This window comes from Pelophylax lessonae, assembly GCF_965119305.1.
Source record: "Pelophylax lessonae genome assembly, chromosome: 1".
Classification (NCBI taxonomy): Eukaryota; Metazoa; Chordata; class Amphibia; order Anura; family Ranidae; genus Pelophylax; species Pelophylax lessonae.
Genome location: NC_138768.1, coordinates 821361181 through 821505359, shown reverse-complemented (window position 1 = coordinate 821505359; position 144179 = coordinate 821361181). Strand labels below are relative to the sequence as shown.

Here is a 144179-nt window from a genome sequence, read left to right as displayed (position 1 = left end):
TTTGGGCTCCCTTTTTCTTTACTATCCTATGCTTACTAACCTTATATGTGGATCAATGGTTTGATTTATACATATATGCATATATATCTTCCGTACAGTGTCATGACAATACAAAATCGAGCCCCTCAATACCTCTTCTTGATTTCCTCACCATACTATGGATCTTGCGCTCTGACTGTGTTTGTGGAGACTGCTCTCTCAGTTCCCATTTGGGACTTAATTCCGGGCGATCCCATTACCTGACTGACATTCGATATTTATGTGTGAGTTTTATTTCCTTACGCTAATAATACAAAACATTCTTTCATTTTGATATCATATATGTATGTGTATATATATATTTTTTAGATGCTATGACCATGCCTGCTCCTGAGGAAGTGAATAATATTTCACGAAACGCGTCGAGCCTAAGAGGCAAACAATTCATCTACAAGCTTTACCAGATATACCCGAATGTTTTGTAATAATTTCTTCAACGTTTATTTATGGTGTTACAGCTTTGTACCAACTTTTATATACAAACCCTTTTTATCCCCATTGTATTGTATCTAACATATTGTCAACTGCCATTTATATTATATTAAAACACATGATGTTAATTGATTCTATACTTGTTTTGTGCTTACCAGCCTAGGTATATTGAATATCATATAACAACATCATGTGCCCATTGGCCACATCTCATACAAAGTCCCAAACTATTTTTGAGCACTATGTGCTCTATATGCTTATTTAAACAAATATATAAATGAGTGCCAAAAATAACATGTGAATAAGTGACCACAAGTGATGTGAGGTCCAAAGTATACAATATTACAATATAAATATCATGAACTCAAAGTGACATGTGCGTGAATGACCAAGGCTGGTGTGCACCAACATAAACTAGTGACAAATAGATAAATAATAAAGACATGATGGTGTATCCAAAGGATAAGATCAATATTGAATATTGAAGTGATAAATGGTAAATAAATATTAGCTGGTGATAAAGTGACTAAGAATGTCCAAAATAAAATTAGTTGATAAGCAGGTGACAGTCTTTGTGTGGATTATACACAATACATGACCCCGTGGTGGGCAGTGAGGTGCTCCGTGACCCCTTTAGTAAATGGCGCACTCACCAGAAATACCCATCCCACACAGGGGTATAGAGCGGGTATGTGTAGTATTCCGGTAGGTGGGTCCTAGTCTCCTCTACAGGTCCTGGGTTGGACGTCTATGAGGGCCCCTGGTAGTTCCCGGGTAAAAGGGTTCCTGGGGGGAGATGGTTGGGGTCTGGTGGAGTCCCAGGCGGTATGGGATGTATGCTCCAAATATCCACGGTGTATCAGTGGAACAGGTATTTAAGAAGTGAAGGAAAGGCACATAGCGTAATTCTGTTGAATAGGGTTTATTTCACAAAAAACAGGATCAAAGGTACTCACATTAGCATAGTAGTAAACGAGCGGGGAAACATGCGTGTGGAGCGCAATGCGGTCGACACTCCATCGCCTGTGAATCCACAACCATGCCAAGGAAACAAAGAGACGGCATCGCCCCTCTGTTTTTTCGGAAGCCAAAGGCACCCCAAAACGGCCAGCGATATGCTGCAGCGTACCCAGCAAGACAGAGCAAACGTTGAAAGAAGGCGGACCAACACACAAGAAGTCATCCAAATAATGAATGACTGAGTTGATTCCAGAAATGTCCCGCACCACCCATTCAAAGAAAAGAGCTAAACTTTTCAAACAACGCATAGGATATAGAGCAACCCATCAGCAAGCAGCGGTCCACATAGTACCCCCTGCCAAGAGCAACAGATCAAACGAAAACTGTCTGGGTGAACCGGCAGCAAACGCAAAGCCGATTCTATATTTGCTCTTGCCATAAGTGCACCATGCCCATAGTTGCGCACCCAGGAAACTGCCACATCGAAAGAGGTATAGGTCACTGCACACGCCTTTAGGGGCGATAGCATCGTTGACCGAACCACCCTTCGGAAAGGAAAGATGGCGAATTAACCTGAACTTTTTTGCCTCCTTCTTTGGGACCACACCAAGCGGGGACACCACCAAATCTGAAATTGGCAACTCAGCAAAGGGGCCGGCCATGCGACCCAACGGCACTTCCTTCTCCAGCTTAGATGTAACCACACTTTGATGTTGCAGGGCCGAACACAAGTTCTGGGAAGTCGCTGGAATGGACAACAGAGAACATGGGATGCGGAAACCATGAGCAAAGCCCTCCTTCAACAACCCTGCAGCTCTCCGGTACACCCCTTGCCACGTTTGAAGCATTGCGACAGCACATGAGATCCAACGCAGCCGGAGCACTCATATTTAAAGTAGAAGGCCAATACAAACTTACAGGCTCCCTCGTTGTACTGTCAGCAATAGCCCGACGTTTCACGGTCGGTTGTCCCGAGGAGGAAGAACTACCGACCCCCTCCTTGAAAAAACTTGTTGGGAGCCCGCGCTGACGTCATCAACTTCATCCAGAAATTAATGTTCATATGATACCACCTCAAAGACGGTCTGATGGCCATCCTTTGTCGAAACGCAACCAGGCCACGCCACCATACATCCTGTATGCCTTGCTAAGGGTCTCAAGGTAGCAAAAGAGAGCAGAACAATGCTCAGGAGACCTTTCTCCGATGACACTGGCCAAAATGGCAAACGCCTGTAGCCAATTGGAAAACTTCCATGGAATCAGATGGTAACGACGTTTCTCCTTGTCCTCCTTCTTACTCTCTCCAGGCTTCAACCTATCCAAGTTAAACTTCTCCAAGGGCAGCAACGTGAATATCTCCACATACTCACCCTTCCAAATCTTCTCCTTCAAGTCTGCCTTGAGGTGAGAACCCAAAGGGCCCTCAAAACAGACATATACCTCACACTTGGCGCAATCCGCCAAGCGGATCGGATCAACCTTCTTGCCGCCGCCAGCGACACCCTAGCGCTCGCCCCTGTCTCAAACTGGCTGACTAAATCCTGCAAACCTACCAACAAGTACCTGACACCTCCATCTGAACCCCCAGAAGTGTAAAAACTCTCCACTGCCCGCGGCACAGAAGTACCCGTCACCACCCCACTATCCTGCACAGGGGTCTCCAACCTAACCCGGCCTAGCAAATCCTGCATAACAGAGCGTACAGATAAAGAAGACAAAGTAGAATGACACTTACCAGGCTGCCCAGTACTGCGCCCAACAGCCAACTCACCAGAAGCCCCCAGCGCCAGGTGTCTTAAACCATCGTCCACATCATACCCAGACAGCTCTCCTTCCGACCGAACGTCTGTCTCCGCTGGCTGAACGATCACCGACTGCACCCCAGATCCACCTGACCTGGTTGCTAAGGGCCTGTGCCGCTCGTCACGCCTGCTGCTCCTGACGTCCAGTGGAGTTCCATGCTCTTCCCGGGCTGGAGACCACCGAAGATGGGGGACCACTGGCCGCCACAGGAACCTTGCCAGCATCCATCTCTGATCTCCCCCGCCGGGCCACCTGCCTGCTCCGGACATCAGCAGAGGCAGTGGCCGTCCACTCCACACACCGGCGACGAGCAGGAGGGGAAGACAGTGGTGAGACTCCTCTCTCCCCTCCAGCCGAGCTCCGCCCATGACGGGGATTCCCCCCAGGCTCACCTCTAGAAGCAGTGGCACGCTTCTCTGGGGCACCTGGAGGATCCCTCATAGGTCTCCCAATTTGGCGCTGAGCTGGGGGGACAGAGTCTGGGCTGAAGCGCTCCGGAGGCCGTGACCTCCGAGCATGAGGGATCTCTGGCCTCCTTCGCATTTGTGACGAGGCATCCGGCTCCGACATCAGCATCTACACTTGTGACTGGAGCCAGGCAGCTCCCCGATCCTCTGCCGCAGCTGTGATAACAGCTGATCAATCTCCATAGACCGCAGGTTACCTGGTGTAAGCAGGGCATGGATCCAGCAGCCAGGATAGGATTCTCTCTCCCTGCAAGCTGCTCTCCAAGCTTCTCTCCTCATGCCTACTCCCGACTGGCCCTTTCACCCCACCTACCTCATCCTGACCTCTTAGTGACTGCTCCCAGCCACAGGATCCCTGCACCCCTAAGACTGGCCACCGTCCTGACCAAAACTGTAACCCTTCCCTGTCTGCCTAATACCCACCTGTCATGCCGTCCCTCCACTTATTTTTTTTTTTGCTCTGGGACTCCCTTTCTTTTAGGTCCTCCGAGAGTTATTTGTCATGAGGTGCCCTGTTGAACTTCCAGTGACCAGTATGAGAGAGTGAGAGCGATAACACCAAATTTAACACATCTGCTCCCCATTCACACCTGAGACCTTGTAACACTCATAAATCACACGACACAGGGGAGGGAAAATGGCTAATTGGGCCCAATTTGAACATTTTCACTTAGGGGTGTACTCACTTTTGTTGCCAGCCGTTTGGACATTAATGGCTGTGTGTTGAGTTATTTTGAGGGGACAGCAAATTTACACTGTTATACAAGCTGTACACTCACTACTTTACATTGTAGCAAAGTGTCATTTCTTCAGTGTTCACATGAAAAGATATAATAAAATATTTACAAAAATGTGAGGGGTGTACTCATTTTTGTGAGATACTGTACGTGAAAATGTCAAAGTCCCAATAAATCAGTGTTGCCAACCGTCAGTATTTTTACTGGCAAGCAGTAAACAACTGGTACTTTTCTCCTGCCAGCAGTAAATGCCAGTGATGAGAAAAGGTTGCCAGTAAAAAATATGGCTGTGATGCTTAACTCGTAACTGAGCATGCACAGTTCCAGTCCAGAGCCAGCCGCGACAATCCGAGTGCTTGCTAAAGTGTGTTTGGGAGGCTTCGGCGGGGGGGGGGGGGGGGGGGCTGGGCTGGCAGAGGTGGTGCCTGAGAAAGCTGTGTGATGTCATGGTGCAAGGGAGCCGAACCATGCGGGCGGAGCCTCGTGGGCGGGTCTGCAGTACGGGAGCAAGGCAAGCCGGGAGCTGAGCTGTCAGTGCTGTTTGGACTGGAGTGGATTGAAGGGACCACCTGGTATGAAGAAAGACTGTCACTGTGACTCAGGAGGGGACATGTTGTGTTGGTGAGGTGTCATAATCATCTGTGCTGCTGCACACCGCTATCAGCAATTTAATGTGTGTGTGACGCCCATTCTAATGTCTTGTCCCTGTGCTACTTATTTACCATATCGAAAATAAAATTAGAAATATGTTTTTTGCCTTAATATCTGCCTTAGATCACATTGCTTATTGCAAATTGTACTTGTTTGTAGCCTAAATACTGAAATTTGCATTTCAAACTGTTTTTTGTAACTTTTGGAAATGCCAATAAAAACTTGGCTGTGCCAGTAAATTTTGGGTGTCATGTCAGTAAATTTCAATCTGGTAGGCTGGCCACACTGCAAAAAATATACCATTCAAGTGCATTGCTGCCAAAAAAAATAAAGTATCACCCCTATTAGTACAAGTGTACTAAACATACCGTGTAACTTTACCCGAGCAACAGCATATCTTCCCACACTCAATACTTCACCTTGACCTGCTGGATCCAGTTTTGTTTTATAGTTGATTAGATTATAATGTCAGACTTTTGCAACCACTTTGTGTTAAGAGTTATAGGACCAAAGGTAAAAGACATTTCAGCCGTTCCTGTTATCACTGTATTGTAAATTACTGAATGAATGCAAAGTTACAACTGCCTCAGGTTTCCAAAAAAAAAATTGAAATCCTCTGTTTCAATAGGGCTGCTTCTTGTAGTATTATGGAAGGGCTTTATGTCCTACAGGACTTCATCCCGCAGCGAGAAGGGGGCAGGTGAGGTCCACTGTGCTGAGACTTTGCCTGTTCAGAACAGCCTGTAGCTGAAAGGGGATGAAGATTGCTGCAGCTATGTGTAGGCAACTCCAAAATAATTCCTTTTTTTTAAGAAATAGAGTCACTTTAATTTAACCAAACCCCTAACTGCTTTAATCACCTTAGTGTTTTAATGAGGAAAACGGCAGTATTGACAGCTCTTAATAGCCAAACCTTAGGGAGTATCCCACCAAAAATGAAATTTCCTATTGCAGGGGATGCCAAAAATGTTAATTGTCTCTTACATAGTTACATAGTTAGTTACATAGTTAGTCTGGTTGAAAAGCCACAAATCCATTTAGTTCAACCAATAAAAGGAAAAAAAATATATATATATATATCATACAATCCTACAGTATATATACAGTACAATCCTATACCCACAGTTGATCCAGAGGAAGGCAAAATCCCCATCAAAGCATGATCCAGTTTGTTCCAGCAGGGGAAAAATATCCTTCCTGATCCCCCAAGACGCAATCGGATGTTCCCTGGATCAACTTTACCTATAAATAATAGTACCCGGTTATATTATCTACACCTAGGAAAGAATTCAGGCCTTTTTTAAAACAATCTAGTGAGCTAGCCAGAACCACCTCTGGAGGGAGTCTGTTCCACATTTTCACAGCTCATACTGTGAAGAAACCTTTCCATATTCAGAGATTTAATCTCTTTTCCTCTAGACATAAAGAGTGCCCCCTTGTCCTCTGTGATGACCTAACTGTGAATAAATCAACTCCAAGTTCACTATAAGGACCACTTATGAATATATTTTTTTTTGTTTACAAAAGCTTTTATTGGAAAGTCAAAACCAACAGTACAAAGCAGATTAAATGTCAATCTCAATATAGCATATACAGCAACAAGGTGTCTTTGGTTCAGTGATGTACAGCATGTCAAGCAGATCATGAGAATATCAAAATAGAAACATACTTAACAATCTAATAACATTTCAATGAATTCTCCGATTAAGAGGCAGCAGGCCTTTCAACACTACAAATCCCTACATGCGGATGTGCTTCTCCTACAGGAGACGCCTTCCTGCCAAACTATAATCCAAAGTTTTTACACCACCATTACTCCACTTTCTATTTAGCTAATGGCCCGGGCAAGACGGGGGGGGGGGGGGGTTTGCTTCTCCAGGTGGTTGTCTTTCACTCTGGAAAAGAGGATTAGCGACCCTAATGGACGATTTTTATTGGGGGTGGGGTGTTTGGAGGGTTCCCCGGTTTCTATAATCTCCTATTATGCCCCCAATTCTGGTGAATTGCCCTTCTTTCGCTCTCTGTTACTTACACTCACCCCCCAATTGGAGGGTCTGGTACTTTATGGGGGGGACTCTAATGTCGCCCTGGACTCCATGTTTGATAAAACTGCAAAGCGTCCTCTTCTAGACATTATCCTAAGATAGGCTCCAAACTAGCCAAAATGTTGCATTATCATAATCTGAATTATCTTTGGCACAAGATAAATCCCTCGAGGAAAGATTATACGTTTTTTTCGCATGCCCACCAGATCTATTCCAGGATTAATCATCTGCTTATCCACCCTGGGTCAGCGCACCTCTTTCAACACAGTAGGATAGTGGATGTCGCTTGGTCAGACAACTCCCTGGTGTGGGCCTCCTGCGACGACTTGGTTGTCCGGAAGGGACCTGCTCCCTGGAGGTTGAACGAATCACTTTTGAGCAATCCTACAGTATGTTTTGAGCTTGAACAAAACATTAAAGATTTTTTTGCCTCTAATGACCCGGCCGATACTTCTCCGGTCATTAATTGGGCGGCTCATAAGGCCACTATCAGGGGGAAATTACTCCAAATTGCCTCACGATTGAAGAGGAACTCACAGGCTCTTATAAAGGAAAAGGAGGGGGAGTTGTCTGAACTATTGCGCACCCATTAAAACTTTTGGATCTTAGAGATTAGATTGATGCGGTACGGTTGGAATTAAATCTTTGTTTGACTATCCGGGCGGAAAAACATTTGCGGTGAACGCAGGCCACCTTTTATTCTTTGAAGGATAAATCGGGGACCATGCTGGCCCGTAAGCTGACTCCCCGATTGCATCGGGTGACGCCCCTCAAGCTTCGGAGGGCGAACGGTACGCTCACCCAGAATTCTCAGACGATCATGTCCATATTCCATAAGTACTATTCATCTCTGTATAGTGCTCAGGGGAACGTAACCGGGAGCTCCTGGAGGGGGACATTTCGATGGCAGAGATCTTACAGGTGATCAAGCAGGCGAAACCCTCTAAGACCCCGGGCCCGGATGGCTTTTCCGCCGCTTATTATAAAAAATTTGCGGCCCACTTGGCCCCACATTTACTTACTTTTTTCCAGGCATTGCAGGAGGGAACACCTCTTGACGCAGATGCCAACAGAGTAAACATATGTCTCATACCTAAACCGGGCAAGGATACTACCGATGCGACTAATTATAGGCCCATATCCCTGATCAACACTGATCTTAAATTTATAACGAAAATTTATGCTAATAGGTTTAATACTTTCTTGGCACAATATATTAATATTGATCAGGTGGGTTTTGTACCCGGGAGACAAGCGGCGGATCAGATCAGACGGACAGTGGATTTGTCCACGGTGTTACGATCTAACTGGGACGGGGGCTCCCCCCGCAGGGGAATGCTATTATCATTGGACCTTCATAAGGCCTTTGATTCTTTGTCTTGGACTTTTCTTTTTCATGTTCTCTCCAGGTGGAATTGTGGCCCGACTTTCCTCAATATTTTGGGGGGCATTGTATTCTAGCCCGTCATCCAATATTGTTGGGCACGGTGGTGTCTCGGATTCGTTGAAAATCGCGAGGGGAACTAGGCAAGGCTGCCTTCTATCGCCTCTTCTCTTTGTTATTGCTATTGAGACATTGGTGATAGCCATCAGATCTAATCCTAATATACATGGAGTGGAGAGCTCTGGTAGGCATCATAAGTGTGGCTTGTTTGCCGATGATCTATTGCTCTTTGTCACGGATCCTGTCACCACCTTGCCCAACCTGTTTGCGCTTTTATCGCGATTTGAGGGGGTGTCTGACCTAAGGGTTAACCAACTCAAGTCGGAGGCATTAAATATAAACCTGGACGCCGCGACTGTGGCGGCTCTGCGGGTTTCCTTCCCCTTTCAGTGGTGTCCGCGGGCGCTTCCCTATTTGGGGGTTCGGCTGACTCCCGACATTACCTCGCTGATAGTGTTATTATTATACACCTCTTTTTGACGCTACGGCTCAAGATTTGACACAATGGCGGGCACATGATCTCTCCTGGATGGGCAGAATAGCGGCTGCCAAGATGACGGTCCTTCCGCGGGTGCTCTACTTTTTAAGGACTCTTCTTGCGGCAGCTTCAGGCCCTTATTTACAAATTTATTTGGCATAGGGGGGAGCCAGCTGGCCCGTTCCACTATGTACAGATCTAAGTGGAAGGGGGGACTGGGAGTCCCCCACTTTCTGCGATACTACAGGGCGGCCCAGTTGGCACAACTATATCAGGTTTTTTCTACCTCCAATAGGCCGCACTGGGTGGATCTGGAGGCGCAGACTTGTCGACACGTGCCTTTGGATCTTCTGCTGTGGCTTCCCGCCAGTGAACGGAGGGCAGTGTTGTGCCCTGCTCTGTCCCATTCATTGAGACTGTGGGACGTGGCATGTAAGATACAGTCAGGTCCATAAATATTGGGACATTGACACAATTCTAATCTTTTTGGCTCTATACATCACCACCATGGATTTGAAATGAAACAAACAAGATGTGCTTTAACTGCAGACTTTCAGCTCTAATTTGAGGGTATTTACATCCAAATCAGGTGAACGGTGTAGGAATTACAACAGTTTGTATATGTGCCTCCTACTTTTTAAAGGGACCAAAAGTAATGGGACAATTGGCTGCTCAACTGTTCCATGGCCAGGTGTGTGTTATTCCCTCATTATCCCATTTACAAGGAACAGATAAAAGGTCCAGAGTTCATTTCAAGCGTGCATTTGGAATCTGTTGCTGTCAACTCTCAATATGAGATCCAAAGAGCTGTCACTATCAGTGAAGCAAGCCATCATTAGGCTGAAAAAAACAAAACAACCCCATCAGAGAGATAGCAAAAACATTAGGTGTGGCCAAATCAACTGTTTGGAACATTTTTAAAAAGAAAGAACGCATTGGTGAGCTCAGCAACACCAAAAGACCCGGAAGACCACGGAAAACAACTGTGGTGGATGACCGAAGAATTCTTTCCCTGGTGAAGAAAACACCCTTCACAACAGTTGGCCAGATCAAGAACACTCTCCAGGAGGTAGGTGTATGTGTGTCAAAGTCAACAATCAAGAGAAGACTTCACCAGAGTGAATACAGAGGGTTCACCACAAGATGTAAACCATTGGTCAGCCTCAAAAACAGGAAGGCCAGATTAGAGTTTGCCAAACAGCATCTAAAAAAGCATTCACAGTTCTGGAACAACATCCTATGGACAGATGAGACCAAGATCAACTTGTACCAGAGTGATGGGAAGAGAAGAGTATGGAAAAGGAAAGGAACTGCTCATGATCCAAAGCATACCACCTCATCAGTGAAGCATGGTGGTGGTAGTGTCATGGCGTGGGCATGTATGGCTGCCAATGGAACTGGTTCTCTTGTATTTATTGATGATGTGACTGCTGACAAAAGCAGCAGGATGAATTCTCAAGTGTTTCGGGCAATATTATCTGCTCATATTCAGCCAAATGCTTCAGAACTCATTGGACGGCGCTTCACAGTGCAGATGGACAATGACCTGAAGCATACTGCGAAAGCAACCAAAGAGTTTTTTAAGGGAAAGAAGTGGAATGTTATGCAATGGCCAAGTCAATCACCTGACCTGAATCCGATTGAGCATGCATTTCACTTGTTGAAGACAAAACTGAAGGGAAAATGCCCCAAAAACAAGCAGGAACTGAAGACAGTTGCAGTAGAGGCCTGGCAGAGCATCACCAGGGATAAAACCCAGCGTCTGGTGATGGCTATGCTTTCCAGACTTCAGGCTGTAATTGACTGCAAAGGATTTGCAACCAAGTATTAAAAAAGTGAATGTTTGATTTATGATTGTTAATCTGTCCCATTACTTTTGGTCCCTTATAAAGTGGGAGGCACATATACAAACTGTTGTAATTCCTACACCTTTCACCTGATTTGGATGTAAACACCCTCAAATTAAAGCTGAAAGTTTGCAGTTAAAGTTTTTTTTTTTCATTTCAAATCCATTGTGGTGGTGTATAGAGCCAAAAAGATTAGAATTCTGTTCATGTCCCAATATTTATGGACCTGACTGTATATCCTCTTCGGTCCCCCCACACGCCGGTGGCTCCCCTCTTTAATAACCCTCACTTCCCCCCAGGGCTTCAGGTTTCTCAATTCCAGTGGTGGATTGACAGGGGACTTTATAGAATAGGTCATTTCATAGACCACAAGGGGGTAAGGCCTTCTACTTATTTCAGGGAGACACTGAAGATGCCCCCTGGAAAATCCTATCGCCTCCTTCAAATTACCCATTTCCTTCGGGCCCTGAAGGATGACCACAATGACATCATGACTAGAACTCTGTACGAGAATAGATGCATGGGGAGGTCTGGAATGAGGGGGGGAATCACGGAACTGTATGGACTATTTACCAACCCGACTACTAAGCCTTCCTATCAGCTGGCATGGGAGACTGACTTGGGGGAATCTATTGATGAGGAGGATTAGGACAGGTGGTCGACCATGGTGCACAGGGGTATACTCAACACCACTTTAGTTGAGGCAAACTATAAGGTGCTCTCCCGGTGGTACTTGGTGCCAACGAGACTAGCTAAATTGTTTCCGGGCACTTCCCCCCTGTGTTTCCGACAATGTGGGCAGCACGGGGATATGTATCATGTGTGGTGGAGCTGCCCGAAGGTTCAGCGCTACTGGATTCAGGTGATTAACCTGATACACTCGGCGACGGGGCAGAGAATAGGTAGAGACGCCAAGACGGTGCTGTTTTCGGATTTGCCAGTTGAGATACCAAAACATACCCGTTCCCTTATATTTTTTATTCTCCTGGCGGCAAAAATTACTATAGCGCATGCTTGGAAGACGCCTGGACTCAATATATTGCAGGTGAAACATAAAATGTCGTGGATTATGCTTAATGAAAAGTTGGCTAGCATTAGTTTAGATAGGCAACATAGATTCGACTGCGTGTGGAACCCTTGGATTGCGTATTTTCAGGCTCCATAGCTGCGGTCGGGTGGAAGGGGGTCCGGCGCAGGGGGGCGCTTGATCAATTTGTTCTTGTCCTTTTCCTTTGCTTCTGTTCTTTTTTCTTCCTTTTCTTTCTTTGCCCATCGTGGTGTGGGCTATTCTCCTTTTCCTTTTTTTGTCTTTCTTTCTTTTTGTTTTCTTTCTCTCTTGGGGGTCTGACGATATCTGCTCTGGCTGCGGAGCTTTATTTTAGGTTCCCAAATATGGGTCTGTACATTATTGGCCATTGGAGGGAGCCTACTGGTTTCTTTTCTTGTTTCTACACAACCCATGTACATTGGTTATGTTTGAATACTAGTTCTTCCTCTGGGGGGGGCTACGCCCTATTGTGGACACAGTTTGTGCCCATTTGGGGTGTCTGTGGTGGGGCGGGGCCTCTGCTCACCAGTTTGTTCTTCGGCTTGGTTGGTCCTTTGGACTCTAGAAGAACCTCAGTTATGGGATTTGGTATACCAGAATGTCGTATATCTTAATATTGTATTCTTTGTTGCCAATATGTCATGGTTTTATATACTGACACGCACTGTTGTGGTGCGTGGTACTTTTCTGTATGCTACCCCTTCTCTTTGTTTTACTATTTTGCTGTTTTGTTAAAACTCAATAAAAACTATTGAATACTAATAACATTTCAAGAAGATTGGGGACAATTGTCCCAGCTATCCCATTTGTTATAGAACAGATGTAAAGAATTGTGTAATGAGTGGTGAACATATTCTGAGAGTCTGAGGGCCTCCATCCTAGAAATCACCCGAGACCATAAAATGTGGGAGACCTCCAATTTAGTGCAATCATCCATTGGATAGCACTAAATAGGGTATGAAGCAACCTAGTCAAGGGAAACGGAACATTCAAAATATTTGCAAAGAGAAGGCAGGTCTTGGGACAAAAAGCAAAATCTCTGCCTGATAACTGCAGAAATTTAGCTTTAGTTTGGTCCCACAGTCCTTACAACTCCAAAATAAATGTAATAGTGTGCCTTCCCCTGAGCAGCCCCTAAAGCATGTAGAAGGTGTGGAGGGGTAAAATTAATGGATTAGAGCAGGGGTCATGTACCATCTGATAAAAAGCTTAAGCGGGGTTTCGCTGCTCGTGGTAGAGCGGGTACACTTACGAAGGTTATGCAACATCTTCTGCCAATCTAAGAGAGAAATGGAGCACTCCAAGTCCCGGTCCTAGCCCAGCATATATTTATGCCTCTCTGGGAGTGGAGACTCGCTAAGAAGGCAATACATAGTTGAGATTAGACCCCTGCCCCTAGGGGAGGAATAACAAATGACCTCAAACGGTGTATGAGGAGGGCAAAGATTCAAAGAGCACTGAGTTTGAAAAAATTCTCTAATAAGGTTATAATTGTCAACTTCAATGCTGGGAAACTTATGAATAGAACGTATCTGTTCAAATGAGCAAAATGTATTATTAATAGAAAGGGCCTTCAGAGACACCAGATGCTTAGAGATCCATGGAGTGAGAGAGCTAGGTTCCAGAGGGAAGGAGGGGGTGCCAAACTCCCCCAGATATGTAGACAGTGGGGAGACTTCAGAGACCAGTCTATATTTGTCTCTGAATCTTGTCCATACCTGGTATAAATGATTGATGATTTTATTAGATTGGAATATGTGTTTCGATACCTTATTTTTGGACCAGAGTAGGGACTGTATGAAGCAGGGGGAAATGGATACCTGTTCAAAAGCTAGCCACGGAATATCCTTCTCAGAAAAATGCCATTGGGTGATTTGGGTACATTTCGCAGATAGGTAATAGGACCAGAGGTCCGGAAGACCCAAACCGCCCAACTGCTGAGGAGCATGGAGGACATGTCTATTGCATCTAGGCTTCCTACCATTCCAGACGAATCTAGACAAGTCTCTCTGGAGAAAGGATATGTGAGAAAATGGGACATTGACTGGAAGGGCCCTAAAAAAAAAAAAAGATTACGGTAATATGATTATCTTTATCGCAGCAATTCTGCCTGGGAGTTAACATATCTAGAGCATCTGATATGGTGTGCCAAGCTTGTAGAATCATACTCAAAAAGACTTGAGGCTGTAATTGGTGCCAAAGGTGCTATAACAAAGTATTGAATGGCTGTGAATGCTTACAGTATAGTATGTACATGGGATTTTTTTGTTTTAATTAATTTTTCAAAGATTTCAAACAAACTTCTTTCGCATTGTCATTATGGGGTATTGTTTGTAGAACTTTGAGGAAAATAATGAGTTTAATCCATTTTGGAAAAAGGCTGTAACATAACAAAACGTGGAAAAAGTTAAGCACTGTGAATACTTTCAGGAAGCATTGTATATATTGATTTTTTTCCTTGTCTAAGGAATGTGTAAAATATGACTGCTAGGGAGCAGTTTGCCTAATTTCAGCACTGGAAGGTGTCCTCTTTCCCAGCTCAGAAAGTTGGGAGCTTTGTAATGACAAGCTGTGCACTTGGCAACGCTCCATGCCTCAATTTTAATTGCGTGTGTAAGGTGTCAGAAAACGGTGAGGTCATCAATGTAGTGTTTGTAATCGGCCCCCATGACAGGATTCCACCGAGGTAACACACCAGTAACCACTAAGAGAAATAGGGGACAGCTTGGAGACTCATCACACATAGTAAAATGGGTGATAATCCTTTTCTTCCATATAAAAAAAAAAAAAAAATTGTATAGCGGTGAGTGAGCTCTTCCCTGGGAAACACTATCATCAAGGTTATTCCCATCCCATGCTGCTTATTATCCCACATGTGATAAAATGATGACTGAGAACATGTTACAGCATAGAGATCGGATGTTAATTATTATTATGCACCCAGCTGTATGCAGTAGGGGTCTATGATAAACGACAGCAGCAGATGGCAGAAAGTTTTAAGCGTCTGCACATTTGTTTCATTACCGTATTTTGCATCGAGTGCACGGCGTAAATTAACAATGCCGTGTTTACGTGAAAGTAACTTTTGATATGACTTTCATATTTTTATAAGATTCCTCCTTCAACAGTGTTACCATCTAAGTGATATTAATGCTGAGCTCCCCCCCAACCAAAAAATTGAAGGGTAACTCCACTTTCGTGGGAAAAAAAATTGCAAATAAAGAAAAAAGAATATAGTGTATACATTTGCAACAAAAATCATATTGTAATTGAATGTTATTAAAAATTATCTTTCCTTTTCAACCTGCAACTGTTGTAGAAAATGCAATGCAATATGGCTACCTGGAGCTGTTCTGTACACAGAATGTATACTGACCACACCCCCAGAAACATAATTTCCTGCTTGTGTAATGTACAGAGATCTCCCAGAAGGGAATGTTTTTTTCTCAACAAAAGGGAATTTATGCTTTAAAGTCAGCGGCTACAAATAGTGTAGATGCTGACTTTTACTATTAGGGCATTTATCTATACAGGGATTTCACAGTGTCCTCACCCAAGCCAATTGAATCAGCTCTTGGGTGCTGGCGGTTTTCTACTGCATATGCGTGAATCACACTGTGCTTACTCAATGGACCAGCTGCGGTGGGGGCTGAACTTCCAGCTGAGTTTTCCGTGGCGAACCCGGCAAGAAGTGGGTGCGGGTACCTTTCAGTGTAAGTCCCCCATAACATTGGGGTCAGTGTAAATTCCCCTATTATATTGGGAGTCAGTGTAAATTTCCCCGTTACATTGAGGTCAGTGTAAATCCCCCATGATATTGGGAGTCAGTGTAAATTCCCCCATTACACTGGTGGTCAGTGTAAAATCCCTCCATTACACTGGTGGTCAGTGTAAAATCCCTCCATTATATTTCTGGTCAGTGTAAATTCCCCCATTACATTGGAGGTCAGTGTAAATTACCTAAATACATTGGGGGACAGTCACTGCTGTATTTTGGCCTAGGCCGACAAGGCCCAGGCCTAGGGTGGCACTTTGTGGAGGGGGGGCGGCAGAAAAGTCGCCCCCCGCATGAAAGAAAAAACCCCCATCTATCCTTTTAGTCCCGTCTGAGTCTGCCTCCCGCCTCCCACACACGTACATTCCCCGACAGCTTGTGGCACTTATCAGCATTCTTTCATTCAGGGCGTACGTACTTTGCTGTTGCCGGGGAGGGAGGGACTGGTCACTGGCGCCCGCCACCCCCATAGAGTGTGACTGGCCAGGCCGTCTGCACTGCATTCAATGGGTGGGGGCGGAGCCTAATGCTCCACCTGCCCTCCTCCGCACGGCATCCTCATTTCTTCTTACAAACTAGCTTCTCCCCGGGGCGGCCAGCCAGGGTCTGTCTATGTTGAGGAGGAGGACAAGGGAACCCCCAGCCAGGGCCCAGGCAAGGACAGCAGGAGCAGGTAGGAATCACGATTTGCTACTATTACTTCAATCACATTTAAACTTACAGTAAATATATTTTCTACGAATATGGACTGTTTAATGCCTTTGAATTGATTTCAGCATGCATAGAGCACTTTGCAGTACATCAACTTTCACTGCATGTGAACTGTTAAATGAGTTTGCATTGGTTTCAGCATGTGCAAAGTGCTCCATGCATGCTGAAATTAATGCAAACTCATTTAACAGTTCACATGCAGTAAAAGTTCATGTACTACAACCTGTTCCAAGCTTTAACCAGTTCTGGATCGGAAGGTTTTCCCCTTTAATGACCAGGCTATTTTTTGCAATTCTGCACTGCGTTACTTTAACAGACAATTGCAATGGTCCTGCAACACTGTACCCAAATAAATTTGATATCCTTGTTCCTTTTTTTCCCCCACAAATAGAGCTTTCTTTTGGTGGCATTTGATCAACTGTGCAATTTTTATTTATTGCGCTACAAACAAAAAAAGAGCGACAATTCTGAAAAAAAAAACAGGAAGTGGTGTGGCCTTGACAGGAAGGGGTGGGTCATAGTTAAATTAGGGGGTGCACGAGTTTAGTCTGGCCTAGGGCAGCACAAAACCAAAATACACCACTGGGGACAGTGTAAGTCCCCAACTATATTGGTGGTCAGTGTAAATTCTCCCATTACATTGGTGATCAGTGTAAATTCAGCCATTACTTTGGGGGTCAGTGTAAGTCCCCCAGAATTTTGGGGTCAGTGTAAATTCCCCCATTACATTGGGAGTCAGTGTAAATTACCCCGTTACATTGAGGTCAGTGTAAATCCCCCATAATATAGGGGATCAGTGTAAATTCCCACATTATACTGGTGGTCAGGGTAAATTCCCTCCATTATATTGCTGGTCAGTGTAAATCCCTCAATTACATTGGGGGTCAGTGTACATTCCCCTTACATTGGGGGTCAGTGTAAATCCCTCATTATATTGGTGGTCAGTGAAAAATTTCCCCATTACATTAGGAGTCAGTGTAAGTTCCCCCGTTACATTGAGGTCAGTGTAAACCCTCCATGATATTGGGAGTCAGTGTAAATTCCCCTATTACATTGGGGTTAATGTACTGCATATTCCCCCATTACATTGGGGGTCAGTGTAAATGTATTTTATGTTGGTGGTCAGCGTAGAGCCTCTCATTACATTGGTGGTCAGTGTGGAACCTCTCATTACATTGGTGGTCAGTGTGGAACCTCTCATTACATTGATGGTCAGTGTAGAACCTCTCATTACATTGATGGTCAGTGTAGAACCTCTCATTACATTGGTGGTCAGCGTGGAACCTCTCATTACATTGGTGGTCAGTGTGGAACCTCTCATTACATTTGTGGTCAGTGTGGAACCTCTCATTAAATTGATGGTCAGTGTAGAACCTCTCATTACATTGGTGGTCAGTGTGGAACCTCTCATTACATTGATGGTCAGTGTAGAAACCTTTCATTACATTGGTGGTCAGTGTAGACCCTCTCATTACATTGGTGGTCTGAGTAGATCCTCATTACATTGGTGGTCAGTGGAAATTCCCCATTAGGTTGGTGGTCAGTGTAGAACCTCTCATTACATTGATGGTTAGTGTAGAACCTCTCATTACATTGGTGGTCAGTGGAAATTCCCTATTAGGTTAGTGGTCAGTGTAGAACCGCTCATTACATTGATGGCCAGTGGAAAGTCCCCATTAGGTTGGTGGTCAGTGTAGAACCTCTCATTACATTGATGGCCAGTGGAAAGTCCCATTAGGTTGGTGGTCAGTGTAGAATTCCTCATTACATAGGTAGGCAGTGTAAAATATGCCTTATACTGGTGGTCAGTGCAGAATCGCCCCTGCATTCATAGTCAGTGTAAAATCCCCATTACATTGGTGGTCAGTTTAAATTCAGCCCGTCTTAACATCCAGGGTTGCTTGGATGGGAATTGTGCAGAAGGCCACCCTCCTAATCTCAGGCTCTGCATATAGGTATGTAGTGGTTTGCCCCTTTATCCAGATGCAGGTGCAAGTCCCTTTAACTCAATTCCCCACAATCCTCTGGGCTCCCAGCATCCCCTGAGTTCCAGGACACGCCCAGGGAGTATAAATGCCAGCTCCTCCCAGCTTCCTGTGCTCAGAGAGATCCTGCCTGATGGGACAGCAGTGACTGGGCAATGAGCTGTCCCCAGGTGCTGGGTCCTCATCTGATCAGTCTGGTGTGTGGGCCACCAGCAGTGAGCACAAGAGCACGTAGCATCTATCCAAGCCCCAGTCACTGGAGAGGACTCTGTTACAGTCCATGTAGAGAAGTTGTCCAAGCAGTGGGTTGGTCCTATCAATGGCCTCCAGAGCCTTCTGACCGAAGACAGCATCAGCAGTGCCTGTGTGAAGTCTATGCCAGCAGGAAATCCCCTCAGCTCCCAGTCTGCTGAATGAGCAAGTAATCTCTTGGAACACGTGAGAATCTTCTGCTCTGCTGCCATCTAGTGGCCATTAGTAGAACTGCAACAGAATTGTTTTCATACTGTATGTGTTATGCCTGTTCCTCCCTTCCTCATATTGCTGTTTTGTACTGCAAACCCCTGTCCATATGGTCTCCTGTGTAATTTACGTTCTACATTGTTAAGTAAAGTAGAAATTGCACATCACCACTGGTCTGATCATTTGGCTGATACCGTTACATAACAGGTATGTGTGTGAGCATGCGCGCATAAGTGTAAAATATTATTTTGAAGAGATTAAAATTATTTTCTGAGAGAGAGATAGAATTTATTTTGCTTGTTTATGGGCAAATACACACAATATAAACACAATACGCTTTGCCCAGGAATAATGTTCAATAATCAGCACTGTGTGCAAGTACCACAAAGGAAACCTGTGCACTTCTCTCAGCTAGGACACATTCACAATGGCATGCAGGGGCGGCTGGTAGCGAGAATCAGACAAATCTTTCGGCGGTTGTAGATGCTGCCCACACACAATGTGCAGCTGTCAGCGGCGGCTGTCAGACTTTTACTCTGTCAAAGGATGACACCACCGCGGTTTGCATGTAACCACTCATCTCCACACATGCAAATAAAGCCTCTGACCGACCCTGGACACAGACAGTGCGCACCCTGGGATGGCATTTCTGCAGAATTTCTGGCTGCAGCTGATTGGCCAGTTTGTAAGCAGCCATAGAACAGGTTGAAGCTGCAGCAGTGTTTAGCAGCAAACTAATCACACCCTATTGCCTATGTGAATATAGCCTAAGGTGTGTTGTGGTGCAATACTCCTTTATCGGGTAAAAGGTGCTGATTGTTCAATGAAAAGATATTTTATTACATTTTCACGATTGTTGGCAAACAAGGCAGCAATGATTCATAGAATCTTATCAAACCTTAACTTTGATATAGATCAAAGGTTGTGTATGATCTTCTCCATTTTCTCCTGCTTGCTTACCTTTTCACACAATATTGCACACTAGAACCCTACTAATAAGGATTTTAGTTTTCATTAAGTGAAGATTTTTCTGCACATTATAACTAATATGAATCTGAAAGACAATTGCCAGGGAATGCAAGTGCATTCTAGTGCAGCCTTTTTAAACCAGGTGCCTTGAGGTTTCTTCAGGGGTACCTTGGCAAAATGCCTAAAAATTGTGCAAAAATTGTATACAAGCCAGCATGTGGATGAAGGCTGCCATTTAGTTACACTAAGTCATAGGTTTTCATTGTGCACCATTATAACCTTCTAGCTGTCGGCGTCCTATTGACCAATGGTATCATAAGTTGATATTAAGGATGTCAGTCGTCTGCATAGCATCCTTGTTTAACCCTCCTCTGCCCCTTTCAATTAGCGTTGGGGTCACATCAGATGAGGGAGAAGAGAAACAATGGAGTACTAGTCAGTTGTTGTTGTTGTTCAGTCGTTTAGTCGTTTCCGACTCTTCATGAGCTCATAAACCATAGCGCGCCAGGCTTTTCTGTTCTCCACTGCCTCCCAGAGCTTGCTTAACTTCATGTTCATTGTTTTGATCATGTTATCTATCCATTTTGTTTTCTGTTGTCCTCTTCTCCTTTTTCCTTCCATGTTTTCCAGCACCAGTGTTTTTTCCAATGAGTCTTCTCTTCGCATTAGGTGGCCAAAGTATTTGAGTTTAGCTTCAGGATCTGTCCTTCCAGTGAATATTCAGGATTGATTTCCTTCAGGATTGACTGGTTTAATCTTCTTGCCCTCCAAGGGACTTTCAAAAGTCTTCTTCAACACCATAGTTCAAAAGCATCAATTCTTAGGCGTTGAGCCTTCTTTATGGTCCGACTTTCATAGCCATAGGTTACTACTGAGAATACCATAGCTTAGACTATACAGCACTTTGTCGGTAGGATGATGTCTCTGTTTTTTATAATGTTGTCTAGGTTTGCCATTGCTTTCCTCCCAAGACGCAAGCGTCTCCTAATTTCATGGCTACAGTCACCGTCTGCCGTGATCTCGGAGCCTAGGAAGATAAAATATGTCACTGTTTCCATTTTTTCTCCTTCCTTTTGCCAATGAGTAATGGGACCAGTCGCCATGATTTTAGTTTTCTTAATGTTCAATTTCAGGCCAGCTTTTGCACTCTCCTATTTAACCTTCATCAAGAGACTCTTTAGTTCTTCTTTACGTTCTGCCATTAGTGTGGTATCATCTGCATATCTCAGGTTATTACTATTTCTCCCTGCAAATCCTAATTCCGGCTTTTGATTCGTCAGTTAGTTAGTACCAGTTTGCAAAAGTATATTTGCTTTGGATGAATAAATCACCTCTAACGTTGGGTGTCCTACATGGACTTGTGAATGTTGCTGCATTGTGCAAAACTATTAGAATAACTTTTAAAGTTTAGAATGGGGTGCATTGAGACTGTCCATCAGTTTTAACCACTTAAGGACCCGAAGATTCTACCCCCTTAATGGCTAGGCTATTTTTTGCAATATGGTGTTGGTTACTTTAACTGACAATTGTGCTGTCGTGCAATGCTGCACCTAAATAAAATGTATGTCCTTTTTTTCCCCACAAATAGAGCTTTCTTTTGGCGGTGTTTGATCTAGGGTTCGACCGATTATCAGCGGGCCGATATTCACTTTTACCAATATATCTGTATCGGCTCCGGAACTGGCCAAAATTACAGATATTCCAAATATTGCTCATGTAAGGGTAAAATGATGTCACATAGCATAATTCCGTTTAGAAATGTTATTGAATATGCCACTCACATATGTACAAAAGATATAAGCAATTCCACATTAGCAGATCTGCTGGTAAATCGGTATCTCTCACCCACTTGCTGTAAGTGATACCCGGGTGATACTTCTCCATTCAGCAGCCACTCAATACTGCTCCGTCTCTCACCCACTTGCCGCTCCGATATAGTTAACTTTTTTGTTCACATAGATTCGACTAACACCACACTGGCTCCATTCACATTTGTACAACTCCAAAGTTGCACCGACTTTGGACTGCAACTTTGACAAAACTATGGATGGGTGCAACTTTAATACAACTTTAGCTTTGACCAGTGATAATGGACAAATATTGCATTGTATATCATTCAAGTATGATTTTCATGCAACTTTTGAGGGTTAACATTGAAGTCTATGGCCCTCAATTTGCATGAAAGTTGGATCAAAGTAGTGCATAAACTACTTTGAAGTGGCTGCAACTTTAAGTCGCTCATACAGTATATGAATGAGTATCATTGGAAAATATAGGAAACGACTTGTCATGCAACTTTGATGTCCAAAGTTGCATGACAAGTTGCACAAGTGTGAATGAAGGCTAAAAGTAAAAACAAAAAACCCAGTCCCGATGTTAGCCCATGTGCAATGTGCCATAGCATTACACAGTTCAGTAGTTGGATGTCCGGCTGAATGTGCCCAGCTGTTTTTATCTTGCGGGTATTCATAAAGACAGTTAATAATTCCATTTATTGCAGTACTAAGATAGGGTCATCATAAAACTATTCCACAATAAAGGCAGATTCTGCTAATAAATTAGCTTAGCACACGATAAAATGAAAATCTGCGAACAATATAAGTCATCCATGTTGAGCTTAGCTAAGCAATGTTTAATTATTTTGGTTTTTTGATTATTTTAGTTATTGAATATGCCACTCACATATGTACAAAAGATATAAGCAATTCCACATTAGTAGATCTGCTGGCAGATCGGTATCTCTCACCCACTTGCCGTGAGTGATACAGCTCCGTTCGTCATCCACTCAATACCTTTCTGTCTCTCACTCGCTCCATCTCCCACCCACCCGATACCGATCCGTCTCTCACCCACTTGCCGTAAGTGATACCTGGGTGATACTGCTCCGTTCGTCATCCACTCAATACCGCTCCATCTCTCACCCACTCCGTCTCTCACCCACCGGATACCGCTCCATCTCCCACCCACCCAATACCACTCACGTCTCTCACCCACCCGATACCACTCCGTCTTTCACCCACTTGCCGTAAATGATACCTGGGTGATACCACTCCGTTCGTCATCCACTCAATACCTCTCTGTCTCTCACCCGCCCCATCTCCAACCCAGCCGATACTGCTCCATCTCCCACCCACCCGATACCACTCCGTCTCTCACCCACTTGCCGTAAATGATACCCGGGTGATACCGCTCCATTCATCATCCACTAAATACCTCTCTGTCTCTCACCCGCCCCATCTCCAACCCACCCGATACTGCTCCATCTTCTACCCACCTGATTCCACTCCGTCTCTCACCCACTTGCCGTAAGTTATACCCGGGTGATACCGCTCTGTTCGTCGTCCACTCAATACCGATCCATCTCTCACCCACACCGTCTCTCACCCACCCGATACCGCTCCATCTCCCACCCCCCCGATACCACTCCATCTCTCACCCACTTGCCGTAAATGATACCCGGGTGATAATGCTCTGTTCATCATCCACTAAATACCTCTCTGTCTCTCACCCGCTCCATCTCCCACCCACCTGATACCAAACCGTCTCTCACCCACTTGCCGTAAATGATACCCGGGTGATACCGCTCCGTTCATCATCCACTAAATACATCTCTGTCTCTCACCCGCTCCATCTCCCACCCACCCGATACCACTCTGCCTCTCACCCAATTGCCGTAAATGATACCCGGGTGATACCGCTCCATTCGTCATTCACTCAATACCTCTCTGTCTCTCACCTGCTCCATCTCCCACCCACACGATACCACTCCGTCTCTCACCCACTTGCTGTAAGTGACAACCGGGTGATACCGCTCCATCCGGCATACGATCTTAGGGGTCACGTGATTACGGCAAGTAGGTGAAAGATACCGAGCTACCAGCAGATCTGCTAATGTGGAATTGCTTATATCTTTTGTACATATGTGAGTGGCATATTCAATAACATTTGTAAACGGAATTATGCTATGTGACATCATTTTACCCTTACATGAGCATCACCACCTAATGGTTGGAGGAGGAGAAGACTAGTCTCGGATCCTGACATAGGATGTACAAAATATCGTCCCATATCGGCCGATACCGATACGTTGTGACCAATATATCGGTATTGGTATCGAGCCTGAAAAAAACATATCAGTTTATCCCTAATTTGATCACCTCTGTGGTTTTTATTTTTTGCTCTTTAACCACTTACCTACAGTGCACTTTCACCCCCTTCCTGCCCAGACCGATTTTCAGCTTTCAGCGCTCTCACACTTTGACTGAGAATTACTCAGTCATGCAACACTGTACCCATTCAAAAATTGTGTCCTTTTTTTCACACAAATAGAGCTTTCTTTTGATGGTATTTAATCACTACTGGGTTTTTTATTTTTTGTGCTATAAATAAAAAAAGACTGAAAATATTGTGAAAAAACGCATTTTTCTTTGTTTCTGTCATAAAATTTTGCAAATTAGTAATTTTTCTTCACAAATTTTGGCCAAAATTTATACTGCTACTTATCTTTGGTAAAAATAACCCAAATAAGTGTATATTATTTGGTCTTTGTGAAAGTTATAGAGTCCACAAGCTATGGTGCGAATCATTGAAAATTGATCACACTTGATCACACCTGATGTACTGAAGGCCTATCTCATTTCTTGAGACACTAAAAAGTCAGGAAAGTACAAATACCCCCCAAATGACCCCTTTTTGGAAAGTAGACATTCCAAGGTATTTAATAAGGGGCATGGTGAGTTTTTTGAAGTTGTCATTTTTTCCCACAATGCTTTGCAAAATGAAGATTTTTTTTTTTATTTTATTTTTTTTTACAAATTGCCGTATTAACAGGTTATTTCTCTCACACAGCACATGTATACTTGCAACTACACCCCAAAACACATTCTACTACTCCTTCTGAGTATGGCGATACCACATGTGTGAGACTTTTTCACAGCCTGGCCACATACAGAGGCCTAACATCCAACCAGCACCGTCCGGCATTCTAGGAGCACAAATTTCACATATAATTTCCTGACAACCTATCGTACTTTTGAAGGCCCTGGAGCACCAGGACAATGGAAACCCCTATAAAATGACCCCATTTTGGAAAGCAAACACCCCAACGTATAATTTTTGAGGCATAATGAGTCTTTTGAATATGTCATTTTTTTCCACAAGTTTTTGGAAAATGTGGAAAGAAAATGAAAACACATTTTTTTTTACACAAAGCTGTCCATTTATGCAATATTTCTAACACATAGCATGTATATAGCAAAAATTGCACCCCAAAATACATTCTGCTATTCCTCCTGAGTATGGCGATACCACATGTGTAACACTTTTTCACAGCCTGGCCACATACATAGGCCTAACATCCAAGTAGCGCTTTACACAAAGTTGTCCATTTATCCACTTTAAGACTGGGCCTATTTTTGACACTTGGTGTTTACAAGCTAAAATCATTTTTTTGCTAGAAAACTACTTGGAACCCCCAAACATTATATATTTTTTTTTAGCAGAGACCCTAGAGAATAAAATGGAGATCGTTGCAATATTTTTTATCACACCATATTTGCGCAGCAGTCTTCCAAATGCGATTTTTTTGAAAAAAAATCACTTTTTTGATCTAAAAAATAAGAAAACAGTAAATTTAGCAAATTTTTTTTCCATAATGTGAACGATAATGTTACGCCGAGTAATTAGATACCCAACATGTCATGCTTCAAAATTGCGCATGCTCACAGAATGGCGCCAAACATTGGTACTTAAAAATCCCCATAGGCAACATTTTAAAAATTTCTGCAGGTTACTAGCTTAGAGTTACAGAAGAGGTCTAGGGCTTAAATTATTGCTCTCGCTCTAACGATCGCGGCGATACCTCACATGTATGGTTTGAACACCGTTTACATATGTGGGCGGGACTTGCGTATGGTTTGCTTCTGCGCGCGAGCTAACGGGGACAGGGCGCTTTAATTTTTTTTTTTTTTTTTTTTTCCTATTTATTTTATTTATTATTTTTTTATTTTTACACAGTTTAAAAAAAAAAAATGTTTTGATAATTTTTATTCCTATTACAAGGAATGTAAACATCCCTTGTAATAGAAATAGGCATGACAGGTCCTCTTTATTGTGAGATCTGGGGTCAAAAAGACCTCACACCTCACAACTACACTAAAAAAGCAAAAAAAAAAAAAAAATTGTTGAAAGAGGAAAAAAAAAAAAGCAAAAAAAAAAAGCGGCCCTTTAAACCGGTTGCTAGGCAACGTCTTTTGACGTAGCTCCGGTCCTCCAAGACCATAGAGTTGAGTGAGGGCCATCTTGCCCTCACTCGACTTCCTGTCTCTGAGGATCCGGGACCGGATAGTTTTCCCCGCTGCCGGCGGGTCCGGTAAGCTGGGAAAACGTCTGGGACGCGGCAGGAGGGGGGGGGGCACCTCTTCCCCTGCACCGTAAGGGTAATTCCGCGGCGAATCCGCCACTGGGACCACCCTTATCTGAAAGCCGACCGCCCGCCGTTTCAAAAAATACCGGGGTTATGGGGGCTATCTTCTGCCATAACCCCAGTATTTAGCTTTTAATGGCCGACGCATATAGTCGTTAGGCGGTCAGTAAGTGATTGCATGTATATGGCAAACAGGTGACGATGACTGATGGGGTGACAGGTGACGATGACTGATGGGGTGACAGGTGACGATGACGGATGGGGTGACAGGTGATGATGACTGATGGGGTGACAGGTGATGATGATTGATGAGGTGACAGGTGACGATGATTGATGAGGTGACAGATGACAATCACTGACCGGGTGACATGTGACGATGATTGATGGGGTGACAAGTGACGATCACTGATGGGGTGTCAAGTGACGATGATTGATAGGGTGACAGATGACGGTGACTGATGGGGTGACAGGTGACGATGACTGATGGGGTGACAGGTGACGGTGACTGATGGGGTGACAGGTTACGATGACTGATGGGGTGACAGATGACGATGACTGATGGGGTGACAGGTGACGGTGATTGATGGGGTGACAGGTGACGGGGCGATGGTCACTGATGGGTGACAGGTGACGGGCGATGGTGCACGGCGGTACTGTTGGCAGTCTCTGGTGACCGGTGAACTTTAGGCTACATTCACATGTGAGCGTAGCGATCGCGGGCAGAATCACTGCGATTCTGCCCGCGATCCAGAAATCATTGCAAATGGCGGGACGCCTGTGCGTTGCCTGCTGTGCGATGTTTCCGCCTGCCGAATCGCGGTAACATCACGCAAACAACGCATCACGCCCCAAAGAAACTCTTGTACTTTTTTGGGCGTCATGCGATGTTTGCGCGATGTTACTGCGATTCGGCAGGCGGAAATGGCGGCAACATCGCACAGCGTTTGGGGTGCTATTGCAAATCACGGGCAACGCACAGGCGTCCCGCAATTTGCAATGATTTCCGGATCGCGGGCAGAATCGTGGTGATTTTGCCCGCGAACGCTGCGCTCACATGTGAACGTTATGGGTGTCAATTTCTGGGCACTGATAAGGTGACTGTTGGGTGACAGGTGACATTGGGGGGGGCTGGGGACTGTGTGGGGACCTTTATTAGTGTGATTTTAGTGTGATTTTACTTTTTACATGTGTACAGAGCAGTAACTCACTATTTCTAGCTCTTCTCCCCTCACACTGGAAGCTGTATGAGGGGAGAAGAGCTAGTAACACTGAGTTACTGCTCTGTGTTTACATTTTGTGATCGGCTGTGAATGGATTCACAGCCGATCACATAGTAAACAGTCACTGTCAGTGACTGTTTACTACTGCCGGTGACAGCTGTGTTCCTACGGAACACAGTGCCACCGACATGACCGCGCTGCGCGCTCCCGATCGCGCATGCGCGGTCATCTCCCGGCCGCCTCCATTGTGATCGGCTGTGTCATTGGAACACAGCCGATCACGTGGGAAACAGCCATGCCTATTGGCTGTTTCCCCCCTGCCGGTGACCGGCTGTGTCCCGGGGACACACCGACACCGGCAGTGCACGGCGGCGCGCCCGCGATCGCGCGCCTGCCGTGCTTGAATGGGCGGACGTCATATGACGTCCGCCCAGGATAATAGCCGCACCGTCCCGCCGTCATATGACGGCGGGCGGGCGGTAAGTGGTTAAACAAAAAAAGAGCAACAATTCTGAAAAAGAAAACAATATTTTTTACCTTCTGCTATAAAACATTCCCAATAAAAAAAAAAAAAATCAAATTTTTTCATCAAATTAGGCCAATATGTATTATGCTGCATATTTTTGGTAAAAAAAAAAAATCCCAATAAGTGTATAATGATTGGTTTGTGCAAAAATTATCGCATCTACAAACTAGTAAATTTATGTCACTTTATTTTAATTTAGTTATTTTTTACTAGTAATGGTGGCAATCAGCAATTTTTAGCGGGACTTGCGACATTGTGGCAAACAGATCAGACACCTAACTGACACTTTTGAAGGGACCAGTGACATTACTATAGTAATCAGTGCTAAACATATGCACTGTTAATGTACTAATGACACTAGCAGGGAAGGGGTTAACGCCAGGGGCGATCAAAGGGTTAGGTGTGCTCCTAGGGAGTGCTTTCTAAATGTGTGGGGGATCGGCTCAATAAATGAACACAGAGATCCGTGTTCCTAAACAGTAGGAACACGGTATCCCTGTGTTCATCTGTGACAGAACGGCAGTCTGCCTTATTTCTATAGGCAGACCTCCGTTCTGTCTCTATGGGGAGTGATGGCGGGTGGCCGGCGGACATCGCGTCCGCTGGACCTGCTGATTGGCTCCCCCTCTGGCCAATCAGTACAGGTACGTAGTTTCGTGTAATAGAGCTGTCCCTGTAAAACTATGGCAGCTGGTCGGAAGGTGGTTAAAGGGTGACTTGACTGAAAAAAGTTTGAGTAACACTGCTCTAGTGAATGCTCCTGAATTTACTTGCGTTAACTAAATATTCCCCTAGACATAAAAACATTTATTGGTGTATTTCTGCCATCTTCTGGTAGAATTCAGTAATGCAGGTCAATTTAACGTAGCAAATAAATAAGACAAAGCCATACTCTACCTCAGCCTTTCTCAACCTTTTCAGAGGAACCCTTGAAATACATTTCTGGTCTCGGGGAATCCCTGCTAAACATGAAAAATCTACAACTCATGACACATTAGTGTGACAGTCAGTGGGAAGAATGCTCCTTACTCTTGTCATCATTGGGAAGAATTCCCCCCTTACAGATAGCTAAAAGGAACAATGGTGTCATTGGAAGCTTATCTGAGATTCAGAAATTGCCCATTGCTCAAGGAACCCCTAGCAACCTCAGGAGGAACCCTGGTTGAGAAACCCTGTTCTACCTACATAAACACAATGCGAGGCTTAAGGCTCATTCACATGAGCCAGGGGAGTAGTTGAACCATGGTTTTACTGCCCTCAGCCACCCACCTAAACAAGGGCATGCATCCACACAGGGCTGCACACATGGTACAGCGAAGATTAAACCATATGTCCCATCAAGTGGGGGGTGCAACTGCCAAGCACAATCCATTATTATGAATGGGGATTCGCTGCAACCAGTTGCAGCATGGTGGGTCAGTATTTTGAGGGTTAAAAGAAGCGATGAGGAAGCAAGATATTACCTCTTTACTACCTGTCAAATGTCATCTGAAAAAGCAATGCAGCACATGTCACTTTTCAGAGGGGAGGCAGTATAGCCACATGTGTAAAAACAAGCCCTTTAAGACCAGCACATAGGAAGTGCGTTGTTTTTATCCAGTCATGCCTGACTTGTAGACTTGCACCCAGGGTAATGAATAGAAAGACACAACCATTGGGCAGCACTAAGCAGGAAGAATGCCAGCCTTTGTAACAGGTAGAGGTTGGAAATTTGTACTGACACCAATATAGAAATTTAGACATTAAAAGACAATTTATGGCCATTAAAAACACACTTTTGTTTTCCTTTAACGCTAAAGAAATCCTTTCCTCATGCTGCTGGATACTGCCCAGAGCAGCGATCTTCTGGTGTTCCAGGGGTTAAACCGGCAGTAAAGCCCGCTTTGTGATTTTTACCCACAGGTAAGTCTATAATAAGGCCTTCCTGTAGGTAAAATGAATATCTCCTAAATGTGCACCCGTGTAGGAGATATTCACCCTGGATGCAGCCGGTGACGTAACCGGCGCATGCGCTCTGAAGGTCTGGCATACTTTTTCAGAACATCAGAGCTTTGTGCCGGAACTGAGGACTCCCGCACACATGCTCTAGCCAATCACACAGCCGGAGAGCATAAACACGGAAGAAAGACCGGGGGAAAATGTCAGCCCTCTCAGTGGTGACATAGCACCGCAGGAGGGCTTAGTTCTAAGGTAAGTATTTCATATTGTGCTAGTATGCTATGCATACTAGCACATTAACCTTCCTAGCGGTATTCCCAAGTGTGGCTCAGGGTTAATATTCAGTGCCAAAAGCGGTAACCCCGAGCCACACTCGGGATTACCCCAGAATGATACTCACCTTCCCCTGCGACCCCCTGCCGTCCTCCTGCCGTCCTCCAGCCTTCCTCCCTCTGTCCTCTCGCTGTGTGTTCGGCCGATGACGGCACCTTCTTCTGGTTCCCTTCCCTGCAAGTGCCGCGTCACAGGGGGGTGGAACCGGCGGGAGATTCAGAGATTCAAAAAAAAAAAAAATAACATGATACAGTGTAATCTGTTAGAATTACAACTTTGTATCATGCCATTTCACCTAGAGGCTTTTCCAGTGCCCTGCCTGTACTTTGTGCCTGGAAAATTGATAACGTCCATGGCGTCCAAAAAGCGTTCTTTTAGCTCAAAAATGCTTTTGGACGAACTGGAAAACAGTGACAGTGAAATATTTTAAGAATTCAGCGATAGTGATTCGTGGGAAAATTCGTCACCAGATACTAAAAGTGACAGCAGCAACGATTCTGCAACTGAGCTCAGCGATGTGCGGGCTTGGTGCTCTATAGACTGCAGTACGGATCAGGCAGCGCCCCCAAGATTCCCATTTACTGGAGCACCTGGTATGAAAGTTGAGGTTGACCATGACAACCTCTTGTACCTACAATTATTTCTGACCAATGAGGTTACTGAAAAAAATAGTTACCAAGACCAAAGAGCAACAATTGGCTACGCATCGGAAGATTTCAAGATGCAGAAAGTGGGAACCACTGACCAAGGATGACATTTGGAAGTTTCTCGGTCTAATAATTCTTCAGGGAGTGGTGGGGAAACCCCTGCAGAAGTGGTATTGGACAATCAATACATTACCTTCCACTCCATTCTTTGGCACGGTCATGTCAGAATACAGATTCTCCCTCATAATGAAATATCTCCACTTCTAAAACAACCATGTATTTGATGAAATTTATTATTATTATTATATCATAATTTATGATTTCGTGTTTCAAACTTTATCATACCCGAGATGTCTACTAGACTCTTGTTTGAACAGATTTAAGTGAGTTATTCCTAAGAATTACAGGCCTAAAATATAAAACAACAGATTTCCATGCAAAACAATGTACCGTTTTTAGCTTTAACAGCAGCGGCTGTGAGTGTGAAAGGCTTGCACTAGTCGCCCAACCCTTGCTATCCCCTCCTCTATTCAGAATACAATGCATTGTGGGAAATATTATTGCGAGTTATGTGAATGGTGGAGGGCGCAGAAAGAGATGGGTGAGATGTGCAAGTCCCCCTGTTATTAACCCCTGCAGGATCGGTGTATAGCCATATTGAGCAGTATCCATTGGCATGAAGACATAATTGTTACATAAAGCAGCAGCCTGTAGAATATGAGATACACACACCATTACAGGCAACTAATGTGTTAAATGCTGTATCCCCTCAAACTTTTACTTAACGTAAGCTTTAACCACTTTGAGACTGGAAGATTTTGCTGCTTAATGTCCAGGCCCTATTTTGGGATTCGGCACTGCGTTATTTTAACGGACAATTGCGCAGTCTTGCGCCGCTGTACCCAAATAAAATTGATGTCCTTTTTTTCCCACAAACAGAGCTTTCTTTTAGTGGTATTTGATCACCTGTGCGATTTTTATTTTTTGCGCTAAAAACAAAAAAATAGCAACAATTTTGAAAAAAAAAAAAAAAAACAATATTTTTTACATTCTTTTATACAACATTCTCAAAAAAAAAAAAAAAAAGGAAAAATCAAAATTTTTTAACATTTTAGGCCAATTTGTTTTCTGCTACATATTTTTGGTAAAAAAAAAATCGCAATAAGTGTATTTTGATTGGTTTGCGCAAAAGTTATTGCGTCTACTAACTACAGTAAAGATTTATGTTTTTTTTTCTTACTAGTAATGGCGGCGATCTGCGATTTTTTGCGGGACTGCGACATTGCGGCGGACAGATCGGACCCCTAACTGACATTTTTGACACTTTTGGGGGTACCAGTGACATTACTATAGTAATCAATGCTAAAAATATGCACTGTTACTGTAATAATGCCATTGGCAGGGAAGGGGTTAACCCTGTGGGTGATCAAGGGGTTAAATGTAAGCCTAGGGGAGTGATTCTAACTGTGGGGGGGCTGGGCTTGTGAGATGACCATAGAGACATGCGATCCTATATAGCAGGATCACATAGTCTCTGTGATCATCCCAGGGAGAAGGACGGACGAGCGCTGTACATGTACGGGGTTTTGCCTGGGAGAGCCAGCCTGCCGCAGTACATCTGCGGCGGCTGGTCGTCAAGTGGTTAAAGATGACAGTTGGTCAACATACATCTAAAACCAGCCTCTGTCAAACAACAAGTCCCAGCATGCTCTGACCAGTGTTAATTGTGTCTAATAAATTAATATTATTTTAGTCGACTAAAATTCAGCTATAACTAAAACAATTCAGATGACTAAAATACAACTAAAATGGCATTTTAGTCAAAAGACTATAACTATTAATGAAACAAGCAAAAATTTCCCCAGGGGTTTTTTAACAGCAATTCATTCCAAAGGACAGGTATTTATAAAAGTACAAAAGATTCTTTTATTTTACAATTTTGTTATGAAATAGGTTTTCCAAGAATAAAAGTATGAGCTCTGATTTACAAAAATATTGATAAAATGATATCCAACAGCGAAGAAAAAAACATGCATAGTTACAAATGGATACTACAGCAGATGGACGCTGACGCATTTCGACCATAAAGCAGGGGTAGTGGTCTTCTTCAGGGAGGTACTTTTACATCTGCAGAGTATACAAACGTTATAAGCAATATATATATATATATATATATATATATATATATATATATATATATATATATATGCATTTCTATGTTTGGTTTCAGAAAAGGATAATTATATTTACCGCTAATGGATAAAAAGAAGAGTTTTTAACCAGAGACTATGACTAAAACGATGTCAAAATGAACACTGAATATATATCACAATGGCTGAATCTGTGTCTGTAGTGCATGTTCAAACCTTAATACCATATATAATAACATGTTATTGGATTTTTACTCCAGGAGTATATAATGAGTTTGGAAATTCTAAAGAAATGCTTAAATAATTCATTAAAGTTTAACTAAACCCATTAGATTTTGATCAACTAAAATATGACTAAAATTAAAACAATTCAGATGACTAAAATACAACTAAAACTAAAATGGCATTTTAGTCAAAAGACTAAAATGACTAAAACTAAATCGAATGATGACATCCAAATTAACACTGCCTCTGACACCTTGTACATCCGTATCAAATTACCTGAAATTCTCAGTTGCCAGCTGTTTTCCCACCCACCTCAATTCACAGACTTTACCACTTCCATACTGGGCCATAGTAAAATGACGCCGGCAGGAAGAGCTCCTCGATCCGGGCAGCCGTCATATGACGTTCGCCCGCTCTCGCCGCTACTGTGCGCCCCCAGGGGCGCGCAGCGCGGCAATCAGGGATGAGGCTCGTCCCTCGGACAGAGCCTATCCCCGATCAAGGTAAACAGCCAATGGAATTTGACTGTTTACCACGTGATCGGCTGTGTCAATCACAGCCTATAACATGAGCGGCTCCAGCGCAAGCCGCTCGTTCTCTCCGCAATGCGCACCCCCGGGGGCGCGCAGAGCGGTGCTCAGGGATGAGGCTCGTCCCTCCGACAGAGCCCATACCCGATCTAGGTAAAGAGCCAATGAAATTGGCTTTTTACCATGTGACCGGCTGTGTCCAATCATAGCTGGTCACAAATGTCAACAAAGATGTGGTAACTCACTGTTACCAGGTTCTCCTCCTCACACACCGATCCAGTGTGAGGAGGAGATCTGAAAACAGTGAGTTACCACAGAGTACTGTGAATATTACTGTGCCCTGATTGCCTGATTGCCCCCACCAAATAAAGAGGACCTGTCACCAGAGTACCTGTCACCTGCCCATCAGTGTACCCGAGTACCTGTCCCCTGCCCATCAGAGTACCCGAGTACCTGTCCCCTGCCCATCAGAGTACCCCCGAGTACCTGTCCCCTGCTCATCAGAGTACCCGAGTACCTGTCACCTACCCATCAGAGTACCCGAGTACCTGTCACCTGCCTATCAGAGTACCCGAGTACCTTCCACCTGCTCATCAGATTACCTTCTGCCTGAAGTACCCGAGTACTTGCCCGCCTGCTCATCAGTACCCCAGTACCTATCACCTGCCTGTCACCTGCCCATCGGAGTACCCGAGTACCTGCAACCTGCACATCAGTACCAGAGTACCTGTCACCTGCTTGTAACCTGCCCAGCAAAGTACCCGAGTACCTGTCACCCTTCATACAGCCACCATGTCCAAGTCCAAAAAAGTTTTCACTGCCGAAGAGGCATATCAATTTTTAACCCTGACGGATGAGAGAAGTGGGGAGCTCTCACCGTCCGATGCCCAAACCAGTTCTGAATCTGGTTCAGAATCTGAGCACTTTGAAGGCTTTAACATCGGGGACCAAATCGGAGGAGGAAGAAGTTTGGCCTAAAAGACGACGCACTGAAAACCAGGCAGAGACCAGCAGCGCCAATGGCCAATCGGCAAACGCCAGTGGCGCTAGACCCCAGGAGGAAATGCCCAGTACAAGCACTGGAATTTCACACCAGCCCCAAAGAAGCAGAGCCCAAATGCAGCTTCCGGATGCCTTGGCAAACCCATTGTGACTGCCTTCTAGCTCTGGGTCAGCTACAATCTCCCCCTTCACAGCACAGCCAGGTTTGCAGGTCAGCACTGAAAACTTTGTTCTGATTGATTTTTTTAATTTATTTTTCCCTATTGAGTTCCTTCAAGGCATCGTGGACCAATAAAACATTTTTGCCCAACAGTTCATGGAGAACAACCCCACCTCATACCATGCCGTCCTTTTGAATGGAGACCCCTAACATTAGAAGAGCTAAAAGTGTTTTTTGGGCCTTACCATCAATATGGGGCTTACAAAAAAAAATGAGTTGCATTCCTATTGGTCCACCAAACCCATCCACCATATGCCACTTTATACATTGGTAGATTTGAGCGAACACCTGGATGTCCGGGCTCAGCGGGTCCGGCCGAACTTGAAAAAAAAGTCTGCGTTCATGACCCGCACTTAACCTGAACTTGACCCCAATCCCGAACCCCATTGAAGTCAATGGTGATTCGAACTTTTGAGTACTAAAATGGCTCTAAAAAAAACATGGAAAGGGCAAATAGCAGCAAAATCTTGTTAAGAGCATGGCAAGTGCTTTGCAAACAAATGTGGATAGGGAAATAACTTAAAATAACATAAAAAACATAAAAATAAAAAAGAATCATCTTGATCTACGAGGACAAGGCCCATATGGAGTAGGAGGTTGAGGTGGCGGTGGATGTGGTGGTGTAGGTGGAAGCGGCGGTGGAGGAGGACGAGGTAGCCAACACTGGTTTTTGTTTTTAATGTTATTTCTTTTTAAATTAGGGTACACCCCAAAAGAGTGAGAAAGATCAAAAATACAACAATGGCTGGGTAAGGCCGGTATACATGTCTATTCTGCACAAGGTATTAACAAGTCCTGTGGGACCCGTGCCTGGTTCATTTTAATGAACGTGGGCTTGTCCACATTGGCTCTGGACCGGCGGCTGCGCTTGTCTGTGATAACGTCCCCAGCCATGCTAAATACACGTTCAGATAATACATTGGCTGGAGGGCAGGCCAGCACCTCCAAGGCATAAAGGGCAAGCTCAGGCCATGTGCCCAATCTGGAGACCCAGAAGTTGAAGGGGGCAGACCCGTCATTCAGTACGTGTATAGTACGTAAGGAACGGTAAGGAACTGTATATGGTATATGGTAAGGAACGGTGATGGCGGCGGGGGGGGGGGGCTTTTTTCCCCCTTCTGGGTTCAGTCTGCCCTTGGAAAAGGTATGTGTCCCTGGTTGTGGGCCGGGCTCTCCCAAAGCTGTCTAAGTTCTGAGGCCTTCTGGTAGGGACGGGGCTGCACTGGTCTTGCCAGGGACCGGGATTCTGAAAAGCCTGTGGTATATGTGCCCCTGGAGTGGCAGTCCAGGGGTGCCATAATTCACAGTGGATGGCAACACTATGAGTATGGCACCAAGGACACTGCACTTCCTACACACGTTTTGCACACCTGCCTCTAGGGCCGGGCCTTTTGGTCAGGAGTCAGGACCAGAGGAATTTTTTATTCCTGACCAAAGGCCCTGGCATAGTATTGCAAAGTGGCACTAACCTTGCACTTCTCCACTATCCCTTTCCCCACTTTTATTGTGGCGGTACACTTTATTTTGCACAGCGTGATTAGTAGGGTGTAGGTCCTTGAGCCTGTCCCTGAAAGTCTTGGGAGGGGGTGGATATGGCCTTCTGGCTTGTTCGCCCTCTCTCATGGGTTATCTCTTCGGGAGAGCCCCACCTAGTACTTGGGGTGGTCTGTTTCAGCAGACCTCCTAAAGAATGGGGCTGCCTGGTTTCGGCCAGGTTAGCCAGTGTAAGTACCCCAGTCCTTGTCAGGAGCCTTGCGCCCTGGGGGATCAGGGTCAGAGACCATGTGTACACCCTGTGCACTTTTTGTGTTGCACATTTTTGGTGTGCACTTTTTTATGCACCCACCGGGCTTAAAAAAAAAAACAGCTGGTGGTCCTGGTTGTTGTGCCGTGCTGACAAAGCTTTTCCACATTTCATACATGCTAACCCTGCCTTCTGAGGTGCTGGCGTGCCCTGGCTGCGTTGGCAACCTCCTCCTCCTCCTCTGCCTCTCGCCTTGTGCTTCCACTGTGCCCCGCTGTCAGGTGGGAATGCCACCAGCATCGCCTCTCGACCTTTTGGCTAAGATCAAGTGTAGTATCTGTTGTTATCAGTTATCTGGGTGCCACCCTGCTGTGAACATGGTTCCTCCTCCTCCATCTCCTCCTCCTCATCCTCCACCTCGTCATCCTCCAGAACTGTGCCCTTGCTGGACAATTGTGTACCTGGCGTTTGTGGGTGCAGGAACCCACCCTCGGAGCCACTTGTGAATGACTGCCCTGAAAGCCTTGGAAATTATCACTGCTCCAGATGCAGAGGCGGTAGAGGATGAGGAAGCAGAACAGAATCAGCAAACGCTGCAAAATTATTAATTTTCCCCTAAATGGGTGTTTATTGAATAGCAGAATAGAACAACAGTATCTAAAAGGGTGTATCTCACACGTACAGATACAGACTAAGCCGCAATTTAATATCTTTCTTTCCCCTAAATGGGTGTTTATTTAATAGCGGAATAGAACAACAGTATCCAAAGGGAGTATCTCACAGTAAAATATGCAGACTAGGCCGCAATTTAATATTTTTTCCCTAAATGGTTTTTATTGAATAGCGGAATAAAACAACAGTATCCAAAGGGTGTATCTCACAGTAACATATGCAGACTAGGCCGCAATTTAATATTTTTTCCCTAAATGGGTTAATATTGAATAGCGGCATAGAACAACAGTATCCAAAGGGTGTATCTCACAGTAAAATATGCAGACTAGGCCGCAATTTAATATTTTTTCCCTAAATGGGTTAATATTGAATAGCGGCATAGAACAACAGTATCCAAAGGGTGTATCTCACAGTAAAATATGCAGACTAGGCCGCAATTTAATATTTTTTCCCTAAATGGGTTAATTTTGAATAGTGCAATAGAACAACAGTATCCAAAGGGTGTATCTCCCAGTAAAATATGCAGACTAGGCCACAATTTTATATTTTTTCCCTAAATGGGTGTTTATTGAATAGCGGAATAGAACAACAATATACAAAGGGTGTATCTCACAGTAAGGTATGAATGAAAATGTTTTATTTTTCCCTTTAATTGGTGATTTTTGAAGAGTAGATTAGAAGACAGCAGTGTCTAAGGCTGTATCTCACAGTAACATATAAAGGAAAAAATGAAAAAAAAATGTTTCCCTTTAAATTGGGGATTTTTGAATAGCAGATTAGTACAGCACTGTGTGTAAAGGCTGTATGTCACAGTAACGTATGAATGAAAAACTGAAAAACAATTGTTTTTCCTCTAAATTGGTGATTTTTGAATAGCAGATTAGAACACAGCAGTGTCTAAACGCTTTATGTCACAGTAAAGTATGAATAAAAAACTGAAAGACACATATGCACTAAGCTTGCATTAAATGGCAGCTACACGCCACACGCCGCCCACCTAACACGTTGGATACTGTTGTTGTTCTATTCCGCTATTCAATAAAAACCCATTTGAATGAAAAACTGAAAAATAATTATTTTTCCCTAAAAACTGAAAAATAATTATTTTCCCCTTAAATTGGTGCTTTTTGAATAGCAGATTAGAACAGCAGTGTCTAAACGCTTATGTCACAGTAAAATATGAAGGAAAAACTTTTTTTTATCCAGATTAAGCAGACACATATGCACTGAGCTTGCATTAACTGCCCACTGCACGCCGCATACCGCCCACCTAACAGACTGATAAAAGTTTTTTTTTTCTCCCTCCTCCTCACTGGGCTCAGGTCAGGGCAAAAATATTGTGCACTGCACCCCCACACAATAAAATCGATGTAGATCGCTGTCTAATTAACCACTTAAGCCCCGTAAGATTTTACCCCCTTCCTGACCAGGGGGTATTTTGCGATTCGGCACTGCGTGACTTTAACGGACAATTGCGCGGTAGTGCGATGCTGTATCTAAACGAATTTGGCGTCCTTTTTTTCCCACAAACAGAGCTTTCTTTTGGTGGTATTTGATCACCTGTGCGATTTTTTGATCACGTGCTATAAACAAAAAAAGAGCGTAAATTTTGCAAAAATAGCAATGTTTTTCACATTTTTTTATATGAAATTCCCCCCCAAAAAAATGTAAAAATCAAAATTTTTTAACATTTTCGGCCAATTTGTTTATGCTACCTATGTTTGGTAAAAAAAATCACAAAAAGCGTATTTTGATTGGTTTGCGCAAAAGTTATCGCGTTTACTAACAAAGGGAAAGATTTTTGTCATTTTTGTTGGTTTTTTTTTTTAACGCGTAATGGCGGCGATCTGCGTTTTTTCTTTGCGGTACTGCGACATTGCGGCGGACAGATCGGACCCTTGACTGACATTTTTAACACTTTTGGGGTTACCAGTGACATTTCTACAGTAATCAGTGCTATACATATGCACTGTTACTGTAAAAATACACTGGCAGTGAAGGGGTTAACTTTTTTTGAAAGGGAGGGGCTATGTGTGTCCCTAGGGGCGTGCTTTCTACTGTGATTGGCTGTGGCTTCAGATGTATGAAGAGTGATCAACGGTTCTACATAGTAGAACCGTATGATCATCCTTCATACACAGGGGAGAATGACAGGCAGCTTGTTTACACAAGCCGCCTGACTTTCTCCCTCTCCCCCGCCGATCGCAGAGTGACCGGCGGACATCGGGTCCGCCGGTCACACGCGCGGGGCGGTCCGTGACCATGCGGGAGCACGCCTCCGGGGGCGCGCGCTCGCTCCCTAGACCCTCACAAGCTAGTGACGTAGCCCTACGTCACTTTGCCTGTGAGGGGCTGACTGCCGACGTAGATCGGCGTTAGGCAGTCGGCAAGTGGTTAAAGAAGATTCTTCTGTCCTGTGTCCTATTCTTTCCCTGAAAGCAATCTCCAGCCTGTCCCTACAATAATCTCCTATCTCTCCCTCAAATCAGCAGCATCAGGAACCTCTCCCTACAGTAGTTAGAGCAAAGTGACGTGCGGCGCTACATGACTCTAGTTTATTCAGAGGCTGGGTCACGTGCTGCACTGGCCAATCACAGCCCTGCCATTAGTAGGCATAGCTGTGATGGCTTCTAAGTCACACTAGTTAAACGCTTGTTAATTTGCTGTCCTGCAGCTGTTGAAACCACGCCATTAAAACCGCGCCAAAACATAAAATAAAATTACCGAACAACAGACTGTATCCCGAATATACAGTAAAATGTTCGGGTCCATGTCAGGGTACCGAACAATACAGCCCGTGTTCACTCAACCCTATTCATCGGTCATGTCCAGGTCCTGCTATGACATTATAATGCGCTTCCTGCATTTCAACGATAATTCGCAGTGCCCTCCCCGAGATGATGCCAATTTTGATAAACTCTATAAAATTCGCTCCCTAAGTGATTTATTTTCAAAGCGGTTTCCCGAAGTTTATGTCTCTGACCAAAACATCGCTGTAGACGAATCACTGGTCCATTTCACAGGCCGGCTGGGATTTAAGCGGTACATTCCCAGCAAGAGGGCTAGGTACGACTTAAAGCTAAACAAGCTATGTGAAAGTAAAACTGGGTATGTGTACGCCTTTCGCGTGTACGAAGGCAGAGACTCCGAGCTCCAGCCCCCTGAGTGCCCAATGTACATGGGAATAAGTGGGAAGATTGTCTGGGACCTAGCCTTCCCACTGTTGCAAAAGGGTTACCACATTTATATGGACAACTATTATACCAGTTTGCCCCTTTTCCCCCACCTGTACCTGAAGAAAACCTTGGCCTGCGGTACAGTAAGAAAAAACCGGAAGGGCTTCCCGCAGCGTCTTGTCACCACTCAACTACAAAACAGGGAATCCGCAAGCCTTAGGAATGAGGAAGTTTTGGCTTTGAAGTGGAGGGATAGTAAGGACGTTTACATCATGTCCACCATCCACGATGACACCTCAGTGGAACTTCGAAGAAAACGCGGTCCCGTTCGAAAGCCTGGTTGTATCCACGAGTACAATTAGTACATGAGGGGGGGGTGGATTTAAATGACCAAATGCTGCAGCCCTATCTCCCGACACGAAAGTCCCTCTTTTGGTACAAAAAAGTTGCAGTTTACTTTTTCCATTTGGCCATTTACAACGCATATGTCACCTATCAAAAATCAACAATAACACCAATCCCCTTCCTCCAGTTTTTTGAAGATATTGCCACTGCCCTGATTTACCAGCAAGGATCCCCCCCAGAAAGCATTCGTTCTGGTTGTGTCAGCAGACTTAATGAGTGCCATTTCCCTTACCATATCCCACCATCAGAAACTGGAAGAGGACGCCGAAAAAAGTGTCGGGTGTGTAGCAAAAAAGGAGTTAGGAAAGACACCAGTTTTCATTGTGTCCAATGTCCCTCCCAACCTGGCCTATGCATCGTAGATTGCTTCAAACTCTATCACACTGCCCTAAACTTTTAGCCCATATTTCAATCAGACTGCCATTTTCCCTTTTTCAATTTCTGTGCTGAATATTTTCCTGCTGCCTCAACCAACCATATCACTGTCTTCCATGTGAACCGACCCTGGCCTGTATATCGACTATGCCTCTGCCTGCCGTTTGCATTGTTTATCCGCCACGTTTCTGCCTTTCACGTGAACTGACCTTGGACTGTTTATCGATTATGCCTTAGCCTACCGTCTATTTCTGCCTTTTACCTGCACTGACCTTGGCCTGTTACGACCATGTTTTTTGCCTGCCACTTAGACTGATCTTTCGCCCTGCTACTGTAGTAGTGGGATTCAAAATGACACAGGGGTCTCACTTTTGAGAGGGGCTTCAGAATAGTGTTCTGATATGCGAAAAACTGTTTTTGGTTTTCTCTGGGTTTGTAATCTCGGAAAAATGGAGTTCGGAGGCTTCAAAGCGATTTGGGTGGTTGAAGCCTCTACTGCTGTCCCCATTCTTTCCCGACCGAGCCCCTTTGCTTGATGGTCCTGCCTGCTGCCTGGAGCAATACTTTGGCTGTGCTGATAATATCCCTGCCTGTACTGACCCAGGACTTTTTATGGAACATGTGCCTGTTTCCTGGACCAATACTTGGGCTGTACTGACCATATCTCTGCCTGCTGCATGTACTAATTATGGACAGTATTCCTGCCTGCTGCATGGAAAATCCTTTTGCTGCTGCTGACCTTATCCCTGCCTACTACCTGGACCAATACTTTGGCTGTGCTGATAATATCTCTGCCTGTACTGACTATGGACAGTATTCCTGCTTGCTGCCTGGACAATCCTTTCACTGTCGCTGTCTACGTTCCTGCCTGTTGCCTGGACCACTGCACTGCTAAAACCACTGGTAATCTTTTGTTTATCCTTTGCTCAGCATAATGTATTTTGATATGTATTATGCTATGTGTTGGGGGCCTTCAGGTTGTCAGGAATTTATGTGTGTGATTCATGTCCCTAGGACGGATGATAGTGCTCCTTGGATGTTGGGCCCCTCTATATGGCTAGACTGTGAAAAAGTCTCACACATGTGGTATTGCCATACTCAGGAGGAGTGGCAGAATGTATTTTGGGGTGTCATTTTTTCTGTGCACATGCTATGTGTTAGGAATATTCTATAAATTGACAACTGTGTAAAAAAAAAAAAAAAAAGGTTTTCATTTTTTTCCCACATTTTCCAAAACTTTGTGGACAAAAAAAATGCCATGTTCAAAAGACCCATAATGCCTTATAGAACATACGTTGGAGTGTTTGCTTTCCAAAATGGGGTCATTTTGTGGGCGTTTCCATTGTCTTGGTGCTCCAGGGCCTTCAAAAGTGTGATAGGTAGTCAGAAAATAATGTGTGTAATTTATGCTCCTAGAACGCCTGAAGGTGCTACTTGGATGTGTAGTCTCTTTATGTGGCCAGGCTATGTAAAAGTCTTACACATGTGGTATCACCAAACTCAGGAGGAGTAGCAGAATGTATTTTGGGGTGTCATTTTTGCTATTTACATGCTATGTGTTAGAAATATCCTATAAATTGACAACTTTGTGTAAAAAAAAAAATGGTTTTCATTTTTTTCCCCACATTTTCCAAAAACTTGTGGAAAAATGTCATGTTCAAAAGACCCATAATGCCTAATAGAATATACGTTGGAGGGTTTGCTTTCCAAAATGGGGTCATTTTGTGGACGTTTCCATTGTATTGGTGCTCTAGGGCAGTGGTCCTCAACTCTGGTCCTCAGGGCCCACTAACAGGCCAGATTTGCAAGATAACTGAAATACATCCCAGGTGATATAATTTGCTGCTCATTGATTGCAGTACTCTAATCTGCAACTCCCCAAGGTAATACTTAAAATCTGGCCTGTTAGTGGGCCCTGAGGACCGGAGTTGAGGACCACTGCTCTAGGGCATTCAAAAGTGTGATAGGTAGTAAGAAAGTTTTATGTGTATTAATGCTCCTAGAACGCCTGAAGGTGCTACTTGGATGTTAAGTCTTTTTTTGTGGCCAGGCTGTGTAAAAGTCTCACACATGTGGTATCGCCATACTCAGGAGGAGTAGCAGAATGTATTTTGATGGTGTAATTTTTGCTGTGTACATGATATGTGTTAGAAATAGCTTATAAATTGACAACTTTGTGGGAAAAAAAGGAAAAAAATGTTTTTTTCTTTATTTTCCCAAGAATTGTGGGAAAAAATTATAACTTCAAAAAACTCACCATGCCTCTTACTAAACACCTCTTACTAAACACTTTGGATTGTCTACATTACAAAAAAGGGTCATTTGGGGGGGTATTTGTACTGTCCTGACATTTCAGGGCCTCAAGAAAGGAGATTGTCAGAGGCTGTCAGTACATCAGGTGTGATCAATTTTCAGTAATTGGTACCATAGCTTCTAGACTCAATAACTTTTACACAGACTAAATAATATACACTAATGTGGGTTAATTTTACCAGAGATATGTAGCAGTATACATTTTGGCCCAAATGTATGAAGAAAAATATTTTTTTTGCTAAATTTTATAATAGAAACTAAAAAAAACAGTGGTTCAGAATTTTTGGTCTTTTTTTGCTTATTTTACTGAAAAAAAAAAAAAAACAGTTGTGATCAAATACCACCAAAAGAAAGCTCTATTTGTGTGGGAAAAATGATAAAAATGTTTTTTGGTTACAGTGTAGCATGACTTAGCAATTGTCATTCAAAGTGTGAGAGTGCTGAAAGCTGAAAATTGGTTCCGGGCAGGAAGGGGATGTAACTGCTCAGTATGGAAGTGGTTAAGGATCTGCCAGTATGTTCCGGGGTGCTCAACATCTCCAAATGACACTTTTTTAGCTAAGATCAAGCGTAGCATCTTGGGCAAGTATCATTGCTAGTCCTAGCACCTTTTATAGTGGCCGGATGGCCTGCCTTGTGTACTGCATTTGTCCCTTTTATTTTTTTTAATTGCATGTATTTATCACAAGCACTGACTGCACATGTGGTTTGTTTTTTTGTTTTTTTTTACTCACAAAAACTGGGGAGAGGATCTGTGGCTTTCAGGTATTTTTCTTCTTCCCATTAGAGGTCTCTCTTCAGGAAAGCCCTCAGCAAGTACTTGATGAACCAGCTTCATCAGGTCCCTAAGGAAAGACGTCGGCCTGGCTTCAGTCCAGGTGGGCCAGAGTACCTTTCCCCATGTCGGTAGCTCTGAACCCACTACTGTACCCTTGTGCATTTTTTTCATATGCTGTGATGTTATGGCTCACTTTTTTTGTTCACATGGATTCGACTAACACCACACCGGCTCCATTCACATCTGTACAACTCCAAGGTTGCACCGACTTTGGACTGCAACTTTGACACAACTATGGATGGGTGCAACTTGGATACGACTTTAGCTTTGACCAGTGATAATGGACAACTGTTGCATTGTATATCATTCAAATACGACTTTCATACAACTTTTGAGGGTTAACATTGAAGTCTATGGCCCTCAAGTTGCATGAAAGTCAGACCAAAGTAGTGCATAAACTACTTTGAAGTGGCTGCAACTTTAAGTCGCACATACAGTATATGAATGGTTATCATTGGAAAGCAAAGGAAACGACTTGTCATGCAACTTTGATGTCCAAAGTTGCATGACAAGTTGCACAAGTGTGAATGAAGCCTTAAAGTAAAAACAAAAAAACCCAGTCCCGATGTTAGCCCATATGCAATGTGCCATAGCATTACACAGTTCAGTAGTTGGATGTCCAGTTGAATGTGTTCAGCTGTTTTTATCTGGCGGGTATTCATAAAGACAGTTAATAGTTCCATTTATTGCAGTACTAAGATAGGGTCATCATAAAACTATTCCACAATGAAGGCAGCTTCTGCTAATAAATCAGCTTAGCACACAATAAAATGATAATCTGTGAACAATATAAGTCATCCATGTTGAGGTTAGCTAAGCAATGTTTAATTAATGATTTCATTATAAACACCAAGTACAGAGCAGTACAGCTTTACTTATGTAGGCACTGCTTACAAATACTCCAAATATCCACTAACTGTACATCTGGTAAACTTGCCCTGTTCCTGTGCACCATTTATCTTATCCACCATGCAGCAACCAAGATTGTAAACAGGCCTCAAAGCCCACACCCTTAAGTGATACATTACAAAAATGTATTGTCATTTTGTTTTGCATTCTAGATTTTTAGTCACATTGTTAGGTAATATCCACTAGATGGCGCTTCACCGGTGATAGCCAGACCATTATTCTTGATCGTTACGGATAGTCTACAGACGGCTATGGTGCCAGCTGATTGGAAAAAAGCCAACGTGGTACCAATCTTTAAAAAAGGGCCGAGATATATCCCGGGTAACTATAGGCCGGTCAGCCTAACATCAGTAGTCTGCAAGATTTTGGAGGGGATGTTAAGGGACTATATACAAGACTTTAGTAATGAAAACGGTATTATTAGTAGTAATCAGCATGGATTCATGTTAAATCGTTCTTGCCAGACCAATCTATTAACCTTCTACCATGAAGTGAGTTGCCATCTAGATAAAGGAAGTCCTGTGGATGTGGTGTATCTGGACTTTGCAAAGGCATTTGACACAGTTCCCCACAAACGCTTACTGTACAAACTAAGGTAAGTAGGTATGGACCATAGGGTGAGTACCTGGATAGAGAACTGGCTCCATGGGCTAGTCCAGAGAGTGGTGATAAATGAGTACTCGGATTGGGCGAGCGTGGAAAGTGGGTCCCCCCAGGATCTGTCCTGGGACCAATCCTGTTTAATTTATTCATAAATGATCTTGAGGAGGGGATATCTAGCACAATCTCAGTATTTGTGGATGATACTAAACTAAGCATGCCAATATCTTCTATGCAGGATGTGGAAACCTTACAAGCAGACCTGAACAAAATAATGGGGTGGGCAACTACATGGCAGATGAGGTTTAATGTTGAAAAATGTAAAGTAATGCACTTGGGCGTCAGAAACACAAAATCAAGCTACTCACTAGGGGGGGAACCTCTGGGTGAATCTAAGATGGAAAAGGACCTGGGGGTACTGGTGGACAACAGGCTTGGCAGTGGCATGCAATGCCAAGCTGCTGCAAGCAAAGCCAACAGAATACTGGCATGTATAAAAAGGAGGATTTACTACAGAAATAAAGAGATTATTCTCCCACTCTACAAGACTCTGGTCCGGCCACATCTGGAGTATGCCGTCCAGTTCTGGGCACCGGTCCTCAGAAAGGATTTGCTGGTACTGGAGAGAGTCCAGAGAAGGGCAACAAAAATAATTAGGGGAATGGAGGATCTAAGCTATGAGGAAAGACTACAAGCATTGAACTTATTCTCTCTGGAGAAGAGACGCTTGAGGGGGGATATGATATCAATGTACAAATACTGTACTGGTGACCCTAGCATAAGGAACAAACTTTTCAGAGAAAGGGAATACAATAAGACAAGTGGCCACTCTCTAAAACTAGAGGAAAAACGGTTTAACCTTAAAATACGTAGAGGGTTCTTTACTGTCAGAGCAGTAAGGATGTGGAATTCTCTTCCACAAGCAGTGGTATCAGCAGGGAGCATTGATAGTTTAAAAAAATTATTAGATAGTCACCTAAAAGACCACAACGCACAGGGGTATACAATGTACGGTTAACAGCAAACACACACACACATCATAGATTGAACTGGATGGACTGATGTCTTTTTTCAACCTCACTAACTATGTAACTATGTAACTATGTATGTGTTTGATTATTTAATTATAGTCTTCATTGCTAAGCCCTAATTGGATTTTTATCGTTATCTTCTTTGATGTTTCCTTTTTTATGGATTGTGCTTGCGATTGGTCAACATGCTTCCGATGACGTCTACTGATGACGAAACGCATAAGGTGGGAATGACATGATGCAAGCCCGCTACATGCTGTGGCCATTATTGTTTACCGATTGACAGTTTTTATGCACATGTGAGTGTACGTTGTTTTTTTTCATCTAATTAACTGTTTCAGAACTACTACACCATGTCAGTGTTTTTACATCTCTGAGGTGCGGTTGTTGGCCCCGATCATTTTCTTCATGGCTGTGAGTGTAACAAGGATTTGGAGAGGAGGTGCTTGTGAACCATAGTACCCAGTGGATATCTGGTCCAGCCATTGATTGATTATACTGGCCTTCTACATACTTGTATTGACTTCTCTATAATTTGAGGGTCAATACAATCTGGTAAGCAGAGCCCCCTCCTCCCCCACAGTGGTGATTTCTAGGATACATGGCATTTTGTGTGTGGGGACTCTTCTTGATACATCCATTGTGATTTATGGACATTCTTTTACAGGACTGATCATTGTTATTATATAGCACCTCAGGGGCCCACATCAGAAAACTACTACTAGAAACGACTCCTATAAAAATATCTACTGTAGGGCTGCCATGGAAGTTCAAATATAACAAACTTATTTTATTACAAAATTATAAACACACAAAACACAGGTTAAAAACAAGGATATATCTATTAAACTAAATTCCACCCAAAATGATCCTTTTAGTAAAAAAAAAAAAAATATGTAAATGCTTCCTAAAATACTGTACACTCACTCATAGTAAGCATGCAGGGTAAACACAGTAAGGATGTAATGATCAGGTAGGAATAGTGGTGGTACTTTCTCATATGTAAACAAGGCAGAGCTCCGTCCTGTCAGCGGGGATGTGCTGGATTTTGTTTACCTACAAAGCAGGGAATAAAATCCAGCACTTCCCCTAGTGAAAGCACCTCACTGTACACACAAAAACACTAGTTACCCACACATTTAACCCTTGTTAGGCTCTGAGGAAGAGGCTGATCCTCGAAATGTGTTAGCCTTCTGGATCTTTACTTTCTCTTACCACATGACATCATGCAGTGAGGATTGGATGATGTTGTACTATTTGATGAGTTTGATACATTTGATATCTTGTGAGTATAATACTTACCATTTTTGTCAATAAAGCACAGGTTTTGGGATAATGTACTAGGTCTGTGCGCCCTCTCTACCTTTTTGTGGTTCCAGTTGCCCTGACTCCCACAGTCCTAAGATGGCAGCAAGACAAGGTGTGTCCATACCAGCCAGGATGGAAGTATAGCCCACCTACATTGTGTGGACCTACTCCCAAGTGCAGGAGGTTTTTGTGTTTGTGACTATAGAGCAAGCACAGTAAGGATGTAATGACCAGGTAGGAATTGTGGTGGCACTTCTCAAAGTAACAATAGTTCCTTGAATGCTTATATAAATATAAGAATAGATCATAGAGAGAATAAAATAGCTGTAGAATGATGAACATCTATTGTTCTGTATGCTGGGTCCATTGCTCAGTTACAGTCAGATCCTATTCTGTATGTATGGATCCTGCAAAGTACCACTTCCTTAGCTCTGCATGCTGGATATGATTTTGAGTATCTGTTCCCATGCTGTATGTATGGACTTTGCACAGTAGCACTTCTGTTGTTCTGTATACTGGGTGTACAGCAACTCTTGGTATGTGTTCATATTCTGTTATGTATCCACTTGCTGACCATATATAACGCCTTTAAACAGTGGCAAAGTGGCTCTCCTGTGCTGAATCATTGAATCATGTACCTAGTATGTGATCCGGAACTTCCGGGTAGATAGCCGATCAGCGGGTGCCGGCCAATGGGTGACCGCCGGCACCCGCTGATCAGCGAGGAGACACAGGACGGAGCCCTGTATATGTAAACAATTTGGAGCTCCGTCCTGTCAGCGGGGATGTGCTGAATTTTGTTTCCCTACAAAGCAGGGAATAAAATCCAGCATATCCCTTAGTGAAAGCACCTCACTGTACACACAAAAACACTGGTTACACATTTAAAGGGATTGTAAAGGCAGAAGGGTTTTCTATGCATTAAGATAAAAAAAAAAACCCTGTGTGTGCAGCAGCCTCCCCCAGCCCCCCTAATACTTACCTGACCCCCATCTTTATCCAGCGATGTTGCAGGAGTTTCCCAGCTCTCTGGGACTCCCCTCCTCATTGGCTGATACAGCAGCACGGCATGATTGGGAAGTTGCTTTCAATCCAAATCAGTCAGCCAATCAGCAAAGAGAGGGGGCGGGGCCGGGTCGCAGCTCAATGTCTGAATGGACACAGGGAGCTGTGACTCAGCTCAGGTGCCCCCATAGCAAGCTCTTTGCTGTGGGGTTACTCAACAGGAGAGAGGGGCCAGGAGCACCGAAGAGGGACCTGAGAAGAGGAGGATCTGGGCCACTCTATGCAAAACCAACTGCACAGAGGAAGGAAGTATAACATGTTAGTTTTACAATTTACAATTACTTTAACCCTTTGATCACCCTAGATGTTTACCGCTTCACAGTCAATGTCACTAGTACAGTGACAGTCCATATTTTTAGCACTGATCACTGTATTAGTGTCACTGGTTCCCACAAAGTGTCAGTTAGTATCAGTTAGTGTCAGACTGTCAGCCATACTATCGCAGTCAGGCTGATAGCTGCCAATACTAGTATTAAAAAAACAAATAAATATTCCATAAATATATACCATAGTTTGTGGAGGCTATAATGTTCATGTAAATCAATCAATTTTCGCTTATTGAGATGTTTTTTTACCAAAAATATGTAGCAGAATACATATGCCCAGCGTCTCCATCCCTGTATCGAAAAAAACAAATTTAAAAGGATTAAAAGAGGTGCATGGAAGCCAGCCAGCCCCCAGTCTGATGTACTCACCCTCCAGTCTGCCACCAACCAGGTAGACCTGTCTCAATATACATAAGGAACAGGGGTTTAGTTGACACGCATTTGCAAACGCATGTGTAAGCTGCAGAGCCACGACACGGCACCCTGTTTTATCTGCAGTCCCTAACACTTTTAAAGTTTAGTGTCTCCACCCTGGGAGCACATGGCTGCTAATGGGTGGATAGGAGGCAGGTGGGAGGGAGCAGCCCAAACTTCCCCCACCCCACTTCCATCCACGACTGGTATGGTATCTCAATGCTCTAATAGCAATGTTCTTAAGATGGTACAAACTGAAAACGACCAGCTGAAAAGCATACACCTCCAATCCCTTGGCGGATGCAGTGTAAAACACAGATTGGGACTTTATATGAGGCAGTTAGCCTGTATAGCTCAGTGCCTCCATCCCTAATTTCATAAACTATTTGGGACTTTACATGAGACAAGCAGGTCATGCTATGGTCTCCATCCCTGTATATGAAAAAACTGGGGTCATATTTGACTGCATCCACCAAAAACGCACGAAAATCTCACGGTGGGACTTTAAATGAAGCCTACACATATTAGCCTACATTTTTTAAGAAATTAGATTTTTTAATTTTTTTTTTTTATTGGATGTGTTTTAAAGCAGAAAGTAAAAAATATTGTTTGTTTTTCAAAATGTTTGGTCCTTTTACATTTAAAGCGCAAAAAATAAACCCAGTGGTGATCAAATACCACTAAAAGAAAGCTCTATTTGTTGCGAAAAAAATCATATCACATTAGTTTGTGTACAGTATTGCATAACCACACAATTGTCAGTTAAAGTAACGCAGTTCCAAAAAGCAAAAAATGGACTGGTCATGAAGGAGGGGGGGGGGGGGGGAGGTAAGTCTCCCAGAGGACTCTGCACAGTAGAAGTTCTCTTGTTCTGTATGCTGAGTGTATTTCTGAGTATCTGCATTTATTCTGTATGTATGGACTCTGCACAGTACTACATGTTCTGTACGTTGGGTGTAAATCTCAGTATCATTCTAACTCTGTAGATATTAACACTGCACAGTGGCTCTTCTCTTGTTCTGTATGTAGGGTCAGGGTCATGCTATGGAAATCATGTGCTCCATGTTTCCCTCCTTGTCGGGCGCCAACCAAGCGAGGGTCAGATGAAAGGCCTACTCTGGGGTGGGTTCTTCTGGACTATGCTAGGCACATTATACAGGGCAACCATACAGGGTACCTTTAGTTGAACAGATGGGTGAACTCTATTAAACTCTCTCAAGGTACTTTTCATCACCATGGTCGTTTGTGCACTTAGGAAGGACACACAGAGCCCTTGCCCGCTTCACCTGCCCAGCATATCACCACTACCTAACTCCCAGTAACGGTATGGGGTCCCACCATGCACTTAGCGCTGACTCCATTTAACTGTACTTCCTTTAACTCTTTCCGTTCTGTACCCGTATACAGGACGAGGGCATCTGTGGTGCAGATCTGCTCCTGTCGCTGCCTAGAACCTGGCATACATTCCACTCGCTGGGCCTGAAGTGCCGCACAGGAACACCAGCTTGACGTGTTTCGGCATCAATAAGCGATGTCTTCAGATGCTGCTTTAAATGAATTCAATATTTTGCAGATATTGCACCATTTCTGTAAAAGTAGTAAATAGAACGGTTCCTCTTTCTTTGTACATATTTTCCAGCACACCAGGAATCTTCAGTTATTGTCCAAAGAGGTTTGCGGCAAGATCACTCCACAAAGACAAGTGCAATGTTTCAGAGCCACGCAGGACCCCTTCGTCAGGCATGTGATGATTACTGACACACACAGCACATTTAATGGGAACATGCATTGGGAATCATTATTTATTTGTCATACTAGTAAAAAAGTTGTACTGCTGTTAGTTTACTGGGTCCATGGTGCCCTGTGGAGAACAATGGGTTTTAATGAAGCTGAAAACTCACATGAGTGAGATATTGCTGCTGAAGTCCCCTAGAGATATAGGAAGACTCTGCTTGATTCAATCTTCTGCCATGTATGAATGCCTAAAATACTCATTCTAGGCCATGTATACACTGTACAGGGCACCAGGGATGGGTCCTAAATGGGAGGTATGAGCCTCCTTTGTTTGGGTTGTGGTCCCTTTAGAGGATGACAAGAAGCAGTTTTTAGTACTCCGGGATTCTCACCTGTGCAAGGTGAGGGGGTCTGGGATGATCAGTAAAGAGGGAAAACTGACTTGAAGTGACTTGTATATCTTTTTTTAGGCTTTCCCAGTCTGAAAAGGGCAGCATTGGCGAAGCTTACCAGAGTGTAACAAGAAGTGACATTTGCATGGTCTATACCACAGCTCTGTAGGTCCTTATGAAGTCCTTAGCACTACAGTGTCATATGAAGATACTGTACATTTGTGATGGGTACTATGCCCCGGAAAGAGTTAACCCACCTATGAGAGAGGGCTGAAAAGGGCATGGAAGCAATCAGAAGGTGTCCATGAGGTGTTGGATGGAGCAGGACCCAGTTGTGAGAGGGCTGTGGGATGTCTGGCTACTGAGGTGCTGCTTCAGCTCTTGTGACTTTTTGGGACCCCTGGAGCAGGCAGGGACTTTAAAACCTGTTATGGGACAAGCTTATGCTGGTGGTGAGCTGGAGCTTTGTTTGTTGTACCAGAGTTATGGACTGTTTTGTATATCTAATGCTGCATTTGAGCTACTTTGTTTACCTTTTTTGAAGAAAAAAAAAAGTTTGCTTTGACAGAGTTGGCTGGCTGGTGAACCCCAAAATATTACAACACATTTAAAATATCAGTTTTTGGAAAACTAAGTGACCTGAAGCTACACTAGGCTTTTGATATTTACATTTCAGACCATTGATTACCTAGGAAATCCAAGGCTTTGGACATGCAGGACAGCAGAGGGACGTCTTTAACTACTCTTTGCAGGGCCGGGATCAGGGGTGGCAGAAGGCGGTGGCTGCCCTGGGAACTGTGGTATCATGTGAGGTGGCGGGGGGTACCACGAGGAGATGGGGGAAGGGATATGTGTTGGAAGGGGATTTTGAGGGGCAGCAGGGGGTAAGAATTGTTCTAGGAGGGGAAATGTGAGGTTTGTGTTAGGAGTGGTGATTTAGGGGGATTTGTATTGGGAGGGGGGAAAATAATTTGTGCCAGGAATGGGGGATTTGGGGTGGGTTTGTGCTAGAAGATATGCTATGCTGGGGGGGGGGAATTGTGCTAGGATGGGACATTTTTTTTTTGGGGGGGGGTGATTTTAGCTAGGAGGGAGATGGGTGGGTTGTGCTGGGTGGAGAGATTTGGAGTGTGGGGGGGGGGGGTGTATCGGAGAGGAGATTTGAGGGATTTGAAGGGTAGAAGATTTGTGCTAAAAGGGGTGATTTTTTATTTTGAGAGGGGGCATTTGTGCTGGGGGGATTTCAGAAGGGGAAATTAATTTGTTCTGGGAGTAGGGAGAATTTATGCTTAGAGGCTAAGCATGCAGATTAGTGCTAATTTTTGAAAATAATTTTTTTTTTGGGGGGGGGTTTGCTGACACATAATGCTCGTACACCTTGAGGTGGGGGCACAGTTTGGGCTCTAGAAGACCTTGTCCCAGCACTGACAGTCACGGACACACCCCCTTCTCTCATCCACAGCAATCTTATATTTACATATTAAGCAATTGAAGTTAATGAGTTTTCTTGAATCCCTCCCATAAACTGGAGCCTTCTTGACTGCTCAAAAGCCAGAAAAAGCGGAAGTTTCCAATTTGAAAGGTAAGGAATTAAAGAAGAGAAATTACTTTTCCAGAAAAATGTTAGTCCAGTTGCATTCTCCTAGAGGGCTGTGATTGAGCAGCAACATATAATTTGGCTCCAAACATGTAACCCATTTCCTCCCCCCTCCCCCCCCCCCCCTGCTTCACATTAACCCTTAAAAATTATCTCAGTGAACTGTAAACCAGACATTGTGCACACTGAAGTTTCCTAAACAGTCTTTATTATCTGTTGTAAAATATGAATTTGCAATTTACATACATTTGCATAGAATTAAATAGAGCACGGGGGCAGGGAACACTAATAGCTAACTGCTCAGCAAGTTTACATAATAAAGCAGATTTAGTTAGCTGTGATGTCAGCAGAAGGGATCCCTGTAGATGAAGCACATTGGTCAGGTCCTCCGGTTGTTTGTCTGCTGTCCAGGAAGGTCACATGACTGGCGGCCCACCCTTAAGTTCTCTTTAGGGCTTTTTATGGAATATGGTGGTCTGGTTCTCATTGCTGGGCTCTTGCATAACACACATGGGTTTGTTGGACAAAGCTGCTTCTCTCATCTTGTAATATACAAATTCATTTTGCTGAAACATCCTGAGCTCCATTTCTGTCTGCCCCCTCATCACCTGCCAGGAAGCGATACATAGATTAATTTATATCATATAATGATGGCTGACGTCCAACGACTTATACAGTGCATTGGCACTAATCTGATCATATCAAATATTACTGTTTTGATTCCATCTCATTAAAAACATGCATAATCTCAAAGCTAATCATTGGGTGTAAAAATCACCATCTCTATACATACCATATTAATGCAATTTATAAGATATAGATGCCTCTACCTTCACACTTACCCAACAAATGTAATGTAACCAAAAACAGTACAAAAATAATGTATATCTCAATATCTTCATGGTGCACCCTTCTAGATAGATGCTAAGATTAGTTCGATTCAGTTCTGGCTCACTGCGTTTAGTTTAGCTAGATGTGTTTTGGTTCGGTAAATTTAGCTTCCCTAACTGCAATTGATTAGTTAGGTCTGTTCAGTGTATCAGCTGCTGCCCTGTCTAAAAGCTCCCTCCCAGAAATCAGTAGAACTTTATGGACTATAGGTGTGGAGCTGTACAGTATGAATGTTTACACAGACCTGGCCAATCCCAGGAAGCAGGGTCCTGTAGGCTGCTGGGAGACTGTATATATTCTCTGAGCATACTGAGCTCTGGGTCTTTTCCTGGACAGTATTAGTCCAGCCTGGAGGGCTTGTTGCCTTCCAGGGCAATGCTGCCATGTGCTTGCTGTTCGTGAGGCCTGAGGTTGGCAACCTGAGGGCCTGGATGCTGAAGCTACAGAGAAGCTGACTGCATAGCTCCCAACTGTCGCTGATTTTGAGGGACTTCCCCTCATTAGAAACAAAGGGGGGGATTTACTAAAACTGGTGCACACAGAATCTGGTGCAGCTCTGCATAGTAACCAATCAGCTTCTAGTTTGTATTGTCAATGCCAAATTGAACAAGCGGAAGTCTGAAGCTGATTGGCTACTATGCACAACTGCACCAGATTCTGTGTGCACCAGTTTTAGTAAATCTCCCCCAAAGTCTCTCCATACTTCTTTCCTCCTCATTTTGTTCTGATCTAGATAGCTGTATATAAAATGCACTATTTATCTATCAAAAAATATTTTACAGGGTTAAATCTTTAAACCTGTTTCTAAATTGCTGCATTTGTAAATGTTAAAAGCCAAAATAAAGTAATAATAATGCTAAAAAAAAAAGCACTTGAGGTGGATGGATGATCTCGACAAAGGAGAAGTGCTCACTAACACAGATTTAGCCAGATTTGTGAACAATATTTGAGAGAATTTTCCAGATGAAAAATGGGGGCAAAAACAATAATGTTGCGTTTATAATTTTGTTCAGAGTATGTAGGTAGGTAATGGGAAGACACAGAAATCAGTGGTTCTTGGGGACTGGGCCATGCCTGCTGCCAGGGCACACCCTCAACCCTACCAGTCCTCAGGCCAGCTGCATATTCTCACAGTGCCCCTTCAAAGTCCCCATCCTCCTGGAGAGACCCCCAGCCCTCTCCAAAGGCTCTATTTCCCACAGATTCCCCCAGCCCCCTCCAAAAACCTTTTTTTACAATAATTTATTTTTGGTCCTCCTAATGTTTGAATATTTAGAAATGTTAATGCCAGTTTTTTTTTATGGAAGGAGGTGTCTAAAGAATAGGAGAGCCTTGTTTTGTGCATTAATGTAACCCTCTTGCCACCACTGATTTAACGCTCTTGCTACCATTACTGTAAGGCTTATGGCAGTGGCAGTGATATGGGTAATACTAAAGTTTAGGATTTTTTTTTTTTTTTTGAGGGGGGGGGGTACAGCACCATACACATTAGTTATGTGTAATAGTGTGTATACTATTACCTGTGCAACTTCTTCTTTTTATAGGGTTCTTTTTAATGGGATACACACCAATACACATAACTAATGTGTATAGTGTTGTACAGTATCTAATAAAAAAAATATATAATTCAGCTTTATGTTTTTTTTTCTTTACACCTTCCTTACCATTTAAAGCAAATATTGTTCTTACAAATAATAAGCAGCATAACATAATCAGATGAGGAGGTGTCGCGAGCAGGGAATGTGCCCAAAGCTGGTCAAAGGTCAGGCTCACCCTAAAACTCAGAAAACTGTCCAACACTCTGGGGTAGATTTACTAAAACTTGTGCACTCAGAATCTGTCAGCCAATCATCTCATTCAGTTAAGCTTTGACAATAAAACCTGGAAGCTGATTGGTTTCTATGCAGAGCTGCACCAGATTTTGCACACTCTAGTTTTAGTAAATAAATCCCTTTTGTCTTCTCATTGGCTTTTTCCACGTTTCTCCAGTTGTGAGGCTCACAAGTGGTTCTGTTGGACCACTCATTTCTTAATGCACCTTTGGCCTTGGTAGCTGCCCATCGATGACATATCCTTCTTTGTCTGTTAAATCCTGTTTCTAGATTTATGATCTGTGAGTGCAATGTTTGTTTTTTCATGTGTTAATAAATGGATGGTGTTTTAGCGGATTGGCATGAGAGGTTCTCCTTTTTATACTATTATAGCTTCTGAAGCATTCCCTGGGCTAGCTAGAACCTCTGATGATGAGTCCCAGTTGTATACTACATTTTTGCTGGACTGCTCCATGGGCTGATTTTAACATTTTCTATATATTTGCTATATGTGGATACACATCTATGGTATACAATAGGTTAAGTGGTACTGAGCTGGAGTATTTATACACAGTAGTGTGTTTATCTGTCTATAGCTATCCTTGTAGCATGCATATACAAAAGGAATATTTGAATAGTGGCCACGCAAATGGAGTACATGCACATTATGCCCTTATCTTTTCAAGCAAAGCTCAATAGTGTCCACTCCGGGCCATACAAACTGATCTTAGCCAGAGAAGGATAGAGCAAAAGGATAAACACAAACTGGGACTTTGTGTGAGGTGTGACCAGCAAAAAATAATATATAAGTACATAATGAGAAAAAAAAATAATCAATAAAATCATCTGTTTAATGAGATAATATAGTCCAATATAGCTAGATAGAGGTATATAACCCAAGGAATTGGGATATTGTAAGTGATACCTATATCAATATATATAAATGGTTTGGTAAAACCACAACAATAATACAAAGTAATACAATATTAGCCAGGTACAGAATTAAAAAAAATAATAGGGTCATGAAACAACTGGATACATAATTAATTCTTATAAATTATAAATTAGGAAGGATAGAGCACACTTGCATAGTTTGAGCAGCTCGGAGTGGCAGGAAAGAAGGGGAACAAGGGGCCAGTGTTTTTTGTAGTGACCCCCCCCCCCCCCCCACCACAGCTGCAAATGTAATGGAAGAACGTTCACCTGTTAAAACAGGAGAAGCAATGATATGTACTAAATACAGCATATGGAATTGAATTTGATAATTTTGGCAAAATCTTGTGGAAAGTGAACTTATACTTTATTGTTTAGGAAGTGGGGCTTTGGTGACTTTAAATAAAAATACATTTAATTATAAATGACTTTTGTACAAACCTCCAGATCTTTGGTAATAGGGTGTGAAGGACCATGAGTAACCAGCAGAATGGCATAGGCCTTGCAGATCATTCCATGCCCAACTTCAATAAGCCCGGCGTGCCAATGTGTGACTCCCGCCCTCATCACTGACATCCCAAGTTGGGCATTGTTTGGGTGGTATATTTTTCTGTTGAAAAAAAAATGAATCAGTGTCATCAGAGAAAAATACATTTTATTTTAGCTTAACATGTTAAATAGAATGTACAGACTTTTGCATTTTTTATATGTAAATATTAGCCTATAATAAACCTATTGGTACCCAAACAGTACTTACAGGCTCCAGAACTGCAATGGAGGCACCAAATGGTATCTACACATCTTATCATTATATGCATTCATCTTCAGCCCAGGAATTCCAAATCCTGGGCTGCTGTAACTAGAAAACTGACACTTCTTGGTATAGCTAAATACAGACCCCACTCCCTACCGCATGTTCATGTGCTAGGACATGACCCTACCAGAGTTCAATGAAAGTGGACTGGGACAAGAAGGCATCTAAAGCTTTGTGCAGGAAACATTATCCCAAACTAGTACTAGGCCAGTAATTGATAACCACAACTCTCTTGCCAGTATGGGATTTACACCTCCACCGGTTGCAATGCTCTAAGGAAGCCAACCTGAAGCAATAGACATAAGTCAGTAATAGGTCATGTGGCAAGACTGTAGTAACTTACATACAGTATATCAGGGATAGGGGTCATCAGCTATAACATATTAGCTTGCCTGTTGTGACTGAATTGTATACCATATTACTTTATAGCTCCTCCAGTTTAGAGTTTTTTTTTTAAAGCAGAACCAAAGTGACAAGCAAGGGCCCATTCACACCAATTCATTGCAGGATCACTTTACATTGTCATTCTGAATTGCACCCCTATGCACCTTCCTAGCATATCTGCTATGCAGCACACCACACTGTGTTTAGTGCTGCGCTTCCGAAAATTGTGCCTGAACAGTTTATGGACTGCTGCAATGCATCAGGCAGCCTATTCAATTTATTAAGCTGCTTTTACACAGCACATGTTAACAGGCTGTGGGTAGTTATATGTATTGTGGTGGGAGTCACGCGCTCTCTGAGGAATTGTATAATAATAATTTAACTGTCACTTCATTAATTATATGTCTGTATACAATTTTTATTGAGATAAGAGCGTGAACTTTATTATTTATTTAACTTATTTATTACACTAATGCACTTTACACCTGATGTACCTACATACAAACGAACACCACTATTCAGTTTTCCTATTTTTTAGGTACCTTAATTTATACAAATAATTACATTCACTAATTCACATCAAAGTTGCACTTAAGCATTTATCCAAAGACCAGTCAAATCACTTCCCAGAAGGTTGTGGGTAGGTTCAACGTGGTGCAGCATGGTGCAGCGGCAGAAAACACTCAGCGTCCAGGTGCAGAATGCACACAACCCATGTGGGGAGGCTTCCAAATAGGATGGAGTGTCCCTGCACTTTTCCTTTTTCTTTAGAAACTCTCCTTGACACTAAGCACGGTCCCTGACAGATGGATGACATGTCCCTACTCTAGACAAATGTGAATTGTACGCCAAGCACGGGAGCCAGGGTCTTAAATAGACTCTGCATGACCCAAGATGGCCACTATAGTCACATGGGCTACCAGCATCCAATCGTTTAGCTGCCCCCTAGTTACCCAGGAAACCATAGAGGAACTAGGTTTCTCGACTCCCCCTATAACAAGATACAAAAAGTTTCCAAGCTCTCCTTACCGACCAGTCTGTGACCAACCGAATTGACCTGTCCAACAGTATGCATTAAAAACAGAGGTTTAGTTGCACTTTTTTGCAAATACATGCGTAAGCCACAGAGCCCCGGAAAGGCATCCCATTATCTGTGGTCCTAACTCTAAATTCTGAGAGTCTCCAACAATGGAAGCACATGCATTTATATGTACAGGTGTAGGGCAGATATACCTGAAGGGAGCCCACCCCTGTTTTTAACGCATACTGTTGGACAGGTCAATTCGGTTGGTCGCAGACTGGTCGGTAAGGAGAGCTTGGAAACTTTTTGTATCTTGTTATATGCGTTGCCCTTCCAATGCTACTTGCTGTAGGGACCAGTTACAGGTGTGGACAGTAACCATTTGTTTGTGCTATGGATTATATTGACCAGGCAACGCACTGACGCCTTTGCTGCCATTGTGCTATAGGCTGGGTGTTCAGTGTGCCCCTGTGTCTTTAAGAAGGGGTGGGCTCCCTTCAGGTATATCTGCCCTACACCTGTCCACATAAATGCATGTGCTTCCATTGTTGGAGACTCACAGAATTTAGAGTTAGGACTACAGATAATGAGGTACCTTGTCGGGGCTCTGTGTCTTACGCATTTATTTGCAAATGTGTGCAACTAAGCTGCTTTTTTTAACGCATACTGTTAGACAGGTCAATTCAGTTGGTCGCAGACTGGTCGGTAAGGAGAGCTTGGAAACATTTTGTATCTTGTTATATGCGTTGCCCTTCCAATGCTCCTTGAATCAGAGACCAGTTGCAGGTGTGGGTAGTAACCATTTGTTCTCGACTCCCTCTCCCTGTGCGGCAGAGTGCCATCTACAGTGGACAAAAAAGACTTTACCTGCCTACAAGGTGATATAACGCTTGTTAACTAATGTGCATTAAATGCTCCTCAGCTATTCAGACTGGTGTAAATAGGCTCAAAGATTCTAGTAGGTTTCGTTGTAACAGTATACAGTAATTATAAATTTGATTGCACTGTTTATCAACAGTTAAAGTGACCCTGTTCCTATGTGAATAAAAGTGTTCAGCGGCTTCATTGTTAAATCTCAGGAGGTGCACAGCAGAAGGGTCAATCTTGGTATTTACCAAAGAATTTAAGACTTGCATTGAACTTCACCCGTATTACTTACAAGTATCCATCTATCATCTTCTTAGCATAATCAGCAGCATCCTCAAACATCTGCAGGTAAGAGAGCACTTCGGAAGCAATGCTCAAAATTCTCAGCATGTGAATGTTTGTGTCTGCCAGGATCGGTTCCTGCTTCTTCAGGCATTCCCGGCAAAGCTTTACCACCTGGACACCAAATTGGAGACAAACACAATATCAATATAATCAGTTTTTAACAATGTGCTATAGGCAATGCTGTAGAGATCTATAACATAGGACACAACACATGTATCAAAGGAAAAAAAAATAAAAATTCAGTTTGCAGAACAGCGATTTTATTAATGCTTAAAGGGCAACCCTATAAATGCAAATTTCCTTTAAAATAACAAGCCTGGAGAATGCCCTGAACCTGCCTGTGAAGTGTTGCATCTGTACAATGTCTACAACAAAATTTACATTTACAAAGACTAGAAAATGCATTTAAATTGTTGGTAAATGACAGCATTGAGCTGCTTCATTCTGATATTGAACATAGTGATCAGGGAACTTCATCTATACCCTTATCCCAAAAAAAAGGTTGAGGTTTCCCATAAAAAATACATATTACGTCGTTATCCTTGATGAGGGTTTGGTATTGATGCCAGGGTAACCTTACCTTATACACAAAAAACAAAAGAAAAGACATGGAGACATGGGGTCACCCCAAAATTCCATACCAGAGCCTTCTACACCAGACTTTTTTTACAGTACTTGTCACCAAACCTTCGAACAAGCAAACTTCTCATCCCTATCTGTCTCCCATTAGGGAATTTCCCTTTACTTCCTGTAGTGTATACTAGGGATCGACCGATTATCGGCAAAGCCGATATATCGAGGGCGGATCTGCACTTTTCCCGATATATCGGAATCGGTTCCTGAGGTTACCGATATTGCCGATATTTCGGGAAAGTGCTTGTACCGGAGTGATGCCTGCAGCTAGAGGCATCACCCCGGTACCAGCGTCCATAGCCGACGGTCGGCTGTCTTGTAATGACAACCTATGCGGCTGAGAAGCTGTCCGGCTGTTATTACTAGGAGCGGGAGGGGACGTTTCCCCCCTCCCGCCGCCTTTCACAGCTCGCCCAGGTCTCCCATCCCAACGGGAGTCCCGGGCATCCTACCTGCACAGCCGCCAAAGAGAAGACCCGATCAAAGCCAATCACCCAGGAGGAGAGGAGAGGAGGGAAGCCAGCAGCATTGCAAGCATGGGGAGAAGTGCAACACAGGGGGAAGCCTTAGCAGTAGGGAGAACTTGCACATATTAATTAGGGTGTGCTCAGGCACACCCCCTGCACACACCTATGCCTACCATATACAGTATAACATAACTAGTAATTGGTCCTTTATTAAAGTGTATTTAAACCAATGACCAAAAATGTAACATATTGCAGCTCATTAGCTCTTGGTGTGGTGGCTGCAATTGTTTTACATTTTTCTAGTTTCTGTTGCTTTATATTAACCGGGCAATTCTGCAAATAACACACTTCCTGTGCCTGGATTGCTACATCACTCCTCCAATGTATTTCTGGAGGGAGTTATAGTTGTCAGCCTAGGCCTCTTGATAGGAACTTCAAGTATGTCTGTGCCTCTTCCTCTCCATTACATGAGCATTGCAATTGGTAGTGTAAGGATCTGCTGCCCTCTATTGTTATCTGCTAATATTACAGTTTTATGTATATGTTGTAGTTATGTATTAGCACTTCCTGTCTCATGGAGGGGCATTGAAACCCCAGAAGGAGCAAGTGAAGAGAGAGAACACATGGTTTTATACACCCAGAGACTGCTACTGCTGCTGATCACAAAACAGATACTATTATGCAAGTTGTCTTATGACCTCATAGTTTAACTGCTTCTTGAATGTATTTCTGAATTCTTGTGACAGACAGAGTATCTATGACTCAGGAATGGGCAAACTATGGCCCGCGGGCCGTATACGGCCCGGCAGACCTTTTAATCCGGCCCGCCGAGCGCTAGCTAATTCATTCATTTACAGTGGCGGCCAGTCCTAGGCTTCAGCAAAGGGTGGACCCGGGGGGAAAGAGCACTGCACCCTGAGCCCACCCATTGTGTGAAAATAGCGAATGAAAATTTGCTATTGTCGCACGGATCCTCCTCCTGGCCAATCAGGAAGTGGGCCTAATACCCGCTTCCTGATTGGCCGCAAGGCAAACCCCATACCATTGGCCGAGGAGGAGGCGGGAGGACTCGAGGAGACACCGGGGGACTGAGGAGCAGCCGCCGCCGCCGCCACTGCTGCTGCAGGTAAGTGCACTGGTCTCGGGGGGGGGCCACACTTCATTGAAGGGGGCACGCACGCTGGTCTCTGCATTGAAGGGGGCACGCACGCTGGTCTCTGCATTGAAGGGGGCACGCACGCTGGCCTCTGCATTGAAGGGGGCACGCACGCTGGTCTCTGCATTGAAGGGGGCACGCACGCTGGTCTCTGCATTGAAGGGGGCAGGCACACTGGCCTCTGCATTGAAGGGGGCACGCACGCTGGTCTCTGCATTGAAGGGGGTACGCACGCTGGTCTCTGCATTGAAGGGGGCACGCATGCTGGTCTCTGCATTGAAGGGGGCACGCACGCTGGTCTCTGCATTGAAGGGGGTACGCACGCTGGTCTCTGCATTGAAGGGGGAACGCATGCTGGTCTCTGCATTGAAGGGGGCACGCACGCTGGTCTCTGCATTGAAGGGGGTACGCACGCTGGTCTCTGCATTGAAGGGGGAACGCACGCTGGTCTCTGCATTGAAGGGGGCACGCACGCTGGTCTCTGCATTAAAGGGGGCACGCAAGCTGGTCTCTGCATTGAAGGGGGAACGCACGCTGGTCTCTGCATTGAAGGGGGCACGCTGGTCTCTGCATTGAAAGGGGGCACGCACGATGGTCTCTGCATTGAAAGGGGGCTCGCACGATGGTCTCTGCATTGAAGGGGGCACGCACGCTGGTCTCTGCATTGAAAGGGGGCACGCACGATGGTCTCTGCATTGAAAGGGGGCATGCACAATGGTCTCTGCATTGAAGGGGGCACGCTGGTCTCTGCATTGAAGGGGGCACACTGGTCATTGCATTAAAGGGGGCACGCTTGTCACTGTTTTGAAGGGGGCACACTGGTCACTGTGCATTGAAAGGGGGCACGCTGGTCACTGTGCAATGAAAAGGGGCACGCTGGTCACTGCATTGAAGGGGGCACGCTGGTCTCTGCATTGAAAGGGGGCACGCACGATGGTCTCTGCATTGAAAGGGGGCACGCACGCTGGTCTCTGCATTGAAAGGGGGCATGCACGATGGTCTCTGCATTGAAGGGGCACGCTGGTCTCTGCATTGAAGGGGGCACGCTGGTCTCTGCATTGAAAGGGGGCACGCACGATGGTCTCTGCATTGAAAGGGGGCACGCACGCTGGTCTCTGCATTGAAAGGGGGCATGCACGATGGTCTCTGCATTGAAGGGGGCATGCACGATGGTTTCTGCATTGAAGGAGCACGCTGGTCTCTGCATTGAAGGGAGCACGCTGGTCACTGCATTGAAAGGGGGCATGCTGGTCACTGCATTGAAGGGGGCATGCTGGTCACTGTTTTGAAGGGGGCACACTGGTCACTGTGCATTGAAAGGGGGCACACTGGTCACTGTGCATTGAAAGGGGGATCGCTGGTCACTGCATTGAAGGGGGCACGCTGGTCACTGTACATTGAAAGGGGGCACGCTGGTCACTGTGCATTGAAAGGGGGCACGCTGGTCTCTCTGCATTGAAAGGGGGCACACTGGTCTCTCTGCATTGAAAGGGGGCACGCTGGTCACTGCATTGAAAGGGGGCAAGCTGGTCACTCTGCATTGAAAGGGGGCACACTATACCTTAATTACTGAAGGCCCCTTTCACACTTTTGTGACCTCAAAGTCACGCAATTTTTTACAGCGTTTTTTGCCATCTACTCTTGGTCCGGCCCCCGGGTCCAATATATGAACCCATTGCGGCCCTCAAAAAGTTTGCCCACCCCTGATCTATGTCCTATTTTTATAATTTCACATGCACAGTGACAGATAGCTAGGTCTGTGCTATTTTGTGTAGAGGTCACCTTCCAGTATATTAATAGGTGAACGTGTTTAGTGCAATAGAGTTTATATGCAGCTCCTGTTTTTTAGTTAGCCCTGTCCTTTCTGTTCTGGGATTCTATCACTATTTTTAGCTTAGGGCTCAATAATCAGCATAGGCTAGAGCCAGGTTAGGCATCTGATGGTTACTTCTGGTAGTTGGAGGTCCAGTTGCAGGTCAAATTAGAAACTACAAGGGAGGGATTAAAGCTCAGAGTAGATAGGTTGATTATGAGTTCCAGTGCCACATCACAATTCTTCCTTAGTGAGAAGCTCCATTCCAGGCTGGTTAGACATTTGGAGGATCACTCTGTGACTGCTGATTTTGTTTTCAGGTCTCCAACAAAAAGACATCGCATCATCCTCAAGGATCCCTGCAAATTAACTTTGCTGCAACATTCATCTGGATGTATTTCTATAGATAACTACAGTATATAAACCTAGGTACAGTATACTGTATATGCAAAATTCCACCAGCACTACTATCAAGCCCTTTGCTGATAATACCTGTTTGTATATTGGATGTATGTGCTGTTAATAATCTTTTCTTGTATTAAGTTTGTATTATTTCTATACTGGCGTATATCTGTTTGCTTGTGGGTAACGGTATATGCTGGTTGCAGTAGTTCTGGGGCTCCCAATTGCTTTGATTACTGATTCATTTCCCAGGAAAGGAACCCCTTCTGTTCACAGAGGTCCTGTCCTGGGTGAAGGCACTACCATGTTTATTATCAAACCCACTCTTCCACTTAGTGATGGTTCTGGTTCTCTTTTTTACCTACAGGTTTGGCACAATATTCTGTTTGAGGAGGGCCATTTCTCACACCCTCCCCTCAAAAGAGGGCTACAGTAGTTTACAGAATACAGCTAGGAAGGAAGATATTCTTTGGAGCAGCTCGCTCTTAATTTTGGGCAGGAGTCCCAGGTGTTTTCTGTATGTGCTGAAATTGTTTGCAAAGAAAACCTTTGCAGCCACCACATTTAAGGACTTGTAGCTACAACATATTACATTTTTGTTCTTGAACTTACTTATCCTTTAAAAAGTGCTTTTTCTGTGGTTTTAAAAAATGACCATACACTTACCTCATGGTATGCCCCTTCAGAGCGGGCTTTATTAACCTTTTCCATTGTATTCTTTGAAAATTGTATAACCTCATTAATGACACTTTCTGAAGGCTGAAAAAAGAAAACAAATGTTTATTAGCTGTATGTGTTAGGTAAGTCAGCAAGCAATGTCCATTGTGGCTCAAAGCATCAGGATTCAACATTTACCAAACTGACAGTAATCAGAAAGATTAGAGTCTGTAAACTTTTCTTTTGGCTTTAGCTTTGCTCTTTCCAGTCTTATAGGACAAAGCTGTTTATATGTTAAATTTATTCCCAACATTGTTTCAGTTATGTAATGCTCAAAATGGCATTACATGTTGTATTTTTGTACCCCTCCCTCTCTCTCACCCCCCATCTCTATCTCACCTCCCATCTCCCTCTCACCCCCTCTGTCTCTCACTCCTCCTCTGTCTCTGACCCCCTCTCTTTCTCTCACCCCCTCCTCCATCTCATCTCCCCTCCCCTCTCCCATCTCTCTCTCACCCCCCATCTCTCTCTCACCCCCCATCTCTCTCTCACCCCCTCTGTCTCTCACTCCTCCTCTGTCTCTGACCCCCTCTCTTTCTCTCACCCCCCTCTGTCTCTCTACCCTCCTCCATCTCATCTCCCCTCACCTCTCCTATCTCTCTCTCACCCCTCTCTCTCACTCACCCCCCCATCTCTCTCTCATCCCCTCTGTCTCTCACTCCTCCTCTGTCTCTGACCCCCTCTCTTTCTCTCACCCCCCTCTGTCTCTCTACCCTCCTCCATCTCATCTCCCCTCACCTCTCCTATCTCTCTCTCACCCCTCTCTCTCACTCACCCCTCATCTCTCTCTCTCATCCCCTCTGTCTCTCACTCCTCCTCTGTCTCTGACCCCCTCTCTTTCTCTCACCCCCCTCTGTCTCTCTACCCTCCTCCATCTCATCTCCCCTCACCTCTCCTATCTCTCTCTCACCCCTCTCTCTCACTCACCCCCCATCTCTCTCTCACCCCCTCTGTCTCTCACTCCTCCTCTGTCTCCGACCCCCCTCTCTTTCTCTCACCCCCTCTCTGTCTCATCTTCCCTCACCCCCTCCTCTCTCTCTCTCTAAACCCCCCTCTCTCACATCCTATCTCTGTCTTTCACCTCCTCTCTGTCTCTCACCCCTCCCCTGTCTCTCACCCCTCCCTTTCTTTCACCCCCTCCCATCTCTCTCTCTCGCTCTCTCACCCCTCCCTCTCTTTCACCCCCTCTCTCACCCCCTCTTTGTCTCTCACCCCCAGGGCCGGTGGAAGGATTTTTGCCACCCTAGGCAAAATAAGGACTCTGTAGTACCGCTCTCCCTCCCACCACCCATCCCAAGTTGCTGAAGGGGTTAAAACCCCTTCATTGACTTATCTCGGCGCTGGGTCAAGCTCTTCTACTCTCCTTTGTTGCACATGTGCATTAGGCCTCCCCTGCCAGCTGATGTCAGCGGGGGAGACCTAATGCGCATGTGAGGCGATGGCCGCGCACGCGCATTAGACCTTCCCATAGGAAAGCATTATTCAATGCTTTCCTATGGGGATTTTGGCGACGCTGGAGCCCTCACAACATAGCGTGGCTTGCTGTGTAGGTGCTCAGGCAGCACAGCATGAGGAGTGCCTTTGCGGCACCGCACCAGCTGACAGTCCATAATGATCCTGGGTGCAGCATGATGGCGGCGCCCCCTGCTAAGTTGTGCCCTAGGCGGCTGCCTAATTCCCCTTACAGATAGTGCCGGCCCTGCTCACCCCTCCCTCTCTTTCACTTCCTCTCCACTCTCTCACACACCCCTCTCTGTCTCTCACCCCTCCCTCTCTTTCATCCCCTCCTCTCTCTCTCACACCCCCTCTTGTCTCACCCCTCTTCCTTTCACCCCTCTCTCTTTTGCCCCCCCCCCTTTCCCCCTCTCTCTCTCCCCCTCCTTCTCCCCTCTCTATCTCTCCCCCCACTTTTCCCCCTCCCTCTCTCTTCTTTCTCCATCTATCTCCTACTTTCTCATCTCTCTCTTTCCCTCCTATTACTATCTCTCCCCCACCTTCCTCCTCCTTCTGTCTCTCTCCCTCAACCCTCTCTTAGTTTCTAAAAAGAGTTTCTGGCATATATTTTTGGTTCTATGCTGTAGTAGATATTTAAATTCCCCCTCTATGCAGTTGAGCTTCAATATGTAGGTGGGGCTTTGTGTGGGTGTGGCTTGAGTGTGGACACAAGGAGCACCATGATCTCCTATTGCCCGGGGGGGCCCATGAGTTGTCAGTCCGCCTCTACTTGAAAACCTGCAGGAAGATGGCTTCTCCAATAGACTATAAAGACAAATGCAAATGTAGTACCATACAGCCCACCAGCTTTGAGGAAAACAGGATAGTCATTGGCCTATGGCTCCTGCTTCAATATAGCCTACTAATCTACACAGTATGTATTTTTATTTTGTTTTCACCTAAAACAGAAATTAGCATAGTTTAAAGGAATATCAACACTCCTACCTTAGTTTCACCATCTATGACAGCCAGCAACAGTTCATCTTTAGTCTTATTGGTGCAGTGCTCACATGTGCAGTCAAAATAGTACTGTTTCTTCAGCTGTTGTTTTCTGTCTTCACTGAGGTTAAGAAAATCTACGTAAGACACGTTGAGTTCTTCTCCCTTGTTGATCTTTCCAAGAGCGCGAAGCTCAATTCTGTAATTACCAAACATGGGAGTTTAGAAAAAATGTCTGTAGGAGCCTTTGGGATGAGTTCAAGAGTGAGTCAACCCTTGGCATTCCAGCTAGGGGCACCATGCATTATTGTGACTGCAAGAGTGCTGAAGGTTGTCAATCCCATAACCAAATTCTTTGGAGTTACTTAAAGAGGACCTGTACCATTTGAAAAATCTTACACATCAATATTAGTGTTTATGCAAGTTATCACAATTTTATAGTATAATTTTATTGCCAGAGATTTTAAGAGCTACCTTCTGTAGACTGCTCCACTACAGAGTCAAGTAAAAGACCTCCCACTTTTTTTACTTTTCTCATTCACTGAAGTAAATAAATGAAAGATGAAATGCATACATTCAATATACTATGTAATGCATCTTGAATAGTGTCTTTTCCCCTAAAATACCATTCCCATATCAATTCTTTATCTTTTACTAACTCCATTTTCTGTTTAAAAATTGTCGAGGTGTCTGGGTGCAAAGTGGTAAAAAGGGCCACTGGTCCAGGGGAAGGATTCAGAAAAATAAGCTTTCCCACTTAGTGCATGTACTGTTCATTTAATATTGCTGTGGATAAGAGATGGGGGTGTGGCAGTGACTGTACTGTTCGAAGTCAGAGGGCTTCTGCATTCAGTGGTCACAGACATTCCACTGCTGTCTTGCATGTGCTGTCAGTGGGGAAAGCTGTGGGGAAGAGGAAGTGATACAATCTACAAAAGTTCGGACTTTACATGTAATAGATACATTTTACAATCGAACTTCACATCCCAAATAAAGATATAACATTACTGGGGTGGCTACAGATCAGCTTTACCCCTTTCCTGTCTGCAATCTGTATATTTCAATTCTCCAGTATGATGCCCATTGCTGAGGATTACATTAATAAATGTTCATCCTTTATGAGCCACCAATTGACACTTAGCACAATGGGTAGCACTCAATCTCAGATGGCTAAGACAGCTCTGGTCCCCACCGATTATTGGAATCCAATGTGTGTTTTGTGATGTCAGTTAAGGCATGGTGATCATATGCTGGCTGGAGGCTTCATTGATCAAATAAGCCTTCAGCTTGCAGATAGCACTGCAGCCTAAAGGTGGCATTGCGACTCTGTTAATATTGTATTAGTCAGTTACAATTACAATATTAAAAAATAATAATTGAATTAATAAAAGTGTATTTTTTTTTTTGTTTACATGCGTGTGCATAATTAGCCTATAATAAAGAAGAGCATTTTTTTAAATTCAAACAGTGTACTAAATAAACGCCTCATATATAGTGGGTATGTCTTACAATGAACACAGAAGTCTAATTGATACTTTTTAATTTACTAATTTCGGCAAATCAATTCTATTAACAAGTTTTATAACTTTCTAAAACTCATTGATGAATAAGATACTTCAAAAGGGACAGATCCATTTGAAAGGGTCAGACAAACCCAAACTGATATATTAGCTCCTAGTAGATGCTAGTTGGTTGAACTACTACCCACTTCCAAAGTCTCTCAGGTACATGGATACTGACATCTCTGCACCCAAGTTCCAGGTCTAGCTACCTACCACAGTCATTGCAAGGGTGTTATAGTTTCAAAGAAGGATCTTTGAAATAGTTTACAATGTGCAGAATGCAACATGAAGAGTAAAACTCAATGGTGGAGGGAGCATAGCCAATAAGACTAAAGTTTCCAAAATACAGTTTATTTAAGACGCTGGTGGGTCATACAGCCTAACACCATCTACCCGTAATAAAAGGGTGAGTTGAAAGATTATTTTATGGGTCAGTTAACCAAAAAGAAATATTATTATATTAGTGTCCAGAAGGTTGAGTCACCTGGTGGTTGCAACAAATTGGATTTTAGAGAACACATCTCCCTGCCGTAGTTCCTACCTATGTTGCTGTCTATTTTTTGTTTTTGGTATTCCTGACCACCTTCAAGTGTTCCACTCCTGCTGTTGCATTATCCTCAATAAATCATTTTAAAATTTATAGAGAGAGAATGGGACCCCCTCATAATTTGTGCAGCAGGTGTGCAGACCTGGGATTTCAAGAAGGCTCTCGTATAATACATCTTTTAATTGTCCAGCTTCTTCTAGAGCTAAGATATCAGTTTTGGGTGGACTGACCCTTTAAGAGAGTATTAGTTGTGAATCCTGCAAGCATGCATCATCAATGGGACATTCTCTTTACCATCCCAGTCCATTGTCCGAACTCTCAATGTCATTCAAAAGATATTATGCAAAAATAAATCCATCCTTTGTGCATTCGTATTGTTTTGCACCATTTACATTCTTTTTCATACCTCTCACATCGTAATCAAAAAAAAAACACATCCCCAAAAATTCGGACAGGGTAACTATAATTATAGGATACATATGACAAACGTGGCCTTTGCCATTCCAACATGTCAGTTCAGATCTGCAAAGAAAGGATTAGCGAATACATTTTGTGAAAATGTTAGTGTAGAATGTTTAGATGGATTACACGGGTTACAGAAGTCACTTTCTTGTTTCAGTGTTATTAATATGATAAACTATCTTTACAAAAATGGCAGAGATACTTGTATTTTTATGAAAACCTTTTAAATTGTTATTGTGCCCCTTGCAGCCATCACCAAGATATCTGAATGATTCTAAAACAAAAAGTAAAAGTTGGTGGACTGCGAGGCACACTCTGTTTCCTTATATCTCTTACAGATAACAATGGCAAGAGATTTCTGATGGAGTTACAGAATACTGCAAGTGAGCAGCACTATGATGAGGAAACGGTGAAGCTGGAGTCCCTTAGTGATATAAGTAGAGTTGACTTTATTTAATAGGACTGAAACATTCCACAATGAAATTCTCATGCTTTCCCCATTTTCTTAAAGAGACCCTGTCATTGGACCATTCTTTCAACAACACTCTTTCTATAAGATTACATGTGCATTTATTGTTATTTTACGTATGTTTTTTTTTCCAGTAAGTCTTGCTTGTGTAGGCTTTCAAAAGTCCTGTGACTGCTGCTGTGTGCCGCCATCTAAGACTCAAGCAACACACTCTATCAATGGTTCCCAACATGGGGTACACATACACCCAGGGGTATGCACCAGGATATCTAGGGGTATGGGACAAAAATGAAGTTGGGGTAGGCCAAACAGCGGTATTATTGCCACCCATTCCCAACTGCACAAAAATGCAGCTACACAGTGATGTACCTATGCTCCAGCAACGATGCTATGCACCCTAGCTGCAACAAAATTTAAACGGCATGTCACATTTGGCAGACCGTGCTACTGCCAAATGCAACTCATCCAAGTGAATGCGGCTGTGCTGCAACTGAGTGCCATGCATGCAGTGGCAGTGTGGTGGGTCAGCATTTTCAAGGCTAAAGTAGGTGAAGAGGCCACATATCACCTCCCCACCAGAGTAACGGAGGGTTATAACCCATGTTGGTTTATTTTTTCCTACCTATGCCCCATTGGGGAGATTTACCTTCACTTTCCTGTCCCATAGCCAAAACAGGAAGTGAGAGGAAAAAACTGCAAATTAGGGAACCCCTTGGGGACCCCCAAGTCCCCAAAACTAGTGTCCCGATTGGAAGATTTCCCCTCAATTACTTTTCTGGTGACAACTTAAAATTTGGGATTATCTTTTACTTTTAATGACAATGGTAAACAGGACAAATATAGTTGCCCCTAAAGGCCCGTACACACGATAAGAAAATCTGTAGGGAAAATTCGTCCGATGACCGATCTGCCGATTTTCGGATTGTTAGAATGGTGCTTTCAACAGCCGACTCCGACTTTTCAGACGACAAAATCCAGATGTGCAGGCTATATAATTTTTGTCGTCCGTCAAAACAACGTCCGATTTTCGTCTCATTAGTACAGATTTCAACGGAAAAAAATCTTAAGAGCAAGACTAGGCATGCTCAGAGACGAAAGAACACATAGAAAACAATCCAACTCATGACATCACTTCTGAAGTAGAATTCTGTCGTACGGGAAAATTTGTATGAAAATAACCTCTTCACTTTCCACATCATACTAGCATGCCACAATAAACGGTCGGCAGATTGTTCGATAATCTGATTGTGTGTACAGGGCTTTACAGGGGCATAGACAGCAATTAAAACTGTGTTCTAATCCCTCTCCACTCTATCTAAAAATGAAGAAACAGTTTGGCCTTTAGCTATACTTTAAAGTGTAAGTCATGGCACAATACAAAATACAGTATATCTTTTTTATTCATGTACATTTCTTCATGTTTATCCCTTTAAACTCCCTGCAAATACAGAAAAATACCTGTTGGCTTATCAAAAAACGCACTCAGCTCCTAAATCTTTTTGTGGGCTGACACCACACAGCATTTTTGTGGCGTCAGCAATTTTGTAGAAAGACTAATTAGCCACTTTGAGAGAACACAGGAAGCGTGCACAGGATAGCTCTGAATTTCTGAAATGATGGACAGGTATTTTTTTTAACTTATCAAACAAAAACCTTGCATAGCTATATTTGATAGACCAAAAGGTAGCAATAAAATAAGTCCATTGTTAGAAAAAACATATACTTTAACCATTCCCTACTCTATTAAAAAAAAGGTTGGGCTTTACATACACTTAAATCAAGTCAAGCTAAGTATCATGTCCTATTAAGGTGGCAATTTTGTCCTACACATGATCTAGTTAATTAAATAACTAGAATCATATTTCCATTCTACCATAAAAAAGGGTTTCTAAAACTGTGCTTTCCCATGACACTTATTTATGGCCTATGGTAAACATATATAATTTCACTTAGATAATCTCCCTCAGTATGAATCATGCCTCTCGGACTTAAAAAAACAGCTTCCTCCACCAGTTTTGTTATTTCCACTACAGAGTAGATAGAATAGAAAGATGTGTTTGGTCTCTTTGCATCTGTTATAAGTTAGGCTTGGTAGTCAAGTTATTCCTTTTTAGTAAGTTTATTGGTGTTAGAAATGATCGTTAATGGGACAGGAGCAGATCACCAGGTGACTTAGACTCATTTATTTTTCAAAATCTGTATTGACAATAACTCATGCTTTCAGGTGATATCACAATGCACCAAGGAGTCATTGAGGTGGGAGGTGCAATGCATGGAACAGAGGGTGATATTAGAACGGGATGGTCAGGCTTCAGAAAGAACAGTATTAATGGTGGTCCCAAACATGGATACAAATATGGAGGAGGTGATGGGAATTTGGGGACTAGGACATGGAGTGGGTTACTGGGTCCATGTGATGGAGGAGTGAAGGGTGGACAATGATACTTGGACACCGACCCACCTCATCTGTGTATGAAACATTGATTTTACAGCCTCATGACTGAAAAACAAAACAAGAGTCTACAATGCATATTGGAACAAGAGCTTCAATTATAAGGGTGGGATCATGGGATTACTAAGGCATTTATGGTTAACAGAGGCTATGTATCAATTCAGCTTCTTCTTTATATGTTTTGACGCAAAATACTTTCAGTAGCTCAAATGGTTTCAGCTTACATACGTAGATACTCACTGCTTTCTAGCAATCAAACGTCCAACAATTTGTATATTACATAATAAAATATTCAATTGCTTCACTTCATCAAGCATGATACATAGCCCGGAGCATTTATAAAATAATATTTCTGTTCAATTACATTATTCATTATAGAAACATATACAGTAAACATGAAAGGGCATATATTTTTTATTAACTTTTATTAATTTATTTTATTTAAAATAATTTAATAAATAATGTTAATTAATAAATGATGTTTATTTTTTTATTAATTAAATGTTAAAAAAAAACATACCAACATGACTTCATTTTAAACATTACAGATTTTTCTCTCTTATATTTTTTATCTTTATTGTTTTCAAAGTCTTATACATTCTGGCTAAGGCCTGGTTCACACCTATGCATTTTTTTAGTGCATTTTCAGTTTTGCAGAAACACACTACAGCTCATTTAACATGGGTCACGTTCACATCTTTGCATTTTATGGAAAGGGCCAGGGTCTTTTTTCTGGTTTTTGGTTCCATATACTTCAATGGATCAAAAATGTGTATTGTAAAAACGCAAAATGTAACTGGAGTATGCAAACTGCAACCTGCATAGGTGTGAACCAGGCCTAAAAGGAAACACGCAATTTTGTAGGATTCTGCATTGTAAAGGTAGGGTTTCATGTTATATTGTATAAAATCACAACTCTATAGCCAATTATAAAATCTATCACTAGCCATACATTTGTAAATTGTGGGCTGAATACGAGAAATTACTTGATTCCCCCATCCAGGCTAAGCAGCGTGGATGGAGGGATATCCACTGCAGTCAATTGTATATTGAAAGTCGCTACTCCCGCAACTGTCTTGAGCACCCAATCAATGACTGAATATGAGTGGATACAGTCTCTGTTTGGCAAACAGGGCAACTCACAGCTTGCATTTTTGATGGCATTGGCCAAAATTTGGGCCATGTATGGCAAGCCCAAGGCTGCCTGTAACAAGACCAGTAATGAGGCCAATTTGGATTACAAGAACCATGTACATGAAGTCATATGATGACCAGATTTGATCTAGCATGTAGCCATTGTAAGACTGCTTCACCTGGGTTCAGGGGCCCAATATTTATGTTTAAAGCTTAGTTTACATTTGCATTATCATAAAACTGAAAACCAGGCAAATGGATAATTGCACATATGACATAGACATACCGTATACATATAAATATACAACAAATGTTTCACCTACAAAAATGTGTATTTCTTCCCATAAGATTTACACAACATAACCAGATGGATGACACCACTGTGTCTGTCATGGTTATAAACTGTAAAAGAAATACAGTGGTGCCCTTCCTTCTCCAGCGTGCTGATTGGACAGTAAAAGAGCAGCAAAAGACTAATAACGTCATTTCTGCTCTCTCAGCTCGCTCCCCCATCAACGTGTTCCTTGTCAGCACATTTACATGCAGTATACCTGAATGGCCCCCAGCTTAGACCCCTCCCTCATCCAGTCTGATTTATTGAGCATAACGGGAAGCGGATACCAAATTCAGTTAAATTCAGTTACTTACACTAGTTAGATTTAAAAATTACATTTGAGACCTATTTATCACGGTTTCACCCAAGATTCACACAACTATCACCAAAGTTGAGACATTTTTCTAGCTGAATCCCATGTAAAAGTATGCTATCTTAGGTATAAAGTGTACAGATCTTGGATGAAGACCCTGATAAATATACCCTCCTAATGACTTATTAAGGAATATAGAGTCACTTTAATGTGGGCTTTATATACAATATTTACCTGGAGTTTAGCTTTATTAGTTTGTGTACATTATTATTTATTAAAAAGTACATTATTATATTATGTAAAACCCTCTAGGGATCAGAATAAAACTTTCCTGACATAACTTTGACCAGATTCAGACACAATTGGTCATCGGTTCCCTCACAAGACCAGTAGCCATGCTATATAGTTCCTAGATGCTCTTCACTGATCCGCATTGTATTAAAATAGGAGGACCACAAGAATAGAGGTTGTTCAATTAAAAGTTATGATCTTGTGTTTCTGCATAGGAAGGCGATTTGACTCTTTTTAAAAAAGTTACCTGGGCAGATTGGGTTATTATCTGGTCACCATAGTCCATGATCAAATATGAAATCTCTTGGGACATTTAGGTTTTGTCCAGTGGTTTTACCCCATATCTTGTTCTAAGAAAAAGCTAGGCCTCTTTTACACGGACGCCTCCATTGGACGGACTCCGCTTGCTCAGCAGGGGCTCTCTCCACTCACTGTGAAAAGCGGTGATGGACAAATTCCCGCTCTCCTCTATGGGGAGATCGGTTCATCCGATCATTTACGAACCAATCTGGCAGACGGATGGAAAATAGGACCACCATCTGTCTGGATTTGACAGACCGGATAGCGGACATGTCACCGCTGACATCCACCGCTCCATGGAGTGAATGGAGGGTTCAATCCGGTCCGCCTAAAAAATTGACAGGAAGACATGATCGGACAGCTCTTGTGAAAGGGGCCTTAGGGTATTCAGACTTTTTGGCTCTCAAAATATTGGGATTTATCCCAGAACTCAGTCTAGGATTATCCCTTTAATCAGCAACCCACATGATTCTCTGGAACATTTAAGATTCAAAGGTGCAGACCACAGTTAGGCTGGCCACACACCCAGAGATTATTCCACCCATGCTAAACAGCATGGATAGTCGAATCTCCCATTGTGGCTATCGTATTCTGACAGTCGGTGCTGATTGGATGCAAGCACTATTCAGCTAACAATTTTCCACCTGTTGCCTTCAATTTTTCAATCAGGCCCACTTACTTCAATCAATATATAATATAAATAAAACCAGACGGTGCTAATATACTATATCCTCTGCGCACAAATAAATAAATAAATAAATATATCTCGTTCAGAGAAATATCGCAGCTACTTTAAAGATAAAAATTGTAAACAATCACTCTGAATAAAAGTCCATAAATGGAGTCATACACAAAGCAATAGCAGCGCTGATATTAAGTATCAATCAAAGCATGCAAGGAATTGCTACAGTACACTAGTCCTTTCTCATTAAATGTCCATCTTTATATCAGTCTTTTTCACCAATTTGGGGTCACCAGTGAGTTTTTATGGGGTCACCCGACATTCAATCCTCCACCGTTGTGATAAGGTACAAGATGGCAACTCACCAGACAAACAGGCCTTCCTATTCTCATAGAGAAGGCAAACAAGCATGAACTCTGTGGTCTTTACTCGATCGGCTGCAGCTGTTAGAAACACACCTCTCTCCACAGAAAACTGCGTTCCCTTTGCTCACGAGTCACTCACCAACCGGTTGAGGAAAACATAAAAGAAAGGACCGCACTAGTGTGATATTGTAAAACATCACTCCATAGTTTATTAACCAATCCCCCAATAAATGCACTCACAAACGCAATCAAATAGTAAGCCTTCTAATAAATCATATAGGGAAGTCACAGGGATGCATCGGTAGGCGGTGTTGGCCGGCTCACCCTCTCCACGCTGATGTTCCTAGCCTCCAGTGCCTCCGAATGTGTCACCCGAGAACTTCCGGTCGCCGCGAGGTTCACGCCCTGACGCGTTTCGTCATTTCCGACTTCTTCGAAGGGCGTGGACCTCACGGCGCGGCGTCAAGATATACACAGAGGAATGCTGACAATTCTGACGTCACATAGTAGGCGCGCCCATCTATGCAAATATCCCGGCTTACCGATAGGCGGGAACACTTCCGCCCTTACTCTATCACTCCGCGGTTCACGATACTTCCGCCCACACATCGTATTCACGATGTACAGCCAATCGGTGACTTAATCTCTTGTATGTATACAGAAAAGGAGAAACACCCTTTATGGCTAATACTCTTTTCTATGTCAACATTCCTCAATTACAAGCAATCCCAGCGAGTGATAAATACATACATGTAAATCATGGCAATACAATGCTTAAAAGTCATAACTATACAATGCTAAAAGAAAGCTGCCAAGCGGGATAAACCCTCCCAGTTAATGGAAAGAGTTTTAAAAGGTTGCATGTGGTATATCTAAATATATCAGAGCATTTTAAATTTAAAAATTAAAGATTCAAAGCTCATATCCTAATGTTATATATATAGACTCAGTAAACACTGAGTTCACTAGAGAAAAAGATAAAATCAAGGATATAATTCATAAATAACATAAATAACATAGAGTAAATTTGAATGGGTTTAGATTAAAATACCTCAGACGATATTCAGAAAAAGTAAATTTAAAATCAATCAAAAATTGAATCAAATTTAAGTTTAAGTTAATTCATATAAAACGATTAAAATGATCAAAAATCACTGATAAAACAATTGAGATCCAGCTCAATGTTTAAACCTTTGGGGTCAAGGGCCTGGGTGAGGAAAATCCATTTAGTCTCGCATTTGGATAATTCTCTCACCCAGTTTGCCCCCCTCCAAGGGGGGGTAACCCTTTCTATTCCCCAAAAATGCAGACCACGGGGATCACAATTATGGTGTCTCCTAAAATGTTCCGAGACACTATGGTCCTTAAAACCGGTCAAAATGTTTGAAATATGTTCTCCCACCCTTTTCTTTACAGTCCGTTTTGTTCGACCGATGTAGATCTTGTTACATGGACACATAAGGGCGTAGACCACATGGGTCGTGTCGCAGGTGATCAAATTTTGGACCTTAAATTGCTTGCCTATTGCTGGAACAGAGAATTCAATTCTCTTTCTTAAATTAGTTCTTGCAAAGAAACAGGCCCGACAGCGACCACAGGTATGGAAACCCTTTCTTTCAGGAAAGAAAGTTACTTTTGGGGGGTTTTGAACTTTCTTAACAACCCTGTCCCCAAAATTGGGAGCCTTTCGATATATAAAAGATGGGTTGGCCGGTATTACAGGGCCCAGAACTCTATCCTTCAACAGTAAAGGCCAATGTTTTTTAAAAATAGCTTCTACATTTTTGTAGTCATTGGAGAAATCCGATAGGAAGCTCCACTCCTTCGTATTGTCCGTGATTTTACTTTTATTTTGTAAACAGTCTGCCCTAGGTATATCTCCAATTTTCTTTATCTCCTGGTCCAAAAACTCCTCTTTGTAGCCTTTCTGAAGAAAACGGTCCTTAATTATTTTAGATTGTGACATAAAATCATGGTCAAACGTACAATTACGTCTGACCCTCATGAATTGGCCTCTAGGTATATTTTTTAACCATGTAGGATGGTGGCCACTCATGATGGACAGGTAACTGTTGCGATCAGTCTTTTTAAAATACACTTTCGTGGCAAACCCATTTGAATGTCTGAAAATGGTGACATCCAAAAACTGGATGCTAGTAGTATCCCAATGAAATTCAAGCTTAATATTATTGGGGTTCCTATTCAAATGGCTCATAAATGAAAGGAGGGATTCTTCTGTCCCGTCCCAAATAAATAAAATATCGTCTATAAACCTTTTATAAAAATTTTTTATAAAAACGTAACTCAGGTCTAGACTGATTAAAAACAAATTTGTCTTCCCACTCGGCCATAAAAATATTCGCCAAACTGGGGGCAAATTTGGCCCCCATGGCGACGCCGGTCTTTTGGCTATAAAAACAACTATTAAACCAAAAGTAGTTGTGAGATAGACAAAAAACGCCCACTTACTTATTGGATTTTAGCCAGTTCAATAGGAATCGGATGAACTTTGTTCAGATTATGGCCAGCTTTATTAAAACTCAGGTTTCCAAAATGAGCCAGCCCAAGAAACTGTGCAAATCCTACATACCAGGGCCAGCACTGGACCAGATGGAATTGTCCATGCATCAATATACCTATTACAATTTTATTTTTGGGTTTGGCTATGCTTTTTTTGAATGGGCTGCCAATGCACCACAATAGACCTAATAACAGGCATGCGCCATTTTTTCCAAAGCAGCTCAGCAGAGTGCATGGTAGTGCAGTAATGTGTGTTTTGGTGCACAACACAGCGGGAAACTTGCCTAAGTGTTTTAGGGTGCCATTGAAAAGGCACAGTGCTGCAACATACTACTACATGCACTGTCTGGTAAAGCAACACAATTTATAGGTGTCATTGGGCCCTAAACGAGTTGTATCGGGCTGGGCGCTATGTGCCTTATGATCCAAATTCAGCACTGGCATTCAGAGAACATTTAAAAGGCAGCCTAAACATACACCTGTGTCACATGGTATCTGCCATTAGAGATATGTGGGAACTGTACATGTCCCTGCCAACTACTGTCAGCCAGTAATCCAGATCAGCTGTTCCTGGAGCAGAGGGTAAGACTGGACGGTGATACCTCAATGAATGAAATGACATTTAAATGTCAGGCATTAGGAACACAGAGGGCCCTGCTTGTAAAATGGATTCATCACCCCATGCTAAACTAACTTGCTAATAGAGAAAGACAGATATCATTATATTACAGCTCTGAGTTAAAGACTGTGCCAAAAGAACTGGCCTAATTTAAAGAGTAACTCCACTTTTGTTGAGAAAAAAAACATTCCCCTCCGGGTGATTTCTGTACATTGCAAGGATTTTAACAAACTTTGTTGCAGATTCCTACCTTTTCTTATTCTGAAGAAATCAGTATTTGTTCCTCTGTGGCTCTGTGCTGAGTGGGTCTAATGGGGAGTGGTTTAATAATTATCTATCAGCTGTGGCAGCTGCAGGGCTCTAATGAGGAAAGCTGCTGGATCTGCATCCCTTTAGACGTGTTCCTATTGGGAGTATCTCACCAAAAATGACATTTTTGTTGCAGGAGATGCCAGAAATCTGACTTGTATCTTAGGCAGACTTCTGGGAAAATTGGTGAGCCAATCACACAAACAGGAAATGATGTTTCTGGGGTGTGGTCAGTATTCATTCTGTGTACAGAACAGCTCCAGGTAGAAATATTGCATTGCATTTTCAGAAAATTACAACAGCTGCAGATTGAAAAGGAAAGGTAATTTTTGAAAACATTCAATTACAATATAAATTGTGTTGCAATTGTATACACTATATTGTTTTTTCTTTACTTGCTGATTTTTTTTCCCTACGAAAGTGGAGTTACCCTTTAAGATTCTATGTTATTATAAAGCACATTTGAGATTGAGACTGACTTTACCTCAAATGCAAAATCAAATTGGAGTAGAAAATGTTTCTAGCATCAAATGAATGTAAAATTAACATTTCAAATATCTTTTACATTTCTGCTAATGGCTTGTTTATTCAGCAATAATTTTTTTCTCTATTTAGAATAACAAGTTAATGCACACGGTTGATATTCTTTAGAACAAAGGAGGCTTTCTTTTGATCAAAGTGTCTTCCAAATAAAATTGTATGCCATGCATAGACAAGAAAAAAAAAAAAGGAACAAAACTAAAAAAATAAATAAATAAATAAATAAAAAAACACTTCAGTCAGTGTTACTTTAAAAAATAGTGTTACTGGAGATAAAAGGCATATACAGCATTCTATTCTATCATTTGTCCTGTTTAAAATAACACTAAAATTGTGATACTATAATGCAATATACTTTACAGGATTTTTTTCCAATTTCTTTTTTTTTTTTTTTTAAAGTGACACTAAAAAAGGAAACAAATAAAAATGAAGATATTAATAGTTAGAAAAATAGAAATTAAAAAAAAAAAAAAATTGCACAGGTGTGGGCTGGGTTTATTATAGTCCCGGGATTAGCACTCAGGGCTTCCAGTTGGAGACAGCTCCACCCGGCGGACAGGAGGTCTGGCCCAGGATTGAGGTGGACTCCACGCTAGAGACACGAGGTCTGTGTATGGGAGTCAGGAGGGCTCCTACCTTTTCTAAGAGAGAGAGCCTGCAGGTGGTAGTTTGAGCGTACATGTCTGCAGGAGGCAGAGGTAGTCCATGACAGCACAGAGTGAAACTGATCTTAAGTAAGCTACATGGGAGTTTGACTGAAGGGTACTTGTGTTGGTCTGAGGAGCAGACCTCAAGCCTAGGCGTGAGGCCTGAAGCAGCTGGTGAGTAAGTCGGGAGGCGGAAGTAACAACTTACAGCAGTAATGGAACCCCCTGTGTGGGAAATTGCTGTTGTTTTTTTTTAACTTTCTGTTCCTTTAAATAAAAGTGGGCTGCTATGCCCTTAAAAATGCAGTCTTGAAATTGATTGCACCATTTGAGTTTAATCATCCCCCCCGGAACTTTACAAGGGATCAATTGAAACACATACATATTATTTAAAATAAAAAAAAAACTCCTATTTTACTTGTCAGGTTGCTTTACAGTGATAGTAAAGTCTTGTTTTTTTTATTTAAAAATAACAAACATGTTATACTTACCTGCTCTGTGCAGTGGTTTTGCACAGAGCAAGCCTAATCCTCCTCTTCTTGGGTCCCTCAGTGGTGCTCCTGGCTCCTCCCTCCTGCTGAGTGTCCCTACATCAAGCAGCTGTGCTATGGGAGCACCTGGGCCATGCCGATGCTCTGTGTGTCCATTCAGACATGGAGCCCCCCCCTCTCCTCATTGGCTCACTGACTTTGATTGCAGCAGTGGGAGCCAATGGAGCCCACTGTGTGTCTCAGCCAATCAGGAGGGAGAGTCACGGACAGCCAAATCTCTCATGCAACAATGCTAGATCGAGATGGGGCTCAGGTAAGTATTAGGGGGGGTTGAGCGGGGCTGCTGCACACAGAAGGTTTTTCATCTTAAAATACATTAAGATAAAAAAAAAAACCTTCTGCCTTTAGAACCACTTTAACTATCTTCATATGCAGATCAAAGCTTACCTGTTTGATGTGCAAATGAATGGAACAGAGTAAATAAAAATAGTAACAATATTGCTATCTCTATATCTCCTGTCTGAAAAATGTTTATAAACTTTGTTCAGAAGGTCCATTTTTTGACAGCAGAAACTTTAATAGCTGCCCTATTTGCACAGAAATTTTCTGCTGTCAAACAGATTGCCAGCAATGTAGGGGGAGCTCCAGCAGGAAAGAAGGACAGGATGTGCTATACGCTCTGTATAATTCTATTAAGTTTTTGGGGCATGTGTGGTGCGCCCAATGTCTACAGCTGGTGAATTTATACAATGCAACAAGAACACCTAAAGCTGATCTATAGCTTTTGGTGAAGTTTAAATACGTTAGTTTTATTTAAACAGACTGGTCCAAATGAATTATTTACTTCACTAATATATAAACAAGTGAACTGGTGATCACCTATCATTTTAATCACTACTACCAGTTTACGACCGCCCACCGATGTACTGCGGCAGGCAGCCGCTCCCAGGCAAATCACTGTACATGTACGGCGCTCGCTCTCGGGAGGGTAGGGGGCTACCCCCGTCATCGCGCTCCCGCCCCGGCTTGTCAGCGGGGAAGCCGATGCACGGGTCAGGCGGCTCCGATTGCCGCCTGACACCCGCGATCTCTCCCGCTGAGAGAGAAGGACAGGCAGCTGTTGTAAACACAGCTTACCATTCTTCTCCCTGAAATGATCATAGAGCCCATGTGATCCTTCTATATAGGATCACATGTCTCTATGGTCATTTCAGAAGCCACGCCCCCCCACAGTTAGAATCACTCCCCTAGGCTCACATTTAACCCCTTGATCACCCATAATGTTAGCCCCTTCCCTGCCAATGGCATTATTACAGTAACAGTGCATATTTTTAGCACTGATTACTGTAGTAATGTCACTGGTCCCCCCAAAAGTGTCAAAAATGTCAGTTAGGGGTCCGATCTGTCGGCCGCAATGTCACAGTCCCGCAAAAAATCGCAGATCACCGCCATTACTAGTAAAAAAAACAAAAAACAATAAAATTGACATACATTTATCCTGTAGTTAGTAGACGCGACATCTTTTGCGCAAACCAATCAAAATACGCTTATTGCGATTTGTTTTACCAAAATTATGTAGCAGAAAACATATTGGCCTAAAATGTTAAAAAAATTTAGATTTTTACATTTTTTTTGGGAATGTTATATATCAGAATGTGAAAAATATTGTTTTTTTTTTTTCAAAATTGTCGCTCTTTTTTTCAAAAATTAAAAACCCCACAGGTGATCAAATACCACCAAAAGAAAGCTCTATTTGTGGGGAAAAAAATGACATAAATTTCCTTTGGGTATAGCATTGCGCGACCGTGCAATTGTCCGTTAAAGTAACGCAGTGCCGAATCGCTAAATGAGGTCAGGAATGAGGTAAAATCTTCCGGTCTTAAAGTGGATAAAAATACAATCATTGAGAATTTTTTTGTCAAAGACATGTAGCTAAATACATTTTGGCCTAAATATATGACAAAAATTGAACATATTGGATATTTTTTAACAGTCAAATTAGAAAATGTAAATTTTTTGCAAAATTTTCGCTCTTTTTTTATTAATATTGAAAAAAATAAAAAGCACAGAGGTGATCAAATACCACCAAGAGAAAGCTTTGTTTGTGGGAAAAAAAGGATGTAAATTTTGTTTGGGTACAGCAATGCATGACCACGCAATTGTCAGTTAAATTGGCGCAGTGCCATGTTGTAAAAAGTGACCTGGTCATTGAGCAGCAAAATCTTCCGGAGCTAAAGTGGTTAAATGATTGCGTTTGAATACATGTATGGAACATATGACCAACAACCGGGTTGTTTTTAGAAATAATGTCTATGTGTAACTGTTGACTTTTTGATATTTGAATAAATTTTGATCTTTTTAAAAAAAAAAAAACATTTGTGTCATTACTTCTGAGGTATATATAAAATCCCACCCATGTACTTTATTGTCTCCTATTTACTTCACTATGATGCAGCAGCTGTCAGTTGTGAGCTGGAGCTACATACAGTATATAGCAGTGTGTTTGGGAAGATGGGAAATTCTCTTCCCACTGCCAGAAAAAAATGGGGTAAGCCTGAGCAGCTATTAAATGAATAAAGGTGCGCTGATATAAATAATAATAATAAAGCTGCTACCAAGAAATGTGTAGTATAATAGTGAAAATGGTTGGTGCGCTAAATTAAAATGTGACTCCAATCAGTATCTTGATGTGAAACATAAATTGGGATACATAAATTAAAATTATATATCATATATGTGCAAAAAAGATTATCAATATACAAAATTATTGTCCATCAATTAAATTAATCCGTGACAATTCCGTGATAAATTCTGTGCTGAAATTCAAAATGACCATCCACGTGAAACGATCCCACCACCAGCAGGTTTAACTTCTTACCAGATATATGGATATAAATGGCATAGCTAATCCTCATGAACCGAGATTAATTAATTGTTATCCCCTTCACCATCACCCGGCGTGCAAAAACACTCTGAAGCCTCTTACCAGATGCAAATTATGTAGGGCATTGGAAGTAGGCTTTCCTTTCTTTGGGATATGGCTATGGGCTGACCAACAATCCTCCGGTCCACTGATGGAGTGATGTCCTGACTCTTACTTGCTCCACGATTTACATGTATGAAAAGATTCAATGGGAACCGCAATGGTTCATTACCCCCGATTTATTGGATATATAAGGCAATTACACTTACATTCAAATAGCGAATTGAAGAGCCTGTGGAAACTTTCACGTCCGGCTGCAGCACGGACGGATGACGTGAGTGGCGACCGTGAAGATGGATTTACATGGGGGGGGGGGGGGCATTTTTTTTTTTTTTTAATAAAGAAAAAACTGTCTCTGTGTTTTTTTTACTTTTTGGTGAATGGGTAGGGGTACGATGCACCCAATACTCATTCACATGGAAGGGGTGGGATCTGGTGGCCCCCTTGTTAAAGAGGGCTTCCAGATTTCTGATAAGCCCCCTACATGCTACATACAAGTTGCTACACACGACAAAGTATCAGCTTGCAGAGGTAAGATGACACGTTTCAGATTGTACATGCACATGTCACCACCCTCATATGTCTGTGGCCAGTCTAAGGATTTATGTTCACGGGCATTGGTGTGCATTTAGAACAAGTCAAACATGCATCAAAAATCAGAAAATCAAAACTGCATTTGAAACAAAAGTAGAGGTAAATGCATATGGTAAAGGGTTCATTGACTTATTGTTGTTTGGGTCTATTTCCAGCACTGATGACTCATCTGTCTGGCATATGTAAGGACATCAGCTGACTTCTTTAAACTACTTTAGGCAATTAGACACAGAGGGCTTGATTTACTAAAACTGGAGTGTGCAAAATCTGGGGCAGCTTTGCAGAGAAACCAATCAGCTTCCAGGTTTTATTGTCAAAGCATAATCACTTCCGGACCACCCACCGCCTTTTTACTGCGGCAGGGTGGCACGGACAGGCAAAGCATCGTAGGTCTACGTCGCTCTCCTGAAGGCCACTAGGGAGCGTGCGCACCCCCCCCCCCGGTCGTCAGCAGGGAGGGAAGCCGATGCGGGTGTCAGGAGGCTCCGATTACCGCTGACAGCCCCGATCTCGCCCCACTGAGAGAGAAGGACGGTCGGCTGTTGTAAACACAGCTGACCGTCCTTCTCCCTGCAATGATCATAGAGCCCCTGTGATCCTTCTATATAGGATCGAATGTCTCTATGATCATTTCACAAGTCCAACACCCCCCCCCCCCCCCCCCACAGTTAGAATCACTCCCCTAGGGTCACATTTACCCCTTGATAACCCATAGTGTTAACCCCTTCCCTGCCAGTGTCATTATTACACTGATTACTGTAGTAATGTCACTGGTACCCCCAAAAGTGTCAAAAATGTCAGTTAAGGGGCCGATCTGTCCGCCACAATGTCGCAGTCCTGCGAAAAATCGCAGATCGCCGCCATTACTAGTAAAAAAAAAAAACATTAAAAATGACATAAATCTGTCCCGTAGTTTGTAGACACAGTAACTTTTGCGAAAACCAATCAAAATACGCTTATTTCGATTTTTTTTTTACCAAAAATATGTAGCAGAAAACAAATTGGCCTAAAATGTTAAAAAATTTCGATTTTTACATTTTTTTTTTTTTTTTTGGAGAATGTCAATGTCATATAGCAGAATGTGAAAAATATTGTTTTTTTTTTTTTTTTTTTCAAAATTGTCGCTCTTTTTTTCGTTATAGCGCAAAAAATTAAAGTCGCACAGGTGATACAATACCACCAAAAGAAAGCTCTATTTGTGGGGAAAAAATTGTCCATTAAAGTAACGCAGTGCCAAATAGCAAAATAGGGCCTGGTCATTAAGGGGGCAAATCTTCCGGTCCAGAACTGGTTAATTGAAAAGGCTGAAGTTAGAAGCTGATTGGCTACCATGCACAGCTGCACTGGATTTTGCACTCTCCAGTTTTAGTAAATCAAGCCCAGAGATTTTTGAAGGAAAGAACCTGCACTTTGTAAATATGTAAATTCATATTCCAGTCATGTTTAGGTGTCTGTTGTTTTGTAAAGGTTAAGTTACACATTTGCAACAAAGACTATTCTTAAAAATAAGGGGTAGTCAAATAGCACGGCACCTCGTCAGATCTGTATGACAGAATCCTATTTTTAGTACATTGAACGTGGCGTGTGTGTTACGTGACATTATGCTTTCTCTACTGAACAAGGACACTTAAGGTCCCTTGGCTGAGTGTTCATATACAAGACACAGAGTGCTGCTGATATTACATCTGCTATTACATATTTATTAACCTTTTTAGACCTTGCTATAAGAAAAATCTTAGACTTCAAAAACAATCTGCAAAACAATCCTTACTTAAAGCAATAATAAACTCCAAACCAAAATTGATTGAAGCTTGCCAATCATTAGATGTGTTGGCTGCATTAGTTTTCTTTTTTTTAGGCCAGTGACCATGCTTGCACCTGCAGAACATTAGGCCAGGTTCACATCTATGCGATTTTTCATGCAGCCGCATTTGCTCAGGAACAGCAGCCTATTCATTTGAATGGGCTGCTGTAACTGCGGGAAACGTAGGGAAAAGGTTTCCAATGCTTGGGGGTACAATTAAAAATGAATGACACCCCCACCCATCTGCTAACAGCAGCGTATTTTTCGTTGCATGTGTACACGCAGTTCAGCCCCCGCATAGATGTAAAGCAAGCCTTAGTTTTGTGTCAGAATTTCAGTACAAGTTATAGCCTGACAACATACCTCCCAACTTTTTAAGATGGGAATTAGGGACACCTATTATTAAACGTATGTAGGCATAGGACACACCCCCTGCCATGCCCCCTTAAAGAGAATTCTACTAAATAAGGATTAGTGCTTTTTCTTACCACTACTATATCTTAACCACTTAAGCCCCGGAGGATTTGGCTGCTAAACGACCAGGGGGTATTTTGCGATTCGGCACTGTGTGACTTTAACGGACAATTGCGCGGTCGTGCGACGCTGTACCTAAATGAATTTGACGTCCTTTTTTTCCCACAAACAGAGCTTTCTTTTGGTGGTATTTGATCACCTGTGCGCCTTTTACTTTTTGCGCTATAAACAAAAAAAGAGCGTAAATTTTGCAAAAATAACAATATTTTTCACATTTTTTTTATATGAAATTCCCCCCAAAAAAAATGTAAAAATCAAAATTTTTTAACATTTTCGGCCAATTTGTTTTATGCTACATATATTTGGTAAAAAAAAAATCGCAAAAAGGGTATTTTTATTGGTTTGCGCAAAAGTTATCGCGTTTACTAACAAAGGGAAAGATTTTTGTCATTTTTGTTGTTTTTTTTTTTAATGCGTAATGGCGGCGATCTGCGATTTTTTTTGCGGTACTGCGACATTGGGGCGGACAGATCGGACCCTTGACTGACATTTTTGACACTTTTGGGGTTACCAGTGACATTTCTACAGTAATCAGTGCTATAAATATGCACTGTTACTGTAAAAATACACTGGTAGTGAAGGGGTTAACTTTATTTGAGAGGGAGGGGCTGTGTGTGTCCCTAGGGGCGTGCTTTCTACTGTGATTGGCTGTGACTTGAGGTGTAAGGACACTGATCAACGGATCTACATACTAGATCCGTTTGATCAGTGTTTTTACACCGAGGAGAATGACAGGCAGCTTGTTTACACAAGCCGCCTGACTTTCTCCCTCTCCCCCAACGATCGCCGAGTGACCGGCGGACATCGGGTCCTCCCAGGCTAGTGACGTCAATTAACGTCACTCTGCCTGTGAGGGGCTGACCGCCGCAGTAAATTTACTTTCGGCGGTCGGCAAGCGGTTAATACCGGCTTTTAAAATCTACAAATGCAGCAATTTAGAAACTGGATGAAAGGTTTGGCACTGAGAAACACTTTTTGAAAGATAAAAAGTGCATTTTATATACAACGATATAGATCAGACCAAAATGAGGGACAGATGAGAAGGAAAGAGCGACAGAGGAACTTTGTTCCAATTTAGGAAAAGTCCCTCCAAATCAGGAGCCATCAGAGATGTATAGTAACTAAGTAGAACTACTTCACTACTGTACTTAAGTACGGAAAGGCGGTATCTGTACTTTCCTAGAGTAGAATTTTTTTCCTTCCTTTCCTTCCTTCTTTCCTTCTTTTATTTACTTCCACTTTTACTTCACTACATTTTTTCGATGATTTCAATACTTCTACTTCGATATTTTTTTTTTGTGCTGCATAGTTACTAGTTACAATTATAAAAACTACCACTGCCAGAACAGTAGATGGCAGGTTTCATGAAGCTCAAAACATGTGTATTATCAGCGCATACGAAAATAAATGCTACTGTATGTATAAATAAAAGCTGCATTTGAAATAATAAAAAACAATATGATGTTCAAACTTTTGACTTCTTTCTTTAATAAGTACATAACACAGTACTTGTACTTTTACTTTCAGTACTTGAGTAACAATTTTTTTTTCAAAACTACTGGTACTTTTACTTTCAGTACTTGAGTAGCAAAATTTTTAAAAAAACTACTTGCAATACTTAAGTACAAAAAATGTTGAATACTTTAGTACTTCTACTCAAGTCACTTTTTGATCGAGCACTTCCACTTCTACTCAAGTCACTTTTTGATCGAGCACTTGTACTTTTACTCAAGTATGGGTTTTGAGTACTTTATACAACTCTGGGAGCCATGCTAACAACAATGTATGTTAAAAGTTATTTTGTATTTAAAAATTGTCATTTAAAAATAAAGCTTATCCTGCAGTATCCTAAAGAGGTTATTCGTATATTTAATGGTGGTCTTCAGATAAAGGTTGTTTAAGACTCTACTAATTATAGGCCTGGATATGGTCCACCACCGCTCTTTAGGGCTAATGACTAGTGGTGGACAATATCAGATGTCTATTTATATACTGATAAGAATAAGAAAAAAAAAAAAAAAAAAGAATAAGGACGGGATAGAAAGTGCAGTTGTGAGAAGACTGTGCGGGACTATGTGTGCCACTCTCTTACAACTCTTTCCATTGTCCTCTGCACTGTACTATATGGAAGATAGTGCCTGTCAGGGCTGCTATTATAAATCATGCGGCCCCCTACAACCTACCTGACAGGACCCCCCCACCCAGTACCCTTCAATCAGCAGCCCTGCCCACTACCCCAGACTCTGTACCCCCTGCACTCCCAACTACCCTACACTCTGCAGTCAATGTACCCCCATTGACAGATTACTCTACACCGCTGGCATCCTTCACTACCCAAACACTCAGCATCCCCTGCACACTTGTACTCCCACTACTCTAACACTATATAGCACACCTCCTGCATCCTCCACCACCCCACCACCTTCTGCACTCCTGCATCCCTCCCTTACACCCGACTCTGAACCCTCTGCATTCCCCATTACCCAGCACTCTGCACCACCTGCATCCCCAGCACAGCACAGTGTACCACCTACATCTCCCACTACTTCATCTGCACCCTCATTATACCTTACAATGTATCCCTGACCCCCCACTGCCACTACCCCACACCCCCTGCATTCCCTATTACTACAGACTCCTTATATCCCTATTACCCTACATGCTGCACCCCTAGCATCCCCCAGTAACCAATATTTTGCCCCCCAATACTCTGTACCCCCTATTTCTCTGTTTATATTCCACACTCTGCACTCCCATTACCCCACATTCTGCACCCTCTGCTCACCTCGCTTACCCACATACTACACACTCTGCATCCCTACTACTTCATATTCTTCAGTCCCTGCATTCCCCATTACTCCACATTCTGCACCCCCATTACTCCATACTCTGCACCCTCTCTGCTCCCCATTACTCCACATTCTGCACCCCCCATTACTCCATACTCTGCACCCTCTGTGCTCCGTATTACTCCACATTCTGCACCCCCCATTACTACATACTCTGCACCCTCTGTGCTTCCCATTACTTCACATTCTGCACCCCCATTACTCCATACTCTGCACCCTCTCTGCTCCCCATTACTCCACATTCTGCACCCCCCATTACTCCATACTCTGCACCCTCTGTGCTCCACATTACTCCACATTCTGCACCCCCCATTACTACATACTCTGCACCCTCTGTGCTTCCCATTACTCCACATTCTGCACCTGCCATCACGCTAAATTCTGCACCCCCCCCCCCCCCATTACTCCATACTCTGCACCCTCTGTGCTCCGCATTACTCCACATTCTGCACCCACCATCACCCTACATTCGGCCCCACCTGTGCTCCCCCTCCCCCCCCAATTACCCCACATTCTGGACCCCTGAATCCCTGTACCACACACCAGATTTTTTCCTACCCACATAGTCCTGTATCTGTTACAGGTTTTCGACACATAGAGCCAAGTAGGTGATATGTCAGCAGCCTAATTAGTCCAAATGTGTGTAGCTTAACAAAGGGTGGGGGTCCAAGTAAGGATGACCATACATTACACAATTTTCTTGTTCAATTTCCTTTAGATTTACCTTTAACTATGTAGAAGAATGGACTACCTGATTGCATGCAATATGAAAGTGTTTAGGTTTGACCTCATATTATATGGTTTTGGTAAATCTAAAGGAAAATTGAACAACAAAATTGTATAATGTATGGCGAGCCTTAGATTAGTTTAAGGTGCTAAGGTTAAGTTTTTGATGAGAAAAGTGTAGTAATTATTTAGGTAAGATAGAGGGAACCTGAAGGCAAACAGTTTCTAATTTTTATAGACTTGATGAATCTTGCAGGTATGTAACTAGCTTGAATGAATCTAGCTTGGCAAGGTTGACCCTACTGAAACCAAAGTTTGGTCCTGTGGGTATTATCCTTAAAATATTTCAAAACCATACAACCAAAATGCAATATATTGCAGTTTTCTAGTCTTACGTGTGGTGGCTGCATTGGTTCTCTTTTTTTTTTAAGTTTTCTTTTTAATTTATTTTCACCTGGCAATCCTGCCAGTAACACAACCTATCCAAGTGTGACAAGGCTCACTCACTGTACTGCATTTATAGAGGAGCATTATTGTCACCGTTGGATAAGAAGTTAGGACTAAAAATCACCCCCCCCCTCTCCTCGTCACCGTAAAATAGGAAGGAGGTGTTCTGTAGTCCACAGAGGCAGCGCTGATAATAATATTGGGGATTTCAGTGCAGCATGTGCAGAGATCCCAGGTAGTTATGAGTTTACTGTATTTCTGGCAGGATCAACATGAGGAAATGTGCATGTAAAGCTGAGAGGTACTGAATATGTTCTTTTGGGCGATATATACATATTTTAAGGTTTTCTATTGCCTTAAGGGAGGAATAGTCCATCAGTATATTCTGGGTCGGCTGTGATGTGTCCTCCCAGCTGGAGTTACTAAAACAGCCCTAGCTGGAATCTGAAATGTTCAATCCATCTAAACTGGCTTTTTACTATAATAAGGGCACCATTTTTACTTAGAGATTATCACATCACATTATTTCCAGTATGCAAATTATTAAACATTACATAATTATTATAATTATTAGACATTTATTAATTAGGCATACAACAATACTGAGCCAGATTCAGCCGTTGCAGTATGATTACTCATTCTACTGGCAGGCACATTTTCATTATAATTGATCCCTATAGTATATAGAACATATAACAGGTTACCTAAAAGTTCCCCAGTAAATCTTACACAATAATTCAATGTCTTTCTAATATACATTGCTCTAGAAAATAGTTGACTTACTTGCCGTTGTTGAATATAACCGTGCAGTTAGGCCAGCAGTCATGGTTGACTAGACAGAGATTTGGGAAAATGCCAACGCCGACAGCTTGAAGACCCCTTTGGTCACTTAAAGTAAATCCATTGCAGTTTATCTTTTCAATTTGACAGACAACACACAGGAGAGGGAAGGAAATGGAACAATCAAAATGAGCAAATAGCTATACAATACAAGCGTGGTAATTGCCACACTTAGCAATTCTTGGCAAACTGGGCAAAAGAAACCACTTGGTCCACCATCAGTAATGCAGAAAATAACCTTGACCTGTGATTATCTCTGAATACGCTGAGGTAGTCTTCTATATCACTTTAAAGATCTATAGTGAGCTCAGCATGCATGCTGTAGGCCAATTGCAATCAACAGGTAGTCAATCAGTGCTGTTATTGTCATCAAAAATGACTTTAACAAACGTTGTTGATTTAATGTGATGAATTTATTCTTCTATTAATACGATCTAGGAAATCACAATACTCCATTCAAATACCCCTAAAGAAATGTGATCTCATCTGAAACGCATCAGAATTTTCATACGTTACTTCAAATTCTGTGAATAATACCAGTCGCTGCTTTGTTTTTAGATTTCTATATCTTGGTTTTATACCTTGTACCTTATTGGATGTGTGTTTTGGATCACACTGTTTTGCATTATGATCTATCGATCTTTTAATACATTCAAATAAAATTATTTTTTACTCATTGGATGTGTGGTGGCCCACATAGTCCCAACAACCCATGGGGTTCTTTTCTTGCTTGTTGTGTTCAAACAGGGACGATGTCAAACCCACATCCTGGGTTCCGATTAGATGGGGACTTTTCTACTTTCAAAAAACATTCCAACCAGATTCCAAGCAGGACAGCAATGGACTCAGCAAAAGGGTAGTGCTGGAATGATGACACACATTCAGGGCTCAGATGGATAATAATTCATCGAACTGGTCAGCCATGTATGTAGCCATGTATGTATGTTAATACTAAAATGTAAATTACAGGCATTCTGGAGGTAGAGCTACTTTATGTTTAATAGATCAGCTGGGCATTAAAGAGACAGTAAAGCAATCAAACACTAGAGCTATAAAAAGATAGTTCTAGTTCCAAGTCATGTTAGATGATGTATAAAAGTTCATAAGCAGCGCTTGATAGAAGGAAAATGCTTGCATGATGGGTGCATGTAGTTCTGCACTGTGGCGCTGTTATCAACAGAGCTTTATTTCATTTTCAATGTAGACTCTGCTGAATTTAGTCCCCCAATACATGTTGGGGTGGGTCAAAGACATGTAAAAAAAAAGAAAGGTCTGTGCAACCTGCTTTTTTCAGCTTTCAAGTAAGTGCTTGACTTTATTATCCCTGCCTTGCTTCTCTAATGCCCTAGTGATCTGTAAAGTAGACTTAAAGCAGAGTTCCGGCCTCGGGGGTCAAATTTAGATAAAAATACCCCCGGGACAGTCAGGCCTAGTACATTCCACAATGGCTAGCCTCTGAACTGTCCTGGGTCGCACTTACCTTTTAGAAGAAGCACTTACCTTGAAAATTTATTCTCCAGCGCTGCCATCTCAGGTGTGGGCAGCTGAAGCCAGCGCGTCCTCTTCTGCGGCCTCTTCGGTGACGTCTGAGTCCCACAATGCACTGCACCGGCCCCGCTCGTCACTTTCGGTGCAAGCGCGGCATTCCCTGCACAGCTTCTGGGCATGCCCAGAAGCTGTTTAGCAGGGAATGATGTGCCTGCACCGGAAGGGACGAGCGGGGCTGTTGCAGGCGCATTGATTCCTGGGAGTGATGACGTTCAGCTCCCAGGAGTCATCGCAAACCGGAAGTGACGGCGCGGGCCGCAGCCGCAGAGGGAGGAAGTGGAAGGAAGGTGAGTATATTTTCTTCTATAATAAGGTAAGTGACCAAAAAAAAATAAAAATCGGGAGCATCCATTTCTTTTTCAGGTTGCACTCAGCAAGTGGATGGCCCAAAATTGATTTTTTTTTTCGATTTTGAGGCCGGAACTCCGCTTTAAGACTATATCAGGTCTCCCACCATACACAGAACATGGGAATGCTAAAGGTTTTATTAAAGCAGAGTTCCGGCCTCAAAATGGAAAAATCCACCGTCTCTTCCGGCTTGCAATGACTCCTGGGAGCTGAACGTCATCGCTCCCAGGAATCAATGCGCCTGCACCGGCCCCGCTCGTCACTTCCGGTGCAGGCGTGGCATTCCCTGCTAAACAGCTTCTGGTCATGCCCAGAAGCTGTGCAGGGATGCTGCGCCTGCACTGAAAGTGACGAGCGGGCCGGTGCAGTGCATTGTGGGGCTCCAACGTCACCGAAGAGGCCGCAGAAGAGGATGCGTTGGCTTCAGCTGCCCACGCCTGAGGTGGCAGCGCTGGAAAATAACTATATCTTCTAAAAGGTAAGTGTGACCCGGGACAGTTCAGAGGCTATCCATTGTGGAATGCACTAGCCCTGACTGTCCCGGGGGTATTTTTATCTAAAATTCACCCCCGAGGCCGGAACTCTGCTTTAAATATAAACTGCAAAATACCTTTTCCCATCAGCAGTCTTGTGACTTCTATCAGTGTCTGGTTAAAACTTGTAGGAGGAGTTTTCATTCTCCCATGATTGTCCTATCAGGCTGCAGGACCCACGACCCTCTGTCTGGACAGTGCTGATTGGCCCTCTGCAGATCACATGCACTTTCCCAAGAAAAATACACACCAAACTGAGCACGCACAGCTTGCCCCCAAGGCTCTGTTCTATCAGGAGATGGTTTGGGGAGTGTGGAAGAAGGGGAGGATCAGAGAACACAGGATCAAGCAGCCTTTTTACACAATCCATAGGATTACACCCTTAGGTTCCACAGTGAGTATAACAAGCATGCTTTACTGCAGTGGTCCTCAACTCCGGTCCTCATGGCCCACTAACAGGCCAGATTTTAAGTATTACCTTGGGGAGATGCAGACTAGAGTACTGCAATTACTGAGCAGCAAATGATATCACCTGGGATGTATTTCAGTTATCTTGCAAACCTGGCCTGTTAGTGGGCCCTGTAGGCCAGGGTTGAGGACCACTGCTTTACTGCATATACACACTGATTTTTTCTGTTGTGGGTTTAGTAACACTTTAAATAAATTTGCCTAATTCCATAATGATTCGGCAGATTTAGTTTACCACAGTTTGGACTTACCAATCCAAAGATGTGAGAGACGTACTGCATTCCAAACTGTTTACTCTGATTTGGCCAATAATCTAGAAAGCTTTGAACATCTTCCATAAGTCCGCTCTTCTCCTCTTGGTCAAAATGCTCAAGGTGGCTTTGGAGGTCATCAACGGAGACTAAGCATCCTTCAGTGAGGCCTCCTCCTTCTCGCTCTATCCGCCACAAAATTCTAGCTGCAAGCCTGGTATGTAATAAAGACAGACATATTAATCTGCTGTGTGAGGAAATATGCCATTCAATGTTTTATGGAGTAATGTCGGTAAAACTTTCTTATTGCACTAACATACAATTTTTCAGGACATGATTTCAGGGTATGTCCCCTTCTTCAAGGTCCCAGCAGTACTTCATTGTCTCTTTCGCAAGTGCACTAATATGGCTACAAACACCTCAAGCATGATGTTTTACCGAAATGTCCTTCCTTCTAACCCCTTCCTGACCACCCGCCGCCTTTTTACTGCGGCAGGGTGGCTCTCCTGTGCAAACCAACGTAGACCTACGTCAGTCGAACACGGGAAGCTAGGGACGGTCAGCTGTTGTAAACACAGCCGACCGTTCTTCTCCTTGAAATGATCACAGAGCTCATGTGATCCTTATATATAGGATCACATGTCTTTATGGTCATTTCACAAGCCACGCCCCCCCCCCCCCCACAGTTAGAATCACTCCCCTAGGCTCACATTTAACCCATTGATCACCCATAGGGTTCCCTGCCAGTGTCATTATTACAGTAACATTTCATATTTATAGCACTGATTACTGTAGTAATGTCACTGGTACCCCCAAAAGTGTCAAAAATGTCTGTTAGGGGTCCGATCTGTCCGCCGCAATGTCGCAGTCCCGCAAAAAATTGCAGATCGCCGCCATTACTAGTAAAAACGCTTATTGCAGTTTTTTTTACCAAAAATATGTAGCAGAAAACAAATTGGCCTAAAATGTTAAAAAATTTTGATTTTTAAATATTTTTTTTTTGAGAATGTCCTATAGCAGAATGTGAAAAATATATATTTTTTTTTTTTTCAAAATTGCCGCTCTTTTGTTTATAGCGCAAAAAATAAAAATTGCACAGGTGATCAAATACCACCAAAAGAAAGCTCTATTTAGGGGAAAAAAGGGGCATCAATTTTATAAGGGTACAGCGTCGCACGACCGAGCAATTGTCCGTTAAAGTAACGTAGCGCCTAATCGCAAAATAGGGCCTGGTCATTAAGGGGGGGAAATCCTTCCGGTCTTAAAGCGGTTAACCACTTCATTTCTTACACCTGTTCACCCCCTATGGACCAGAGCAATTTTTACATTGCTGCTATGGAACTGTTTATTCGGCAATAACTTTGTTATTACTAAAGATAACAAGGTAATACATGTATTGTTTTTTTAAGGACATACAAGGCTTTATTTTCATCATATTGTCTTGCAACAATTATTATTATTTATTTTTTTTGCAATCCTTAGACAATAAATGCAGCAAAACTAAACAAACTTTCTTTTACTTGTTTGAGCAGTGTTAGTTTAAAAAGAAATAGTATTTCTGCGCATAAAATGTGCACATTTTATTCAGTAATTGGTTCTGTTCTGACACTATAGTTATGATTCTGGTAAAAAGTATTGCAAAGTTATTTACAAATGAAATAAAGTATTGTATTTTCAATGTTTCCCTTTTTTTAAACGATAACTGTGTAAATATATGTTAAATATGTGAAAATGTTAATAAACAAAGTAAAAACAAAAAAAGGTAAAATTTTAATAGTTAATAAAATAGATTTAAAAAAAATCTTTAGAAAAAGAGTTGAAGGGAGAAGGATCAGGAACACCGGTGGCCGAGCCATAATGCATCAGGGCCGTGGTCAGTGGAGTAACTCGATGTAAGTGATTCGATGTAACACACCATACACGGGTCGGGTGGGAGAGCGGCTATCCCAATGATTGGTATTGATGCACTGTATGTGACCGTTTTAATGGCGGCGCCTCTAAACCTGAGAACTAGGAGGAAATACTCTTGCTTGGAGCGGTGCTGTAAAGCTTTCAGGTCACAGTAAAGAGAAGATGCTTCCCTGCATGCCGGTTCCCACCTTTGGACCTCCAGCACAGTTTCTCCATTTTTGGTCTACTTACAGTAAAAAAATCACTAGGTTGATTTTTTTTTATGGTTTTATATATGATAAGTATTTTGTCTTGTTTTTTAATTAACTTTTTGTATTTTACACGTGTGCCTAAAAAGTCCACGTTTCTCTTGCATCTAAAGAGAGAAGAAGTCTAAGGAGTTAATTAGGAGTTCATTCCTTTGAACAGAAAGGAATGAACAGAAAGATACAAATGTAACAATGCTACATTCTATCTTTGTATAATCAAGGTCTGAGCAGTTTTGTTTTTAAACACTGATTCAGACGGCTTGTTTGACAGCTAGAACTGCCGGCATTACAATTTACTCAGAAAAGAAATTGGTATTCTGAGAGGTGGGGGCAACTCTCAGAAGTAAGGCAAAGAGACCGGATGTGCTACACATGTCCTGTGTACAACGTTTACATTTTTTGGGCATGTGTAGCATGCCAAAAGTGTGCAACTATTTACAGGAGATTTTTTAAAATATTTTTTATAAAACAGTTGCCATCTTTGATTTTTTGGGGATTTGGTGCAGCTGCCTTGTGAAGGCAAAGTCTAAGCTTCTGGTGTGTTGTTGTTCCTTTAACACTTTCAAAATTGGGCACTTTTACCCACTTCCTGCCCAGGCCAATTTTCTGCTTTCAGCGCTGTCACGCTTTGAATGACAATTGCGTGGTCATTCAAAACGAATTTTCATCATTTTTTTGTGTCAGTATACTGTAGTGTAGTGTGAGTATAGTGTGTCAATATAGTATAGTGTGAATATAGTGTGAGTATAGTGTGTCACTGTAGTGTAGTGAGAGTATAGTGTGTCAGTATAGTGTAGTGAGAGTATAGTGGGAGTATAATGTGTCAGTCTACTGTAGTGTAGTGTGAGTATATTGTGTCAGTATAGTGTAGTGGGAATACAGTGAGTATAGTGTGTCAGTATACTGTAGTGTAGTGTGAGTATAGTGTAGTGTGAATACAGTGTGAGTATAGTGTGTCAGTATACTGTAGTGTAGTGTGAGTATAGTGTAGTGTGAATACAGTGTGAGTATAGTGTGTCAGTATACTGTAGTGTAGTGTGAGTATAGTGTGTCAGTATACTGTAGTGTGAGTATAGTGTGTCAGTATACTGTAGTGTAGTGTGAGTATAGTGTGTCAGTATACTGTAGTGTAGTGTGAGTATAGTGTAGTGTGAATATAGTGAGAGTATAGTGTGTCAGTATACTGTATAGTGTGAGTATAGTGTGTCAGTATACTGAAGTGTAGTGTGAGTATAGTGTGTCAGTGTAGTGTAGTGTGAGTATAGTGTGTCAGTATACTGTAGTGTAGTGTGAGTATAGTGTGTAAGTATACTGTAGTGTAGTGTCAGTATAGTGTAGTATAGTGTGAATATAGTGTGACTTTAGTGTGTCAGTATACTGTAGTGTAGTATGAGTATAGTGTGTTAGGATAGCGTGAATATAGTGTAGCTTGTCAGTGTAGTGCAATGTTTAACACCGCTCTCCCACCATACCCATGTATGGTGTGTTATATGGCCTCAGCAAAAGCTACTCTGCTGACCATGCCCTCTGACGCATTTCGCCCTTCCCGTTGGGGATTAGACCGCTATGATTAAGAGTAACATTATCAATTTAAAAAGTAAGCACAGAGCAATACAGTTTATCCAGGGTGCTCAGGATCAACCTATCTCTTACATATATCTTGGAATAAAACTCCTTTTGGTAGAAATTCATATCTGTCTTGATTTACAAAAAAAGTTCCAAAAAACAATATATACAGAAAACCTTACCGAATGTTTTCATTTGGTGCTTTTCCAAGTTTCTTGATGGCAGCGCATTCATGTTTGTGGTTAACCCAGGACTCCTTCTGACAAGTGCGGTCACAATAATGAGCAAACTTACATTGTCCGCAGCGCTGGAGCTTCTCCTGCCTCTTGAAGCATGTGTGACACACACAGTGTGTGAGGCTGGAAGAGATTTATAAACACATGTTATTAGGAGACTATTATAAGTGATCATCATACCTCTGTCAGATATTTGTTACCTGTGCTCCTCACTCCCTGCATTGATGTAGAGTATCCAATGGCCATATGCAAAGTAGAACTGCAGTCAAAATAATAATCCGAATGCAGAAATGAATTGAAAGTGTATCTAAAGCCGCTTTTTTTGTTTTACTATTGAATAGAGCACTGAGGGGTTAGAAACCCTGTATGGTCTTGATTGCTCTCCCTGAGGAAGGGGGACACCCCTGAAACGCGTAAGCTAGATTTAGAGGTCTACATCTTACTACGGTCTGTACCAGCGAACTACGCCTAGTGGACTTTCTTGGTGGATTTATTATCACACTTTGTGCCTACTTTTTATCCATTTATGTGAGTATGATGTACATACGTTTTTAAACAATAAATCATTTTAAAGGTAATGCGCGAGGCTGCTGCATTCTTTCTTTTCAGTTTCCTTTGGGTTTCCCTGACCCTCTAAGAGTGGCAGCACAGCAGGACTACGACAATGCCAGCTAAGGTCGGTTTCCAGCTACCCCAGTCGCATAAACAACCCCTCAAGCACAGGAGCATCAATTTCCTTTGGTATGCTGGTCTTGATTGCTGTCTGTGTCTTCACTGGAGATCCTCCCTCTGTATTTGTCTTGATGACCAATGTCTCCAAGAGAGAGAAACTCCAAATTTTGAGTGGTCGCCAGAACAGGAACAGAAGGAAAATCTTCCAAGATTTTACAAAGATTTTATTGCTTTTTAACATTTGATTTTGGAATAAATGGACTCCAAACTCCTTTGAATTTGATTGATTTAACCCCACTGATGATTAAAAAAAAAAAAACACAAACTATTAGAGCATTCTTTTCCCAACTATTTTTATTGGAAATTCTACCCATCTATGGCCAGCCTAAAGTAGTTGTAAAGTCAGAAGGTTTTTTTATCTTAATAAATAATACAAGATAAAAAAGACTTCTGTGTGCAGCCTCCCCCCTCAGCCCCTCTAATACTTACCCGAGCTCCATCTTGATCCAGCGATGTTACAGGAGTGTCTCAGCAGCCCACTGCTCCACTGGCTCCCACTGATGTCAAATTCAGTGAGCCAATGAGGAGAGAGAGGAGACGGGGCCAGGCCACAGCTCCATGTTTGAAGTAACACAGGGAGCTGCTGCTTGGCTTGGGTGCCCCCATAGCAAGCTGCTTGCTGTGGGGGCACTCAAGAGGAGGGAGGGCCAGGAGCACTGAAGAGGGACCCGAGAGGAGGAGGATATGGGCTGCTCTGTGTGAAACAATTACACAAAGCAGGAAAGTATAGCATGTTTGTTATTTTTACCAAAAAAAAAATAGACTTTACAATCACTTTAATAAGGGATTTCCTCTCACTTTCTACTTGTTTTTACAGGACAGGAAGTGAAGGGAAATCTCCCCAACAGGACACAGAAATCAAAACATAAACTGACGAGGTAACAACTTTGTTACACACAGAAAATTAGTCTACCATAGTATATAAATAGAAGACATGTTGAATATTATTCTATATTTTAGACATTTTGGAATCTATTTATTCACTCATCGGTTCTGCCTCGTATACCCCTTCTCGCGCCCTCTATGTCCGCCCGGGAGACATTGGCTACACCCTGTTACAGGTGTGTTCTCCAGTACTACACACAAATAATAGTGCAAATGATATCCTTATGACTGTGTTGATACTAATTGATGTTTTGTCTATTTCAAGAAATCTCTGATGTAAAAATGTGGTCCTGAGGAAGCACGCTGCGAAACGCGTAGACCCAAAGATCAGATATGATTATGTAATATACAATGTATCTAAATATTGTGAATTTATAATAACCTACACATTTCTCCCATTTATCTTGTGATTATATGGGCTAGAAATAGTCTTAGGTTATTTGATTTTAACACCCCTGTGTTTTGTCACATGCTGTATATGTTCTAAATGAGGACAACTTGTCTTTTGCCCTCATTTTTTAAACTTTGGTTTGTATTAAATAAATGATATTCTTTTAAAATTTGTGAGTCGCTATGATTCATTCTATGGTGTGCCTTAGAAAGTCCAGTTATATGTTTTTGTGAAGAACAAGCTGTGTTATGGGTGTCCAATCCACGGCTCTCCACAATTTCCTTTTTCTCTCTGACAAGGTTTGTAGTCCTTCCCTTAGCAGTGCTTTAACCCCTGACAGATAGCAAAGTAGATATAGAAAGCGTCATTTACGGCACAATACTAAACCTAAAGTTGGTTTTAATACGTCTGTATATGTGACTTCCCTGGTTCTTCTCTCCCCCCTTTCATCAACATGCCAAGTACATTTTTTTAAATAAAATGTCTCCTGTTCATTACATACCTTTTTATACCCAGTGACATCATTAATGGGTCTCTGTTTTTCTCTATAGATTGCAGGCAGCTCATGGCTGGTGGGAGGGGTCGGCGGGTTGCGGCACAGAGCTTCTGGACAACTGCACCCTGGCTCAGTACCCCTCTCATCAACCCTGATACAAGCTGTAGGGAGCTATGGGGAGCCATTGGGAGCAATTATAGAAATATCAAAATGCCTTAATAGCTCTAATAGTTCTAAATCAGTTTAGAGGGGTGGACATTACTTGACTGGCTACATTTGCATGCAGACCACCCTAGTAAAAATGCCCACATGTGATTCTGAGCCTCCATGATTGAAAGAACTGTAATTCAATCAATGAAAGGAGAAGGCCAAGGACAGCTTCAGAAGGGAAGCGCTGGATGATACTAGATGTCCTCCAGCCTGTAAATGGGGCCCCATCTGACATACTGTAATTTCAAATGCACAGTGTGAGAGGCCCACAGTGTACAGTGAATTAGGAGTAAGTCTTTTCAGTGCAGGAGAGGGGTCTTTACAACTGTGCAAGCCTGAAGGTAAGGCTGGAGTTCAGCTTTAAAATCTAGGATGCCATATTACAAGTGTAGCCCCCTCATCCTAAAGAGGGGCTACTAACCTAAATTTAGTTTTTGACTGGGTGGTAGTCAGCCCAGATTAGTTGTGTAGTTCTTCACTTAGTCTTCCCTAAACTTAGTGGGGTTTTGATTTCTCACTGTTGCCAATAGATGTCACTGGTCATAGTATGAGATTTCATAAACAAAATTGAGTTGCGAATATGTATATTTCCTTCAGCCAAACCAGTAGGAGGTTAAAAGGTTGCTGGTGCATGCTGGGGGAGGATATAAATAGTTGGGACAGGCCATGTGCTCGCTGTCTTCCTCTGGGCTGGGTTTCTGGAAGTGTGCTGCTGGATGGAGCTCTGCCCAATAGCCTGTTTTGGGGCCTAACAAGTGCTGAAGTGGTCCTGAAGCTGTCCTGCGTGGCCTAGAGGAAGCTGCACCAGGGAGAATGTCCAAAGGAGGCCCCTTGGTCTCTCAGAAGGGCCTGGTAACTCACTGGAGGATGCAATGAAGCTTGGGAATTATGGGGTTTATAGTGATGCCAGGTCATCTTAAAAGTTCTGACACTGAAGCTAGACATTGATCTGGAGAGTCTGTAAGTGATCTGCTATGGTATCTGGGACCCCTCACCTCCCTCCCTGTTCTGCAATAAAACTCTAAAAAGACAAAAGTGACCGGTGCTCAATATTCTGTCTCAGTCCTCCATTTCAGCCATGGACAATGGGGTAAAATGCTATTCTGGACCCTGCCTTTGGGGTGTCAGGGGGATGCTGCATGGGAAAAAGAACTGTAAATTACAAAGCCAGCTGTTGTAGTAAATATAAATCAGATCTTAGGATCTTGTAAAGACAAGTTACTTTTAAGATTTACAGATGTACAGTACATTGCATGTACATTCGTTTTGTGCTAATGGGGGCAAAATCAAATGTTACTAGGCTATTTTCCCATCAGGTCTAATGTTATGTATTCATAAAGAATAGAGTGAATCAGGAAAATAACACATTTTGGCCACTAGATGGAGCTGATGATCATAGGAAATAAGTATTTATTAGCTATGATCATCAGCTCCATGTAGTGGCCAAAATGTAATATTATCTTGATTAACCCTATGGATGAAAATCATTTGACCTGCAGAATAAATAGCCTATTAACATTCAAGTTTGCCCTCATTTGCATAAAAGGAACATGCATGTAGTTTTGCAGTACCTTTTATAAATACACCACCCAAGAGCCTGTGTATCCATTGCAAAGCAAAGCAGAGAATCAAGAATGTAAAACTTGAACCGAGCGTCTCCAGATGACGTCCTAGTGATGAAACGCGTAGGGCGTGGCTTATTACGTCAGTACGTCACTTCCGGTAACGGTGGTTCGGACCGGTGGAACGCGGAAGCAGCCCAGCGGACACCAAACACTGAAAGTGAACTCCCTAACTCAACTGAAGAAACCTGAGTCATCTGCCATAAAGTGTGCGGTAAGCATTGTTTGTACCTGGTGGAGATCCACAGGCGCAATGTGTATTATTTAAAGGCACACAACTGAGCACTTGGTGCAATACTACACAGGTGCACAGACTAGCACTCAGCACTTTGTATTTATGTTGGCAATATGATATGGTTTTACTGAACACAATTTATGCACTTTATTGATGGTTTTTAAGGATATTGGCACTTAGCACTTTGCATTTAAGTGGCGATAGTACATGGGCTACTAAAAGCACTATATGCACTTTCTTAAAGACGTATGGTTTTATATATTTTATCTTCACCAATACGCACATCACACACTTTTTATCTTTAAAAATTTATATGTGATAGCGCCGATACCATATCAGCTTATATAGGTATCCCTTAAAAATAATATTATATACTGTCTGTGGCGGGGAGGAATGACCATCACCATTCACGCTGATTTAGATCCAGCTTGGTGCAGCAAGTGGGTGTCTATTCTGGCCATGAAATGGGAATTATGTGCAACCTTTGCATTTACACCGCCCCTGCAGAGGTCAATCTGTGCTGATGGTTATGGAAAAAACAATCCAGCCAAATGCACTATGGTTAAATGTAGTCAAGTCCTCATTAGCAAAGGAGTTAAGCAAGATATATTCTTACCTGACTACTGCACTAGTATTACAACCAATAGGAAGAATTAAATAAAAGTAGATATGATGGACAACAGCGTGGAAACCCCCTCCACTCCCATAATTCCCTGTGCCTTCCTATTGGCTTGCGTGCGCAAGGAGCATAGGTCAGTGCGCAGACTGTGCTTTAACTGCAGTGCACAACAACATCCAGCCGCCTGTTCTAACTCATCCCAATGGGTTTCTGTATGCAGCAGCAGTGGATCCCATGAGTGTCATTACACAGCTTCTACAAACTCCGTACTGCTCTCTGTATAGCCATGTCTCTGTGAGAGATGACTAATTATTAGCTGGGGAAAACAATGAAAGAGTGCTGTACGTGGTCTGCCAGATACACCCTGCTCATTACTATTATTATTATTATACAGGATTTATATAGTTTGCGCAGCACTTTACAATATGTGGGAAGACAATACAGTTACAGTACAATTCAATACAGAATGAACTAGAGGGCCCTGCTTGTTTGAGTTTACAATCTAGAAGGGAGGGTCAAGTGAAACAGAAGGCAATAAGGTTGTTTGATGTGGGAAGGATAGGCTTCTCTGAAGAGGAGGGTTTTCAGGGATCTTCTAAAAGCTAATAGAGTAGGAGATAATTGGACAGATTGGGGTAAGGAGTTCGATAGGATTGGAGAGGCTCTGGAAAAGTCCTGGAGGCGAGAATGGGAGGAGATGATGAGGGGGCTAGAGAGCAGAATTTGAGAGGAACGAAGAGAGCGATTAGGTTGGTATTTTGAGACTAGGCTAGTGATGTAGCTGGGGGCTAAGTTGTGGATGGCTTTGTAAGAGGTTGTTAGTATTTTGAATTTAATTTGTTGGGTGAGCAGAAGCCAGTGGAGGGATTGACAGAGAGGAGTAGCGGACACTGAGCGATTGGTGAGGTGGATGAGTCTGGCGGCAGCATTCATGATGGATTGAAGGGGGGGGGGATAGCCTGTGTTCATCCACTTTACTGTATATCTAAACCCAAGAACAAAAAAAATTTAATATACTGCATCTTACCAGTCCTTAGATGTGGTGACTGCATTCGTTTTTTTCCAGGCTATAAGCATATTCAGCAAGTACTTAAAGCGGAGTTCCGGGCACAAAAACGATTTTTTTTTTTGTGCCCCTCCGCTAGGTAGAGCTCACCTGAAAAGGAATTGGATAGTTATTTTTATTTTTTTTGTTTACTCACCTTTTTATTGAAGATCGTAAATACTCACCTCTGACTGCTTCCTCCCTCGGAGCCGCGGCTCACCCCGTCACTTCCTGCCTCGCGATGATTCCTGGGAGCTAAACGTCATCGCTCCCAGGAATCAATGCGACGGCACCGGCCCCGCTCGTCATTTCCGGGCAACGCCGCATTCCCCTGCTAAACAGCTTCTGGACATGCCCAGAAGCTGTTTAGGAATGCGGCGCCGCACCGGAAGTGACGAGAGGGGCCGGTGCAGTGCATTCTGGGACACGAAGACGCGGAAGAAGACAGAGAAGAGGACCGCGCCGGCTTCAGCTGCCCACAAGAGAGATGGAAACGCTGTGGAAGAAATTTTCTAAGTAAGTATTTCTTCTAAAAGGTAAGTGCGAACCGGGACAGATCAGAGGCTAGCGATTGTGGAATGTGCTAGCCCTGACTGTCCCGGGGGTATGTTCAGCAAAAAATCATTTCTGTGCCCGGAACTCCGCTTTAACCACTTGCCGACCGCCCACAGTATATTTACTGGGGCAGTCAGCCTCTCCTGGGCAAACCGACATAGTACTACGTCTCTCGCCCAGGAGCCTGTAGGGCCCGCTCGTTAATGGCCATCCCCGCGCGTGTGACCGGCGGCTCCGATGTCCGCCGGCCACTCGCAATCTTCCGCTGGAGTGATGTAAACACAGTCGTCTGTCATTCTCCCTGATGTAACTGCAGAGACTATACGATCCTGCTATGTAGGATCCTATGTCTCTGTGGTTACATCACAAGCGACGCCCCCTGACAGTTAGAATCACGCCCCTAGGGATACATTTAACCCACTGATCACCAATAAAGTTAACCCCTTCCCTGCCAGTGTCATTTTGACAGTAACAGTGCATATTTATAGTACTGATTACTGTAGTAATGTCACTGGTACCCCCAAAAGTGTCAAAAATGTCAGTCAGGGGTCCGATCTGTCCGCCGCAATGTCGCAGTCCCGCAAAAAAAAAAAAACGCAGATTGCCTCCATTACTAAAAAAAAAAAACAATAAAAATGACATAAATCTTTCCCGTAGTTAGTAAACGCAATAACTTTTGCGCAAACCAATCAAATTATGCTTATTGCGATTTTCTTTACCAAAAATATGTAGCAGAAAACAAATTGGCCTAAAATGTTAAAAAATTTAGATTTTTACATTTTTTGGGGGGGGGGGGGGGGATTTCATATAAAAAAAATGTGAAAAATATTGTTATTTTTTCAAAATTGACGCTATTTTTTTGTTTATAGCGCAAAAAATAAAATTCGCACAGGTGATCAAATACCACCAAATGAAAGCCCTGTTTGTGGAAAAAAAAAAGGACGTCAATTTCATTCGGGTACAGCACGACCGCGCGATTGTCCGTTAAATTCACGCATTGCCGAATCTCAAAATAGGGCCTGGTCTTTGAGCAGCCAAATCCTCCGGGGGATAAAGTGGTTAAAATAGCTGTTGATCTTGCCAGAAATGTAGTAAAAATGAAGAGAGTAGCTGACAGTTGCCAACATCCCTAAACTGTATAGTTATGGAGATAAACCCTCATAATGGGAATTTTGACAGGAACAAATAATCTTGCACAATATATTGTAACTTTGAGGAGATTATTAAAATGATACAATATCCATATTCATTTTTCTAATAACAATAAAGATTATGTATAATTTTAATAATCTACTCAAAGTCACTATTTTCAGTGCAAGACTATTTGTTGCTGTCAAAAGTCCCATTGTGAGGGTTTTTCTCCATAACTGCCAGAAATGTAGGGTCCGTGTCAATTCCTGTGTGCTGAACTAAATGCCCAAACACTCTTTCTTCAGTAAAATACTAATTCCCCCAACTCCCATGTAATGGAGATGAAAAGAGAAAGAGATAGGTTAAGTCCAGTGACAACCATTGCTCCTACCAAAGATGTAGAGGATTGAGTGTAGCCACCCAGGGACAGGAAGTGTGTTATTTTCAGGATTGTCAGGATAAAATATAGGGAAAAAAATATAAAAAAAAATAAAAACTATGCAACCACCACATCTAAGGACTGGCTATCTGCAATAAATTGATGATATAAAAAAATTGCAATAGTAAATTGAAATACATTTTTAGCGCTACCCTCGTAGGAGCTGCTTGAATAATTGTACTCAGTTCTCTCACTGATTAACCCACAGCCAGTCACAAGGTATTTTCACACAGCCAGGTTCACACACTCTTCCGCTCTTGGTCTCCAAAAACCAGTCCAGGGGATGTGTTTTTTTGTATTTTATTTGGAGAACTTGGATAGGAAAAGGGATTTAGTAGGATACTCCATATATCCTATTCACAACAAGTGAGGACAACTTCTGCAATAGAACTGTGTAGCAGACTGTCAGTAGCACTATGCATTAGGCTGTACAGAATTAAGCAAATTACTTTGTAGCAGAAGGAATCTAGTGTGACTTTTCTTTTCTAAGACACTAGCCAGTGTGCCCTTTAGCTTACACCCAGTATGTTGACTTCTAGCACAAAGAGGGGGATTTTAGCAACAACAGTCTCTAGGATCCCTTTAGGGGGGGTCTGTACTCACAAGGCTCTGGTTACAGGTCACCTTCCTCTGTGATACCAGACAGGATCCCTGGACATCCACACTCAGTCAGCTTACAAGAAAACCATGGGTTAAGTTTCAGTGTTTCAAGCCCTCAGGTCTCCTACCTGAGGCCACATGGCAGCCTGTGCTTGGGAGAGGCAAAAGCCATCTCCCTACCTGGACCTCTCCCTGTAGAGGTGGGCTGGACTGGAACACGAGCCCATGTGCTCTCTAGATATAAATTCAGGTACCCAGCATGCCTCAGGGCATATCCCCTTCTAATTGGCCAGGGATGTATAAACATCCCATGCTCTCATCTGCCAGGTTTCCACCCATTATCCAGTATACTCCATTGCTACTGGATCAGTGTAAGCACACTGAGCAGCCTCTACTAAACAATCGCAGCTCATGTGATCCTTATATATATAGAAACACAGGTCTCTATGGTCATTTTAGAAGCCCCCCCACAGTTAGAATCACTCCCCTAGGCTCACATTTAACCCCTTGATCACCCACAGGGTTAACCCCTTCCCTGTCAATGGCATTATTACAGTAACAGTACATATTTTTAGCACTGATTACTGTAGTAATGTCACTGGTACCCCCAAAAGAAAAAAAAAATTAAAATCGCACAGGTGATCAAATACCACCAAAAGAAAGCTCTATTTGTGCGAAAAAAAGGACATCAATTTTATTTGGGTACAGCATCACACGACTGCGCAATTGTCCGTTAAGGTAACGCAGTGCTGAATCGCAAAATATGGCCTGGATTTTAAGGGGGAAAATCTTCCGGTCCAGAAGTGGTTAAGCATACAAACCAAAAACTATATACATTCACTAAAGCACCTACCTAGGAGGGCGCTACAAATTGAATTAAATGATGCTCAGAAGGACATTGGATAAATCTGTGGGTAAAGGTTCCAATAGACGGTAGATGAGAGTCTCCAAGCTCCGTAATTCCAATAAGCTCCCCACATAAATGACTGAGGGACCTGCAGAATGCAGAGGCTCCAGTTATCTATAAAACATTAAAGACTTGACCCAACCCCCCCTTCCAAAATGACCAGACGACACAATTTATTTTGAGTGGAATGGCCATAGCAGCCTTTTTATTACAAATAGTGTTGAGCGAACACGGACTGTATTATTCGTGTTCGTACCGAATAATTGGATTTTTTTTACCCGAACACGGACACGGACACTTTACTGTATGTTCGGGTAAAAATCCGTGTTCGGTCGTTTTATTTCCGGGTTTTGCATGCTTTGGCGCTCTTTTCATGGCGGGCTTTCAACAGCCAATCAACAATCGTTTAACTGGTGTGCCTTAAGCCATCCCAGCCATGCCTGCAAATGTCTTAGTAGCTGTGATTGGCCGTCTGAAGCATGTGACCAAGTCTTTATAAGTTCGAGGCAGCCGCCGCAGCAGCGTCATTCTGCTGCTTAGCTAAGGGACAGAGCACACATCAATGTGCTGGCTGCTGATTAGGGAAAGATAGGCAGGAAAAAACCATTTGTGTCCGGATAGAATTGAGGGACAGGTCGGAGTGTTTAGGCAGGGCGAGTTGTAGGCATTTTAGTGATAGAGTCTGCTGAATTATAGGGTCAGTGTCTTCTACAAACTACAATCGATATTGCTGTGTGGGGGGTGGGGTGAATCTGCACTCAATCCTGATCTACGATCTCTTCTCAATCCTGTTAGGGACAGAGTCTGCTGAATTTTAGGGAAACTGTGTTCTACAAACTACAATCGATATTGCTGTGTGGTGTGGGATTGGAGATAGGCAGGTGTCAGTGATCCACATCCATTTTTCCGTGTGTGAGCTGCAGTGAACACAATCTTTTTGGGCTGCAGTGAACACAATCTTTTTGGGCTGCAGTGAACACAATCTTTTTGGGCTGCAGTGAACACAATCTTTTTGGGCTGCAGTGAACACAATCTTTTTGGGGTGCAGTGAACACAATCCTTTTTGGTGTGCAGTGAACACAATCTTTGTGGGGTGCAGTGAACAAAATCCTTTGTGGGGTGCAGTGAACACAATCTTTTTGGGGTGCAGTGAACAAAATCCTTTTTGGGGTGCAGTGAACAACATCCTTTTTGGGGTGCAGTGAACACAATCTTTTTGGGGTGCAGTGAACAAAATCCTTTGTGGGGTGCAGTGAACACAATCTTTTTGGGGTGGAGTGAACAACATCCTTTTTGGGGTGCAGTGAACAAAATCCTTTTTGGGGTGCAGTGAACAAAATCATTTTTGGGGTGCAGTGAACACAATCTTTTTGGGGTGCAGTGAACACAATCTTTGTGGGGTGCAGTGAACACAATCTTTTTGGGGTGGAGTGAACAACATCCTTTTTGGGGTGCAGTGAACAACATCCTTTTTGGGGTGCAGTGAACACAATCTTTTTGGGGTGCAGTGAACACAATCTTTGTGGGGTACAGTGAACAGAATCTTTGTGGGGTGCAGTGAACACAATCTTTGGGGGGTACAGTGAACACAATCTTTTTGGGGTGCAGTGAACACAATCTTTGTGGGGTGCAGTGAACACAATCTTTTTGGGGTGGAGTGAACAAAATCATTTTTGGGGTGCAGTGAACAACATCCTTTTTGGGGTGCAGTGATCAAAATCCTTTTTGGGGTGCAGTGAACACAATCTTTTTGGGGTGCAGTGAACAAAATCCTTTGTGGGGTGCAGTGAACAGAATCTTTGTGGGGTGCAGTGAACACAATCTTTGGGGGGGTACAGTGAACACAATCTTTTTGGGGTGCAGTGAACACAATCTTTGTGGGGTACAGTGAACAGAATCTTTGTGGGGTGCAGTGAACACAATCTTTGGGGGGTACAGTGAACACAATCTTTTTGGGGTGCAGTGAACACAATCTTTGGGGGGTACAGTGAACACAATCTTTTTGGGGTGCAGTGAACACAATCTTTGTGGGGTGCAGTGAACACAATCTTTGGGGGGGTACAGTGAACACAATCTTTTTGGGGTGCAGTGAACAACATCCTTTTAGGGTGCAGTGAACACAATCTTTGTGGGGTGCAGTGAACAACATCCTTTTAGGGTGCAGTGAACACAATCTTTGTGGGGTACAGTGAACAGAATCTTTGTGGGGTGCAGTGAACACAATCTTTGGGGGGTACAGTGAACACAATCTTTGTGAGGTGCAGTGAACACAATCTTTGTGGGGTGCAGTGAACACAATCATTGTGGGGTGCAGTGAACTCAATCTTTGTGGGGTGCAGTGAACACAATCTCATACTTCTGAAGATTTGAGGGTGCTGCCTGTTCCATACTCCCCCTACTCCTCATCTAGCCTTTTAGGGGTACAAACAATAGTAATTGGGGCCTAGTGTGGTTGTGTACGTGTGATATACATACACTTTTTTTGGATCATATTTTCTATTCCGCTATTTAATCAAAAACCTTTGGGGATCAGTTAAATTGGGGGATAGTCTGTGTTGGTACGTGTGAGAGAGATCCACCTTTCCAAGTTGTTGGGGTTCATCTCATACTTCTGAAGGTTTGAGGGTGCTGCCTGTTCCATACTCCCCCTACTCCTAGCCTTTTAGGGGTACAAACAATAGTAATTGGGGCCTAGTGTGGTTGTGTACGTGTGATATACATACACTTTTTTTGGATCATATTTTCTATTCCGCTATTTAATCAAAAACCTTTGGGGATCAGTTAAATTGGGGGATAGTCTGTGTTGGTACGTGTGAGAGAGATCCACCTTTCCAAGTTGTTGGGGTTCATCTCATACTTCTGAAGGTTTGAGGGTGCTGCCTGTTCCATACCCCCCCTACTCCTCATCTAGCCTTTTAGGGGTACAAACAATAGTAATTGGGGCCCAGTGTGGTTGTGTACGTGTGATATACATACACTTTTTTTGGATCATATTTTCTATTCCGCTATTTAATCAAAAACCTTTGGGGATCAGTTAAATTGGGGGATAGTCTGTGTTGGTACGTGTGAGAGAGATCCACCTTTCCAAGTTGTTGGGGTTCATCTCATACTTCTGAAGGTTTGAGGGTGCTGCCTGTTCCATACCCCCCCTACTCCTCATCTAGCCTTTTAGGGGTACAAACAATAGTAATTGGGGCCTAGTGTGGTTGTGTACGTGTGATATACATACACTTTTTTTGGATCATATTTTCTATTCCGCTATTTAATCAAAAACCTTTGGGGATCAGTTAAATTGGGGGATAGTCTGTGTTGGTACGTGTGAGAGAGATCCACCTTTCCAAGTTGTTGGGGTTCATCTCATACTTCTGAAGGTTTGAGGGTGCTGCCTGTTCCATACTCCCCCTACTCCTCATCTAGCCTTTTAGGGGTACAAACAATAGTAATTGGGGCCTAGTGTGGTTGTGTACGTGTGATATACATACACTTTTTTTGGATCATATTTTCTATTCCGCTATTTAATCAAAAACCTTTGGGGATCAGTTAAATTGGGGGATAGTCTGTGTTGGTACGTGTGAGAGAGATCCACCTTTCCAAGTTGTTGGGGTTCATCTCATACTTCTGAAGGTTTGAGGGTGCTGCCTGTTCCATACTCCCCCTACTCCTAGCCTTTTAGGGGTACAAACAATAGTAATTGGGGCCTAGTGTGGTTGTGTACGTGTGATATACATACACTTTTTTTGGATCATATTTTCTATTCCGCTATTTAATCAAAAACCTTTGGGGATCAGTTAAATTGGGGGATAGTCTGTGTTGGTACGTGTGAGAGAGATCCACCTTTCCAAGTTGTTGGGGTTCATCTCATACTTCTGAAGGTTTGAGGGTGCTGCCTGTTCCATACTCCCCCTACTCCTCATCTAGCCTTTTAGGGGTACAAACAATAGTAATTGGGGCCCAGTGTGGTTGTGTACGTGTGATATACATACACTTTTTTTGGATCATATTTTCTATTCCGCTATTTAATCAAAAACCTTTGGGGATCAGTTAAATTGGGGGATAGTCTGTGTTGGTACGTGTGAGAGAGATCCACCTTTCCAAGTTGTTGGGGTTCATCTCATACTTCTGAAGGTTTGAGGGTGCTGCCTGTTCCATACCCCCCCTACTCCTCATCTAGCCTTTTAGGGGTACAAACAATAGTAATTGGGGCCTAGTGTGGTTGTGTACGTGTGATATACATACACTTTTTTTGGATCATATTTTCTATTCCGCTATTTAATCAAAAACCTTTGGGGATCAGTTAAATTGGGGGATAGTCTGTGTTGGTACGTGTGAGAGAGATCCACCTTTCCAAGTTGTTGGGGTTCATCTCATACTTCTGAAGGTTTGAGGGTGCTGCCTGTTCCATACCCCCCCTACTCCTCATCTAGCCTTTTAGGGGTACAAACAATAGTAATTGGGGCCTAGTGTGGTTGTGTACGTGTGATATACATACACTTTTTTTGGATCATATTTTCTATTCCGCTATTTAATCAAAAACCTTTGGGGATCAGTTAAATTGGGGGATAGTCTGTGTTGGTACGTGTGAGAGAGATCCACCTTTCCAAGTTTTTGGGGTTCATCTCATACTTCTGAAGATTTGAGGGTGCTGCATGTTCCATACTCCTCTTCCTCATCCTCCCTTTAGGGTAGGAAAAAATTTAATCGGGCCTAGTCTGTGTTTGTACGTGTGAGATACACAGTTTTTTATCCTATTCCGCTATTCAATACACACCCTTTTGGTGTAAAAAACATTAAATTGCGGCATAGTTTGCATATTTGACATTTGCATATATTGTGCCTTGTTGCGCTGTTTTGGGTACTCCACCAACATGGCCAGTGGCAATGACGCCATTCTCAGCTTAACTATCCCACTTCTATGCCTCCTTGAAAAAACAATTTGGGCGATGATGGAAGAGGATGTGGCACAGGATGAGGAGGAGGAGGAGGAGGATGAAGAGGTAACATTTCAAAGGCTTTCAGGGCAGTCATTCGCAAGGGGCTCCGAGGGTGGGTTCCTGCACACACAAACGCCAGGGACACAATTGTCCAGCAGGGGCACAGTTCTGGAGGATGAGGAGGATGAGGAGGAGGAGGAGCTGGAGGAGGAGATGGAACCATGTTCACAGCAGGGTGGCACCCAGGCCAGCTCATGGCCATCACTGGTGCGTGGCTGGGGGGATACAGAGGACACGGACGATACACCTCCCACAGAGGACAGCCTTTCGTCGCCTCTGGGCAGCCTGGCACACATGAGCGATTACATGCTGCAGTGTCTCCACAACGACCGCCGAGTTGCCCACATTCTAACTTGTGCTGATTACTGGGTGGCCACGCTGCTGGATCCCCGTTACAAGGACAACGTACCGTCCTTAATTCACTCACTGGAGCGCGATCGCAAGATGCGCGAGTACAAGCGCACGCTGGTAGACGCCATGCTGCTGGCATTCCCATCTGACAGCGGGGCCACAGTGGAAGCACAAGGCAGAGGAGGAGGAGGAGGAGGTCGCCAACGCAACCAGGGCACCGCCAGCACCTCAGAAGGCAGGGTTAGCATGGCCGAAATGTGGAAAAGCTTTGTCAGCACGCCACAACAAACAGCAGCACCAGCAGCTTAGATGGAACGTCTTAGCAGGAGGCAGCATTTTACCAACATGGTGGAGCAGTATGTGTGCACACGCCTACATGTAGTGAATGACGGGTCTGCCCCCTTCAACTTCTGGGTCTCCAAATTGGGCACATGGCCTGAGCTTGCCCTTTACGCCTTGGAGGTGCTGGCGTGCCCTGCAGCCAGTGTATTATCTGAACGGGTATTTAGCACGGCTGGGGGCGTTATAACAGACAAGCGCAGCCGCCTGTCCAGAGACAATGTGGACAAGCTCACGTTCATTAAAATGAACCAGGCATGGATCCCACGGGACTTTTCCGTACCTTATGCAGAATAGCAATGGATACCGACCTTACCCACCCATTGTTCCATTTTTGCTCTTTCTCACTCTTTTGGGGTGTACCCTCATTTAAAATTTTTGAAAAGAAGCAGTGTTGGCTACCTCGTCCTCCTCCTCAGGGCCAGATTAATGTAGGGGCTATTGGAGCTGCAGCTCCAGGCCCCTACCTTTTATATAGGCCCCGGGTTGGCCATATTCACTGTTACCGCTCTTCTGTCACTTGTAAACACAGAAGTCTGGCTTCTATGCTCGCTTCCCCAGGCAGCACCCTCAGAACCTCCCCACACAGCGTGAAGGCCGGACAAGGAGGGACAGTTGGCGATGCATGGATGTGTTTATGGGCTTCAGAGACAGCATCCCATGTTGAATTAGGCATGCATGGCTGCACCCTTCCTCCTCTGGGTGCATGGCAAGGCACGGCCCTTAAGGCCCTTCAAAATCCTCAGCACCAAGCCCATGATGCTGTTAATCCGGCCCTGGTCCTCCTCCACCGCCGCTTCCACCTACACCGCCCATAGGTGTGCGCAGCCTATTGCATTAAGGTGTGCACCCCAAAGTTGAAATACACATGCATGTGTTTGCCAGCAGGGAGAGTAATGTATCGGGGCCATGTACCTGTAGGCAAGGAGAAATAGAGCAGAGCAGGTCCCAGGGAGATCTTTCCCATCTCCTCACTGGCAATGCTATGTGCCCTAGGTGATTAGGGTGTGCCCAGGCACACCCAGCACACCCTGTGCGCACGCCTATGTCACCGCCACATCCACCACCACCTCAACCTCCCTCCTACTCCATATGGGCCTCGTCCTTCAGAGATGAAGAAGAACATTGTTTTATTTTTCTGTTTTTTTTTGTTGTTTTAAGTTATTTCCCTATCCACATTTGTTTGCAGAGCACTTGCCATGCTCTTAATTACGTTTTGCTGCCATTTGCAGCACTCTAGCCCTTTCCTTTGGTGTTTTAGAGCCATTTTAGTGCCTTAAAGTTCGGGTCCCCATTGACTTCAATGGGGTTCGGTGTCCAGGAAAAGTTCGGTAAAAGTCCGGGACACGGACCCGGACTTTTTTTTAAAGTTCGGCCGAACCCGTCGAACACGGACATCTAGGTGTCCGCTCAACCCTAATTACAAACCATTAACCACTTGCCGACCAGTCACGTTGACTGTACTGCGGAAAAGTGGTTCGTTATCGTCTGGCGACGTAGACCTACGTCACCAGACATTCCCCCCTCTCGGCGGCGGCGCACGCGCCGCCGGAGGCTCGCTCCCGCTGTATTCAGACACAGCGGGAGTCGGGCCAGGGGAGGAGCGGCGGTGATCACCGCCGCTCTTCCCCGATCGTCGGGTAATCGAGTGTGGAGATCCGCCCGCTTGTGTAAACAAAGCGGCGCGGATCTCCTAAGTGACAGACAGGGTCAGATTGCAGGGTTCAGCATAGCTGAACCTGCGATCTGTCCCTGTGTCACTCAGTCACCTCCCCCCACACACGTTAGTAAGCACCAGGCATACATTAACCCCTCCCTCTCAAATAAAAATTAACCCCTTCACTGCCAGTGTCATTTTTACAGTAACAGTGCATATGTATAGCACTGATTACTGTAGTAATGTCACTGGTACCCCCAAAAGTGTCAAAAATGTCAGTCAAGGGTCCGATCTGTCCGCCGCAATGTCGCAAAATAAAATCACAGATCGCCGCCATTACGCGTTAAAAAAAAAAAACAACAAAAAATGACAAAAATCTTTCCCTTTGTTAGTAAACCAATCAAAATACGCTTATTGCGATTTTTTTTACCAAAAATATGTAGCAGAAAACAAATTGGCCTAAAAGGATAAAAAATTTTGATTTTTACATTTTTTGGGGGGGAATTTCATATAAAAAAAATTTGAAAAATATTGTTATTTTTTCAAAATTGTCGCTCTTTTTATTTATAGCGCAAAAAGTAAAAAATCGCACAGGAGATCAAATACCACCAAAAGAAAGCTCTGTTTGTGGGAAAAAAAGGACGTAAATTTATTTTGGGTACGGCGTTGCATGACCGCGCAATTGTCAGTTAAAGTCGCACAGTGCCGAATCACAAAAAGTGGCCTGGAAGTAAGACAGCAAAATCCTCCGGTGGTAAAGTGGTTAAATACAACTTTCACAAGAAAAAACAAATTTAATACATATAATACAGTCAATGCATACCAAATAAACCAACCTCAGCTTATGCCCAGTCGAAGGTCTTTGAAGGCCTATATACTCATGATTAACCGGTTGTATCTGCCACCCAATAAAAGGCCCCCAGCCGCAACTACACCGGCTCAGAGACTATTAACTACTTACGTACTACCAGATACAACCTAATTAATACCCCGATGTTACCACCGTATTGTTAGGAAGGAACACCCATACCTCAGATGGACCCAACCCACAATTTTCCACAATTATTTAACCAGCACTGCCTTCAAAGACCCAATAGACCTCCTGCCTGCTGCTACGACAAGAAAGTAAAAGGACCAAGAATTTGAATGGCAAGCTAACAGCATAAGAACCGAAAACCTACTAACAAATACCCCAGCACCATGAGACAGTAGGAGGCTCACCCAAACCAAAACAAACAAGGGAGGGTGGGTGGCAGAAAACTGTCTGATGTTGTGATGAGCTCTGACCCCTCCTCGTGCCCCCTCCTCTCTACCCAGTACAGGACATACCCTCTGCCTTGAACTCTTCAATATGGTAAACAGAATGCATCATTCTAAATCACCCCACTAATACTCCGCCTCGCTTGCAGGCCCCAGTCATGCTGGCCTTCCTAGTTTCATTCAGCTCCAGGCCATATACTTGATGTATGATACATCGCTGATTGGGCTTGTTTGGAGGAATGGAAATTAGACAGATTAGGGAACCCTAAACTGGCCAAAGACTATAGAATCTAACTGTAGAATCTCCGATATTTACCAAAACTATATAATATAAGGAAAACCTAAACAATTCATTCAGGTGGTATCAAAGCAAGCCAGCCCTTGCACTACATTGTTGATGGAAGATCTATAGGATATTGTATAGTGTCTTAGAGCTAATGTATCGGTGGAATGCACAAACAATCATCCAAAGTGAATGCTTGTGTTTAGGATACTGCCAGGCAGCTCAGCTGCCTATAAGTAGCCAGATTGATATAAACAACCCTGGTTTCTATGGCCAGCTTAAAACAGAAACCCATTTTATTTGTGCATCAGTCTGGCTCCAGCTATTCAGGAGTACATGCTTTTTTTCTGGGCTGGTGTATGGTTTGCATCATCTCCGTGACAGATCACAGCATTTACCAAATGTCACATCTATTTCATGCTCTGTAAGGAAAGCCCGGTAGTTCATTTTTAGCACCCTCTTACACCATCGGCAGTGATTTCAGATAGATTGTAAGCTCTCATGAGCAAAGTCCTCCAAAGCCTCTTAAAATGTTTTGTCTCCCTTATATTGTAAAGCATTGGGCAAACTGTTAGCACAATATAAAATGTGTATAATAATAATATATATATATATATATATATATATATATATATATATATATATATTGTAACAGGAAGTCAGCTAAATCTGGGAATGTAGTCACAGGAAGGAGATACATTTCTACCTGATTTAGAAAGTCCATTAATTAATTTAGGGTGTTGGCTACAGAGCTAGCCAGCAGGAATTTGAAAGGCCTTCACCTGTTCAGAATGAGGGAGTTAAGGCTCTATAATTTGTTCAGAGAAATTCCTATTGTTTGCTGCCTCCAGAAGCTGTGTCCTGAAGCCATGTGGGCTGGGAGCAGGAGGACAGTCAGCGTGTGCCTCCCGACAGGATGTGTGGGCCTGGGAGAAGACCCCCCGGAGTGATGTGTGCCCGGGACGGTAACCAAGGGTGAATACGTCTCAAAGGTGAGAAGACGAACTGTTGATGTGAAAGAAACAAAGGACTGTGTTGCCCTGTGAAGCTATTATAAAAGGACTATTGAGTGTCCGCTGGAGGACAAGGAAGTCTGCCCGACGGTAGGTTGGAGACAGACACCTAGGCAGGCTCCAGTTGTGAGAAGGTAGCCGCCCACAGAGGCAAGGATTTATTTTCTGTTTTATTTTATTTTGGATGTTTTGCTGCATACAGCCTGGTGAAGAAAACACCATTAGAATAAACCATAAACCTGTTGTTTGCAAGCACTTTTGGGCTATTTCTCTGTGAAAACGCACTCCCCAAGGAGTCATCCACGCCTACCACCGAGCTAATCCCTCACATATGGTGGAGGTATGCAGTGGGCATAAGCAGAGATCCCTGCAATGGAGTGCATATGTTTGATGAACTTTGTCTGGTGCATGAGATTGCACAATCTATGTGTGCAGGAGAGAAGATCCTGACAGAAAAAAAAAAAAAAAAAAAAGTGTTTTAAAGAGACAGCGGTCTCAAAATTATTTGATGAACTTTGTTGTGTCTGGTGCAAGTGACTGCACAAACTGTGTGTGCAGGAAAAGAGATCCTGCAAGAGAGAGAAAAACTACATGTGTTGAAGAGACAGTGGTCTGAAAATTGTTTGCTGGACTGTGAAAAATTTGTTTGTGGAGTTATTGAAGATGGGGCGGTCCAAACGCCTGAAAAATGCAAAGATAGATGAAATGAGAGACCGGATTCTATGGATGGAGGGGATGTTGCCGTCTGAACCAGCCCCATCCATGCCTAAAGAGAGTCTACTAAAGAGGAAGGTTGTTGTCCCTAGCAACACTGATGAAACTGCTATGGAGACGCAGTGTGCTCAGATGAAAAGTAAACTCAAAATGGAGGAGATGTTGAAACATCTGATTATATCAAATGCAGCTCAACAGCAAGCAAATGCAGCTCAACAGCAGGCAAATGCGGATTTTCAGCAGAGCTTTGCAGCTCAACAAAAGGCTCATCAAGAGAGCATGGCAGGCTGGAAACAGAGACGCCAGCAGCCAATGGAGGCCATCGGTTTGGAGGAAACCGAGTATGTGTGCAGGGCTGAGTTGGATGCCTTGCAACGGAAAATGGAAGAAAAGGAACAAGCCTTGGAATTGCTTAAAATGGAGCATAGAAACTTGCAGGAAATGAATGAACTACTCAAGTCTCATGTGTTACAGTGGGAAGAATCCACTGCTCTTCTTTTGGTCGAGTTGCAAAAATGTCAAGACACTATAAAGGAGAAAGATACCATCCTCATGGAAAAGGAAATTGAAATTCAGACTTTGCAGAAGCAAAGTATGGCTGATATGTTGGAGTTGCGTAATCAGCTGGAAAAAAGTCTTCAGTCTTTGGGAGCTACAAAAATAGACCTGCAGGAGTCGCAGGAACAGAATGTTGCTCTGGAAGCGACATTGTCTCTCAGCGACAAAGAGAAAAGTGAAAGAGAGGCTAAATTACTGAGTACTGTGTATGAGCTCACTACTTTAAGCAATGTGGTAGATGAATGGCGTGCGGACTGTGAAAGTTGGAAAGGGGAAGCCCAACGTGTCCAGCAGCAGTTAAAGGAGAAAGAAGCCTGTGTGGCAGAATTACATTCTTATTCCCAGATGCTAGCCAATGAGGTGAAGGCTCTTATGCAGGGAAAAGAAGATTGTGAACATAAGAGGGAAAAAGTAGAGGCACAGCTTCTGGAATCGCAAGTCAAGGTGTCAGAAGGTGACCGATTGTGTGCTAAGCTGTCAGAGAAGGCAAACCGACTGCAGGTTGAGTTGGACAATGTTACAAATCAGCTTTCTCAAGCAGACAGCAAATCTAGAGAAATTGCGGAAGATTTTTCTATCTTGGAATCGCAGCTGCAAGACACGCAGGAACTCTTACAGGAAGAGAGGTGTCAAAGGCTGAGTTTTAGCACAAAGCTCAAACAAATGGAAGATGAGAAAAATGGCTTCCTGGAACAATTAAAAGAGGAGGCGGAAGCAAAGAAAAACCTATCAGAGCAAGTCGCAACATTGCAAGCTCAGATAGCGGATATGAAAAAACGCATGGAAGAAAGCGTTGCTTCATTACAGTGTGTTGAAGATGTGAAAAAGAAGTTTGATCAGATGCTTGGTGAAGAGAAGACTGTGTCTGCAAAATATGCAGAAGAACGCGACCGCGCAGAAGCGGAGGCGCGTGATAACGAGAGCAAAGCCCTGTTCTTGGCTCGCTCTTTGGAGGAAGCTCTAGAGTCCAAGGCTGAACTAGAAAGAGTTAACAAGCAGCTATGTACAGAGATGGAACATGTGGTCAGCTACAAGGATGAGGTTGAGAAAAGCGTTCAGGAGCTAGAAAAGTCTAAACGAGCCTTAGAACAGCAAGTAGAAGAGATGAAGATTCCGTTGCAGGAACTGGAAGAGGAATTCCAGGCAACAGAGGATCTGTCCCAAAGAGGGGATAGTGTGCCTGATGCAGTTTTTAAAAGGATCAGTGTTTTGGGGTCTGTCCTGAGTGAGCCTCAGAAATGTGATGACACGTGGCTTGAATCACCCCTTTGGAATAAACCGTTCCTTCAAAAACTTCAAGCATTGGAAAATGTATCATTAGAGCTTCAGCAAACAAAGGAGCTGAGTAAGAAATGTGGTGATTTCTCAGTTCAGGCTGAAAACCTAGTGGAGAAAACTAAGGCTGTTGGTGAAAACGTGAAGCAAATGAATAAGTGCCTTTCAGGGAGTGTTTCCAAAATGGAACTGGTGAAAGACGGGTGGCAGAAGTTTGATCGTGATCTTGAGATGCATTCCATGTGGAATTCAGATAGAGAAAAAGAACTAGGTGACCTTGAGCGGTCAAATAGTTCAGCAGAAAGTGCATTGAAGAAACCTGTAAAAGAATGTGTTGCAGTTCCATGCTTCTTCACTGATGCAGAGAGGAGGTCTATAATGGATACCACCCAGATCGCTGGGTTCAACTGTGTTGTTGCCTTTGACCCCTATGTTGGTGGAAGGAAAGTTGATGATGTTCTGGTTGGCTACTTCTGTGAAGAGTTTGGCAAGAAATATAAACTGAATATCAAATCAAGTAGTAGGCCTTTACTGCGACTCGCTCAGGAGGGCGAAAAGTTTAAGAAGTTGATGAGTGCAAATGCTTCAGATCTGCCTATGAATATGAAATGTTTGAATGATATTGATATCTCTGGGAAAAGGAACAGGGGTCACTTTGAAGAAATGTGTGACAGCCTGTTGTCTCAATTGGAAAATCCTCTGCACAGCATCTTAGAGCAAGCAAAGCTCAAGAAGAAAGATCATTCCCTTTTACAACAAAAAGTCAATGATTGTGTACAGCTGTATGGAGAGGCAACTCAAGTCACAGAGGGATGTCAAGAGTCCCTACTTGGAACAAAGCTTAGTGAAGCAAAGGTTCTCAAAGTTTTGTGGAAAACATTTATGGATTGCAGAGAGAGGCGTCTTAAGAATGTTGAAGACATTAAGACTAGCCCAATTGAGTTGCCTATGGATCACGGTCCTCCATGGTGGATTGGACAGACGGTTATGAGGGACAAGCTGTCTGACATTTATGAGAAAGCTGTCAATGAAGATGACAGAAACGAGAAGGAGCGAAATGATGCCAAAAATGCAGTTGAAGAATGTGTATATGAGATGAGAGACAAACTGTGTGGCATTTATGAGAAATCCGTCAATGAAGATGACAAAACAGTTTCATCCGGAAGCTTGAGGATAATAGGAGGCTTATCAGTGAGTCAGCAGTGCTTGACAAATGCGTGCCTGGAAATCTGTGTCCCAACCCTAGGGTTGAAACAAGAGGGGGGGGTATGTAACAGGAAGTCAGCTAAATCTGGGAATGTAGTCACAGGAAGGAGATACATTTCTACCTGATTTAGAAAGTCCATTAATTAATTTAGGGTGTTGGCTACAGAGCTAGCCAGCAGGAATTTGAAAGGCCTTCACCTGTTCAGAATGAGGGAGTTAAGGCTCTATAATTTGTTCAGAGAAATTCCTATTGTTTGCTGCCTCCAGAAGCTGTGTCCTGAAGCCATGTGGGCTGGGAGCAGGAGGACAGTCAGCGTGTGCCTCCCGACAGGATGTGTGGGCCTGGGAGAAGACCCCCCGGAGTGATGTGTGCCCGGGACGGTAACCAAGGGTGAATACGTCTCAAAGGTGAGAAGACGAACTGTTGATGTGAAAGAAACAAAGGACTGTGTTGCCCTGTGAAGCTATTATAAAAGGACTATTGAGTGTCCGCTGGAGGACAAGGAAGTCTGCCCGACGGTAGGTTGGAGACAGACACCTAGGCAGGTTCCAGTTGTGAGAAGGTAGCCGCCCACAGAGGCAAGGATTTATTTTCTGTTTTATTTTATTTTGGATGTTTTGCTGCATACAGCCTGGTGAAGAAAACACCATTAGAATAAACCATAAACCTGTTGTTTGCAAGCACTTTTGGGCTATTTCTCTGTGAAAACGCACTCCCCAAGGAGTCATCCACGCCTACCACCGAGCTAATCCCTCACAATATATATATATATATATATACACACACATATACACATATATATATATATATATATATATATATATATATATACACAGTATATATATATATATATATATATATATATATATATATGTACAGTAATGGCCAACAATATTGGCACCCCTGCTGATGATGCACCACTTCGCCCAGGAAATTTTTGCAATTACAAACGTTTAGGCATTCTCATCATATTTATTTCTTTTGTTTGTATTGGTATGACACAAAACAAAAGTAGAGAAAGAAAAAGCCAACTTTGACACATTCCACACAAAACTCCAAAAATGGACTGGACAAAATTATTGGCACCCTCAATTTAATATTTGGTAGCACACCCCTTGAAATCAAGGAAATCAATCTTAACCTTCAATGAGTCTCTTACACCCGTCTACTGGAATTTTGGGCCACGCTTCTTTCGCCCACTGTTCCAGGACTTTCAGATTGAAAGGGTTCCTTTTCCCAACTATTGTTTTGAGATCTCTCCACAGGTGCTCTATGGGATTTAAATCTGAACTCATTGCTGGCCAGTTCAGTACTCTCCAGAGCTTTGTCCTAAACCATTTCTGAGTATTTTTTGACGTGTACTTTTTTAGTTTCAAATAGAGAGCAAAGGGATTAGAATGCTTGTCAGTATAGTTGGGTGAAAAGTTTGAGCCGAGCAAAAGTTTGGCTCGAACATGGCCTACTTGTCCGTTCAGCGAACACTTGAATTTGCGGATCGCTCGGTGGGATATTCACCTGCCAAGCGCCCCACAATGCACTGCACACTGTAAGGTGCATTCTAAGCCCTGATTGGGCAAAGCTTTGCCCAAACAGGGCATAATGAATAAGGTTGTTAAGAAGCAGGCCAGGAAGGCAGATGAGTCAACAGCTGTCAACGGGCTTCCCTGCTGACAGCTGAATGAAAAAGAAAAAACATTGCCGGCAATAGAAAAAAGGTGAAAAAAAAAAACCGGCGTGGGGGGTCCCCCCCCCCCCCCCAATCCATACCAGGCCCTTGAGCAGAGGATCCAAGCAGGACAATGCTAGATCTGCTGGTTAGATGAGTATCTGATTTGCAGGCAATGCTGCATACCAGGTAGAAAGGGTTAAAAATTAAGGATAAAGGCAGGGAATGAAGATACTCTTTAAAAGCCTGTAGGTTTTTTGTTTTTTTTCAGTCCCGTTTGGAAGTCAAGTGAGGGGAAATCCTCTGTTAGACAATTGTTACCAAAACAGGTGTACCAATTAAAAGGCTTTCCCTCTATTCCTGTTCTGGTGACAGCTGTAAAGCCTGGATTTCTCATTACCTTCTTTCCTGCTGACATTGGTCACCAGGACAAATGGAGAGGGTGAATCTCATCAGCAAGGACACTGGCAGCAATATAAACCAGGCAGGTGTTTTAATCCCTCACCAGAATATCCAAAACGAAAAAGAAAATTTAAAAAAATTACAAAAAAATGTAAAACAGTACCAGTAATCATTCAATGTTTATTTTTCATCAAATCTTTGAACATTGTTATCATACCCCCTCCATGCAGACACCACACTTGCATCGGAATTATGCTAAAGCAAAGGTTAAAGATAAAATCCATCCCAAGTAGTGCATGAATATTCTGGAGCAATGACATCTACAGCCCCGGCTCACACTGCCGCGACTTGAGAGTTCAAATAAAAAGTCGCGCCCCATTAGCGCAATAGAACTGTTCTAATTGGTGCGACTCAAGTCGCTCCGACTTAGAAAAAGGTTCCTGCACTACTTTGGTGCGACTTCAACATGACTTACATTGACATCTGTTGAAGAAGTCGTATGCAAGCCGCAATGAAGTCGCGCAGAGATGTCGGATTCAAAGTCCCATGACTTTGAAGCCGCAGCAGTGTAACAAAGGACTCAAGGTACCAAAGAAAAGTAATAAAGTATGTCTATAATATAATAAAAAGTGATCGATTTTTTTTTTTTACACACTTCATTTTTTTTTTAACACAATCGAGTCAAATACTCACATATAGTAAAACAACTTAAAGCGGAGCTCCACTCAAAAGGGAAAATTCTGCTCTTCCTCCTCCCCCCCTGCTGAATTTTTTCTTCTTCAAACTGGCTTTTGGCTTTGACAGTTTTTGTGGGCAGGGGGGAGGTTGTTGTAGGAGAACTTCCAGTGGAATCGCCTACGTGATCTGATCGGAAATTTCCCTACAATCCATTACCTTACACCATCCCCCCTTGCCCGCAACCGTCTGGGATATGTCACAGGTCCCAGAGGGTCGCAGGACCATTCGCAAAGCACACAGTTATTATGCTTGCGCCAGGGACCTAAGAATTGGTTAAGAACCGGTTCCGGTGAGGACATAGCTGGATCCTTGGACAGGTAAGTGTCCTTTTATTAAAAGTTTTTACCAAAGGTCGGCAGCTACACTTTTTGGAGCATTTGACTTTAATTTTTGCAGACTTGACTGAAGCTCTGAGGACTACACCACCATGCTCATGTTCCTTAGTTGCCTGTCTATTAATCTAAACAATGAAAACACAATCTCCTAAATGTACATTGTCTACAGCAGCTTTTCTCAACATATTTACCCAAAAGGAAAAATAATGCCTCCTTACATTGGTAGTCAGTGGGAAGTATGCCCTCTTTACAGTGGTGGTCAGAATACCATCCTTACAGACAGCTAAAAAGATCATTGGTGTCATGCTGGTGGCCATAGCTCCAGACTGTCCATTATATTGAGGGAATATCCCTCATTTGGAACAAAGTCCCTCTGTCCCTCATTCTTCCTCATCTGTCCATCATTTTGGTCTGAACTATATAGTTAAATATAAAATAAACGACTTATCCATCAAAAGTGTTTCCCAGTGCTAAACCTTTCATCTAATTTCTAAATTGCTGCATTTGTAAAATTCCAAAAGCCAATATAAAGGAATAGTAGTGGTAAAAAAAAAAAAGCATTTGTGTATTTAACCAATCTTTTTTTTTTTTTTACAATTCTTCTTTAAAGGAGGAGGGGGGGCATGACCGGGGGTGTGTTTTATGCCTACATACTTTTGCTAATAAGTGCCCCTCATTGCCATCTCAGAAAGTTGGGAGGTATGTTGGTGGCTCTACCAGTTGGTATTGTACCTGGATGTTTCTGGCATCATAAGCCAGGAGGTTAATCAGCCACAGCTCAAGGAACCCATAGCAACCTCTGGAGGAACCCTTGAGGTCCACAAAACCCTGGTTGAGAATGGTTGGTCTACAGTAAAATCACAACATTACTAGAAAAACATGAGCAATCAATTCAACAAGTTTTGATAAATATTTGCAACCTCTTGAGATGTTTCCATCTTTTAGAATATTAGACAGACAACATGGGGAACATGAGCATGATGGTTTTGTCCATAAGATGTTTTACTATGTGTGAGTGTTGATGTATTGTGTCCAGTTTTATGACTGTTCAAATCTATCAATTTTTATTACATTGGATGTACTTTATGACTTTTCTTTGGTACCTTGAAAGTCCCTTATCTTTCTTTCCTATATACAGCAGGTAACAAAGAAAGAATTGAAGCTGAGTAAAGCCCCGTACACACGATAAGAAATTCGGAAGGGAAATTTAGTCGGACGACCGATCTGCCGATTTTCGGATTGTTAGTATGGTGCTTTCCACAGCCAACTCCGACTTTTCGGCTGACAAAATCCTGATGTGCAGGCTATAAAATTGTTGTCGTCCGTTATACAACGTCCGTTTTTCGTCTCATTAGTACAGATTTCCATGGAAAAAAATCTTAAGAGCAAGACTAGGCATGCTCAGGGACGAAAGAACACATACAAAACAACCCAACAGATGACATCACTTCTGAAGTAGAATTCTGTCGTACGGGAAAATTCGTATGAAAATAACCTCTTAATTTTCCACATCAGACTAGCATGCCACAAAAAAACGGACGACAGATCGGTCGATAATCTGATCGTGTGTACGGGGCTTAATGCCCCGTACACACGCGTCAATAGTTAGCCGTGAATTTTCAGCCAACGTCCGTTCGGCCATTTTTCGGCTTGTTAGTATGATGCTTCCGACAACCGACACCGACTTTTCGGCTGAAAAAAATCTGGTGTGCAGGCTATAAAATTTTTGTTGGCCGTCACCACAACGGCTGATTTTCCGTCAGTCAGTACAGATTTCGGCAGACAAAAATCTAATGAGCAAGACTGGGCATGCTCAGAGACTAAAGAACACATACAAAGCAATCCAACACATGACATCACTTCTGAAGTAGAATTCGGGAAAATTCGTATGAAAATAACCTCTTCATTTTCCACATCAGACTAGCATGCCACAAAAAAACGGACGACAGATCGGTCAATAATCTGATCGTGTGTACGGGGCTTAAGGCTGGATACACACTATACAACTTTTTTTGGTAGATTTCCTTTAGATTTACCTTGAACTATGTAGTGCAAGGGACTGCCTGATTGCATGCAAATTGAAAGTGTTTAGGTTTGACCACAATATATGATTTTGGTAAATCTAAAGGAAACAATCTAAAGATAATTGTATAATGTGTATCCAGCTTAAGAATAAATAGTAACTCTGCAAGCATTTATGGAATGTCTCGGGACCCTATTTTCTATATCTGTCAGTAAAAGACCTGCGTTTAGAATAGCGGGTGACACCGTGACATTGAACAGAGACATTCTCCAGCGAACGTTTCTGAAACAGATGTAAAAATTGCATAAACTTACTTGTCGAACACTACGGCCGAATAGGCTGTTTCTGCGAAGATCACATCCCCAGCCCAGTTATCCTTGGTGGCTTTTAGCCCTCGCCCCTTAGCTTCGGAGTTGAAAACTTCTACGTTTTCCATGCTTTGCGACCGTCCTAGCCAAGAATCGGACAGCACTGAAGAGAGCCTGGCTGATAATCACAACTTCAGTTCTTAGTCACTTCTGCTATTTCAGCACCTTCACATTCCAGAAGAGCAGTCCTATAAAAGGAACATCGACCACCCCTCCCTCCCAACGCCTGTCCCACCACTTGGGGGTGACTGCTAATGCTAACACTCTACCAGGCTGCTAGATCTGCTACTGAGCTGCTGCAGTGTCTAAGGTTATGTTTGCTCTGCCAAGCTGCACAATGCACACCCACAATGATCTAGTACAATCTTCCACTTAACGCAAGGCTCTGCGAAACAACTTGTCCCTATTTTTAGGAAGCAGTTGCTCTCTGGCTTCAAGTCACAACAGCTGAGAGAGTGTTGGGTAGATGCTGCTCTGCCTCTTTATAGTCTCTCTAGACTTTTAAATGGACTCAGTAATGCTTTTCTTCTTTTTTTTTTTTTTTAAATACCTTAATGTGATTTGATGTGATCAGCTTAAAGACAGCCTATGAGCCATTTTTAACTTTTTGCTTCTTTTTGAGCTCGGACTTGGGTGAACTGATTTTCTTATTTTCCACAATTACAACATTTCTAAACTTTCCATATGTCACCTAGACTTATAGAATTAAAAGGGTTCTTGAGTTCTTATATTTTAGGTTCTGTGATATTTGCACAAATGTTCAGTAAAAACGCACTGAAATCAGAATTAGTGCACACAAATACAACTAAAATCCGGTTCACTAAAGAACGCGGTGCATGGAAACGTACAATCCGTGGACGTTTCCTGCACCACGTTTATATTTCAATATTTCTTTATTAAGATTTTCAAAAATAGTAATACAAAAATAACATGAAAGAGCGATTTTGCTGTGTTTCATATGCATTTTCTGTGCGTTTCTGGTGCATTTTTAGGTTGCCTGCACCTGTGAAAAATAAACATGTGACTCAAAAACACACCAAAAACGCAAATTGTGGTGCGATTTTACCCCGATTTTCATTCATTTCAATGGGAAACCGCACCAAGGATACAGCATGCAGGACTTTTCAAAGCGAACCGCACTCACAGTGCAGTGGTGTGATACGTCCTAAAGGATTTAAAGGGAAAGGTAAGGTAAAAATACAGGAAAAATGTATCAGTGTGAAAGAGGCCTTAAAAAGAGTTCACATGGGTAGCAAAGGGACAGTAAAACATACAGTTGACCCCCATTTTTACTCAGTGGTGTCACTATGGTCGGTGTCACCTGGTGTGGTAAAACATGGTGTCACCCCTCCCACAGCAAAAAGTGGGCACGGTAAAATTGCGCTAAATATAGGGCATGGCAGTACCTGGGTCCTGACTCTGCTGAATGGAGTGGTGCACATGTTTCTTTGGTAAGAGAGACCCCCCCCCAGGCCCATCCCAGGTGGTGAGGAGATGCAGGGCCTATGGAGGAGTCTCACTTACCTTTCCACCTTACATTTAAAAATGGCGCCGCCCGGCGCCAACACGTCACCGCGCATGTGCCGCCTGCCCGGGAAAAGCCGAAAGTGTACAGGCTTTCCCGAGCGGCAGCGGCCCATGTGCACTGACCGGAGAACAGGTAAGGGAGACTGTGACTCATGTATAAGCCGAGGGGGGCTTTTTCAGCATAAAAAAAACATGCTGAACAAGTCGGCTTGAGTATATACGGTAAGTATTTACAGTCTTTGCTCAATACTTTGTTGAAGCACCTTTGGCACCAATTACAGCCTCAAATCATTTTGAGTATGATGCTACAAGCTTGGCACACCTATTTTTGGGCAGTTTCTCCCATTCTTCTTTGCAGGATCTCTCAAGCTCTGTCAGGTTGGATGGTAAGCGTCAGTGCACAGCCATTTTCAGATCTCTCCAATGTTCAATCGGGTTCAAGTCTGGTCTTTGGCTGAGCCACTCAAGGAAATTCACAGAGATGTCCTGTAGCCACTCCTTTGTTATCTTGGCTGTGTGCTTAGGGTCGTTGCCCTGTTGGAAGATGAACCTTCGCCCCAGTCTGAGGTCCGGAGTCTTTTGGAGCAGGTTTTCATCAAGAAAGTCTCTGTACTTGGGTTCTTGGTCACCTCCCTGACTAAGGCTCCTCTGACCCGATCACTCAGTTTGGCTAGGCAGCCTACTCTAGAAAGAGTCCTGGTGATTCCAAACGTCTTTCATTTACGGATGATGGAGGCCACTGTGCTCATTGGGATCTTCAATGCTGCAGATATTTTTTTGTACCCTTCCCCCAGATCTGTGCCTCGATACAATCCTGTCTTGGGGATCTACAGACAATTCCTTAGACTTCATGGCTTGCTTTGTGCTCTGACATGCACTGTCCACCGTGGGACCTTATATAGACAGGTGTGTGTGCCTTTCCAAATCATGTCCAATCAACTGAATTTACAACAGGTGGACTCCAATCGAGTTGTAGAAACATCTCAAGGATGATCAGAGGAAACAGGATGCACCTGAGCTCAATTTTGAGTGTCATGGCAAAGGCTGTGAATACTTATGTACATGGGATCTTTTTTGAAATTTATTTTTAATAAATTTGCAAAGATTTCAAACAAACATCTTTCACATTGTCATAATGGGGTATTGTTTGTAGAATTTTGAGAAAAATAATTAATTAAATCCATTTTGGAATAAGGCTATAACATAACAAAATGTGGAAAAAGTGAAGCGCTGTGAATACTTCTCAGATGCACTGTAGCAGTGTGCAGAAGGTTCATCCATTTAACCATTTGCCAACCGCCGCGCGACTATTTACTGCGGCGGTCAGCCCCTCACAGGCAGAGTGACGTAGGTCTACGTCGCTAGCCCGTGAGGGCCTAGGGAGCGAGCGCGTGTCCCCGGAGGCGCGCTCCCGCTCCCGAGTGGTCACGGACCTCCCCCCGCGCGTGTGACCGGTGGACCCGATGTCCGCCGGTCACTCGGCGATCGTCGGGGTTGAGGGAGAAAGTCAGGCGGCTAGTGTAAACAACAAACTATGTAGAACCGTTGATCACTGTTCATACATCTGAAGCCACAGCCAATCACAGTTAGAATCACGCCCCTAGGGACACACATAGCCCTACCCTCTCAAAAAAGTTAACCCATTCACTGCCAGTGTAATTTTGAAGTAACAGTGCATATATATAGTCCTGATTACTGTAGAAATGTCACTGGTAACCCCAAAAGTGTCAAAAATGTCAGTCAAGGGTCCCATCTGTCTGCCGCAATGTCGCAGTACTGCAAAAAAAAATCGCAGATCGCCGCCATTACGCGTTAAAAAAAAAAACAACAAAAATTACAAAAATCTTTCCCTTTGTTAGTAAACGCGATAACTTTTGCGCAAACCAATCAAAATACGCTTTTTGCGATTTTTTTTTTTACCAAACATATGTAGCATAAAACAAATTGGCCGAAAATGTTAAAAAATTTTGATTTTTAAATTTTTTTGGGCGGAATTTCATATAAAAAAAGGGAAAAATATTGTTATTTTTGCAAAATTGACGCTCTTTTTTTTCTTTTATAGCGCATGATCAAAAAATCGCACAGGTGATCAAATACCCCCAAAAGAAAGCTCTGTTTGTGGGAAAAAAAGGACATCAAATTCGTTTGGGTACAGTGTCGCACGACCACGCAATTGTCCGTTAAAGTCACGCAGTGCCGAATTGCAAAATACCCCCTGGTCTTTTAGCAGCCAAATCCTCCGGGGCTTAAGTGGTTAAGAATTAACACATAAATGTATTGGGTTTTTGTGTGCATTTTAATGCATCATAAAAAAAAAAAAAAGATTTTAAAAACGAAAGTAAAAATTACTTTCAAATGCAATTCAGTTCGCTATAAAAAAAAAAAAAAAAAAAGCATAACCATATTTACAAGCACATCTGAAAATTGTTCTGAAAATGCCAGAGGTTTCATAGCAGAAACATAAATGAATCATTAATTAAGACATAATAAAAGTAATATTAACAGCCCTTTAACCAGCAGCTCTGGAAGTAGATTGGGTATGACAGCCAGACGTAGTAAATATCACATGGACGCAGGGGCATCTGGAAAGGTCCAGAAGGTCCCTGTGATGTAATAGCGCTTAATATAGCTGGTGGTGTAAGGGAATACCCCTCAGGAACTAGCGGGTTGTATCTAAATTGTTCATGAAACTTCTTCAGCTTTCCCCAGAAGACTTCTCTTTGTAATTTTGCTTGCCAGTGAGAGTGTCAATGTCAGAGAGAGAATATAAATATAATTTGTATGTGTCAAATTGCGGAAGGCAATAAAGACCTGAAATCTGTGCTGGACTCTACAAAAGCAACACCCTGGGGTAGGATTGAAACTCCTTTTTGCTGTAAGAGGCTAGACAGGGTATATAGGGACAATTGAAGTGTAATTAATTTAGTTTGAAATTAGGTATACAGTATAGCACAAAGGTGACTTTCAAGGGAGAAATAGGATGTAAACTCACCAGATGTGATGGGTCTCAAATGTCATATGACAAAGAGACCAGTATTGCTTTATGACAGGTCAATCCGGAAGTCGAGCTTGGAACGCAAACCGCTCTCCACGCTACAGGCAGTTACCGGAGGACAGCTAGCAGCTATTTTAAAGCTATTTTATCCATGTTTGGCTATCTTATTCAATAAACAATACTTTTTAACGGTATTGCACCATCCGGAGCCTCTCTCTTTCTTCTCCCTATCCAAATTGGAGGACCTTGGGTACCCGATCCATACACCTGGAGTATCCCGGTCTAGGGGGACCTGAGCCCAGCAGTCACCTTATCCCTGACCCAGATGGTCATAAAGCAATACTGGTCTCTTTGTCATATGACATTTGAGACCCATCACATCTGGTGAGTTTACATCCTATTTCTCCCTTGAAAGTCACCTTTGTGATTGGATCTCCTGGATCACTGGAGGATTCAGCCTCAAGCACTCGCACTTTTTCCTGGCACTCATTTTGGACCTTTTATTATATAGTCACTATTGCACTATTTTGGACTTCACCTGGCACCATTGTTATTTATTTATATTTATATTCATTATATTGTCTTACTGTGCGCTTTAAGGGCATATATTTTATTGTATGTTTTTAGATTGATATTTTATTTATTTGCACATACCAGCAAGCACTATATTATCCCTTTTAGCCGGGGGTTTTCTTACTCAATTAACCTTATCTATAGCAGCTGCTCCATTATTTATATTTATTTATATTGGTACACATTATATTAGGCACTCCTAGGCGCGAGGTATATTCTTTGAATATATACATCTATCATACAGTATAGCAGCATGCTGCACAGTAGAAGGATATACTGTACCATGTTTGCTCTTTGCTTTATTTCTATAGCCTGCCCCTTGTTTGCATTCTATCTTGGAGGTTCCTCTTCTCTAGTGTTCTCCTGGGGGTGGCTCTTCTTCCTTGCAGGGTCACCTGGAGCAACCCCATGCATGCTTATACCTGTGATCAGCACATATGCTAGCCAATGTAGCCATGGCACTGGGGATTGGGGTGGTCATGTGATGATGGTGGGATGCATCTGGGCTGCACGCGATTCATGGTCCATGCACTGCAGGGATCGATAAGGTGTTCATACATGGACTCTGGTGTCCGTGAGCGGTCCTTGCAGGGTCCACGGCAGCACAGTCAGTGACAGCCACAGCTGGCTTCCACCTCCCCTGCCGCCAGGGGAGGACTGGGAAGGGGGGCAGGGTGGCAATTGCCCCCCGGGCCGCTCTGATTCTGGGTAAAAAGGCTGCACTAAGGGCTGGATTAATGTAGGGGCCAGACACTGAGTAAGAAATAGCAAGAAAGGGGGATATTTGACGCAAGCAGAATGCCAGTGATCCTAGGGCAGTCTATGCTGGGCTGGGAGGAGGAGGGGAAGGGGGGTTTTTATAGTTCCAGTGAGAGTCCAAAAGTTTCTGGTCCACTTGGATGGCTGCTGGCGGTTGAAGAGAAAAGCAACTCTGTATGAAATACAAGGGGAGAGAGAGACCCAAAGCGCTGATCTAAGTGTAGCAGTTTAAAAAATTTAATGTAGGATAAAAGCAATATAACCCACAAGAGTGAAGTGGTAACAGGCATCAATTTATATATGGAGGTCCTGGGCATTTCACATCCAGGGGGTCCCTTGGAGTTCTTAGCGGAGCCGTTCCTGGTGAAGGGGAGCGGTGGTCTCCTGTGGGGGACAGGAGACAGTCCTGGTCTGTAGCTGCAGTGGGTTGCTGTTCCATGTGTGGAGGGGTCGTGACGTCACTTCCTGGTGTGCAAAGCCTAGGACAATCGGCGACGCATTGCGGAGCATGCGCTCCTTTTTCAGGCCCCCCCCACATGCGGAACAGCAACCCACTGCAGCTACGGACCAGGACTGTCTCCTGTCCCCCACAGGAGACCGCCGCTCCCCTGCACCAGGACCGGCTCCGCTAAGGACTCCAAGGGACCCCCTGGATGTGAATTGCCCAGGACCTCCACATATAACTTGATGCTTGTTACCACTTCACTCTTGTGGGTTATATTGCTTTTATCCTACATTAAAAGTTTTAAACTGCTACACTTAGATCGGCGCTTTGGGTCTCTCTCTCCCCTTGCCAGACACTGAGTACAGCTGCTGGTCACCACTACACAATGTTATATTTGCAGAGCTGCAGCGGAGCGGTATGAGTGTGCAGAGTACGCTACTGCACCCAGTCGGCACAATACTAACACAGTCACTTCCCTGTCAGGCATAGTGATCTCTGCCTGACAGGAGCTTCCTAGGCCCTGGCGTAATGTCATATATTTTTTGGTAAACCTCCTTTGTTGCTATTAACATTTAATTATGTTACCACATTGCATCACGTTTGTCTTGCTTCATAACATCAATATCCATTATAAAACCAGATGCCAGATGGGCATGAATGGTGAGCTGATTCGATGGTTCAATGGGCCACTTGACTGGACTTGCCCCCTAGGCCTAAGGCTGCCAGCCCTCCCCTGCCTGCCGCTGCCCTCTGTTTGGTAGGACCGCACCGGCATCCTTACAAATCAGGTGCACTACTGCTCAAGTTGCGCCTTGCACGTTGGTTGCCCCACCCCCATGCCCTGAGACCTTCAGAGGGGAGGACTCGGAGAAGGAGAACAAAAGGAACTTCCAAGTTCCTCCTCTAACCTGCTGCCCGGAATGCCCATGCCGTGCCTGCTGTTGGTCTCAGCAGTGCGCAGCATGCCCAGGTCTGTCCAAGCCCCAGCTTCTCTTGAGAGGCGTGAGTCAGTCAACTCGTCATTCATTCTGCATTGTGAGTGTGTGTCCTCCTATAACAGCGAGTCCAGAATTTAAAATCAGGTAATTAAAAGAGATCTATGGGGGACCCTGCCTGGCCTGCTCTAAAGGGGGATCTATGAGGGGACCTGCTCTAGTAAAGGGGGATCTTTGGGGACTCTGGCCTGCTCTAAAGGGGGATCTATGGAGACCCTGCAGGGTCCCCATAGATCCCTCTTTAGAGCAGAGTCCCCATAGATCCCCCCTTAGAGCAGGGTTTTCGTATATTCCCTTTAGAGCAGGCCAGGGTCCCCATAGCTTCCCCTTTAGAGAAGGGTCCCCATAGATCCCCTTTTAAAGCATGGCCCTGTACCTCAGGGGAAGAGAGATATGTACAGCTGACAGGTGATGGGCGTGCTTGCAATTTGGTATTAGTGGGATAAAGGACCATGAAATGCTGATGTGGGTGGTCATGTGACCTCAACAGTGCATGCTCCCTGTCCTCCCTGACCAGATATTCAGGCTAGCATCATTGATGCATAAAAAAGGAAGAGATTGGGAATATATTCTCAAAACATAGCTCATGCCAGCGGTTGACTCCTAACGCAGGTGGCCAGACACTATAGTTAGCATCTATGTTCTTCACCTATAGCAGCCCCCTTTCCCATAAGGCAAACAGGTCTAATGGTACTCGGTTGCCCCCAGGTCTTATACACAATGCTATAGTGCCTAGCCACCACGTCAGGGCAGGCACAAACTGAGCAAAACAAATGGGTACTTGCATTTGGCAGACAGGCAGAGTGGTTCAATGACAGTCCAGGTACAAGTCAGGCAAGGTTCAGAATAGTCAGGGTCAATCCGTAGCAAGAAGGCAGGCAGAGTTCAGAGAATAGTCAATATCCAATACAAGGTCAAAAATAGGGGAATCGAAACAGCAAAGCAGGGCAGCCAGACAGAGCGCTTGCACATATTAAAGACGCTATCACAAGTATGAGACTGCAGGCTTGGCTGGCTTAAATCAGGTTTGGTCTCCACCAAGAGACTAGCCACATCAACCACCTTGCAGGTGGACAAACAGACAAGGAGAATGTCATAGCCAAAACCAGGATGCTGGATGGAGGAGCAGGAGCGCTCCTGACATTTGGTATAAGCACCGGACCAAACTTTGGCTGTGACCTTGCCAGGCTAGATTTAAAATGGCAGTAGTGGCCTTTTACATAGATACATAGTTATTCTGGTTAAAAAAAGACACAAGTCTATCCAGTTCAACCCCTTTTAACAGGAAAATATAAAGGTTTGGAGTGAATTTAGTTCAGCTCAGATAGTTAAATAGTCACGAGTTTATAATTGGATTGTAATAAATGTATATATTTGAAAACAGACGCATCGTTTGCTTTATTATTTATATATATTATTTATATATACAGTATATCTGTTGCAAGGGAATAGAGGGGCAAACAGCTGGCTCAGAGACAATCCAGTAAAAGTAAAGGTGCTTTTATTCAGCTTTAAGGCAAACAAATGACAGGTTTGTCTTGAAATGCAGTCCCACACAGGAGTAAAGTATAGTCTCTGCAGCAAACAGGCTTATAGGCAATACTTCACAGCTCTAACCATAGCTACAGTACTTTACAGAGGTTTTATCTCACCCAGCAGGCCACAGTCCAAGAGTGGAGCCTTCCACACAGAACGCTGATGTCTCTCTCTCTCTCTCGTTCTCTCTCTCAGCAAATAGCTCCACTGAAGCTTTTAGTCCAGCTGACTAATAGGCAGGTCTACAAGGAAAGTACCTGCCCACTTCAGTTGACCCTTTCTTAGTCCTGCCCCAGGCTGACTCCTCTACATATCTGCCCCCCCCCGTTCCAGGCCAGGGGTCTGGACACCAGAAGTAAAATGGCAATAGACCCGGGAAAGGGAATCTGCTTTCTGATATACCTTCCCTGGTCTATGTACCACTACAGTTGAAGTCCTGTAGGGTGAGGAACCACCGAGTGCTTCTGGAGTTCTTATTTTTATTTTGGCCCATCCATGTAAGGGGCGCATGGTCCGACACTAGCTTAAAGGATCGGCCCGACAAGTAATAGCGGAGTGTCTCCAAAGCCCATTTTATTGCCAGACACTCCCTTTCCACAATAGAATAATTTTTCTCAGCTGGTGAGAGCTTCCGGCTCAAGTACACAGCGGGGTGCTCATCTCCCCCAACCATATGGGACAGGACTGCACCCAGACCCAACTTTGAAGCATCTGTTTGTACCCGGAACTCTTTTTGGAAGTCTGGAGCTACTAGCAATGGTTCCTGGCACAAAGCTTGCTTCAAACGGCAGACTGCTGCTTCTGCTTCAGCACTCCACAGAATACCAGTCAAATTCCTTCCTTTTGTGAGATCTGTTAGAGGCGCTGCTAGGCTGGCAAAGTTGGGAACAAACATTCTGTAATACCCAACAATGCCAAGGAAGGAAAACACCGGTTTTTTTTGTGAGTGGACGGGGCCACTTCTGGATGGCCTCTACTCTGTTCACTTGGGGTTTAATCACCCCTCTGCCTACCACATACCCCAAATAGTGGGCTTCCTCCAACCCATCTTACTTTTTTCTGGGTTCACTGTGAACCATGCCTTTTGGAGCGCATCCAACACTGACTGTACTTTCTGCAAATGACCAGTCCTGACTAAAGAAGACGATACTCTATGCAGTCTCACATCTAAGTCCATGGCCCTCTGGAAGGTGAATGGGGCCCCATGCAAACCAAAAGGCATTCTGGCGTGCTGCCATAAGTCCTCTGGAGTGGCAACAGTAGTTTTTACTTTAGCCTCTGGGGAAAGTGGAATCTGCCAATATCAATTGGTCAAGAGTGGTAATGTATCGGACCAGTCCTAATCTCTTGAGTAACTCATCCAACCGGAGCATGGGATATGTGTCTGGCTTGGAGACTTCATTTAACTTGCAAAAATCATTGCAGAACTGCCAGGTTCCATTCGGGTTGGATATAAGCACTACAGGCCTGGACCAGCTACTTGAAGACCCCTCATTGATCCGAAGGTCCAACATACTCTTTAGTTCGGGCCGAGAAAATATTCCGGCGAGCTTCGGGTATGCAGTACAGTTTGAGGTTTACCCGAATGCCAGGGTCTGTGATGATATTATCTTCTATTACAGAGGTTAAACCAGAAGGGTTTGAAAACATGTCTCGATTCCTCTGCAAAAACTCCCAGGACTGTTTTTGAGAAGGGGAGAGAGCCTCTGCAATCCCTACCTTCTTAATCTGAGCGTCAGGATCTTCCTGGACCTTCAGAGTGACTGCCCATACCTCTCTATCTTTCCATGGTTTGATCAGGTTGACATGGTAAATCTGGTAGGATTTACGTTTGGTGGGCTGATGAACTTTATTATTAACCTTCTCAACTATCTCAAAGGGTTCTTGCCACTTGGTGAGAAATGTACTCTCTAGGGTAGGCACTAATACCAGCACCTTATCCCAAGGTTTAAACTCCCTAACATTGGGGGATCAATTGTACATACGACTCTGGACATTTTGGGCAGCTTGCAAATGTTCCCTAACTATAGGCAAAACTTTTGTTATTCTATCCTGCAGTTGTGAAATGTGTTCCACCACACTTCGATAAGGGGAAGCCTCTTGTTCCCAAGTCTCCTTCACTATATCCAGTAGTCCACAGGGGGGAGAATCCAGTGAAGGCCTGGGGTACCTCTCTTATGGCAAACAACAAGGGAGGCAACAAGTAATCCCAATCACGACCATCCTCCTCAACCGCTTTTTTTTAGCATTCCCTTTAGGATTTTGTTGAACCACTCCACTACCCATCAGTTTGTGCATAATACACCGAAGTCCGCAGGTGTTTAATCTTAAACAGTTTACAGAGCTCCTTCATTACTTTTGACATAAATGTGGTACCTTGAGACCTGTCAAGATCTCGGATGGAAGCCCTGTTCTCATGAACATCTGAAACAACTCCCGTGCAATGACCTTGGATGAGTAATTTCCTAAAGGGACCGCTTCCGGGTATCTGGTGCCATAGTCAAGGACAACTAAAATGTATTGGTGTACCTTAGCTGACTTGGGTAAGGGGCCCACCAAGTCCATGGCTATGCGATCAAAGGGAACCTCGATAATTGGAAGCGGTACCAGGGGACTATGAAAATAGGGTCTTGAGGCAGTTCTTTTACAGGTGGGGCAGGACTCACAGTAGTCTTTACTTTCCCGATAACTCTGTGGCTGAGCCCCCCGGCTGGTTATTCTCAAGCTAAACAATCAATCAACTTCGGTACAATCAGCCTGCCCATACATGGTCGAAATCTTGGCCGGTCCACTGCTGAACTGCCTTTAATAGTTCAGGAACTCTTGCCTATCTGAACCACTTCAGTGCTTGCCCCGCCTGCTTGTAATTGTTTGGATTTTGTGTGAGTTGCACCCTTGAACATCAGAGGCGTAACACCTCCACTACAAACAGCTCAGGTAAAGACTGAACACTAACAGGGTTGCATTTCATAGGATGTTCAAGCCTATGGTGCAATAGCAACTGAGCCAAGGTTACGTGATAATGTTCTTTCAGGGGGTGTGTCCATGATAGCCTGGGTCCAGAGGAAGTGAGTTGAATGACACTGGCCATGGCTGGTTATATCAAGTGGCAGAAAGGAATGACCATAGAGTAAAGCTCCAAACTGAAGGTAAGTATTGCAGCAAAAGCAGCTTTTTGTTGTTATTTTTTTTCTTTTATGTTATTCTTTAAAGCAGAGTAACACCCCAAAGTGGAATCTCCGCTTATCTGCTTCCACATTTGGCACCTTTCAGGGGGAGGAGAGAACGGGTACCTGTTTTTGACAGGTACCCGTCCCCACTTATGTGAGATTCCGCCACAGCAAAGTCCCTCAGAAGTTTGGCACCCCCCCCCCCCTGCTTCTTCCGCTGCCGGGCAAGTTAGAAAGCGCAGCGCGCTTCGCACATGCGCAGTAGGGAACTGTGTGTAAAGCCAAAAGTTGTCCCTTACTAAGGATGGCAGCGGTAGCACCTAAAAGCTGATCTGAAAATCAGCTGGGGTGCCGATATCGCGGGACAGGTTGGTGTCCTAATATTAAAAGTCAACAGCTACAGTATTTGTAGCCGCTGACTTTACATTTTTTCATGGGGGGGGGGAAACTCCGCTTTAAGTTTAAGTTTGAGTTCTGCTTTAAGTAGTTTAAAAAACAAATCAGCTTTGGTTTTGAAACCTGTTTTATTACCATAGAGAGCGCTATACATATCTGCACCTCATCATGGAACAAAGTCAGCAATGAGACTCCCACTTGATGGAATAAATGGAATAATTCTCAATGTATACATAAACTTTCCATTATTTTTCATTTGCCTGTAGCTAAGAACTTTACTGTGATTCAATGCAGAGATCAAACAATCTGAAGGAAAAGTAAACATAAGGGGAGGTATTTCAGGCAAAAGGAATCTAGACAACTAATTGTCAACTTTGTAACACCATGTATAATGTAGAGTATATGGGGAAATAGCTACTTTTATTAAAGCCGAGGTTCAGGTATGGACTATATTGCATAATTACATTGGTCCAACTTAGACCAATGCAAGTATGCATGTGCTGTACTGGCTGATCCCCTGGAAGCTGGAAATCACTGTAATAGTCACAGTTCCACTGTGATTGGCGCTAGCTTCCAGATTTCGTGCCAAGATCTGCCCTGTTGAACAGTGAACACAGTGAACTGCTCCTTTGGCACAGGCACCATTCAGAGAGCACTTTTCATTCTCTCAGTGAATGCAAAGCATTCCCTGATTGGACTATGATGTCACTGCCCCACCTTTTCACCACGTGTAATCAGAGAACACTTTTCATTCGTTGGGAAAATGCAAAGTGTTCTCTGAATGGCACCCCTACCGACCAAGCGACCTCATGTGTTCACTAAGCCACAGAGGATCTGCTTGGAATGGGACCCACAAGCTAAGAGAGATCACTGTAGGCGCTGTGCCTACTACAGTGTTTTCAAGCATCCACCGGGATTGGCCAGGTATGCCACATAAATACTTACACTGGCCCAAGGTGGACCAATGTAACTATGCAAAGTAGCCCATGCCTGGAATTCATGATTAAGGTAGTTGTACTCCCTTACATATACCCTACATAAGTTATACCTTTTTATCTACAGCTTTCTCTTCCCTATAGCCCTTCCAAAGGGCAGATTGTGTTAAAAATATTTCTTCATCTGTCAGGAGCACAGAGAATAGGGTGGAAAGACTGCAGTTACTATGTGTGAGAGCTGATTGGAGGGAAGGAACACCCCCCCCCCCACACACACACACACACACATCAGAAGAACTGTGAGACAAAAACAAAGAATTCCCAGCTCAATTCACCAACCAGTTTGCTAACCAACTTCATTAACCTGTCTAACAGTATGCGTTAAAAACAGAGGTTTAGTTAGCACAGATTTGCAAACACATGTGTAAGCTGCAGGGCCACTTCATGGCACCCTGTGTTACCTGCAGTCCTAACTCTTGTAAATTTACGAGAGTCACCACAGTGGAAGCACATGCGCTCTAATGGATAGATAGGGGGCAGGTGAGCCTGGAGGTAGTCCAACCCTCCTTAACCAGTTCCCGACCGCCCGCCGCCTTTTTACTGCGGCAGTGCGGCTCTCCTGCGCTAACTGACGTAGATCTACATCGGTCACGCGTCTGCAGCTAGGGATCAAGCGCGCGCTGCCGGCGGCGCGCTCCCGCCCCCACTCGGCAGCGGGGACTCTGATGCATGGGGCAGGCAGCTCCAATTGCCGTCGGACACCCGCGATCGTTCCCCGCTGAGAGAGAAGAATGGTCAGCTGTTGTAAACACAGCTGACCGTTCTTCTTCCTGGAATAATCATAGAGCCTCTGTGATCCTTCTATTTAGGAACACAGGTCTGTATGATAATTTCACTAGCCACGACCCATACAGTTAGAATCACTCCCCTAGGTACACATTTAACCCCTTGATCACCCACAGTGTTAACCCCTTCCCTGCCAGTGTCATTATTACAGTTACAGTGCATATTTTTAGCACTGATTACTGTAGTAATGTCACTGGCACCCCCAAAAGTGTCAAAAATGTCAGCTAAGGGTCCGATCTGTCTGCCGCAATGTCGCAGTCCTGCAAAAAAATCACAGATCGCCGCCATTACTAGTAAAAAAAAAAAACAATAAAAATGACATAAATCTTGCCTGTAATTAGTAGATGCGATAACTTTTGCGTAAACCAATCAAAATAC

General features: G+C 43.2%; 1 protein-coding gene across 2 annotated transcripts; it reads right to left on the bottom strand.

Moving 5' to 3' along the window:
• Window positions 1-54158: 54158 nt before the first annotated feature.
• Window positions 54159-129944, bottom strand: SMYD1 (SET and MYND domain containing 1). Of its 2 annotated transcripts, XM_082258523.1 has the most exons (10): window positions 129571-129944; window positions 100524-100700; window positions 96617-96830; window positions 93412-93542; window positions 74156-74194; window positions 68661-68853; window positions 66171-66263; window positions 60981-61144; window positions 58044-58212; window positions 54159-54575 (listed from the first exon to the last, which is right to left on the bottom strand). In XM_082258523.1, exons 1-10 carry the CDS (start codon window positions 129690-129692, stop codon window positions 54417-54419), a joined length of 1461 nt encoding a protein of 486 aa, XP_082114649.1. In that variant the 5' UTR covers window positions 129693-129944; the 3' UTR covers window positions 54159-54416. The 2 variants fall into 2 exon arrangements, with proteins under 2 accessions (XP_082114649.1, XP_082114650.1); XM_082258524.1 differs by lacking the exon at window positions 74156-74194 and having other exon boundaries at window positions 129571-129938.
• Window positions 129945-144179: the final 14235 nt, after the last annotated feature.

Bases quoted from the DNA above. Each gene is read 5' to 3' on its own strand.
- SMYD1 (XM_082258523.1), bottom strand. From the start codon at position 129,692: ATGGAAAACGTAGAAGTTTTCAACTCCGAAGCTAAGGGGCGAGGGCTA. The intron at 100,701-129,570 runs GTAAGTTTATGC...AATCTCTTCCAG, and splicing joins TCGGCCGTAGTGTTCGACAA to CCTCACACACTGTGTGTGTC. The intron at 54,576-58,043 runs GTTTGTACAAAA...GCTTCCTGGCAG, and splicing joins CTATTACCAAAGATCTGGAG to GTGATGAGGGGGCAGACAGA.